The 131370-nt window shown below is 34.2% G+C and overlaps 20 protein-coding genes across 30 annotated transcripts; 6 read left to right on the top strand and 14 right to left on the bottom strand.

The window, feature by feature from the left end:
• The first annotated feature begins 10389 nt into the window (after positions 1-10389).
• LOC141676494 (U-box domain-containing protein 16) lies at positions 10390-12801 on the top strand. The gene has a single exon (XM_074482148.1). It carries the CDS (start codon positions 10640-10642, stop codon positions 12695-12697), a length of 2058 nt encoding a protein of 685 aa, XP_074338249.1. The 5' UTR covers positions 10390-10639; the 3' UTR covers positions 12698-12801.
• Positions 12802-12867: 66 nt separating this feature from the next.
• LOC141676493 (uncharacterized) lies at positions 12868-20332 on the bottom strand. 3 transcript variants are annotated; one of them, XM_074482145.1, is made up of 10 exons: positions 19826-20328; positions 18454-18639; positions 17229-17321; positions 16043-16225; positions 15861-15963; positions 15579-15764; positions 14912-15147; positions 13958-14833; positions 13425-13786; positions 12868-13318 (listed from the first exon to the last, which is right to left on the bottom strand). In XM_074482145.1, the coding sequence occupies exons 1-10, from the start codon at positions 20036-20038 to the stop codon at positions 13249-13251; spliced, it is 2508 nt and encodes an 835-aa protein (XP_074338246.1). In that variant the 5' UTR covers positions 20039-20328; the 3' UTR covers positions 12868-13248. The 3 variants fall into 3 exon arrangements, with proteins under 3 accessions (XP_074338246.1, XP_074338247.1, XP_074338248.1); XM_074482146.1 differs by lacking the exon at positions 19826-20328 and adding an exon at positions 19036-19107; XM_074482147.1 differs by lacking the exon at positions 12868-13318 and having other exon boundaries at positions 13649-13786; positions 13888-14833; positions 19826-20332.
• Positions 20333-21444: 1112 nt separating this feature from the next.
• LOC141676749 (putative serine/threonine-protein kinase PBL18) lies at positions 21445-28634 on the bottom strand. Of its 3 annotated transcripts, XM_074482460.1 has the most exons (6): positions 28191-28634; positions 26398-26649; positions 23175-23891; positions 22640-22897; positions 22399-22518; positions 21445-22227 (listed from the first exon to the last, which is right to left on the bottom strand). In XM_074482460.1, the coding sequence occupies exons 3-6, from the start codon at positions 23847-23849 to the stop codon at positions 21784-21786; spliced, it is 1497 nt and encodes a 498-aa protein (XP_074338561.1). In that variant the 5' UTR covers positions 23850-23891; positions 26398-26649; positions 28191-28634; the 3' UTR covers positions 21445-21783. The 3 variants fall into 3 exon arrangements, with proteins under 3 accessions (XP_074338561.1, XP_074338560.1, XP_074338562.1); XM_074482459.1 differs by lacking the exons at positions 26398-26649; positions 28191-28634 and adding an exon at positions 24923-26366; XM_074482461.1 differs by lacking the exons at positions 26398-26649; positions 28191-28634 and adding an exon at positions 24402-24563.
• Positions 28635-36171: 7537 nt separating this feature from the next.
• LOC141680823 (uncharacterized) lies at positions 36172-38029 on the bottom strand. The gene is made up of 4 exons (XM_074486937.1): positions 37894-38029; positions 36957-37775; positions 36591-36879; positions 36172-36470 (listed from the first exon to the last, which is right to left on the bottom strand). The coding sequence occupies exons 2-4, from the start codon at positions 36962-36964 to the stop codon at positions 36213-36215; spliced, it is 555 nt and encodes a 184-aa protein (XP_074343038.1). The 5' UTR covers positions 36965-37775; positions 37894-38029; the 3' UTR covers positions 36172-36212.
• Positions 37684-38262, bottom strand: LOC141677633 (RING-H2 finger protein ATL74-like). The gene has a single exon (XM_074483639.1). It carries the CDS (start codon positions 38260-38262, stop codon positions 37684-37686), a length of 579 nt encoding a protein of 192 aa, XP_074339740.1.
• A 4181-nt stretch (positions 38263-42443) lies between these two features.
• On the top strand, positions 42444-43760 carry LOC141678916 (expansin-A8-like). Its single transcript, XM_074485346.1, has 3 exons — positions 42444-42685; positions 42817-43129; positions 43213-43760. Exons 1-3 carry the CDS (start codon positions 42496-42498, stop codon positions 43514-43516), a joined length of 807 nt encoding a protein of 268 aa, XP_074341447.1. The 5' UTR covers positions 42444-42495; the 3' UTR covers positions 43517-43760.
• A 77-nt stretch (positions 43761-43837) lies between these two features.
• On the bottom strand, positions 43838-50886 carry LOC141678915 (MACPF domain-containing protein CAD1-like). The gene is made up of 7 exons (XM_074485345.1): positions 50081-50886; positions 47632-47870; positions 47339-47534; positions 47113-47196; positions 46376-46559; positions 46098-46261; positions 43838-44856 (listed from the first exon to the last, which is right to left on the bottom strand). Exons 1-7 carry the CDS (start codon positions 50345-50347, stop codon positions 44227-44229), a joined length of 1764 nt encoding a protein of 587 aa, XP_074341446.1. The 5' UTR covers positions 50348-50886; the 3' UTR covers positions 43838-44226.
• A 731-nt stretch (positions 50887-51617) lies between these two features.
• LOC141676662 (B3 domain-containing transcription repressor VAL2) lies at positions 51618-61097 on the bottom strand. Its single transcript, XM_074482354.1, has 13 exons — positions 60897-61097; positions 60551-60794; positions 58404-58485; positions 58200-58301; positions 57133-57818; positions 56751-56847; positions 56498-56672; positions 55200-55276; positions 54649-55071; positions 53642-53691; positions 53439-53552; positions 53287-53354; positions 51618-52736 (listed from the first exon to the last, which is right to left on the bottom strand). Exons 2-13 carry the CDS (start codon positions 60667-60669, stop codon positions 51946-51948), a joined length of 2784 nt encoding a protein of 927 aa, XP_074338455.1. The 5' UTR covers positions 60670-60794; positions 60897-61097; the 3' UTR covers positions 51618-51945.
• A 6919-nt stretch (positions 61098-68016) lies between these two features.
• LOC141678920 (V-type proton ATPase subunit E1-like) lies at positions 68017-70690 on the top strand. Its single transcript, XM_074485351.1, has 6 exons — positions 68017-68254; positions 68340-68440; positions 68648-68804; positions 69121-69317; positions 69605-69704; positions 70437-70690. The coding sequence occupies exons 1-6, from the start codon at positions 68153-68155 to the stop codon at positions 70470-70472; spliced, it is 693 nt and encodes a 230-aa protein (XP_074341452.1). The 5' UTR covers positions 68017-68152; the 3' UTR covers positions 70473-70690.
• A 198-nt stretch (positions 70691-70888) lies between these two features.
• LOC141678919 (uncharacterized) lies at positions 70889-72581 on the bottom strand. 2 transcript variants are annotated; one of them, XM_074485350.1, is made up of 2 exons: positions 72243-72580; positions 70889-72016 (listed from the first exon to the last, which is right to left on the bottom strand). In XM_074485350.1, the coding sequence occupies exon 2, from the start codon at positions 71962-71964 to the stop codon at positions 70927-70929; it is 1038 nt and encodes a 345-aa protein (XP_074341451.1). In that variant the 5' UTR covers positions 71965-72016; positions 72243-72580; the 3' UTR covers positions 70889-70926. The 2 variants fall into 2 exon arrangements, with proteins under 2 accessions (XP_074341451.1, XP_074341450.1); XM_074485349.1 differs by having other exon boundaries at positions 70889-72581.
• Positions 72582-74578: 1997 nt separating this feature from the next.
• LOC141678337 (uncharacterized) lies at positions 74579-81000 on the top strand. Its single transcript, XM_074484626.1, has 4 exons — positions 74579-74943; positions 75054-75483; positions 79795-79907; positions 80273-81000. Exons 1-4 carry the CDS (start codon positions 74806-74808, stop codon positions 80717-80719), a joined length of 1128 nt encoding a protein of 375 aa, XP_074340727.1. The 5' UTR covers positions 74579-74805; the 3' UTR covers positions 80720-81000.
• Positions 81001-82588: 1588 nt separating this feature from the next.
• On the bottom strand, positions 82589-86623 carry LOC141677769 (putative LRR receptor-like serine/threonine-protein kinase IRK). The gene is made up of 2 exons (XM_074483833.1): positions 84585-86623; positions 82589-84233 (listed from the first exon to the last, which is right to left on the bottom strand). Exons 1-2 carry the CDS (start codon positions 86054-86056, stop codon positions 82781-82783), a joined length of 2925 nt encoding a protein of 974 aa, XP_074339934.1. The 5' UTR covers positions 86057-86623; the 3' UTR covers positions 82589-82780.
• Positions 86624-87243: 620 nt separating this feature from the next.
• On the bottom strand, positions 87244-97420 carry LOC141677770 (vacuolar-sorting receptor 1-like). Its single transcript, XM_074483834.1, has 12 exons — positions 96884-97420; positions 95755-96447; positions 93609-93697; positions 93456-93525; positions 93303-93386; positions 92472-92548; positions 91519-91600; positions 91325-91407; positions 89967-90033; positions 88696-88824; positions 88018-88124; positions 87244-87653 (listed from the first exon to the last, which is right to left on the bottom strand). The coding sequence occupies exons 1-12, from the start codon at positions 97179-97181 to the stop codon at positions 87555-87557; spliced, it is 1878 nt and encodes a 625-aa protein (XP_074339935.1). The 5' UTR covers positions 97182-97420; the 3' UTR covers positions 87244-87554.
• Positions 97421-100146: 2726 nt separating this feature from the next.
• LOC141678831 (uncharacterized) lies at positions 100147-101166 on the top strand. Its single transcript, XM_074485237.1, has 2 exons — positions 100147-100387; positions 100612-101166. The coding sequence occupies exons 1-2, from the start codon at positions 100214-100216 to the stop codon at positions 101149-101151; spliced, it is 714 nt and encodes a 237-aa protein (XP_074341338.1). The 5' UTR covers positions 100147-100213; the 3' UTR covers positions 101152-101166.
• A 211-nt stretch (positions 101167-101377) lies between these two features.
• Positions 101378-108085, bottom strand: LOC141677629 (uncharacterized). Its single transcript, XM_074483634.1, has 7 exons — positions 107477-108085; positions 107299-107379; positions 106932-107006; positions 102937-102981; positions 102753-102842; positions 102452-102553; positions 101378-101835 (listed from the first exon to the last, which is right to left on the bottom strand). Exons 1-7 carry the CDS (start codon positions 108029-108031, stop codon positions 101653-101655), a joined length of 1131 nt encoding a protein of 376 aa, XP_074339735.1. The 5' UTR covers positions 108032-108085; the 3' UTR covers positions 101378-101652.
• A 736-nt stretch (positions 108086-108821) lies between these two features.
• On the top strand, positions 108822-111857 carry LOC141677913 (serine/threonine-protein kinase STN8, chloroplastic). Its single transcript, XM_074484037.1, has 4 exons — positions 108822-109521; positions 109859-110032; positions 110643-111047; positions 111391-111857. Exons 1-4 carry the CDS (start codon positions 108835-108837, stop codon positions 111736-111738), a joined length of 1614 nt encoding a protein of 537 aa, XP_074340138.1. The 5' UTR covers positions 108822-108834; the 3' UTR covers positions 111739-111857.
• Positions 111858-112247: 390 nt separating this feature from the next.
• On the bottom strand, positions 112248-116392 carry LOC141677914 (eukaryotic translation initiation factor 2 subunit beta-like). 2 transcript variants are annotated; one of them, XM_074484038.1, is made up of 9 exons: positions 116195-116392; positions 115652-115760; positions 115446-115501; positions 115302-115356; positions 115133-115212; positions 114903-115048; positions 114415-114557; positions 113946-114031; positions 112248-112587 (listed from the first exon to the last, which is right to left on the bottom strand). In XM_074484038.1, the coding sequence occupies exons 1-9, from the start codon at positions 116225-116227 to the stop codon at positions 112510-112512; spliced, it is 786 nt and encodes a 261-aa protein (XP_074340139.1). In that variant the 5' UTR covers positions 116228-116392; the 3' UTR covers positions 112248-112509. The 2 variants fall into 2 exon arrangements, with proteins under 2 accessions (XP_074340139.1, XP_074340140.1); XM_074484039.1 differs by having other exon boundaries at positions 115314-115356.
• Positions 116393-116801: 409 nt separating this feature from the next.
• LOC141678964 (thioredoxin H9-like) lies at positions 116802-122339 on the bottom strand. 3 transcript variants are annotated; one of them, XM_074485432.1, is made up of 6 exons: positions 122201-122339; positions 121792-121855; positions 119513-119567; positions 118817-118939; positions 117463-117585; positions 116802-117186 (listed from the first exon to the last, which is right to left on the bottom strand). In XM_074485432.1, the coding sequence occupies exons 3-6, from the start codon at positions 119531-119533 to the stop codon at positions 117040-117042; spliced, it is 414 nt and encodes a 137-aa protein (XP_074341533.1). In that variant the 5' UTR covers positions 119534-119567; positions 121792-121855; positions 122201-122339; the 3' UTR covers positions 116802-117039. The 3 variants fall into 3 exon arrangements, with proteins under 3 accessions (XP_074341533.1, XP_074341532.1, XP_074341534.1); XM_074485431.1 differs by having other exon boundaries at positions 121800-121855; XM_074485433.1 differs by lacking the exon at positions 121792-121855 and having other exon boundaries at positions 122201-122286.
• Positions 122340-122744: 405 nt separating this feature from the next.
• Positions 122745-126071, bottom strand: LOC141678133 (putative inactive receptor kinase At5g58300). 2 transcript variants are annotated; one of them, XM_074484381.1, is made up of 3 exons: positions 125812-126071; positions 123783-125174; positions 122745-123574 (listed from the first exon to the last, which is right to left on the bottom strand). In XM_074484381.1, the coding sequence occupies exons 2-3, from the start codon at positions 125095-125097 to the stop codon at positions 122961-122963; spliced, it is 1929 nt and encodes a 642-aa protein (XP_074340482.1). In that variant the 5' UTR covers positions 125098-125174; positions 125812-126071; the 3' UTR covers positions 122745-122960. The 2 variants fall into 2 exon arrangements, with proteins under 2 accessions (XP_074340482.1, XP_074340481.1); XM_074484380.1 differs by having other exon boundaries at positions 123783-125171.
• A 1547-nt stretch (positions 126072-127618) lies between these two features.
• On the bottom strand, positions 127619-129287 carry LOC141679027 (protein RETICULATA-RELATED 3, chloroplastic-like). Of its 2 annotated transcripts, XM_074485509.1 has the most exons (3): positions 129139-129271; positions 129047-129058; positions 127619-128879 (listed from the first exon to the last, which is right to left on the bottom strand). In XM_074485509.1, exon 3 carries the CDS (start codon positions 128807-128809, stop codon positions 127724-127726), a length of 1086 nt encoding a protein of 361 aa, XP_074341610.1. In that variant the 5' UTR covers positions 128810-128879; positions 129047-129058; positions 129139-129271; the 3' UTR covers positions 127619-127723. The 2 variants fall into 2 exon arrangements, with proteins under 2 accessions (XP_074341610.1, XP_074341609.1); XM_074485508.1 differs by lacking the exon at positions 129047-129058 and having other exon boundaries at positions 129139-129287.
• Between the last annotated feature and the right edge of the window lie 2083 nt (positions 129288-131370).

Below are 131370 nucleotides of genomic sequence, written 5' to 3'. Positions count from 1 at the left end.
CAAAAAGACGAATCCCGTATATATATATTAGAATTATCGACCCATCGCAATAAATCATGCCATTTACGATATTTTTTTTGAATTAAAATCTTTGTAATTGAGGCATTTACGACAAAACAATTTCATAGTTAAGTTCAGTTTCGCTTCACAAAATATAATTGCATCGCAAGTTAGTGAGTTTGGATCCAAATTTTCAATAAAATAATAAATCAATTTACGACGGAATATATGTTAGTTATTTACGACGGAGAAATCGTCGAATATTTTTTGATGGGACCCATCTTTGATAAAATATAACATAAATTTACGACGTAATTTTACGGACTATTTTGATCCGTACTGTCAAATAATTTGATTTTTTTACCCAATTTAATATATTTAACTCTACTCTTTTGCCATTTATACTCGCATTTATAAATTTGTCGAAACCCCATATATTCATCGTCAGAAGTACAGTTATTTTGGCTCTTGGTCACGCTCTAAAACTTTTTGAATTAAGCATACTAATTTCCTGTTCAATTCCTAGCCATGCACATTCGATGGCTACCGGTTTTTCACATGTAGTAGTCGCGTTGACATGGAAATATGAGTATATTTCCTACATATTTTCTGATTTTTGGTTCATAAGATTTTTCTTAATATGACAATATTTAATTTAACTTTTTCTGTCTTCGAGATAAAGACAAATACTTTTTATTCATCTAATATCCCGCTTCGAAAGAAAAACAAAAATTAAAAAGCGAGTAATGTTACAAACCCAAAATTTATATCAAAATAGTTCAAAATGACGTGACGTGACACGTGTCGAAATTTAATTTGCAGTTACGTATGAATATACGGTGTATCCCATTTTATGATGAGAAATGTTACCATTTATAAAGTATTTGGATTTTTTTTTTTAATAATAATTAGGATCTCTAACATTTTAGGGGTGCTAATCCCTAACAGTCGGATTTTATATAAACTTATCTACTGTACTGCTCCAAAATTCATAGTTTTATATATTAAGTGTATAGATTTAATGATTTTTTCCTTTCCGCAAATATTTTTACCGAATAAGATTTTTTGTTTTCCGCCCTATTTGCTAAAAATATTAAAAAAAAAACTAAAAACAACATAAATCTGAACTCTTGAAATATAAATTTACAATCCCGAAAATGTGTTAAATAAATATTAATCAGCGCCCAATTATCAACTAACATGACCTATAAAAAAATACGAAGAATTGCACCGGCATGAATATAAAAAAGATTAAAAAGAAAAGCATGTGGTGAAATTATTATTATTCGTTCTAGATTAAGGAATCAGATTATAGAGATCAACAGGAACACATATTTTAAATATAAATAATCAGATTATGGAGGATGCCTATCATTGTGTCATAATTTACAATTTTAAAGTCCGTTCAATTATAAACGGAACGGCAATAATTTTCATCGAATAATTAGAACTGTGATTGAGGATGGTGTCGTCGAATTCTCCGCTTGTTCCTTCGTCGTATATGTGAAATTTCGTGCCTTTTGTCCACATTCTATTTCTACCATGCATGGGTCGGTTTGTGATAATGTATCACCTCAGATGTACTGATGATCTTTTGGCTTGTTTGAACTCTAGAAATATTTAATGGAAAATAACTACAAATGCTTATTTTGAATTAAAATTTTTTTAATTAACATTTAAAATCCTCGAATAGTTAATTGTATATATATTATGGTTACAAATTATGTTACACATGTAAGGCTTAGTGTCAAAGCAACTGCAATAAATCAAATTAAATTAAACATATTCAGTTACTCCATTTAGAGCGGGATTTAATATACAAATCCTGCTCATATTTTGAATAATTCGGAAATTATTTTCATAAATATACCTGAGTTGTGCAAGCAACTGCAATCCTCGTGACTACTCCCTCCGTCCCGATATACATTTCCTATATTGACTTCGGACACTATTTATGCTAAGTCTTTGACTGTTAATTTATGTCTGATCTATATGATCAAATATAATCATGAGTGATCTCGTTGAATTCGTATTTATGAGTACTTTAATATAATAAATTTTTTATATTTAATACTATTACGAAATTAAAGATATTAACAATAAAAAGTGTGCATTGACAAACGTGTTCAACACAAATAAGAAATATTTTTAGGAACGGAGGGAGTAATGAATATGAAAAATTGGAATACAATATATCTAGATAGGCTGTACGTATCAAGATCAACTATCTGTATCGTCAAAAAAATCACGAAAGATGCATATACGACTGTTTAGAAGTCGAGGACCACGAAGTGTAAAGCAAACAAAAATATTGTTCAAAAGATCAAACTTTGCGGTACACGTTCAGCGGTGACCACTTGTGGAGCTAATAAAAATTAAAGCATTTTTCATTAAATTTGACTATTTTTTAAGATTTTTTTGTAGATTATAACGAGATATTTGTTACACAGATTTATTTGACAGTTTCATAATTAGATGAATTCTTCTTCTTCTTCTTCCTTGTTTCACAAAAAACATGACTTCCTACTTATTTTAATAGATATTTAAATCAGATAAATGATGACAAATAATTGAAATTATTTAGTTGTTATATAACAATGCATATAACAGCAAGTATCAGTATTTATAATCAATTTAAGTAAATATTTAAATCAAATAAATGAAAACGGAGGACTCAAACCAAACCCTTCTTAAATCGGATTCTCATACTTGAAACATCCAAAATAGAACAAAAAGTTGAGAAAGAAAGGATATGGAGGATATGTGTACGAAGCTGTCCGGCAAATGCATGTGAAGGCTCTCAGCCCCGCTCATTTTCATGGATCGGTGTCCACATAATTCCAACCACCCCTATATAATTTTCGCAAGTACAATCATGGAACCCTCTTTTAGTTGATGCATAATCCATTCACAATGTTCAATCAATTTATTTTTCACTCAATTGTCTGCCGCACATTGCTACTGGCCTACTACTACTTCCCTCCCACTCAAGAGTACTGTTTGCATACGTGTACTGTTTGCACACATTTCAAGAGTTATATAAAGTATAATATCGTAATATTTTATTAAAATTTTCCTTTTTTTACTAAAAGTTTAGACATAAACTTTTTATTTAGAAAAAAAAATTAAAAATTAAGAAGTTATGTTTTAAAGAAACATTGAAAAAACGTGTCAAAAATTAATGTATAGAATTTAATGTCACAGAAGGAGTACCACTTTATAGTTGTACTAGTGCCTAACGATTACATCACATCAAGACCTAATTTGTGTTCCTCCACATATAAATAGGGCTGGGTACTCCAAATATTTTTTTCAAATGATGTGGGTGACACATGACTGATTTTGATATGATGTGCCTGATACATGACTGATTTTGATTCATGTACGCATATAAATACACGAGTCTCGTATTATTATTATTAGAAAAATTGTCAAATATTTATATTTGGTGTGAAAATTTGGGATATCTAATATTTTGGCTCGTATAACTTTCACAAATGTAAAGTAAGGGTTTTAATGTGATTTTATTAATCTTGCCTAGCCTTGTGCTTAATTTACTAATCTCATTTCTTTTCTCTTTCTTTACACAAATAAGCATTTTAAGAGAAAGGGAAGTTTGTAATATTTGGCCGAATAAATCATGCTATTTTGATGATCATCACAATATCAAATATATGAAAGGTTTAAATATTAAAGTAGTCACTGAAGTTCATATATCACTTCCTTCACTAATCTTAACGGGGTATCATTTTGATCACTAAAGTCATATAAATATCAAATAGATAACTCTAAAAATGCGATTATAAAATAAATATTATCATCTGTTATGTTCTACACATTTTTCTTCAACGCTACTATAACTAAATGAAAAGTTGTGAATTCTAGTATTTTAGATAATATATCTAGATTTAAAAAAAATTATTTACTATTTATTTTAAATTTTCTAGTTATTTTATCTTACTTAATTAAAAATAAATAGTAAATAAAAGTTTTAAAATTTAGATATATTATCTAAAATACTAGAGTTCATAACTTTTTATTTGATTATAGTAGCGTTGAAAAAAATGTGTAGAACTTAACAAAAGATAATATTTACTTTTTCGTCACATTTTTGGAGTTATCTATTTGATAATTATACGACTTTAGTGATCAAAATGATACCCCGTTGAAGGAATTGATATATCACTTTTATTTCAGTGACCAATTTGATATTTAACTCATATATGAAATGTCGGGGAAGAGATTGTTTTCGAATGTCCGTCGCGGTGTCTTAAGAGGTGGCCATGTATATACATAAAAATATGTATTATTAGTATGTGCCTACGTGCTATTTGATTTATAATAATATCGTCAATGCGTCATACGAATGCATACATATTGGTTTGACAAATTTGGGCAGTGGCCACCGTAGCAAGTGGAGTGCCGGTTATTGAACAGGGCATTTATCACGTTTTTGTTTTTATTTGACCTTATTAATTTTATAAATATTAAATTAACTAATACTGAAGGCAAAGGGCATACTAAGTCGGCCTTTGGAGAAATGTAATATTTACATTTTGGTTTACATTTGTCGACAAGGACGTCAAGTGTCTATGTACTATGTCTTTGTGAGTCATAAATTTACACACAATTCATATATTCAAAGATGCGGTAATTTAACCCTCCACGGATGTACCAGTTAGTTTAGAATGTAAATTAGGAGCTTATCATCTCAATATTATATACTTAAATTCATTCGAATACACAAAAAAAAGTGGAGAAATAAGTGGAGTATCATGTTTCATTCGGTGAATATGAGCGTGCTATACTGCGGTTCTCCAAATTAATCGACGTGCACAAAAGCTGGCACTGATAAAAAATGCGGTAATTTGTTAGCCAGATATAAATGTTACACAATCATAATGGATAAAATAAACCCTAGTTACGAGAAGGTTCGGGTGAACTTGCGTCCTCGCATTTTAAAAACGTGAAGGATGAACCATATTCAGGTGAAGAACTCTTTCTGGTGATACAAAACACTAACATAAAAAAGGTTGATCAACTGTTTTCTCTTTAACAACAATTTGAAAATTGCAAGTATTTAAACTATTTAAATATCATCATGTTTTGTTAGTCTGAGAGTACAAGTAAGCCCTATAACTTGCTCTCAGAAATGTGGCTTAACTTGATGAACCTAGATTTAAGTCCCAATATGATGCTATCAGAACTTGAAGGGCCTTGTTGTGCTATTATAGGTCTTGTCTCACCCAACAGTGTTATATAGTGCTAGAAGATATTGAACTTGTGTTTGTATTTTGTACCAAGAGCTTTGTATTTAGAGACCTGGTGTTGGCTGCAGAGTGCAGAGTATGCTGATCCATAGCTTCTTGTGGCCAACTGGATCAAGTTTCTGTGTTTATTAGTCACCCTGAATATTCTTTTGTAGTATAAGTTGAACTTTCTCCTAAAGACCTAAATACAAAGTAAAATGTCAACAGAAAATGGAACACTAAATCAAAAATTCGAACTAATATATATATTCTCTACTCACTGGTTTTTTAATCCTAGTCTCTTTGAATATGCGTTGCTTGTTAAGTTTACCCCGTCCATCTTACGGTTTATCCATTAATTTATACATATTCAACCGAATATTTGTTTCTTATTGTATGATTTGTGTTACATCAGATTACCGAATGTTGTACAAGCATGCATTTATCATTATGCATGTTGTTAGTTTAGTCGCAAGCTCCTACCTAAATCACTGTACCCAGGCATGTTGTTACAGCATCTCCAGTGGCTAAACCGACCTAAAATAATATGTAAAATTTGTTGAATCTGTAAAAGATTGTATTTGGATGGTATTAGCTATATTAGTTAGCTATATTTTAAAAATAGTATGTTATTAAAATTTTATGTTGTTATAAATAAAATATATTATTTAAATAAGTTAATAAATGATTAGAATATTTTTTAGATTTTTTACAGGTTTGTACTGGTTCAACAAATATAGTTAACATCAAAAGGTTGACTATATTTATAGATAAGGGAAATGTATCATTGAAAACGATTTTTTTTACATAATCTCTATATATATTTTTCATATGTATTAATAATTTTTAACTAAGGGTTCTACATGGTTGGAGATTCTCTTACACGTTGGGCTGTAAGAAAATAAATTCGAATCAGTTTCAAAGAATGGGCCTCTATTCTACTACTTCTCCGTCCCTAAAAACGTTTCATATTCTAATACTTATTTATATTATAAAATATAAAATTACATAACTCAAACAGAGTTTATTATATTAGAATATTGAAATTTTTAATTTTGGTTAACAATTAAATAATTTGTAAAAAAGTTTAATGTAGTATGTTATACATTATAACAAATAATTTTTTTTAAAAGAGGACGTATTAGATGATACTCCCTCCATCTCATATTATGTGTCTTGTTTTGACTAAACCGATAATTACGACAATTTTATGTATTATTTTTAAAAAATAAAAAATATATTTAAAAGTGAATTAGATATATTTTCTAATGATACTAATTTTAAAAATTATCTAATTATATTTTATACATAATTTACGGTCAAAATTTAAATAACTTAACTGTTAATTAGTCAAAACAGGATGAGACGAAGGGAGTATTTTATAGGGCAGATAATCTGAATTGATTTAGAGGATGACAGAGTCAACAAATATGGCATTGCCCTTTTTAGGTAATCTTAAAATTATGAGCATTTGTTACATGAATAGCCTTAGAGATGCTTTAGGAAAGAATTTCGATCTGTAGCTTTGGTTATTATATCTTTATTTATTATTATTTTTATATATCTACCCTCGTTTGTCTTCCACACAAAAAATATTACAAATAACCTATGGACCCAGCTTATCTTAAGCTTATGAACCTGGATCGTGAGCCCTGTAACTTGGTATGAGAAATGTGGCTCAGCTTCTCTTAACCTCATGGACCTAGATTTTAAGCCCAATATCAAGATATTATAATTTGCAGGGCTTAGTGCTATTCTGTAGTCCTCCTCTTTTGGGTCTTGTCCAATCCAACAGTGTTATGACTTCCAGAAGATATTGAACTTCTAGTTATATTGGACCAAGAGCTTGTTGCATTGAGAGTTGAGATACCCTTGTGGCCTAACTGGATCAAGTTGCTTGTTTATGCTTGATTGAAAGTAGCGTTCGAATTCGGGCCAAGAGAGTTAAGTTTCGAACCGACCTTAATTTGAGGTGAAATTAATCGAGTCAGGCCGAGTCGACTCATTTTTTACAAGCTTTTAAAATTTGAAAATGTTAAAGATACCAATTTTTTATTCCAAAAATTTTCCCAAATCTGATGTGTCAAATAAATAGTTGGCAACCTTCCTAAAATAAAATTGGACTCCACGTACATTAATATGCGTTCACAAATTAAAATAACTCATGTGTTAGTCACGTCAATTAAAAAAAAATTAGAAAAAATATTTGGGGTACCAAACATTTTATAACTGATTTATATAAATTGTTCCGTTATTACCTCCTTACCCCATTTGAGATACTACTCGGATAAATATTATACTTCGTTAAGAGATTTATTTCAAACAATTGTAGGCAACTTTTTAGTGTTAATTTCCACTTTGTTTTCTGAACTTATGACCTATGTATTTGTAGACTTGTTCGAGGATTAAATTGTTGACAGAGTATAATTGTAAATCTCGTCATCCTAATTAGTATAATTAGCCACTTTGAAGAGTTAAACTTTCTATTAAATATACAAAGTAAAATGTCAACCGAAAATATCAACAGATTATGAACACTAAATCAAAACATTCGGACTAATATTTTCTCAACTCACTGGTTTCTTTAATCTTGGTTGTTACTTGTTACTCCCGGAATGTATTTTTTAATTAATATTAAATCACATTGTAAGAGGTTGTTTTTTGTGATACAATTTGTGTTAAAATATTGTTATATGTGGACAACTTACAAGCATGCATTTACGCATATTGTAATGTTGTAAGTTTAGTTTTGTCTAAATCATTGTATTAGTGTAATTACACAATTAAAATTCATAGAATTCGGGGCAGAACTAAGGAAACTAGAATGAGTCCCATTTCTTGTCTAACTATTCAAATTATAAGAATTTTAGTGTTGAATATACATTTTTTAAAGTAATTTTAATGATTTTTTGCAGTGTTTTAAAAATCCCGATAAATCCCCGATTCAACCTATTAATCCCCCGACTAATTCCCTACAAAATATCCGACCGATTCGATCTTTGAAATCCGATTAATTCTTTCGAATTTTTCTTTATTGGAGTATATTTAATTATTTATTAAAATTAAAATATTATATTAATTTAATTATAAATAAGTGTAGAAATTATGATATAATAAATATATGTTTGTTAATAAATAACTAATATAATAATAATAATAATATATTAAATATAATTTAATATTATAATACATCCGATTTTTACTCCGATTAATCCTAAATCGGTAGCTCCACCGATCTTCCCCGATTCCCGATTTTTAACACTATTTTTTGTCAAATTATTTTTAAATTCAAAATTCTGATTCTGCCATGTACACTTATTTCCGTGACGACTGAAATAATAAGCCTACTTATTACACAATGTCAACGGCAGTAGCTATTGCATTATAAGAAAGGAAAACAAAAAGCATACTTAGAAAAGAGAGAGCAATTGTAAGCAGACAATGATACAGTAAGATTAATGAAGGATATGTAATGTCTAACGATATACCTAATTACTTTGTGTTGATCTATCACTGACGTTATGCCAAAAACAAACCTTATCACAATGCTATAGTGTAACTTGTAAACCTTATCCTCACAGTGGCACACAGCTTTAAAGTCCCATACTTGTTGCTCAGGTGACGAAATGATCACCCTGTTTCCAACGACGAAATTAAGAAGCTAACAATCTGTTATCCTTAATCATGTGTGATTTATTTTATCAACTACTTGAAATTTCGGAACCAGTACTTGGTGACGACAATTGATTTTACGTTAAATTTGTGTACCGAAACTATGTGTAAAAACAATTTATTTTGCATAAAAGTTTATGTACCGCAATTATGTGTTATAGAACGGTTTATATTTCTAAAATTACCGAAAAATCGCTTAACAATCGATAAAAAACATTTGTCTGATTTAACTTATTTATGATAAATCATCCGAATTTTTAAAAATTATCTGATAAATTATCAATCAAAACCTCAATCAAATAATTTTAATTTCCGAAATATGTAACCAGTTATCCATCAAAATATATTTTTCTATTAAGTTACAACACAATCCCATCACATAAGCTTAGAAGATTTACGAGAAGCGTGTATATATATATATATATATATATATATATATATCAAGTTACGTTACAAGAAATTGTGCTCAAAGCAAAAAAAAAAAAACAAAAACAAGAATAAGAGTGAAAGGGGGTATTCCAAAAAGAAGCTAAATAAATAAATAAAATATTAGTTAATTAACATCAGAAAGCCACACCCACAAGATATAAACGAAAGCCAAGTTGTGCCAAATACATTTTCAATATTTTATGTACGTGAATGATTGAACTTATCATCATCATCATTGTCGTTTATAATTTAATAATAATAAATAATAATTTCAATATATATATATATATATAAAAGGCAAGAACAAGTCCACCAACAAACTTATTCACTCCTGCCCATCACCGTATTTATATATTCAAATTGATGCGTAATGCCAACTCATTTTTATGTTTCGTTTAAGTTTTTTATACGCTACATTTACGTAATTTCATTTTAATTATTTAGTTAGTGTACAACTCTTATACTCGTGACTAATATTTAAATTTGTTTAACTAATCGTTCCAGAAACATGTTAATTAAACCAGTACTTATCCCATGTATGTACAATTAAAATTTTTAAAATATTATATAATACACCGGCACACCATCTGTCAAAAGCACACATATAATGTGTTTGGCGTACCCACCATGCAACATGCATCTGCACCCACTCCTGTAATTTCTCTTGATTACTTTTGTTCGTAAATCATTCGCGTCGATATTAAACGAGTTCAGTTGAGTCGAGTTGGTTAGATTCCAATTATTTAGTATTTTTACAAAAGAAAATTGAACGAAAGTAAGATTTGCATCATTCTTTCTAGATCTCAGGTGCGATAAACGAACATACTGAATACGTTTGATTTAATTTTTCTCGAATAAATGTCATTTACCCTTTTATTTTTTTGGCTTTAGCTATAATAGGTGTATGTACCGGCCGCTGCATACTAATTCTATTTTGATGTCTTAAAGTGCATCGCCCACACGCCAGCCGGTAGTTTTATTTAAATAACAATATCTCGTCAATTTCAACAGCTCTCTCCATTTTCATTACGTATATATTATGTTGACATCATTTTTTAAAATTTTGCTCCTAGTAAAAAACAAGAACATTCAACATTTGTTGTCAAAGCTAACAACTTAAACCCACCTTCTCATACATTTTCCAACCCTTCAATCCAAAGACAAATCATCTTTCTCTAAACCAGCCTTTCCTTGCTGTCAACACAACTATAATCCGTGATTATTAAGTATTTTTTTTGTCGAAATCTAGATTTTTAAATATCTCGAAAAACCTGCTAGGCTTTAGGATCATGATGATGGCGGTATCACCTGATGCTTTTCCATCAAGGAAGCGTCGGCCTTCGGCTGCTGCTTTCGTATCGCCAAATTTATCAGGGCGTCGGCTTCTGCAATCTCTGTTGCTTCTCGCGCAAGAAACCTCTAATCTCCGGCCTCTGAAGACTCTCCTCAACCGCAACTCCTCGTCTATTATCCGTAAAACCAAGCTCATTTCTGTACTCCTCGAAGAACTTCTACGAGAGTATTCGGATTCTACATTCCCAGCTTCAGCTGTCTTGTGCTTCGAAGAATTATATATTGTTTTGCATAGAATCAAAACTTTAATAGAAGATTGTCATAGCGGTAGCACGTTGTGGCTTCTTATGAATCACGATTCAGTTTCTCATACATTTCACCAGCTCACTAATGAATTGTCAACGCTTCTCGACATATTTCCGGTTCATGATTTAAAAGTAAGTCAAGATGTAGAAGAACTAGTCGGTTTAATTAGAAAGCAGTGTAATTCCGCGGAACAACAGGCTTTTGTAGAGCCTCAGGATCAGGAATTGAAACGTCAAGTTTTGGGACTTCTGAACAGGATTAAAAAAGAAATTGTTCCTGATCATTCCAAGCTCGCGGAGATCTTCAATAAATTGCAATTATGTGATTCGACGAGTTTTAATAACGAAATTCAGAGTTTGGAAGATGAAGTCCAGAACCAGGGCGATGAGAATTCAAAGTCTGATGTGATTGCTTTGATTGGATTAGCTAGGTATGCGAAATGTGTACTGCACGGAGCGTCAACGCCAAGAAGTACTAGCAGACGGAGGCGATCGATGACGGATTTGACTTTTCCAGCTGACTTTCGGTGTCCTATTTCTCTAGACTTGATGAGAGACCCGGTGGTGGTGTCCACGGGCCAAACATACGACCGCAGCTCGATTAATCTGTGGCTCGAATCAGGGCACAACACATGCCCGAAAACAGGCCAGACTCTGTCCCACACGGATTTGATACCTAACAATGCTTTAAAGAGTTTGATAGCTATGTGGTGCCTACAGCAGAGAATTCCATTTGAAGTCTCGGAGGTTAACGAGAAATCTAAAGGCATTAAAATTCCAAACAAGGCGGCATTAGAGGCCACCAGGATGACTGTTTCATTTTTGATGAATAAATTGACTGTTTCTCAATCAACAGACATGACGAATCGTATGGTTCACGAGCTTCGTGCATTGGCAAAAACAGATTCGGATAATCGAGCTTGCATTGCTGAAGCCGGGGGCTTGCCTTTGCTTGTCAAGTTCTTAGGGTCCGATCATCCAAATTTACAGGTAAATGCGGTGACAACGATACTCAACCTCTCTATACTGGAAGCGAATAAGATGTTGATAATGGAGACCGATGGAGTCTTAAACGGGATAATTGAGGTGTTAAGGTCCGGTGCCACGTGGGAGGCAAAGGGGAATGCGGCAGCTACAATATTTAGCTTGACAGGTGTACACGCTTATCGTAGAAAATTAGGGAGGAAGACACGTGTCGTGAAGGGATTGATTGATCTGGCAAGGGCAGGTCCCACGAGTTCAAAGAAGGACGCTCTGGTGGCAATTTTGAATTTGGCGGGAGACAGGGAGGTAGTTGGGAAGTTAGTAGAAGAAGGCGTGGTGGAAATGGTAGGCGAGATCATAGACGGGCTTCCAGAAGAGGCTGCTACTATTCTGGAGCTGGTGGTGAAGAAGGGTGGATTGGCAGCGGTTGTGGCAGCATATCGTGTTATCAGGAAATTGGGTAAAATATTGAGGGAAGGCTCGGATATGGCTCAGGAGAGTGCTGCAGCGACGCTTGTGAATATATGTAGAAAAGGAGGATCAGATGTGGTGGCAGAGCTGGCAGGGATCCCCGGTATTGAGAGGATCATGTGGGAGTTAATGGGGATGGGAACGGGAAGATGTAGACGGAAGGCGGCAACATTGTTGAGGATCTTGAGGAGATGGGCAGCTGGAATAGATCATAATGGAAGTTCTACAGCTGCATATTCATCTTCAAGTACTAATAATATCATGAATTCAACAACAATAGTGTTGCCTTCTTAAAACTAATTACACACTCCTCATCTGATTCTTTTCTTTTTTCTTTCTTTTGTTGTTGTACCGTAATTCTTAACATATATCTAAAATGTAGGTTCTGATACTGTAAAGTAAGCTTTCTAAATCAAATGTTTTTAATCTATCAATTTAAGGAAGAAACAAATGAACAAAGGAAATAAATGGAATTGTGCATTTCTATATTTTCTATAAGCTGGACAAAACAAACAATGTTCTGCTCTGATTGCAAGCTATTAATACTTTCTGGAGATCTATCCTATGATTCTATCAAGTAATTCTATGATTCTAATACAGCATGTTTTACCAAAAATGAAGTTACAGTTGATACAATTCACCAGGCTTTGCATCTATAAACTACCTATATTAATATAAATCAATGGGAAAACACACTTCCCCATCCTAGACCACCAAAATTCCTGCTGAACTTCCACATTTTACACCTCCAAAAAACCTGCTGCAGAATGAAATTTTGTAATCTGAACATCAAATTAGAAGATCATGTACAAAACGGCCCTGCATCGAACCCCAAAAAGTAGCACTCATACGGACAAAGGTGGGAAGTCATCTTCATCTTTAAGATAGTAAGAGTAAGATGATGGCCGCGTAGACCTACATTCCTCAACAGAAAAGAGCTTAAACAAGACCAAACAATGTAAAACACCAAAATTCTCCGAACAATGCAATATTTCTTTTCTAGGTTTAGGGATTGGCATACCTAACATCATCGAGACCAGCAACAGCTCCAGGACTCAGAATGCCAGGAGTAGAAAGTACGGGTTTAACACTTTCCGGCAGTGAATCAGGTTTTAGCTGCCTGCTGCTCTCTTGAAAGGGTGCTCCAGGTAGTACATGAAGTAAAGGACGGAATTCAACAACTCCATTGGGTTGCACAATAGCGCCATTAATATTCCTCCAGGGATCAGAGTGGGGTCCATCTAAATACCCAATCAACTCACCATTCTGTTCGACAGGGAATTCAGTAAATCGCGGTGTCTGGCCATTGCTATTATAGGACCTTGCTGGTGCTTTAATCCTTCCTTTAACTGCTGATGGTCTATAACCATGTTGGGGGCGATTCTAGAAAGTGTGCAAAATATTAGTAAAAATTATGGAGGCACGCCATAAGAACAATATAGTAGGAACAACGTGGAGTTATAAAGTGATATTCACATGCTCACATGATAATTCTGTTTTATGGTTTCAACACAATGAATTATGCAATAAAACCAAGGCAAAATGGGTGCGCACCAGGTTAGGAAAGTACGTCCCAGTTCCACGCGGCTTTGGCATTTCTTCAAAACCATAAGATGCATGAGGCACGACCATTGGGTTTATAGGAGGACAGAAACCTGGACCATGGACTAAGCCATTGACGTTTCCATTTGAAAACACATTCTGTAGTGATGAATGCTGGATAGCATTCCAAGAATTCATGCTATAGATATGAAGTGGTGGTGGTGGTGGCGGCAGTGGTGGTCGAGGCACTGGCCATGCTTGCATAGTCGAGCTAACCTCTAGGAACCACTGACCATATTGCAAACAATGAAAGTGCGCATCAAAGTCCCCGAGAAGATCTAACGATGAGTCTGAAGACTCAGGACTTGCAGCATTGTTTGTCGAGGCCAAACTACCGTTAGGTGTAAGGGAATCTGCGGAAGAAACATTCACTGATCTAACAGGTCCCAAGACCTCACTACCCTGGTTGTGGCCATTATCAGTACCCTTCTCTTCGTCAAGTTCTTGTCGATCCTTATAAGAAACTCTTTTATCACAGTCCTCTGACTGGGTCATGACTGACTCCTCATATTTCGACTCCCTACAACCTAAAGAGGGTTTACAGAAATAAAGATGGGGTGCATAGTGTGGTTTTCTTTCTTGAAGATCTGTTTTTTCCCTGGATGTACTAGGGCTATTTTGCGTATCATTCTGAATTTGAAGAGCTTCCATTCTGGACATTGCATCAGCTTCAGCATCCACGGATAAGTGGCAGTTTAGATTGGGGACATTGCTCCCTGTTGCAGAACCATCAACAACTGTTGATAAATGCGTAGAGCCTGTCTGCTTTCCATTTACAGTTCCAAAATTCATTTCAGAATTTAATGCTGTAAAGATGCAGACTCCGTCCTAAAGTGAACCACGATGAACATGTTTATAATTTCCATCTACACAAATATTAATGGATGATTTAAAAATATAATTTACCTCCTCTTCTTGGTTTGACTCACTTTCCGGAATGGAAGTTGCATGACGAGTTACACTAGGAGCCAACATATAAACAACGTCTCGAACATCAGGCCTTGGTCCACTTCCATGCCTATCTAATGTATTTGAGAAAAATGTACAAAGTTCGGCAGCTATACAATCTCCAGACAGCAATAGTATTTGTCCGAGTTTTCGAGCTCCAAAAGTGAAAGCACTCTTTATCCGATAAAAATTTCCTAAAAATGGAAGAGGACTTCTGCATAAACTTGAAAGGTTGGGAAAAAAACCAGAGTTCTCTCAATGTACAACCATAGAATTACAAGTTTTGGACCCCAAAATATAATAATAACACCAACATAATTGCCCAGGAAAAAAAGCATTATATAATGTTTACCCATGGAGGACATTTTTAATCTTGTATGTGATCAGATCATTATGATTACTGATCACTTCTCTCTTTAGTAAACCAACCCTGTTAAATTTATAATATAATTATATAAATATTTAAGAATGCTTTATAGTATATTCATTGCTTAAGGACTTGAATCTATGTAATATAATAGGGTAATAATAATAATAATTAAATATGAGATACTGAGTAGCAGTCAATCAAATACCTCATATGCATCAACAAGAATTGGATTAGTAAAAGAAGAGTAATTTCTACCTTCACTGACACTGCGGCCCAGGTTATTAAATTCTTTAAGTGGGTCAACTATGTTGAGATGCTTCTTGGCAAAAGTTCCCGCATGCATTCCACCACCTTTTAAGGGAACTGAAAATGCTTCCAAACAATGTCTATAGAAATCCTCAGTCAGTAACAATCCACCCCCAACATTTTCAGGCAATTCGGCTGCGAAATGATCATAAAAGAAGCATCTTCATTGATAAGTAAAAAAAAATATTAAATTTTAAAACAGTAGTTTCAGAAATCAGAAATGTGTCTCACTCTCAAATTCTGGCAAGGAAGAAAGACGAACTGGACCACTTAAAGTGATGCAGTAGTTCTTCCAATCAAATTTACTGAAATAGTCCAAAAATTTATACAGAACCTGAAATATTTGACAGAAGCTATAAAGTAAATTTATTGCTAAAAGTATGTACTAGAACTTCAAAAATCATTGCACTTACAGCTAATGGACCATCTAATGTTGAGTGGAAGACTTGAAAGATGTATAAAACTAAGGTCTCCAATGCATATGTTGAAATCAATCCATGATGAGCCCCGAGAATACGGCTTTCATAGTAACACCATGCTTTGATAAGTAAAATGCTACGTTTGAAAAGATGATCTTTTCCGATGACACGATCAACCTGCCAATGAACAACATTAGAAATGACATATACAAAAGAATATAAAATTTTAAAAATAATAAAAGAACTCAAGTTAAAAATTGTGCAAGTTTCAATATATCTATCTTACCTGCAATCAACAAAGTATAGCTCAACACGGATATACATCAATTTCTTTTACAGGCGACAGCACATATACTGACACAGGCTAAGCCCTAAACCCCCAACAGAATGTAAAAAAACACACGAAGAAAAAAAGCATACCTAAAACAATCATAAACTCCCAAGACACCCTACCCTGACATAGGTATCACACGTGGAGGTTGAAACAATGAAGGGAATATAAAAGGACTCGACATAAAATGAAGACAGCTTGAGAATAACATTGAAATAATTCCATTCAGTAACGACATAAAACAACCTATAGTCCATGATAGTTGTATTCTAGTTATATCTAAGAATGTTAAAAGAGTCTATCACCCTTCAATAACTCATAATTTTTGCCCAATAGTTTCACAGTTTCATAATTATAATTGATTAAATAACACAGAAAAATGGAATATTAAGACACTTATGTAGAACTCAGAACAACAAAGGACCTCCAAAAAAGAACTTCTAATTATAATTCCCAAATATCTTATGTAAGAGCCTAAATGCTGATAATAGACTTTTATACAGTAAGTAATTCAACTTCTAAATCAGTACAGGCATTTACCTAATTTATAATATGACAGAGACTTAGCATTGTCGATTTTCAACTTTATTAGCTTGTGCAAAACTAATAACATAGTGTTAGCATTAAACTTCGGTGACACAAATACCAAGTCTGCAAATACTACATATATACCATACAAAAATCTAAGTGTTGTGGTGCTGAGTTCATTGAAGACATATATTAAATTCAGGACTCAAAAACCGAGGATTACCACCTAGTGGCTCCCTTCTAAGATGTATTCACAAAAACTTACAAAAATCAATTTACCTATGAATGATTATGAAATTAACTTTGAAGATAGTGACTTACTTGCTCAAGAAAGCAGAGTGTACACAGTCCTCCAATCTGATTAAAGGATATATCCACCACAATATTTTGCACAAGGCACTTCACTAGCTTGACCTGAAATTAAAGAATTTAATATACATATAATATGGACCAGATAAAATATGGATAACTATAATATCCCGAATAAGAAACACACCAAGAAAAAATTGGATAACTATAAAATAGGGATAACTAATCTTTTTTTGAAAGGCCGTAACTATTAGTAAACTTTGTTCCAATAACCAGAAGCTACATTCTGGAAAATATGAGATGTGATACTGCAAGCTTAATGTACAATCTGTCCTGTAAAACAATGACGCGCTATCGATTTCGGACCTCCTATTCACACACAAGATATTATTATGATTTCTTGTGTCCTATATTCAAATTTTATAACTATATAAGGATAGTTGGACACTCTAATATATTTTTCAAATATATTTAAAAATATATATTGCCTGCTAATCACTTCAAGACTGAATACATACTGCCGTTTATTAAACAGCCGGAAAAAGATCATTAAGTAGTTCAGGTAGGAAGCTTAATGTTATTTTCCATTATAAGAACTTGTAGATAATATTACAATATAATACCAGTTAAACAAATCATAACTTGAATAAAGGAAATCTGCTGAATGAGGAGCCGCTGTCCAAAATGAGGCAATCAAATGCAAAGATACCGCGATTGTTAAGTTTAGTGCTCGAGTTGAGTGCAATGACAAAAACTGTCATAAAATACACATAACTAATTAAGAGATAAGATACAAAGTATCACGTGTGTATAGACTAAACATCATAAAGTGTAAACCCTCACGGATCAACATTCCTTTCTCCACAAGTTAAATGCTCCTCACAAATGGGCCTACTACTCCACAAGTGTAAATTTGAACTGAGTGAAGCTTCAAAATAAGTGCCCTTTCTATAAAATAATATCAACAGATACATAATACGATAATGAAGGTTTTCACAGTTGTAAGAAGGTTTCCAAAACTTTAAATATCAGGTCAATATATAATACGTCTATATGTGTTCGATCAAATTACTTTTTTAACGCAAACATCTTCCACAAATCAGTTCTCATGTTTCTCTAATAATGTACATGCAAACACAATCAATAAAGAAAGAAAAAGGAAACAACGATGGAGCAAACTATATATATTCTAATAAAGAAAAGCGGTTCAAACACCTCCACTATTAAGTATAATCACCTCTGCATGAATTAAGCGAATCTCCTTGACCAAGAACTCAGCATCACTATCTCTTTCTTGTCTCTGAAGTTCTGAGACTATATCATTGGCTACAGCCTCCTCAACATTTGCACCAGCAAAAGCAGTCAAGTCAATGTCCCCATCAGGAAGATATGTTTTTAAGGGGACTGATCCATAAGGAAGGACCTGAAAAACAGTGGAATAGGAGAATTATAACACCATAGGTAACTAACAAGGCTGAAGGCAGGTACATCCCGTATGTCGTTAGTTTCCAGTTTAAATGCATTTTTGGAGTCCATTTGAGAAATAAAATGTATTAAGAAACAAATAAAATTAAAAAAATTATACCTAACAGGCAACTGCAGGTAATGGAACAATAAAATACTAATAAACTGTTATCTTATATCTTATCTATAGAAATCAGCAAGGTAGATCTGTTGCCTCACTATTTAGCACTCGATGACACAGGAGCATTCTCAATAAATGGAAACTAAACAAACCATATAGAACAGTGCCTTCAAAGTTTTAAAAAACTGTTATAGGAGGTGCGGCTAGGCACGAAGCAGAGTGAGGTGCACTAACCTCGCCTCCGTTTGCCCAAATTGATTGATGCAACTTAAAACAGGGCTGCCTCATTAAAGTGAATCTGACTCTACCACAGAGATCAATTATCACCGCATTCAAGATAAAAGATAGCATACCAAGTGCAACTTAAATGTAGATATACCAAATCGCATTTAACAGCAAACATACAAGAAGTAAACGACAATTCCTACCGAACTACTAAAGTATCTAAACAAATCCATAAGAAAGCGTTTGGAAACTTGCATTTCATTTCAAATGAGGGATTTCAAATGACAGGATTTGAGTTGTCATTTCAAATTCTCATGTTTATACTAATATTTGAATGTCTTGGATTTCAAATGAAATCCAAATCCAAATTACCAAACAGCTTATTTGGTCAAATCCAGAATTTCAAATGAAATTCAGTTTTCCAAACGGGCCATAAGGTAAATCTGAACCTCCACAATTACCAGTCCTCATATAGATACATCCTTTAATTGGTAAATTAAGTTTAAAGAGGACAAAAATACTCAACCAACTTCGAAACAGTCTCAAATCCCCCAAAACCAAACATAATAGTACAATAAAGGAACGATTTTGCTAATAAGCGGGTTTCAAAAACAGCTAGCTCAGTCATCTCTTAAGGCCAAAAGAGACAAAATATTAATAGCATCCAACAATTTTGGAGAAAGGCACATCAATAAATAAGCAACAAACTGAGCAACAAGCAATAAAATACACACAGATAAACATATACATATATTTAGCCATGCATAAAAAAAGAACAAAAGGGGATAAAATTAAAAACCTCTATATGACAAAATCTTTTAATGAGGCCATGAATAAAATTAATAACTTGAATCCTTCTTCTATCTGAAAAACAAGTAGGCTGAAGACGAGAAATGATGTTGTTAGTAGTTGTATCAGCAACACTCCAGCTTTGAACACTTATGTCAGAAATAGATGGGTTTGATTTGTCTTGGTCTGTAGAAAACACATTTGGTTCTTGAAGATTACCCATCAATCAACTCAAAAGCATTCAATCACTTTTGGGTTTTTTTATTACACCAAGATTTGATCAGATTTTTCTGGGTTTCAAAGCTGTGTGTATATATGTATGTATGTATGAAGAAGGGGTTGTGTTTTAAGGTTTTGGGGAACACGAGCGGGTTGGTAATAAGAAGAGAGTGGCGAGAGAGAGTGAGAGAGAGAGAGAGTGCGTGTGTGTGTGTGAGAGAGAGAGAGAGAGAGAGGCGATACCAACGACAACGTTTGGTAAAATTTATGTTTATTTGAGGATTTGACTGCCCTTTTAGCGTAGAGATTGTGAATTTATATACGAGACTGCTTTCATGTTGTTTTGTTAGGTTTCTTTCGGTATATTTACGCTATATGTTGCGTTTCTAACTGTGTATCTACACATTTTATCTTTAGGATTCTGCACCGTATCCTATCATCTATTATTGAATTACGACTGTATCTTTTATTTACCGGATATCATTCTTTTCTTTTTGGATTGTTATACAATATAGATCATAGGTAGTATTCCATACATTTAATTATCATAAAAAAATTCAAAAATACGATTTTATATTTTAGATTATTGCAAATATTTTCAGCTTCTATTAATTGTTACAATTACAATCGTTAGAATCACGAATATCCTCCAAATTTTGAAGATCGGTTTTGGTTCTCATGTCAACTATATAGTTACAAAACTGACCTAGTTGCAATACCCTCCAAATTTTGAAGATTGCAATACCCTCCAAATTTTGAACATCAGTTTGGATTCTGATGTCAATTATATACTTAGAAAGCTGACCTTTAATTGATTAGAAGACGGGATTTGATCAAATTATGAAGGATATAAATTTACAAGCTGAACTAATTTTAGCAAGGTGATAAAAAATTATGTGGATTAAGTTATGATAAGTATAAAATCAAATTCATATTAACTCTATTAAAATAAAAAATAATAGTATTACGGTGATTTAACTAGAAATGCTCATTAAATATATATTCATATCTTTTTTGTTATCTATTCCTAACTTCTATTTTCATTTATAACTTATAATTTTTTTAAAACAAAAAGTGTAACTTTCACTTATAAATTCTCATGTATGTTTCTCTTCTTGAATCTTAACTTGGTGCAATTCTAGGCTCAGGCTATTGACTTGATTAATGGTTCTTGTGCTATCTGTACTTGTAGTATGTTCCATTAGCCGGTCATGACGACTACATTAAATTCCATTAGCCAAAATGATTCTTATTCACCTCTTTTGAAATCTCTCTAATTTACGTGAGATTTTGATTGATTTGTGAAATAATCACCTAAATGATCAAGACTACACAACATTCTCTAAATTTCAGATTGAATACACAAAACTCTCTTATAGTTAGAGATGTTCAAAAAATACGAAATACGAAATCCAATCTAATTCTATCAGGAAAGAAAGTCCGATGTCCGGTTAAGCCCGGCCCGCGAGCCTTAAACGGCCTACTTCTTTAAAAGTAACAATGTACTAGTATAAAACCACATCTTAAAAGTTAACATGAACATATCAAATAATTTCTCTCTTCCAGACTTCATGGAAAATGATTCAGAGAACAGGAAAATTGAAGCTTTGTATTAGCAACTAAAAAACTTCATCAAATTCTTCCGAAGAGAGTGGAGAAACAACTTTGGGGAGAAAGAGAACGCGGCAGTCCCAATGGTCTACATGGAGAAACACATAATCTATCTTATTGTGATGAAGAGATACTTGATCAAGGTCCTGGTGTAATGATCCCATTCACGCTTGGTGATTTAGACATGTTTTGCCTCCTAACCGATCCTGGCTCAGGCAACGGAAACATGGATGTATGTTTCATTTGTTGTATTACCTTGAGATGTTCCACAATAGTCCTCATGGTTGGTCTTTCTGATGGATCTGTTTGAAGACATCTTCGAATTATATCAGCCACCATGCATGCTGCCTTGGCTGGGAAGTGCCCTTGGAGCTGAGGGTCCATGATCAACGACAATCTACCATTATCTGACAAATAAGGCCGACTCCACTTAACCAAGCTTCCCTCCTCCTTGTAATGTTCGTTTCCATGGTTTCTCCTGCCCGTAAGCAATTCAAGAAGCACAATACCAAAACTCCAGACATTGCTCTTAGGAGTGAGCAGTCCTTTATTTTGTACCTTCACCAAAAGACTTGTTGGTGCCTGAACATATGCATTACATACAAATTAAATAGCCAAGGATTAAGGGAGTTGTCAGATTCTGCTGAAATTAAGTTTGCAGTGACAGTTGAGGCTATTGGCAAACTCTTTACAATTTCAGTAGTCCTAGTAATCTCATTAAGATAAATGACTTAGGGTCTGGAAAGTACTTACAATTGAGTTGCTGACGACGTCTGTCTCAGAAATGTGGCTTTCGCAACCATATCCAGATAGCTTTGCACTGTAATCTTTATCGATCTGTATATTCCTAGTCGAAAACTCATGGAACATTGCCTGCAATTATTAATATTTAAACAAGGAAAGGAACATGCAAATTAAAGTTCCATCCATAAGTTGTTGATCCGACTAAATGAAAGATGACACTTTTCAACGTAAAGATAGAAGTTCCTGTTACCTGGAAAGGTCCATCTTCATGCAGAAAGGTCAGACCTTTTGCAGCACATGTAGCAACTTTCATTCTGGCAGGCCAATCCAAAAAAGGACCATCCGATCTTCCATACAAAAGCCTATCTAAGCTTCCATGATATAACCTCTCATACACTAGCATCCTCCATTCGGATCCCTGGCGTGCATGAAAGCCAAGTAACTTACAAAGATAAGGGTTCTGCAAACATCCAAGTGTATTCACCTCCTTTAAAAATTCCTTCAAGCCCTGCACTTGCACATAATGAGCGAGACAACATCAATTCCATAATGACTCACATATCAGAACCTGTAAGAGAATTAGTTAATAACAATACATAGATCATAGATTTGGCATATAAGAACATAAAATAACTAATTTCTGTTCAGAAGTAATATATCGCTGCAAAGAATCCTTATTTATCAGTGAACACCAGAATCTTTTTCTAATGAACTATAGGTACGGGCAGAGATACATAAAATTGAAAACTTACAAACGTTAACCGAAATAAATGGAAGTTTAATACCTGGCTTGATGGATTAAAGCAAGTAACAGTGGCTTCAAGTTTCCTGAAGCCAGAACTGTCATCTCCAAATGATGCTATATATATCATGGAAGAAAGACCTCCTGACACACATCGGCCCGGACAGAAATTACTACAGGCAGTCGCCAGTTCTTCATATGAGAAGTTCCTTAGTAAGCCTATATTAGGCAGGGACTGAGGCATTGTTGAAGGATGTGAAAGAGGTAATGGTGGAGGCAGAGGCAGTGGAAGTGGACCAGCTATATTAGAAGGGCCACTGGCATTCAATTCTTTAAAACTCCCTAAATTCTTCAGAACTGGAGCCTTTGGAGGTAAGGGGAGCGGAAGGGGTTGTGGATTTGGGTTCTGGCGTTCTTTCATTGATCCATATGTACTCTTTAAATTAAGCTGTTTATCATAGTCAACTGATAGAGCATCTTGCTCTGCTGCAACTAGGTTTGAAGGTGCAGACAAAGCTCGTGCTCTTGTGTTGGTTTTCCTATTATTTTGCTGAACAGGTTTCACCCTGTCTGGGAAACTTGGTGGGGCAGATGGCCAAGCTCGTAGGGTTGGAGATCTTGGCAATGCTGTGTGTAGATGGTTCTGAGAGTTAATACCTAAAAACATATTTGGCTCCGATGTCTTATTCTTGCCCTTTGTAACTCTAAAACATCCCATCTTATGCTCAGGACTCCTAGCAGTAGACTCACGTAAACGTTCCTGTTGAATAGATGTTGGAAGTATGCATATTAGAAAATACGAATGTTAAAATATAGAACGGCTTTTAAGATAACAATTACTTCTCACTAAATCAAAAATTTCATGTAAAAGTTTAAACTTCCTCACAAAACATTAACAAACTTATCGTCGAAGAATGTGATATTATAAAAAAGTCAAACAGAAGAAAAACTGTGTAGAAAGTTCATGATCATCAAACATTAATTTTTTTCCATATGAACAAAACAACTAGATCTATAAGACAGCCAGAGATACATGGAAAAGACACCGGGAAACCCGTTCATAAAACGACAATATGTGCAATCAATAAGCAGAAAATGATTCAAAATTAGTTATCGCCAAAGTTACGTATCATTAAGATAGGAAGAAAGACATATAAACGACACTGAAAACCCCAGTCATATAAACGACAAACATGTGTATTAATAACCAGCAAAGGATTCTAAATCATTATCGTTGTGTACCGTACAATCCATAAATGGTCCAACTTACCTAAAAATTGCAATTAATTAGACTCTCGGAAATCATGCAAATAAAATGCACAAACATCAATGATGCAACTCCAAACTCCCTGTTCCATCAAAAAGAGCATGGTATTCTAAATTTTATGTAGTGATGACATTATGGGGGACTGGCTGTTATAATAAGCTTCATGAAACTGTGTCAATATATAAAACCATGATAATGAAAGGTGGATTCTTAGCATCAGATGTCATACATAATTAGGCAGAATTTCTATTCATACACATTATTGACATAAACTATGAATTTCTATTTATAACATTGCAATCATCCAAATTTTACTCAAGAATATAAGCAACTAGCAATTCAATAGATCTATTCAGATCAAGTTAAATATTTTTACATATATGTTGTTCCCAAAACATTTCCATGAAATATAATGATCATACAGCAGATTGTTTCTGAGCAACCTCACAAGAAAGTTGTCACAAACTTCAGATTAATTAAAAAGAGAAAATCTGTATATATGAAAATAAGAGTCAAGAATAAACCTGAAAGCCAGAGGTTGTGAGAATGTCGGACAGCAGTGTTGTAAAGTTTGAGACCTTGTAAACAAACTGATATGAAAATGTATGGAAAATAAAAAATAAACAAAAATTGTTGTAGTAGATAAGCTGGAGCAATTTTGAAATGACGAAAGAAAGAGTTGAAACAAGTCAAAAGTTTACTACTACATTACTCTTGATGATGTGGAGAGAGAGAGAGAGAGAGAGAGAGAGAGAGAGAGAGAGAGAAGCTGCCGAAAAGAGAGTGCAGAGAGAAGCTGCCGAAAAGAGAGTGCAGAGAGAAGCAATTGTCAAAGCAAACAAAATAAAGAAAATGAAAGAGCTCCTGCTTGAACTTGCAACTCCCTTGTTCGGATTTTATAGGAACTAACGTTTGTTCTAGAAAGAACTATATGCATTCAAAGATATATATTTTGAAATTTAAGATTTTAGATTACAATGAGATAATAGTGAGATTCGGATTGGATCGTGTTAGATATTATTATTACTATTATTACCATATCTTATATTTGTTTATTAATGTGGATCATAATATGATTTTGGAATTATGACATGATTTGTTAGATATTTATTATCATTATCGTGTTTTACTTTTGTTGTTTGTATTAAAAAGGTGGTCAAATTGCTTAATGTTTAAATAGAAAACCATAAATTTGAAAATATTAACGTCAAGCTTGTTAGGTTGCTATGCAGTGTATCAACTAATCCGGGTTTAGTCTAAAGCAGTGCACTACATACATCTGTGTATGCGAGAATAGTACTCATTCATCATTATATATGGCATTTACTTGATGCAGCAGACATTTTTAAAACTGGTAATAGATATTCATATGCTAATGCAGGTTGCAGTTATAAAACTCAAAGGCATGCTCCAAATTGTCATTCTTCATTTTGTTAAGTGGACAATCTCGAACTTGTTATGAGAAATTGAGGAACAACTTCGATGAGCTTGTTGTTACAGTTATAGCACAGCCTAGAAGATGTAGTCTTCTTACATATATATTCTCAACATGATGATTTTTTAATCTTCTAAGTATTGCATTCAATCTACATAAGCTATTGATCTGGATTAGTAATTTAAACCTGATATTCAGTTTTTGCTTACCGTTTAATTTAACTTCAGATAATTTTAAGTAGGAGACAAAAGTATGTGGTTCCCTGGCTTCTTTTGATGAACAAACTGATACAAAAAATGTTTTTTATTATCAGTATTGCATGGTATCACCTATCAGCCACTTATCTCTATTTTCATTACTAAGATTCCATCCCCATTTCGCTCGGTCCAAGCATACAGAGAGGTCAGGCCAGCGGAGAGGAGGTACCATACCTTACTGCTACTCAAAGTGACGGAGAGTCTGTACTATAATTATTTTCCTAAAGATTCTTTACAACTTGTAATCTAGATCTAAGAAGTCATTTCAAAGTGTATTCTAAGCGGAATTTTAGGCATATAAGAAAACCTGATTATATTTTTGAGGCGCATAACTCCCTTCTTCAAGGTAATGGTAGGATTGGCATAAATGAACCAGAGATTGACTTCATTCTCCTCAAACTCAGCATCATCAACTGTCTTATCGGAATTTCCAACACTCAGGACAACTATGTGTCCATTAATCACAAAATTGCTTAAGCTGATGACTAAGAACACCTTTAACAACTTTGCAGTCATAAGCAGCTGCAACCTTCTGAATTGCTTCAGTCAAATATTTCTTCTGCCATTGATAAAATTAGATATTTAGTTACAAAACAAGAAAGAACAGATAGAGTGATCTTTTACGGAACAGATGAAACAAACTGAAAGTCTATCAATGGAAAATAAACTAAGCCATCTATTATAGTAACTATGACAAAAAGTATCATCTAAAATTTCTCCCATAGATTTAGGTATGTATTCATCATGTAGACGGGCATTGCATATCATAGATTAATTAAGCCAAGACATTAACCGAAGCCACAAAGACACCCCGCTTGCCATAAGAAAAAATATATATTTTAAGTAATTACATGACCTACAAGTAGAAGTTATAATTCTCTTATAAGCTGATTCTGAAGTCAACTTTGACTTGTAAGACCGCTGACTTAAGGATGTGGACACAACTATTGCACCTTCACTTGGAAATGACTTTATCTAAAAAAAATTCTAAAATATAAAATTTGACTGCAAAGTTTACTTCTCTCGACAAATAAACTGACCAGGAAAACAATTCATCCGGGAGGGAGGGCGGAAATGAAACCTCAGGGGAATAAAGAGGCTTGATAGTTTATCAGTGTAACAATGACATAATGTAGCTCCACAGAAGTAAAACTTCATAGCTAAAGTATCTCATCATATTCACAACATGTCTCAACAGAAATGACTTCAAAATGATGATTCATTTCTTATTTATGATCACCTCAAGTGTGTCAGAAAAAAACACATCTGCTAAAAGTATGATTATAACATAATCATACATTAAAAAATAATAGAGGCAATGTAATTATTCCACAACCACTGCTAATTTTTAAAGATTTCTAAAAAATGGATCATAAAGACCCCCAAAAACACCTATATACCATTTTTAAAAATAATTTTAATAAAAATATTGGCCTTCTAATAGAAAATAGTTATCATTTATCAACCATCAAGACTGTAACATTGCGAACCTTAAGTATCGGCCATCAATTATTATATAGGAACAGGGGAAAAGAGGAGATCGGAAAGCAACCAAACCCCTCAGCAAAGTTTCCATCATATAAGACTACTGAAGTTAAAACTAGGTGCTGGTGGACCAATTAGTGTTAATCATATAAAAAATAATAAAAATGAAGCTTTATAAGGTAGTATCCATATATTACATTCTAATAAAGACGTTAGCCTACAAAGAAAATAAGATACCAGCCATTAATATTGGAAATAGAGCATCTTGAGTATAGGCCATTAATACTGGTCAGACAGTTAGTGCAAATCATATAAGAAGTATGAAGCCTTACAGGAAAAAGAGGGAAAGGGATGAAACTAATCCCAGTTTGCCGACGTTGATAAAACTTAATAGAGGGGCGCCTTATTCAATTAAATCTAACTCTACCATAGAGATCAATTATCACGGCATTCAAGAGAAAAGATAGCATGCCAAATGCGAGTTAGAAGTAGATATACCAAACTGCATTTAAAACAGTTTCTATAGCAAACTTATCAGAAGTAAACGGAAATTCCTACTGAGCTACTAAACTATCTAAGCAAATCCAAGAGGTAAATAGGCACCTTCATAGTTACCTGTCAGACTAGCCACAGTTCTGCTGTTTTTAATTGCCTCTCTTCTGCTTGCCACATATTCACTTATTATATGTCCTCCAGGGTGGTTTCATAAGCTTTGTTGCTGATGATCTTACCAGAACAAGTCAGAGAAAACTTTTGGAATCCCTGCGTAAAATTTTAGGCTCTATTCTCTTTTACACCTTGTCAGATGGAACTGTACAATTTTTTTTTCTGTATCAGTATACATATATTCATTCTGTATACTAAAAATTGTAGTTTGGTGGCATTTATTCAAGGGTTTCTGGAATGCTCAAAAAATTGAAAAATGTTGTGTACTTAGTTGCTAACCACCAATAACTACCAATGTTTTGTCAATCTTCATCAGATGCTAGAAAATGACCCATGCATTGCATTGGTTATTAGGCTAGCTCATCAAGTTTTATGTTAAACTAGAAACAACAGGAACTCGTTGCATGTTATTTTATTTGATAATTATAGTTTAGATTTCTTTCCTTTTCCAAAGAATTTCTGGTAAAGTAAAATTTACTCTAACTCATAGAGAATGCCTCCATACATAATACAATATGTAGAGAACTCCATTGCTGTCAGCAGGGAAGGTTTCTTTTCTAACATAAAACGTATAAATTCAGCAGAGAAGATTCTTATCAACGAGTAAGATAGGGTGAACCCAAGAAAAACATTGTACATATATAAACCCAGGGCTTCACCACCATCTTTAAAGTTAACTTGAACATATCACATAATTTTTATCTTCTACTTTTCATGTAAATTGATTCAAAAAACAGGAAAAATTAAAGCTTTGTATTAGCAATTAAAAACCTTCCACACCAGATTTTCGGATGCTTGAAGACGGCAATTGTTGGCCTCTTTTACCGAATTCTTCGGAAGCGAGTGTGGAGGAGCAACTTTGGGAAGGAAGAGAAAGCGGCAGTCCCAATGATCTAGATGGAGAAACACATAATCTGGCCTTTTGTGATGAACACATGTTATTTTCCCTGACAGATCCTGGCTCTGGCAAGGGAAGTAGGGAAGTAAATTTCATTTGTTGTATTACCTTGAGATATTCCAGAATAGCCCTCATGGTTGGTCTTTCTGATGGATCTGTAGAGAGCTTTGAATTATATCAGCCACCAAGCGTGCTGCCTTGGCTGGGAAGTGACCTTGGAGCTGAAGGTCCATGATCAACGACAATCTACCATTATCTCCAAATGGTGCTCTATATATCATGGAAGAAAGACCTCCTGACATCCATCGTCCCAGACAGAAATTATTACTAGCAGTCGCAAGTTCTTCATATGAGAAGTTCTTTGGCATTCCAGTAGAAGGCACTGGCAGGGACTGAGGCAATGTGAAAGGATGTGGAAGAGGTAATGGTGAAGGCAGAGGCGGACTAGCTGTATTAGAAGAAAGGCCACGGGCATTCAATACTTTAATACTACCCAAATTCTTCAGAACTGCTGCTTTTGGAGGTACGGGGAGCGGGAGGGATTGTGGGTTTGGGTTCTGGCGTTTTTTCATTGATCCGTATGGACTCGTTAAATTAAGCTGTTCCTCATAGTCAACTGATAGAGCATCTTGCTCTGCTGAATCTAGGCTTGAAGGTGCAGACAAACCTCGTGCTCTTGTGTTGGTTATGCTGTTATTTGGCTGAATAGGTTTCACCTCATTCAATACTTTAATACTCCCCAAATTCTTCAGAACTGCTGCTTTTGGAGGTACGGGGAGCGGGAGGGATTGTGGGTTTGGGTTCTGGCGTTTTTTCATTGATCCGTATGGACTCGTTAAATTAAGCTGTTCCTCATAGTCAACTGATAGAGCATCTTGCTCTGCTGAATCTAGGCTTGAAGGTGCAGACAAACCTCGTGCTCTTGTGTTGGTTATGCTGTTATTTGGCTGAATAGGTTTCACCCTGTCTGTGCAACTTGGTGATTTTGGAAATGCTGCGGGTGGATGGTTCTGAGGGTTTACACTTAAAAGCATGTTTGGCTCCGACATCTTCTTCTTGCCCTTTGTAACTCTAAAACATCCCATCCAATAAGCTCAGGACTCCAAGCAGTAAACCTGCGTGAACACATGGATGTTAAAAATATAAATAGGCTTTTAAGATGACCAATACTTTTCCACTAAATTAAAATTTTCAGGCAAGGTTTTAAAATTCTTTACAAAAACATTTACAAACTTATCATTGAAGAATGTAATATTATTAAAGTCCAACAGAAATAAATAACTGTGTGTAAAGAGTCCATGATCATCAAAGAATTAATTTTTTTTTCATATGAACAAAAAAAACTAAATCTATAAGACAGCTAGAGAGAGATAGAGAAGACACTGGGAAACCCGCAGATAAAACGACAAAATGTGCAATCGATAGTCAGAAAATGATTGTAAATCAGTTATCGCCAAAGTTACGTATCTTTAAGACAAGAAGAGAGACATATAAAATACCGAAAAAGCCAGTCATAAAAACGACAAAACATGCTTATGAATAACCAGCAAAGGATTCTAAACTAGCTATCATTGTGTACCGTACAATCCATAAATGGTCCAAGTTATGGAAAAATTGCAATTTATTACACTCTTGGATATCTTGCAATAAAAATTCACAATCAATCAATTATGCAACTCCAAACTCCCTGTTCCAGGAAAGAGCCTGGTTTTTCGAAATTTTATGTAGTGATGAGATTATGGAGACTAGTTTTTTTTATTATTGAAGTAAAAATGGATGAAAGTGCAATAAAATTGTAATAACAGGCTTCATGAGACTGTGTCATTACATAATGCCATTGCCAAAGAAAGGTGGATTCTTAACATTAGATTATATACATAATTAGGCAGATATCCCTATTTATACACAAAAGCTCACAAACTATGAAAATAAATTATGAAACAATGTAATCATCAAAATTCAATTAAGAAATAAGCAACCAGCAATCCAATAGATCAATTCATTGACAAATGATCAAGTTTTAATGTTCCCGCAACATATCCATGAAACATAATGATCATGCAACATACTTGTGATAAATTAAAAGGAGAAAATCTTTATATATGAAAATAGAAGAGTTAAGAAGAATAAACCTGAAAGGGCAGAGGTTGTGAGAAATTAACTGGTATGAGAGTGTGTGAAAAAATAAAAATAAAATAAAAATGTAGTAGTACATAAGCTGGAGCAATTTCAAAATGACGAAAGAAAGAGTTGAAAACAAGTCAAAAGTTTACTACTGTACTAGATTACTCCTGATGTTTGGGGGGAGAGAGAGAGAGAGAGAGAGAGAGAGAGAGAGAGAGGGTGCGGAAAAGAGCGTACAGACAGAGAGAAGCAACAGTCAAAGCAAACAAAATGAAAGAAAAGGAAACGAAGAACTCCTGTTTGAGCTTCCCACATCGCCTTGTTTGGATTTTACGGTTTGGTTCGGATCAGATAGGTATTTTAAAATTTAATTTTAAATATTTTTGATTTATTTAAATTTAAATTTATTAATTAAATTTAAATATTAGTTAAAATTAAAATAAATTAGTTAATTAAGTAGTCAAAAATATTAAAAAACATAATATTTAGTATTCTTATAATAAATATTTTTTTTGTAGTAATTATTTGAAAAGTATATTTTAAATAATAAAATTTGATATTAAGATAAATATCAGCTCTTAAAACTCCTCTTTTTTCTGAACCAATCCTTCCTTGTTCTTTTTCTGAAAATAAAGAGAGGGTGTTGAACATCAAGTATATAGTGTTCTGATTGAAACTTCAAATGCAATTTATCCTCTTCAGAAAAGACTTCTGGATAGTAAGAAGAGCTTAGCCTGCAAATTGTTTCAACATCAAAATCACTAAGGGCATGTTTACTTGGGCCGAAAGGAATGAGTTTAGGCTGGAATGGAATGGGCCATTCTGTTTGGTTGTCCAACAGAATGGAATGGGTCATTTACGCGTTCATTTTTTTATTTCTAACCTATTCAAATTTTATTCCCAGTCAAAACAAAACAGTGGGACAAGCCCATTGCATTCTATTCTCGATTAAAAAATCCTCTCGCTTCTAACCTATTCGTCGTTGCTGCTGTGCTTGGATTATCAAAATGATCTCTTGAGCATCAATCTCTTCACCAAACAGGTTTGAAATCGATCAAAAACAACAACTCATATATCAATTTAGCTTTATTTACGTGTTTTAGCTTATTACGAGCTTAGATTTTATATATTCAATTTCATTTTTTTGAATTTTTGTGTGTTTATAGTATATTATTTGTGTATTTATGATTAATCGGTATACATGTGTATATCTATTAGTGATTTTAATTTTTGTGTATATATATACGATTTTAATTTTGATTTGGTTGTGTATATATCTCCTTGTGTGTATATGTGTATATAGATCTATTTTAGGATGTGTGTGTTTATGATTGTGTGTATATTTTGTATGTATTACTTTAAGGTGTCCCTAGTTGTTTGATAAAAATACTCAAACAGCAATATACTAATTATATGCAGAATGACACAACTTCCTTTAACTAGAAGAAAGGCTATTCGAAGGAAGAGAATTATTTTATTTATGAAGCTGCTAAAAATGTTTGGGGTGGTTCATTGATTTTTACAAATGATTGTGTTATTAGGAACAAGGGTAGCATTAAGGCGGGTGTTGGCCCTAATTCGTGTACCGTTTTAGCACTTTGATTTTTTTTATATGGGCAAAACGGAACTTCGTGTACCGTTTTAGTACTTTGATTTTTTTTAATATGGGCAAAACGTTAGATAAAACAGCGTTTTGGTACAAATATAGCAAAACGTCATATAAAGTAACGTTTTTACCTTTATTTTTTTTTTAAAAAAACAAAACACTATATCTTGTAAATTATTAAATCATAAATTAATAAAAAAATATTAAATTATCTTCTAAAATCCAAAAGGGGATTGTTAAACCCTAAAATGTTAAAAATTATTAAATTAAGTTACATCCTTAAATTTTATAATTATTTAATTTAAAATTAATATTTCTGGTTCCTAGGGTTTAGGGCCTAAAAGCCTTAAACTCTAGATTAAATTAAGGTTTAGGCTATAGGGTTTAGGCTCTAGGGTACATCCTAAACCCTAAATCGGTGTAACATTTATTAATTTATTTTTAAATGTTTCTAAAACCCAAAATGAGATTGGTGAACCCTAAATGTTAAAAATTGTTAAATTATGGTATCATTTATAAATTCTAAAAATATTAAATAAAAATAAATATTGAAAAACATAACATTAAATGATATTTCCGGACCCCTAAATAATACACCAAAATAAGATTAAAATAAGAAAACAAAACAGAAAATACAAAACGTGACTTAAAGTCACGTTGCTACATTAAAAAAAAATAAGAGGCAAAACGGAAGACGATGTTCCGTTTTGCATGTATTAAAAAAACGGAACATTATATGACGTTATGGTTATGAGGTGACATTTTGGATTTTTCTCCCCGAAAGTGACAATTTGGGCATTATTAACTCAAATAGTGACAGTTTGGGCCTTTGTTCCATTAAGGCCTAGGTATTCCATTTTTAAGATGGAAAGAATTAATTATGTTGATAGGTTAGTTAATCAAAGTGATGACACTTGTGTTAAAAATCTTAGAATGAACATGGGAGCATTTCATAAATTATGTTATACACTTGAATCACGAGGATATATACGGGATAGTAAGCATATGAATGTTGTTGAACACATTGCGGTTTTTCTATACATATTAGCGCACCATAAGAAAATGAGTGTTATAAGCACCTCTTTTCAAAGGTCGACTGCATCGATTAGTAGACACTTTCATATGGTTCTTCTCGGGGTCTTGAGATTACAAGAATTTAAGTATCCTGAACCAATTCCAAATGACTCAACCGACGAAAAGTGGAAGTACTTTAAGGTAGAATTAAACAATTTGAATTTTTTTTTGCTAGAATATATCCAATAGTTAAAAATTATCTCATTATATGTTAATTGTTTATTAGAATTGCTTAGGGGCTCTAGATGGGACACATATAAGAATGAATGTAGCTGTTAAAGACAAGCCTAGGTATCGAAACAAGAAAGGTAAAATTACTACTAATGTCCTTGTCGCGGTTACACCAGATTTACAATTCTCTTATGTGTATGCTGCTTTAGACGTGATCGCAAATCAGTTTGAGGCATCCACTAAACTACTCATCGCAGCTGAAGAAGATATGCGGGAGAAAAAGAAATAACTCAATCAAGAACTTTCAAAGATTCCAGGACTCCAAGTGCTCCAAAAATTTCAAGTTGTAAAGAAAATAGCCAACGATGAAGACTTGATGATAATGTTTTTTGCAACACCAGAGGAAAAAAAATGTTTTGGTGAATGCTATTCTAAATAAGGAGATCTGAGACCTTATTTTGTTTATCCTTCCTCCACTTTTTATTAGCATTTGAATCCTGCAACAATTGGCAACTTCATAAACACACTGTACTAGTATGCTTTTGTGCTTATATATGAAGTAGAAACATGTTATTCTTGTTAAATATTTTTTATCTCTTTTTTCATTATTTGGAGATAATTATTTTTTTTATAATATAATTTTGCTGTTTTACAAAGAATGTTTATTTTTAAATTAAAAAAGTAAAGTTTTTATTTAAATAAATATTTTTTTATTAAATCCATTCCATTCATTTGAGTAACCAAACAAGTAAAATGAATGGAATGATTCATTCCATTCCATCCAAAAGAATGAACCAAACAAGGGTCTTGAATGGTCATTCCATTCAACCTTCTTTCCATTCTCCCACCATTCCATTCTTCCCTTCATTCCATTCCAATTAAAATTCATTATTTCCAACCAAACACAACCTAAAATGATTTCTCTGGTCTAAAGATGAACTTAATACAAGTAATTCCACAACATTCTCTTTAAATCTATCACGTGATTTGCAGGTTATTGCGTGAATCCGTAGGGTTTATCCAGTGTGCACCCAAAAGGTAGCGGTTGCATGTTACGTACGATAAAAAAAATCTACAATTTAACTAGGTCAATTGGATTGAATCTCGAGCTCTTTCTCTACCGGCCTTATAACGATCATTCATAATAAGTATTTATATCACATGTTTTTCACAAAATGATTTAACATTCTCATACATAGTGTCACACATTTCATCTCTAATACTTGTAGAAGTGATTTAGTTGTAGAAATCAGACTCATTACATTCACGATATCTTGAGATTTTCGTTGTAATGATTGACAAAAGTCATCTGTTATCTCCATGACTTCCTTCATGAGATGCAAGATAAACACAAAGTTGTAATATGTCAACAAATCATATCTTTTGTTGGCCTCGACATGTTGAACATAATTTTCAGGACCATTGATAACATTTTAGAACATTTAGAGTTGCATTGTACATCTTCATCAAGTTTCTTATAAAATTCAAGTGTGAGCTCCACCGAGTATCGGTAGGCCTTTGTAGGGTCTTGCCCCGGCCTATAAAATATAAAATAGTTTGGGGGGATTAGAATAAAATATTTTTAATTTAATACATAAAAATTGACGCTATTAATAGATTTTGGGGTGGCCAGTCAGGGTCTTGCCCCAGCCTGCCTCAGTCCCTATAAATCTCGTGAGTTATGTAACACTTTTTTTTGTTAATTATTTATACATGCATATATAAGAAGTCGAAATTTTGACCTTTGACAAAAACAACAATTTTTTATAGGTTCTTGACCAGTGACACTTGTCATGTTGTTTCCTCTAGAAAAGGGGAAATTCTCCTAAAAACTATAATGGTTGGGAACTTGAAGTATAAAATAATTTTAGCTAAGGACTCGAAATTCTTCTCTCAGTAACAAAAGATTCAATATGATATTTTGCTAGAGATCTAAAATGTGTTCTAGTTCTAGAATGATAATTTCTGTGGATAACAACAAATTTATAGAAGAGATATACAGCCAAAGCCAAAGATGCTTGAAATAACTAAAATCCAATCTTATTGTTGATCCTGTGGAAAAAATAATACTCCAAATCATTATTAACTCAATTTGTACCTAGCCTAGTTCTCCAAACATCTTATACAAAAAGTCTGCAGCAGCATTACAAATAAAACTGTTCTGCTTTGCTGCAATTAGCCGGTAACTAACAGAAACACCACACAAAATCATCAACAACCAATAAATTACATTTATTCCCATCAACAATTTCAACTGCTGAAAAATTTTAAAGCTCTGTAAAACAATCCCTCCTACATACTTCTCACCACTGGCTATCCACTTATTAATCCTGGCAATAGTTCCAGAATTTGGTCCCTACAGATAAAATACATATGTTTCTAAAATTCTCAGCGTCAAACGGTACGGATAACTTCTATTTATCGAGATTTAACTGTATACGTAGAGATGATTAAACGGTAAATAAGAAAATCATACCGCACAGCTTATGTATTCAGATGATGAGTTCCTGGTAGCACCGGTGCGTGTGTTGTTGATGGATTTGAACCTGCATTTTTTAAGGATCTTAATGAACTTTGATTTTAGGGTTTTTGATTTGTTGAGAGAAGAGATACGAGGACGAGTTTTAAGCTTGAATGAGACTTGATAAAAATTGGGAAAGAAGAATCTTTTGGCTTTGAAATTCAAGTTGAATTTGTTGGTCTTGGCATGAACAGAAAGCGTCCATGTCTCTGCTTCCTTCATCGTACTAATACAACTCTGTAGTCTGTACATATAAAAAAACATCAAATCATAAAATATAAGCATGTCAGATCTAGCCGTTACATGAAAAGGTTGACCTACATAGTCATAGCTTCCCATAATGTGTGGTTAATGCTTTAATGGGCATATTTGTGTTGGGTTGGGGCCTGCCTCACTACAAACTTCAAGCCTTCCTTGAAAATAAAGGCCCTAACAAATTTTTATTCAAAATGAAAGATGTCATCATATGATGATTAGGGCCGCAATTCGAGTCGGGCCGCTCGCGAGCTCGCCCGGCTCGAATTCGTTTAAGTGGACTCGACTCGGCTCGTTTAGTTCGGGCAGAAATTCCGACTTGTTTAATTACTTGAGTCGTCTCGACTCGATTTGTGAAATTAAATGAACCGAGTTCGGGTAAAATTTTAGGCTCGATAAAATTAAACGAGCCGACTCGCCCGACTCGTTAAAATCGGCTCGTTTAGCTAAATGAGGCGGCTCAACTCGACTCTTGAAATTAAATGAGTCGAGTTCGGGTAGAGGTTTAGGCTCAATTAGTTAAACGAGCCGACTCTGCGCGACTCAATTAATCTCGGCTCGAATTACGCCCGGCTCGAAACTCGGCTCGCTCAACCCAAATTACAACCCTAATGATGATGATATGAAGAAGAAGATTTACACTAATTCATTTAACAATTTTACACACAATATATTAAGATCATAATCAATAAGCTAGATGTGGGCATCTAACAACGGCTAAACAAGACTATGCAATCAGTTGCACTAGACATCCTCTGTTTTCGACAAATAAAATTTTCACTTTGCCAACTTATTAACATGAAACGCCAACAGCAACACTGATGATACGGTGGCCTGAGTTGTTTTCGGGAAGCCTCGCCGAGGAGCTAGTTTCATCAGCTGCACCTGAATTTGGGATTTCGATCAACAAGTTTCGACAATTTGGGCAGGAGGAATGTGACACTAGCCATTTGTCTATGCACTTGACATGGAAATTATGAAAACACTTGGGCAGTACCCGTACCTTTTCACCATCCAAAAACTCCCCTAGACATATCGGACATTCACTGGCCTCAAAATTTAATCCTGTTGATGATCCATAAACTGCTACCGGGATCTTCCTCAGCGTGCGCTTTTTGACTCCAGTGGTAGCAACCCGGGCTGCTGCTTGCTCCTGCGACACAGAGACAAATCTACGACCACAACGTAATGCACAACTAACCATGGAGTTCAATCCAAGTGCACAAATAAGTGCACATAATAAGGCTGCCAGTATAATGACCATGTTGGTGTCGAAATTCGTCTCGTTGATGTCAGCATGGCTGGGTCGCCTGCCTGCACTCACTGGAGGCATGCTTGGGGGAGCATCAAGAAACCTGCGTAAGTTAACCATTTTCGATCACACATATGTGATCTTCTTCTGGCTAGGCCTAATTGTAGGGGGGTGTGTGATGTTGGATACTTGAAGATATTTTTTCAATAAAAAGATGTAGACACTAGTTTTGGTTTTTTTTTTTTTTGGCTTTTCTTTGGGACGCTAAGCTAATATAGTTTTGTCATGATTGTGGTTGGCTAGAAAATGACACTGAAGGAGCGTAATATAATCTGAGCTTTAGATAATAAAAGTGATTACGGTTTTCTCACACCACAGAACAAACAGAAACTACAAAAGAAAAACGCGATGGAATGTATATGTGAAGCAGGAACAGATGGTGGCTGGAGTATGAGCTGCCTATGTAGTCTTACTGATGTGCTCTTTATATATGTGGACATCCAAGGCCTCTACATTCTTCTTTTAGCTTACAAGATTTGCATATTTGTTTATGAAGGAATAATAATGTGACAACTCCATCTATAGCCTACCTAATCATGATCAGGGGGGTGATTAGTAACAAGTTTTATTATACGTGATAGGAGTGATTTCAAAATATTTATTTGTAACAAAACCAACGTTAATTGTACACTTGTAGGTTGAATGTGAAAGTTGCAGTGAGCCAATAAAAACTGAATAATTGAAATCGACAAAAATGTAAAAAAATCATAATCAAACTAACCGAACGAACAGTTTGATAACGATTACGATTTTATTCTTATAACCGAACCGTTTATATTATTTTAAAATATTTAACATTTAATATATATATAGGCAGATGATCAAATACAAACCAAACTTAAAATAAAAACTAAAAACCATTCACAAATTATATAATATATACGCTCATATTTTACGCCATCTACCTGCTCCTGTACCCCGCCCATTCTTTTGGTCTCCTTCCCCATTTATTTCCCCACAATTTCACATTTTCTCCTCTTTCTCACCTTCATCCCCATCAAGCCCACCCACCCATCTTTTTTCTGACAATTTTTTCAACAATATCCAACTGAGACATCTTCTCCTTCACCTTATCTTAATAAATTAATAATACCCCCTAATTGCAGTAGTAAATCAGTGAATCATCGCTACTTTCTCCGTCAAAATCCGGTTGTCTTCTCTGGCGAGATTTTTTCTAATATCTTCTGTGTAAGTTTCAGATCTGGTAAATTGTTAAAAGCAATGGTGGTTATATTTGATGGATGATGAATATTGAATATAATTTTGGAAGTATTTGTGATTAGGTGATTCTGACATGTTTTTACAAATTTGCAATCATAATTTTTTATGTAAAAATTGGAATTGCTGGACCGGAAATAATCAATGATTTTAACAGTATAAATTACTGATTTTCACTGCATAATTTAGTGATTGTCACTCTATAAATTGGTGATGACGAATTAGTTAGTTATTAAAAACCCAATTAGTGTTCTTGTTTTAAAGATATGTGATTTATGTAATAGAAATTATGATTTCTGGTATAGAACATGTTGATAATATTTTGAGGAGGTTGCAAGTCATCAAACTGTAGTTTGACAAATTTAGCGGTCTTAGGAAAATTGATTGAAAGTGGTGGTCGTATTCGGTGATGGAGCAGATTATAATTAAATGAATATGTAAGTGTACTCTCACGGGTTGAACCGCATCAATTAGTAATGGGCTGGGTTGAGATGGTTTCTAATTTCTATTTTAACTTGGTTTTTATTAGAGTAGCTCATATATATAATTTGCTGGTGATTACTTTCTTATTTGTGCACAAAATATGTCACTTGCACTTCCATTTCTGCCTAGTTTCAACTAAATTATCTTCCCTGTTAGTTAACAGGTTGGGCTGCGTAAAACCTCATAAATCAATGTCTCTATTTCTTTTCAAGGCCTGGCCGAGTTGATACAGCTGTCATTTTTTAGTGGTCCTTTTTTTTCACAGAAATTATGTATTTTAAGAAAATACTAATTAAACAATTGATTTTCTTTTGTACCCTAAGTACACTAAATTAAATTATTTATATAAAAACAAATAAAGAAGCAACGAAAAATTAAATTTTATTGTCTACCCTTGGCGATTTCAGGTGAAATAAAAAAAAACGAGACCTACTCCATCAACCTAATTTATAACACTGTTGCTAATTTATACAATTAAATGTATCAACCTAATTTACAGTGATGATGATTAGGTGGGATTTATTTTATAAATGCCGCTCCGAAAATTGTTAATTAGGTGGGTTGTGAATGGTTGGAAGTTGGAACAAATTTTAGCGAAATTATGGACTGACATACATAAAAATGGGCTCACATATGTTCTGCAGTAGCAGAGACGCCCACTAAATGGACACCAACTGGGCGGCCCAAAGAGGCTGTGACCTGCAGGCCCACATATTATGGCCTCCACTAGTCATATGAGCCGAATGGTCTTTTTCAAATTGTAAGTTAAAATCACACACAATCAACAAAAAAAAAAAAAACAAGCAAGATGGAAAAAAAGGGTTCATGATCAAGGGACTTAACAACTCAAAGTTATATATAAGATATGTTAATTCATTTAGTACTTGAGGTAATGAACTATATAATAATTTGCATAAAACATGAACCAGAGTTTAATTATGGCCCAAAAGCCCCTCCTACTCCTCCACAGCCAACATTCACCTTAACAGCCTCCTCTTTCTTCATCTCTTTTTTCTCAGCCTTGACACCGCCATTATTCACCTCACAATCTTCAACTTTCTTCACTGGTTCCGCCTTCACAGCTTCCACTTTCGGCATCACCACCACCGGCTCTTTCTTAGGACTACTCACAGTCGTCCTTGTCGACGGGCAGCAGCTCCTTCCAGAACAGCAGCTCTTCCTTTCCATATCTACACTTCTTTTCCCTTGTTAATAATGTAGTACTTACTATAAAAGGTGATTTATGAATTATGATTGTGTTGAATGAAGCAGCAGATGGAGTAGTGGAGCTATTTATACATGCATGGTTTGGCTATTGGAATCATTTCATAATGTACCTAAACGTTGATACCATTATTGCATTCATGTACAATGTAGGTATTTGAGTTTAAACGATGATGTTCATGTACTTGATATGTAGCTGTGGAAATTCATTACTTTGGATACATCTGGATATATTACTACACTTTTAAACCCTAGGTTGTCCTCTTCTTGGGTCGTTACTTAAATCTCAAATCATTTTATTTTTATAGTATCCCAATTTGAGTCAATGACATTATTTTGTTCACATATAAAGCGATCTCATGTATTATATTTTCGAGCTAGAAATAAACCAAGACACCGTTATCATCAAGCAATCCTGTCTCTTAGAACATTAAATCACCATATTGATGTCGTGTTATAAAAAAAATAGATATCCACAATTAAACTTCCACATGTTTTCATAATACTTTCTCTGTTTTATTCATTTTTATATGTTTTTATCACATTCAATTTTGTACATTTGAAAAATTATCAAAAATAGTAAAAATTTATACTAGTAATATAAAAATTAAATACATACTTCCTTGTTCCACTACACCCACTTTATGCATTAAATATTGATTGATTTCATCACTTTATCAACTTTTCTTACTTATTTCCAGTGTATTATATTTTATTCCTTATTCGTGTGCATTTCATTCATATCCGTCCCACTGGGATGTTTACGTTCACTATTTACACGCATTTCGAGACTTCTATAAATTATAGTTTCATAATATTTTTTTAAAAAAAGTTTAAACACGAAATTTTTATTCAGAAAAAAAATTAAAAATATATTATGAAACTATACTTTAAACTAGTATTGAAAAGTATGGCAAAAAATAATGTAAACAATTTAATCAGTTGAATACATTTAGACCAAGTAGTAGAAGAACTTCTTTAAGTCCCAGTAGCAAGTAGCAACAAGAGGGCGTGTAAAATTTAAGAAAAGCAGGGGGGAGGACAGGTCAGCCAGAAACGACACGTCAACAGACGCTCACATATGATATCAATAATTTGGTTGGCTAACGCTCTGCTGACCAATCAATCTTTGCTTGACGAACCTGTGATTTTACCAAATAATAGAGCCTGCCTGCATCATTATTAAAGTGTCTCGCTTTGACCCACTTTACTTATATTGCCATGTCACCCCCCCTTTTCAACTTTAATGCAGACTCCCCACCTTCAACTCAGCCACGTGTACATGTGCTGGTGCACTATATATACCTCTGCGTTTCTCTGATAATTTGTTCAAACCACTGTCAGCAGTTCATATACATAGAGAGAGCTATGGCAAGTTACAAATTACTAGCTACCAAGCAAGTCATGAAAGCTTTGCATTTCACATTTATTTACTTTGCTCTGTGTTTTCATCAATGTTTAACTACTGCTGCTCATGCACACGCCCCCCGTGCTAGCTCCACTTGGTATTCAGCTCATGCCACATTTTACGGTGGCAGCGATGCTTCCGGCACTATGGGTATGTACAACAGACACATTCATCGTTTCCGTTAGGTTAAAACTTACAAGGATCTTATATTATATCTTAATTGACCGTCTTAACTGCATGTACTAAACATTTTTATTCTCGATAAAATTTTGTTGTTGCAGGAGGAGCATGTGGATACGGAAATTTGTATAGTCAGGGTTATGGTACAAACACTGCAGCACTTAGCACAGCTCTGTTCAACCATGGACAGAGATGTGGAGCGTGTTATGAGTTGAAGTGCAATGACGATCCACAATGGTGTCTGCATAACACCATCATTGTCACTGCAACCAACTTTTGTCCACCTAACAACGCCCTCTCCAATGACAATGGCGGCTGGTGCAATCCTCCCCTACGACATTTTGATCTGGCACAGCCTGCTTTCCTTCATATTGCACAATATCGCGCTGGAATTGTACCAATACGCTACAGAAGGTAACTAGTTGTTCCCCTACTAATTAATTAAGCGCTGTTGAACTGATATACCTTTTGTTTTCTAATGAGGCTGCAAACTGCAGGGTGCCTTGTGTGAAGAAAGGAGGCATAAGGTTTACTGTCAATGGTCATTCCTACTTCAACTTGGTGCTGATAACAAACGTCGGGGGCGCAGGAGATGTCCATGCTGTTTCCATCAAAGGATCCAAGACAGGGTGGAAATCCATGTCCAGAAACTGGGGACAAAATTGGCAGAGCAATGACTATCTTAATGGCCAAAGCCTTTCCTTTCGTGTCACTTCCGGTGATGGCAGGACCATTACAGCCTACAACGTCGTCCCGTCTGGTTGGCAGTTTGGACAAACTTTTGAAGGAACTCAATATTAGCTGGGAAAGAACAAGCTCTTGAGTGTATAATACATGCAGAAGCTAGCAAGGCAAGGATGCTATGCATGTAATAATAAAAAGAGGTGGGGTACTTATTGATTTGTCAATGTATACGTGCCTTGGTGATGAGCTAGCATATGTTGCTAGAGGTTAATCTATGTTAATTTGTATCAAGTTTTCTGTGATTAAGTAAAAATTTCAAGTGTTATTACTGATTATATTTCTCTGGCCAAAAAAATGGTGATGGAATCTGTCATGGTGCATGAACTTGACATCTATGAATCAAGAAAGTAGTTCATTTTAGCCTTGATCAAACAGATAAAAGATATAATATAATGTGTAGTATAATGTTCACTGGATAGTTAAAAGCATGTCCTTTGCTCAATCAGTTCTGGAAATTATGCACAAAAGTGTGATCACTGGACAACTGAATAAAAAGTGTATACAAATTACAAATTATGTACTAGACTTTGATTTCCGATAGGTGATTAGCCTGATGCAGTGCCAGTCTCTTTGGTGGCTACCTGGTGCTTGAAAGTTGAAAGGGTATCAATTTCCAGCCCAGTATGAAATATGCAAAACCTTCATGCACCTTATACATTAACATATTTCACTCAATTCACATAAACCTACCTACAAACATGAAATGCAGAATACACAATATAAGAACCATCTACTATCAAAGCATCCACAAAATCTACTACTGAACTCTAATAGTTAAGCAGGGAGTATTTTAGTCTCAATACAATCTTCCCTTTCTCTACACCCAACTTTCCACCTGTGACCAACCAGTGTCCTGGAGAATTTTGTGCCCCCTTGCTCATGGTAGACATATCCACAAATTTTGCCAACTTGTTGCCTGCTACTGTTTCACCTGAATCTGAGCTTGAGTCTTCGCTGTTCAATCCAGTTGCGACATTTTTTTTCGATTTTTCATTTGGCTTGTGGTCCCATAGTGACCTTCGTATAGTACATCCAGGCAATCTTGAAAATAGAAGCTTCATAAACAAGACATTTCTTGAACCAAAATCCCACACCCCAAGCTGAGCCCCAGTGACTATGTATACTCCAGATGGGTCACCTATAAAGGTTTCAGAGCATTCAATTGGTGCCGTGCTCACATGTGAAAAGTTTTTCCACTTCACTGGCTCAAACCATCGGCTATCTTGCTCCTCAGGACCCTGCCATTTAGGAGCACCTATTGCTACATGACTGTCCCAGTATGGCTTGAGGATCTTAGGCAGGTAGGCCAAGTGTTGTAGAAATATGCTTAGACGATTCTGCTTTAATCCTTCAAGACATAAACGCATGCCTGTCACTGGCTTTCGCCCAACTGATATCTGCAGGCAGAGTAATCTACTTATAATCACAGATCATTGAGAAGGATAGTATTAACAAACTAAACAAAGCTTGAAACATTTCAATATTTATGATGGTTTACCATATTCATCACAAAGTAACAGGGGAACATAATAAATTTATGTAGAGTTTTACATAGTCTGACATTGGCAATAATCAATCAAATGTATAAGAGAAATGGTAAACAATGTTTGATGGAACTACTTTCAGGCATTAATCCAACAAACAAGCATCCTTCTGTGCACTGCACAAGAGGTTTATTTGTTTTTGTTTCGAGACAATCAACAACTTATTCTAGGAAATGAATAGGAATTAGCAGCCCCATTGCCATCCCTGATTCCTCTTTATTTATCTCCAATTTCAGTCTTGATTTCTGAAAAGTACTTTTTATTCATTGATCTGTGAACATCTGTGAGCGTTGTCTGCATATGACTGTGTCTTTTATAAAGATCCTCGCAAGTTCATGCTTTGGCAAGTCCAGGATGATAGACCGGAATTCTAAAGTGTATAGCAGTGACAACTAATATGTGATGGATTTTAATTACTCAACCATCACAACAACACACCCTGGGCAGTTAAACAATATATACATACACAAAACTATTAAACTTAAACTCGAGATCTTAGGTTATAGGTGTTTGGTCATACGGACCATGAGCTTCAAATGTATAATCAGCTAAAAAAGAGATGGACTTCTAAAAACAATATTTTAGATGTAGTTGGCTAAAAGGGCCAATTAGACTCTCTTAAAAAGAGGGATTTCAGAAATAAGATCCTACATAGTACAAAAAATAAATATAAATGAAGCAACATATATAGGAGTGTTAAGAAAATGGCCTTGAAAAATAGGATCATATGACCAATATAGTATGAAAAAAGGTTGTGTTAACATATAATCGGGTTAAAATAGATGGGTTTTAAAAATTAAAATCCTTTCTAGTACATAAATCTACCTGACCACTACTTATCAATAATTTTCAAACATAAAAACGTTTTATACTTATTCAACATTTAGGGCCGTGTCTCACATGAGGTCTGAGACACTTGTATATATCTATGAGGATCATGCTCTGTTTTGTAATATCAAATTACAACGTCAGGGCATATGCTTAGATTAATTGCTTTTGTGCTTATTAGTCTAACAGAAATTAAATTCCCAAACTCCAGTTTTCTACAAGATAATAAATCATAAATATATTAGTCATGCAGTTGTAAAACGTACTTGCTCTTGGCTGATGAAAAGTTTTTGGCCCATGATGCTGAACTGCAAAGATGGGCAAACAGGTTCCTTTCTTATAGAGCCAAAATGTCTGTCCTGTACGGGAGCCCATATTCGAGGGATCTGAAACTCTAAGAAATAACGTAGCTCCTCCATCTGAGGTTTGTCTGCACATTTAAACAAGAAGTCAAGAATGGTTTTCATCTGAAGTTAGAGGAATTCGTAATATATAGCTTTATTCACATAATGAAAAGATCCCAGAACAAATAGCTATTGCATACATTCAAGATAGAGATCTATAGCGCGAGTCAAATGCTCCTTTCCAGCCATCCCTTCAAGTAACGGAGTGATAGGAAAAAATGACATCTCGATGACATCTGGTGAGGACCTAATAGTTCTAGCCCACTGGGTATGACTTCGTTCCAAATCATCTCCTCCTCTTCGTCTAAATATGACAGTAACATCCTGCATAAATTTTACATTATGATCAGATTATGAATCACAGAAGAGGTTGAGCTACTCTGGATGCATTTAATTACAAGTAATGAACACGCACTCATATAAAGAAATGTCAAATCCGCGTGCATCATCAGTACCATTGAAAGATAGTTTCTGAGTTGACTGGAAAATATAACTAATACAATTTAAACTAGATCAAATATACTTTCAGCCTCCTCTGGAATATTGAGAAGGAAAATTCAATGATTAGGTCTACTTTCTAAATTTATCATTAAGCCAAGCATGTAATCATCACAGATTCCAGCATCTCTCTTTAAAAGGCGGGGGGTACCAAATTAGGTTTTTACACATTCAGATGTTATACAGTTACCAAATAATTTTACCTCAGCCAAGGGTGTTATGGTATAAGATTGAGTGATACGCAGAGAGCTTAAACTACCAGTGATACGCAGAGAGCTTAAATTACCAACTAAGGTTTTTACATATTCAGAAGTTACGCAGTTACCAGATATTATATTGAAGGAAATTTCTGTAAACAAACAACAGAAAATAGCCATACTTCTTTCCCGTTTCCGATATGAGAAGGTGTCGTACTAGGCTGAGGATGTACGCCTTGACTACTGTAGAAAGAAGGGTCAACTATCTGCAAGATATGGAAATGAAACCATTAGGGGAGGAAGATGAGGGAGAGTTAGTCTCAAAAGAACACCCTTGGTGCAGCTGTGTATGATATTGAAAGACAAATTAATATAACAAGGAATATAGAAGAAATTAAAGGAACTAGCCTTGTCCTTGTACTTCAATAGACCTGAGTTTGTATGGGCCTCTGTGGGGGAAAACCTCTGAGTTCCAATATCCTGAACATAGTTTTTTATCTCCATTTTTGATAGAGGTGAGGACTGGTGCTGTTTGACATAAATCACATCTTTACCCCCAATAGTAACTGATGTTATAATATGTGTCCCAAAGTTCTCAATGAAGCTGTTCATGAAAAAGAAAAATGATTCTCATAAACTTAGAACTCCCAAAGAAAAAGCTCTGGTAGCTGGCCGTCCACATGTAATTATGAAATTCATACCTTGCTAAGGCTGGTGGGTCCCAAGATGTTGGAACTGCTCGTCTGACATTTTCCTGCAACACTAACTGGGACTTCACAAGTTGAAACTTGGCAAGTGGAATGAAAAAACCATCCATACATAGTGTCTTTATTGCAGCAGAATCAATGCTCTTGGAGCCAGTCAAATTGAATGCAGCGTTAAAGCAACCCACAGACACATTCTCTGGTAGATTAGCTTTTTTATTGATGTACTCTACCATCTGCAGTCGAGAGAAAGTTCAGTACAGAAATGCAGGAACTAGTGATTTTGCAATAAAAAAAATGGCAGTAGCTTCAAGGCATGATACAGTCGTAAATTCACCTAATCACCATTGGCTAGCTTGATAAAATATATTCAAATAATACATACTGTACACACAGGACACGAAATATAGTACATGTCCCAAATATACAGTTACTAACAAATTAGTTTGGATAATCATCTAGCTAGCTGCTTTCTCCTGCTCTAAAACCATGTTCACATTTCAGTGGCCAAAGTAAATTTGGAGCTCTTAATCAGACTCATTTGTAGTTTATCTTCAAATTTTTATGAACTTCTAGATGCTTATATTTTGGTTTTCTGCTCCAGCATGTCAAGTTCATCCAAGAATTGTTTGGAAGAAGACCCTTTTTCTAGTTAGTCTGTCACTTAGTTTGATTATACATGATTGTCAATGCATTCAACTGCTACTTCATAAACGTATATTTGGACATAATTCTTCTACTGTTAAGAGCTGAGCGAATGAGTACTAGAGTATTACCAACTCATACGAGTTTCAAAATTTTAAAACACATCAATGATTTTAACATTACAATTTTTACAAATTTAAATTTTCAGACATTTTTTTTGGCTAGCTAAACACACTCATACACCCACCTTGTCTTTGACACGACTTGAATCCTCGACATCCCCTAAAGGGAACGGGGAGATACCACTACACCAAGAGGTGTTGGGTCAATTTTTAAGACTTTGATGTCCAAGTTTTGGCATTTTTAAACAGTGCCAAAATATTACAAAGTTGCAATCGTTTCTGTTACCCGGACTCTTCAATTTTTCCCTTATACCCGTCACCGGATATGAAACGGGTGTTGGTATGGGATCTGCGTTGGATCATATGAAAACGGACACGTCAACTTCAAGTAATCTAGTTCGAAATGGTTTACAAGGTCTCAGAACAACTTGTTAGGATTGTACTATTTCTATGTTATTCTTTTGATTTTTGCTATAAATTTGACATAAACAATTATGTATATGTTTTTTATTGGTAGAAGACATCAATTATACATTTAAAATCTAGAAGAAAATATGTAAGTTACAGTTATCCACGAATCCTAATTTCTAATAAACTAAGAGTCTGACACTTGGATCGGCACCCGTGTCCGACCTGAGTCTGGTAACATAGATTCAAACTAGGATAAAGTCAGTAAAATAACAAAACCATAGAGAATGCTGAAAAGCATAGGACCTTTGTTGAACACACCATTATAAAGGAACTTCATATAATAACTCCAGGTGTTAGTTTTGGTACTTGCATACCAACATCTCAATAACACTTTGGTTATAAAAATATTTCCTTAATAAACGTGAAGAACGCTGCAACATATATTGGATCCTAGATGTAATCAATTTTTTACTTTAATTTTTTCCCATCTTTTTCAAAATGCAATGCTTACCTTCTAAATTTTTCGCTATCCATATATATTGACAAAAGATATTAGTGATCCTCGAACAACCATAGGCACGTAGAAACACTTCAAAAATGCTCAGCATACCATATTTAATATTTAAATATCATTCTACCGCTATTTTAATCTGCATAATCATGTCTGGTAAGGGAACAAATCCTGGCCGTGCTTACCAAAACATAAAATAGGCCAACTTTAATTCACACTAGGTAGGTAATATTAATTCCCTACCATAAAAGCTTGGGAGCAATCAGAATACCAGATACTAAGCAGCAAGGATTGACTTCCGGTCTATGAGGAGGGCTTGTTTGCTGATGCATACTTCCTAACTAACGTCTGATCTTGCACGTTCTACTTGACGTGAAGCTCAGATTAGTAAAGGATAAAAATCTGGATTCTTGCTTGACTCACCATAATTTACGTAAAGTCGGGCTTTTGACTCGATCTACTAGCTGTCTAGACGTAATAGTACATGACCTCAAGCTGATCAAGACCAGAAAAAACAAGCTTTAGCTGACACTAATTTAATATACTAGCTACAACAATAATATTTTGTTACTTACGCTCACAGGCATTGTTCTTCTCTAAACAACAAATTTAACAGTAAATAAACAGTTGGACACAAAAAACTTAAGGAAATACACAAATACAAAATCGAATTACCATGGAAGTGGAAAGCATATAATCAAGTTGCATAACCTAAACAAGGAATTAATATTAAAAAGGAATTAAGATTGAGGAGTACCTCAGAATAAGTGCAAACGCCAGAAGCATGACGGCCAACGGTCTCCTGAGAAATATGAACATCTCTAGAAACATTGGGGACAACAATACTATCGTCCAAGTAGAGATCCCTCTTATGGTCATCATCGATTTCGATAACTCTGGAACCAGCAATTCCTTTACAATATAACAACCTAGTATCAAAATTAACATCAAATCCCTTGCCTAAAGCCTCAACAGAATTGATGGCTGTATGCAAAGCTGCTGTTGCTGATGCATTTTGCTCCATTTCATCACCACCCACCACACAATTAATAATCTTTCAAGAAAACTAACAACCACTAAGCAAATTCAAAAACCCAATTGTCTGCTAATAAATTTGAAACCATGTAACAATAAGAATCATTCCTTTAACCAATACAGAGATAAATCAAACACCTTCTTTTTGTAGCACAGGATACACACATGTGTGTATGTATTATCTAGTGTATGTCTCCATTGAGTGGATATAGATTTTATCACGGGGATCTCAATGAATCTTGTAGACAAATTATCATCCACATGAAGTTCTGAGCCCCCTCTATGTTCTTCTGCTTGTACTTTGAATATTTCTTACCAATCAAACTACAATGAAAAAACCTCTCTCTCTCTCTCTCACCAATCAAACTACAATGAAAACACCTCTCTCTCTCTCTCTCTCCCTGTGAAATCTTGGTAGCAGTAGTAATTCCTAATTTACGAACAAGTAGCAGAAAAAGTCTAAAATTGACAATGGGGGTTAATGTCCAAAAAAAACAAAAGGATATTGACTCTTGAGTCTTCTCTTATTACTACTGTAATTTACTCCCAGCTAGACTTTATAGTTGTACAAGTGCGCGTGTGTTAACAGGTCGGAGAGGTGTTCGATTTTGTAGGTTTAGATGACTTGTGGGCCGTTGATTTTATTTATGTATTTGCTACTTGACGCGTGTCTTGTTGTCTACATTAATTTCTTTTTCTTGGAGTAAGTAATAATGCATGCACCAATCAAAATTCTTAACTCCTAGGCTCCTACTTATTTCATCTTGCAATACAAGTCTATTTTTAAAAAATAACTCGTAAGGGGTATCAAATTAGTTCACAGAAAAATCATAAAATACCATGTGTCAAAATTTTATTGGCTAAATAAAAATGAATCTCATATTTACATACTCAACCTTAACTAAACATTCGTTATTAATTGTTATATAACTTCAAAAAAAGTGATTTTGAAATATATCAACATATTTATATTAAAAATTAAAAGTATACATATATTATGAGAACAAAAATTCTCTAAATATCGTAAAACGGAGGAAGTATTATTTTTCTTATTATTTCAGTTAGATTTATATGATCAACCAGGATGCCCCAAGCTCAAGGTAATCAACACAGGAAGAGTCGGTCGCACAACTAAGATATCTGCAAGTTAATTACTGGACCAGGCATGATGATGCAGGTCCCTATGTCACTCACTCTCTCATTTTCTACATTTTTTCCAATACCAATATATGTTTTTCTTATCTCCGTAAATTATCTCCAACAATGAATAAAACATTCCAATAACAGGGACCTTATACTTCCATTACAAACCTAATAGCTAAACAATTATCTGTTTACAATATATACAACTCACGCAGATAGAAGAAAAAAATATCTACTATATTTCAACTAATTAGAGAGAACACATATATCATCAGGCAAATTGATGGGAATCCTAGCAAAATATGATGCTGTCCCAACCCGACCTCCTCTGTCTAGGCAACCCTCAAAACTGTCAATCCAACCCAAAGATGACCAAAGAAATTTAGACGTCGTACATCGTAGAAGAAAAATCATGGAAGAAAAACATAATAATACCCTCACTAGTCACAACGGCTCGGTGCCATTTTGAAATAGTTCAGAAACCTTGTCATCACTTCCTGGTTCCTTGCCCTGATCCTCCAGCATTATGGATTGGTTCTGATGAGGCTGCCCCTCACTCTCTGTAGCAGCTTGTGGCAAGGCATGTGATCCTGAACTAGTCTGATGCTCAGATAGTAAGCTAGTAAGACCAGTCTGCTTCAGATAGGTCTCCAAAGGACGGGAAGCTACTTGGAGAAGACTCACCATGCTTACTCTAGTTGACTTGACAGGGAAGTCCTCCCCGGGCTGACAATTTAAGTCTAATTCATCTGCGTAAGTATCAATATCCTTTCCAGGTTGATCGTTTCTTTGATCCATATCCATAGCTTGTGGCTTACTTCCTGATCTACTTTTATCATCTAACAGATTAATTAGAGACCTACCACCTTGCCTAGAACTGCTCTCTACTTCCAGTTCTTCTTTAGGACCCCATATAAATTGATTCCTCTGAGCAATTTCTGCTTCCAAGTCTGATTGACGCTTCTTTTTACGTAACATTAGGGTCTTGAAACGGCGTTTAACTGTCATGCATACGTTGCATGTGCATGTTGGCTTGTGTTTTCCTTTGCCACTAGGAGGCTGGATGCATACAATGCAAGAGCAACCTGGGCGATGTCTAGGATGTCTTGTTGTTGTAGCTACCGGACTACTCACATCACCTTGACCAGGGCTACCAGACAAGATACCTGGGGTGCTAGAATCGTGCTCCAGTGTTGGCATCTGATTAAAAACTGCAATTCTCCGTCTTTTGAAATCTATTAATCAGCGAAAAACTGAAGTGAGAATTCCAAAGTAGAAGAAAAGCGATACATCATTAAGACCAAATTTAAGCAGGGAAAAATTGAAGTAGAAGAAAAAATGTCCATGGACTTCCTTCCAAGCAGTTAATAGGCTTAAATATAATGGACAATTCAAGCTAATCTTATAAAGGAAGAATATTTGTGATAAATATTCAAGAACTGACTGACCCAAGAAGTAAGGACCGATCTCTCTATGATTATTTATAAGGTTAGCTAGACGAGCTTGTAAATGAAAGACAGTTTAAATTTTTCTTATAAAGGTTGTACCAGGTTAGGTAAGGCTGACTTCGATTTTGTTCTATTTCAGATATATAAAATATAGCTCATTAGTTGAGCAGAGGTTTTAATCTATTTTCTGAAGGAAAGAGTATATCTTTTATGTATAGACTTTCATGTCAATTTGGCAACACATGAGCCCTGACAACTCTTTTATCTGAGTCTCACAAACGATGAGTGAAATTCAATGTGGGTTAGTCAATATAACACCTCATCCCTGATACTATACCATTGTTCATTTTGAGAAGTTGCTCAAGTTCCGAGGGGCTCAACTCATCTGGTGCAGAACATGAACACCTGAAGACGAATTATATTAGCATACAGTAATATCTACTTTGTGAATTAAATTCAGATCTGCAATCCTCGTACAACAATACTTGCCTGCTGCGATCCCAAACATTTTCCTGACATCTCCATGTGGGAGGAAGAAGAAAATCGGATGGCAATCTTCGCCACTTAAAGCAACAGTCGCATGTTGTCCACTGCTCTTGCTCCCTGTATCATCAAATCAGCAATTAACTTAACTAATCCATGCATCCCAAAAAAACTTAAGTTTCTTGAATCAGGAAAAATAGAACTGTTACCCAGATGACCGGGCAATAAAAATGCTCCTCTTTCCCAAAACAGGTGGTGCCTACATAGTAACAGACGGAAGCATTAGACAGATATCAGCTTATATACAAAGTACGTATTTTTAAATAAGAGTTTTCAGTTTTCAGATCCTTTGCATTTCCCTTGCACACGTGACCTTCTGGAGTTCACAACTACCAGCTCATAATGAATGACTATGGCCAATAAACTGTCAAAGTAGGCATGCGACCTTGTTTATTACGATAGAAGTTTTCAAATTCTCTATTAGACTTCCTTCATCCAACTTAAATTAAAAAAAATATATTAGGTGATGCGAGACCAAATTTTTAAATAGCATCCCACATTTTTTGACATGATTATGGCCATTTTCATTATTTCCCCCTTGCATTAACTGAAACGTTTCTTTCTGCCATTCTCAAAAAAAATATTTATATCCTTAAGAAAAAGTGATCACCTGGGTCAAAACAAGACTCCAAGTCTCCAAATTTCATAGTGCTGGGAAATGAGCAATAAATTGTGTCACTTACCAGATTTTGTCTTTACCTAACTGCTTAATCTATAATTTATTTTAGTTTTAGAAGCCTCTTCTAAAAGAAGAACAAAAATTACGGAATTTAATTTATTCAAATTTAAATTATAAAGGTGTCCACTAAAATATATACCATTAAGCATATTATATAATATATATATATATATATATTTGAATAACAAATGATCCCGAAAGTTCGTTACTTTGTTGGCTTGAATTGATCTAGCATAATCACATTAACCATAATCCACTACAATTTGCCAGCACCATATTGGCAATTATTTCCTACCATGTATCAGAAATACTTCTGAAATAAAAAATGCATACCAACACTGCACTTTCATGCTGTGTTCCTCAGTCCACTTCATTTCTGGTTAGTATTTTTTTTGTATAATTTTCTAAAGAGTCTGGTTATAGATATTGCAGTTTACCTGAAGACCATATGAAAATAATTTAATAGTGCTGACTTACTTCATACTCTTCAAATTCATGGTCTTCGATTGTGACAGTGGTTGGCTGGATACTAGCAGGAGGGTGGAGCATCTCCTGTACTTCCTCCCAAGTGAGTTTTAACTCTAGCGCTTCTTGGTTATCAATGAGCAACCTCTTACTCTTCGACCCTATATTTCTACTTCTTTTTCTCTCAGGAGCCAGCAATGTTGGTGGCAATGAACCAATGATCCCCTGGCTTCCATGCTTATCAGTCACGTGCCAAGCATCTCCACTAGATGAGCTCAATTGTTTTGAGAATACCTTTGTATGAGGATCTGTGCTTCTGTTCATGGATTGGAGAAGACCAGAGTAACCATTCATAATAGGTAGATTATCAGCAACACCCGATAAGAAAGGTTCACTTGCAAAAAACTCGTTATGTTTGCCAGTGAAATGGGAATCCTGGTCAGCAAATTAATTACTCAGTTACACAATTCAAGTATATATTAATCTGACAGTATGCTATGATGAATATATTTCTGTAGAGACTCCTAAGCAGTTGAAAAATAAACTTTCTAGAGAAGTGGTACCTGCATCACAATATTATTTGAGGCTTTACGGAAGCCCATAAGAAGTTTTCCTTCTGGATCCATACGGCTGAACGTAACTGCAAAGTTACATATCAAACTCAGAAAGACGAACTAATAGGAAAGCTCTAAAGTTCAGCTATATAATAATGATACAGATATACATCCACTTTATAGACCAGAAAGATATATTTAAGTCAATTTAAGAGAGTTGGACTGCTAGCTAAAACAGTTGTTGCTAAATCTATACTCCTTATTAAAAAGGGAAATATTGTTTCGGTGGAATACTATAGTCCAAAATCCCAAATTTTGGTTATCACTAAATAATTTCTTTTAATTAATTTTATCGATTTTCTACAAGACTACAACTATGTAATCATGCAAGACTTATTTATTTTACCATGATCTTTATTAACAAGGGAAATAATGTTTTAGTGTAACACAATAGTATACCAAAGTACCAAATTTTCGTTATCACTAAATAATTAAATTCAGATGATGTTATCGGGTTCGATTCTCTACGATACAAGATTTATTAATTTTATTTCAATTCTTTGGTTTCACCGGGGTTTGATTCCCTATAAGTACATAATTTAATAATATTTATTTATTATATATTTTCATCCTAATTCACCCGGATTTGAATCCCTATAACTACATAACTGAGTAATATTTCCTTATTATATATATTCAACCTCATTTCAAATTCAATTTTCTACAACTACATTATTTAATATTGGTATTTTAATCTCGACATTTACTTCACACTAATTAACCACCAAGTATTCTATAACACATGTCATGAAGTTTACAAGGAAGTACACTGGGGTGAAGATACCTTCCTTATTGACTAATCTGTATATAAATCAATACATTGTCGACTAAAAATATTCAAAAATTCCAAATTCACTTGAATGCTGTCAAAATTAATAGCTTTACTATGCTTTTTTGCACATTGTAGTCTGTAGATCTCTTGTTCCTTTCCAGAACTGATTTTTACCTTAAAGATAATTATTGAAAACACTAATTACATACATGCACATAAATAAGGTTTTCCGATTGTCAATATACAAGCTTCATCTTAAGAACACTCGGAAAAGGAGAAAGGAGATCAAAAGTCACTACAGGATTTCTCTATCCTCTCTAGAAAAATAGTCATATTCATATCACTCAGCAGCATGCATGCATATTGCATACACACAAAGGGAAGTGAAAAGCATAATTACCATTGAAAAGTTAATCATGCACAAAATGCTTATGATTCTACTATATAATCAAGTAACGTGTGCCTTAAAGTGTACCAGTGTCTCCAGCTTGTAATTGCATGGACTGTATGCAAGGAGTTACACCCTCCAGAACATACATTCTGCTGTTATTGTTTGGCCAAAATCTGAACTGAAAAACCCATTCTTTGCCCTTTACATCTTGAATTCTCACAGGAATGCCCTCAGGTTGGGAGATTGGTGGAAAATATGCCTGGAAATACAGTTCTAATTATAAGAGAGATCAAAAGCATTCGAAAAACATAAATCAGTATATGTTAAGAGACCTTACTTCTGCACATGCCTTCGGGAGTACCAAACGACCTATACGACCAGCATCACTGGCGCTCAGAATTTTTTCAAATAATGGGACGATGGTGGAATTTGAGCTAGAAGCATGTTGGTCAAGGAACCATAGTATTAACAGATATATCTATACTTGCCAATATAACCTCGATGCATTAATAACTCGATAAACTAATATATTTTATTTTTATCAGTCCCGAATATAATAAATAGTGTATAACTTACATTAATTATCCTTTTTACTAATTAAATAAATTTTTTTGGCAGCAAGATATTTATTAATACAGTAGAATGTTCACGGGTGCATATATAAACTTTAGAAATAATTGACAATATGGCAAGTAAAGAAAAGGGAAGGTTGTGGATACTCTCCAGATATTTGCTGCAACTCTTGCTCCGTTATTCTGGGCCAGTAACGAGGAAGCAACTGACTTTTAATTCGTCCCTCAACAGGCGGTCGTGCTACACGCATTTGTGACATTGTACTAGCATTGGGATCCAATCCTGCAGTAAGAACAGGCTTTGATGCCTTAGGCAATAGACAGTGGGACCTAGATCCGTGTTGATAGGAAGAAACAGGTCTATCCGATTCCATCATTTCGCATACCACATTTGGCAATGAATGTGTTGCATTTGGCAATGAATGCGGGATTAGAGATTGAGCAACCAAGGAAATGGTTAAATTTGTATGTACTGGTGATCCACATACATCTTTGACATCCGGAGTATTTTTATCTGCTTTTGTTTTGATATCAAGAGACGATCCAGATCCAGCAGTTAATTGGCTATAGTTAGATAAACATGTATTCCTAGCATCGGCAGACGGGGGTATGGATCCTTCTAGTTTCATTTGATACCATGACCTGGCCGTACTATCATTCTGTGGTGGGAGGAACTGCTTTGGGCCATTATTATTGGAAAAGTTGGCACATTGCTTAAATTTACTGTTATGAATGCTGCCGACACTGATTTGATTGTCCAAGGAAGAAGAATGTGTTTCTCCGGCATACTTCTCCAGTGAAGTGCCAAATCTTGTAGGACTTTCGGCACCTGTCTGCAATGAAGCTCAGATGAAGAAACATAAGAATACTATGCCTCACTTGGACTTTTGAAATTTAAATCCTATATATATAATATATACAAGGCTTAATGCTAGAGCAAACTGTAAACTTCATAAAATATTTGGCATGAGGGACTTTAATTTATGGCTATAGCTGATAGAACATTTAGGAAAAGTTGTGAGATGGAATTAGTATAAACCTCCTTTGTCTCCACAGTTTTAGAGAGCCATGTGAGCAACGCCCTTACAAATAGTGAACATAGATGTAATACGTTCAAATAAGGTACACAATAAAGCTTTTGTGTGTGCGTGAGGGATATATATATATATATTATATATATTTAAAGAGAGAGAATTTAGCTTAATTAGCCTTACAGGTTGAACTCCCGAACTTTTCGCACACCTAATACAAATCACACCACTACTGTCAAGTATCTCAAGCAAAGAGCTAGACGCGATGCATCCACAATGGAGACGCTGTAGTCAAAAGATATTTAAGAACATGAGAACGAGATGGATAGGTTAAATAGGCGGAATTCTTCCCAAGAAAAAATGAATAGAATTTAGTTGTGAGGTTACCTTGCCGCATGATATGCACTCTCTCCAACCAGTGTCATCTGAATGAAACACGTCACAGAAGGATAGCTGCTCATACAAAGTCCTGAGGTAAATCGGTAATAGTTTACAAAAGAGAGAATATAAGAATGTATTAGAAGCTGTAAGGTGCTCTTAAGCATGCGGCATGCCATGTAATTATCCAAAGCAAATAAAATCCCCATAGATTGAGGAGGCAACATTAATTGAGAACAAGTGTGGAAAGTAAATGGGATAGCCATTGACAAGTAGTACTGAATTGTGTAATTAATTCCTCGCTCGATTTTTTAATATTTGTCGTTTGACTTTTCTACGCACATTTCAAAGTGCTTTAACAATATATACATCTATCTATATCTATACTATATTATTAAAGTCAAAACATTCAAAATTTGGTTGAATATTAGTTTGGAATGGCAAGTTAAAGATCTTTTAAAGTAGATAGACTAGAACCATTAGATCTATTACTAAAAATATTTCAAATTTGAATATCTAATGAGAAATGCTAGAATCCCCAAAAACGTTACCGAAAGTTGAGTTGTCGTAGTGCTCTTAGTTATTTCCTCATTAATGAAATGGACCCATCGTGCATTAATATGAGTTCCACGAATGAAATAACGCCACGTGTCATTTGGGAACATTATTTGGATCCTTTTCGGGATATGTAGCATTGCTCATATGTAATATCTAAAATACTAACAACGGTTTAAGATCAGAATCATGTCAACAACATATTATAAATACACATTATATTATTAGTTCTTTTTTCACAAGATTCATAGTATTAGTTCTAAAGATACAACACCCTTTTTGAATTATAAGGGGCCAACACCCTTAAAAACTAGTATTACTATTACTAATAATTTAAAAATCCTAAACCATGCATAACATAAAAAAATATAATGTATTAAAAGAAACATGTATAGGGCTGCACAGAATTCCGGTCTGGACCTGAAACCCGAACCGGACCGGGTCTACTGGTCCAAGACCTGCACCTGACCGGGGTATGTCCGGTCTCCGGTCCTTCTAATTGAAAAAATCCGGTCTTCGGTCCGGTCCGGTCCAAGACCTGAAATAATCCGGTCCAGACCTGAATTCATATATATAATTATTTTATCTTTAATTTATATCTTATAAGATCATATATAAATATTAAATATTCACCAATATCATATTTTATTGATCCAAGTTAATAGATAATAAATTTAATATAATAAAATAGATTGATACTACACTTTAAATTACTAAATTTCGTAATTCATGTAATTAAGATATTCATACTCTTAAGATTTTATATTTACTTTTAAAATAATAAAATATGTACTTACTTTTAAATTTTTATTGACGTACCAAGTAACAAAATTTTTAATGTATATAAATTTGAAAAAAAAATAAAATAAAATTATATAAATAAATTTTTTATATAAATATTAATTAAATCGGTCCAAACCGGTCCGGTCCCGGTCCAATCCGGTCCGGTCTCAAGACCGGATAGAGACGGTTCGGTCCTCGGTCCTTAATTCTGAAAAAATCTGGTCTTCGGTCCGGTCCGGGTCGGTCCGGTCCGGTTTTTGACCTTTGTGCAGCCCTAAACATGTGCATCGTTATTGGTTATACTATTAAAAACTGAACATTATAATTCGTAGTCGGTAGTATTTAACTTGACCAGCAAAGAGATTAAAGGTTGGACATCAAAACATACTTAACTTACTACCAAAGGTTGGACATCGTTATTGGTTATACTATTAAAAACTGAATATTATAATTCGTAGTCGGTAGTATTTAACTTGACTAGCAAAGAGATTAAAGGTTGGACATCAAAACATACTTAACTTACTACCAAAGAGATTAAAGGTTCGACATCAACAAACATACTAAAATTAAATATCAGTAGCAACATATTAAAATTTAATACTGATAGCTAATAGGTAATAGCAACGAAATGTGTGGTGAAAAGTGATTAGACATAAATCAAAAATTGGAATGAGTAGCTTAATGTATTCGGAAGCTGAACAGAAACTAGTATGGATACAATTAGAATAGCTAAGCATTGATGTTAGATGTTTTGTAATCTCGAAAAATAAGTGATAGTAGAAGGAAATCCTACAAAGCAGGGGAGGAGTGTTACTGACCCGCAGGTGTTACAAAGACTGGAAAAGGCGGCACCGGATCGCAGAGGCCAGCCTTGTTTGAAATCAGCACTAGGAACAACAGCGCCACACAAGGCATTCATGCATATTTTAGAAGCCATACAGATTTGGTGTTGGTGTTGTTGATTAAGCAAGTGATTGAAGAACAGCACTAACTAACTAACTTAATTAATTTCTAATTAATCAGCAACTCAAGCAGTAAGTCAACCTGCCTGCCATATCAAAGCTAATAAAAGAAGGAAGCAAGGTCACTTTTGCAGGAGAAGATAATAGTAATAATTTATTAATTTAATTAAAAAATAAATGAAAGAGAAGATGTTATAATTACCTTAAAACAAGAAGCAGAAGAAGCAGAGCAATAGCAGAAACTAATAGTTAATTGAAGTTGTGATAGCATAGCAGCATAAAATGAATGAATGTTTTTTTAGATGGACGATTGAGGGGTAGGTAAGTGAAGCAAAAGCGTCATGGGATCATTATGAGGAACAAGACGAACAATCCCAATAATATTACTATTAATCAATTTAATAACTCATAGTATTGCGTATTATCCTATCATCTATATACTCCCTCTCTCCTATCAATTTCTTCCAATTCTTTTAACTTTCAAAACTTATTAAAAATAGACTATGGATATCGCAACTTTCCCACTTTTCCTCACTTTTCACAATATTTTTACTCCACTATCTCTTTTTTATATATTATAAATTAATGGGTTCCACCACTCTACTCATTTTTTTTTCTCTTTTTCATTAATTTATACATATTTTTTAATAGTGTTCAAAACAAATCTAAAGAATTGACCGGAACGGAGGAAGCATGAAATTAATATATAGTAGAAAATAAGAAATGCATGCAGCTGGTGTTAAATTAATTAGTGAAAGATGACAAGACTTGAAGCAACAGGCAACAGCAACAGCAACCTTGGGGCTACTTTACCAAACTCACGCCACCACCAGCAGCCCACTCCCAGTCTCGTGCCTTTTTATTTATTTTCCCTGCTGGCCTTTCTCTACTAATTATAATAGGGGTAGTGGTATTTCAACTAATTTCACTGGTTTTTTCTTCTATATTTCTATTTAGTACAAACTTATATCTCGTATACTCTCTCCGATTTTCTAACTTCCTAATTCATTTCTTAAATTTACTTTTTAGAGTTAGGTTACATCAAGATCCCCTTTAATAATTATTTTTGTTTAAAGTTTAGCCATCGATTCTCCTGTAACCGCTGGCTTCTTGTTTGGTCTCACTCGTTAACTGATTGTTAATTTCTTTAAAAGGAAATTTCATTATTTTTCGATTATTAATCAATACTAGTTATATTCCGTGTCAAATATGAGCCGGGTTAATTTATTTAAATAATTTTAAAAATTATAATAGTATAAATATCATATCAAAAATTTTAACTTTTATTCAGAAAATCTAACCTAAACCAGTGTTACAGAAATTGGTAATCGGGGAAGATCGGTAACATGACCTTATAAGGATTAATCGGTAAATCGGGGATTAATCGGAAGGATTAATCGAAGCAAAAATCGAATGTATTTTAATAATATTTATTTTTAAATGTTTTTTTGACTAAATAAACAATTTTGAAGATATATATATAGAAGAATGATCAAATACAAATACAAATTAAAATAGAAATTTAGAACCAATCTAAACCATTAGATCTACCCAATCTAATGGTCCCCCTAAAACACACCCCCCACACACCCAATTTCAGTTTTTCCCCTCCGTTTTTAATTTGATATTTCCCGTCAAACCGTAATTTTTTTTTAAAATCCGATTTCACTGTATTTTTCTACATCTCTCAACGGTCGATTTGCATACCATATGTGTATATTTCGAATTAATTTTAAAAAAAAAATTATTTGATTTCTAATTTCTATTCTAAATTGGTTTCTATTGGAATAACCCCCATATATATACACACAAATTTGACATTGTAATTTCAAACTGTACATTTCTATTATTATATTATGTATATTATAACATTATCATTCTTAAAATATACACACAATTTTTGTATATAATGCTGAGGACACGTGCATAGTTATGTGTGCCTCTTTTTAATTAAAAATAATAGTTTTGAGTTTTGAGCTTTGAGCATCTGCCTTCTCCCTCCTTTCCCTATAACCATTTATGTATGTAGACACATGTTTGTGTTTTCAGATTTCCTAATCTTCTGCTCTTCTATCTGCAAACTTTTTGTTGAAAACGTATTTACCAAATGACCCGATTTCTACCGAGTTGACTCGATTTTCGCCGATTTTAACTCAGTTGACCGGAAAACGTTTTTTCCGGCGATTTTGCCTTTTCAGATCGGTGAGCCTCCGATCTCCGATTACCCGGCCAATTAATCGGCGATTTGTGCGATTTTTAGAACTATGACCTAAACTATTAAGTACGATATTTATGTTATGATTATAATAAAAAGATTATCATTATTATACGATTTCAAAAATTTTATTATCTCTTTAAAATATACTATTGAGTCATATGGAAAATAGTATTACTAAGTTAAAATCAATATAAGAAATGTAATTAAAAAACGGGTAAAATAATACACATAAATTATAAGTCACATAAAAGTAAAAGAAGAATAAAAATTATACATTTAGAGTTACAATGAAATTAAAAAAGGGTGAAATCAAAAGTTGATGAAACAAAAAACGCATAATATATTGAATAGCAATACACAAGAAAATTATGAACACAAAGATTAACGCCAAAAAGGTGAAATAAAAATAAAATCAAAATTAATAAAATCATAAGACATATAGAAATGTAAGAAAACACAAATAAAATTAAACTTAATAAAGTTATAATACATGCAGGAATATAAGATAACAAAAATAAAACTGAACTTAATATATAGAATCACAAGATATGTAGAAGTCTAAGATATACATACAGGAATAAAAGTGTAACCAAAAATTTTTGTACAATTAAAAGACATACAAAAGTAAATTATAAAATATACATGAATGAATAGGTGAAACCAAAAATTAGTGGTATCAAGAATTGGTGAAACCAAAATTAATATTTGTGTATCACTTAAAAAAGTTTTCTCTTATTAATAAAGGTTATTAAATGTATAAATATAAGATAACAAAAAAAATCGAACTTAATAGAATTATAAGACATTTAAAATTATAAGATATACATACACAAATAAAGGTGTAACCAAAAGTTTTAGTAAAATTAAAAGATATACAAAAGTCGAATTCTAAGATATACATAAATTAATAAGTGAAACCAAAGGTCGGTGGTACCAAAAAAACAGTAAAACCAAAATTAATACTTGTGTACCACTTAAAAAGAGATTTCGATTATTAAAAAAGGTTATTAATGGCGAATGATAAGACATATTCATTGTCCTTTTAAGGGATTGGATAACTATTCGGATGGTAATATCGATGAAACATGACTTACAGGCGTTTATTTTGTTACTCATTTTTATAAGCACCGGGTTTAATTCTCACACTCAGATTACCTCTTATAAGAAGTTAATTGGTAGAGATTGTGAGGCATTTGAATCAGAAAATGATGTGTCTCGTTTAGTTGATCAGTGGCTTTGTGGTGATTGTATGAGTAGGCATTTTGTTGACAAATATTGTAAGCATGTAAATTATAATTTGTTTCACCTGCAGCATTTGAGTTATACGGTTCCATTTTCTACTATTTTCAGGGTATTTCTCCACTTGATTATGTCCTTAAAAGCGTTGTTAATTTCACATTCACCGTGCATATTGTCCAGCCTCGTGTCTTAGATGTTACTATACTTGACAAAGTGTTCCAACGCTCATTTCAAGCGATAAAAACATTCCTCTGGCATGTAGGTTTGCCTGTTCTCGTGTTTTGTTAAGGCTATTTTGACTACGATTGTCAGCAATCCTTCCTCCTGCGATGCTTAGATACGACTTCTAATTTTACATGCATGTACCTAAAGGGTGTTCATCCTCAGTGATCATCGAGAGAAAAGATCTTATACCAAAAATGTCATGCTACATAAGCTTAATCATTATTTTTTGACAACTTGAGGAGACATCAGTCCCACTTAATCCTAAACTAAATTATCACCCTACGAGGATAAGGTTAAATAATATTTGATGGAAATTCCGGATGGTCATTATTCAACACCAGTCAAGGTCTTGACATCATCTGATGTTGCTCCAAACACTCCAAACACAAGGCTTTTACTTGAAGGGAAATACCCTGAGAAACTTTCTTTTTTAATGCCTAATTTCTTTTATGATGAACGCCCTCTTTTGACAAATATTGAAACTACTCGTCGTTGCATCAAATCCTTTCTAAAAGTTATTTCATGTGGGCGAGATGGGTTGAGGGCTCAACATCTAGTAGATGCATGTCGTCGTGATGAGTCTACTTTGGCTAAAGAGCTTCTTGTATTCATTACTTCTGTTGTTAATTTATGGCTACAAGGTAATTGCCCAATTTTTCTAGCAGATATGTCGTAAGCGCTCCAAATTTTTCGAACAAATTCGAACTCGACTTAACAAGGACTCAGTTAGTTAAGAACGTGAGCTCGACTTCGAACACATAAATTTTTTAGCTAAGAAACGAGCTCAAACTTTTAGTTTATTCGGCTTGAGTTCGAATCAAACTCGGTTTGAACTCGTTCGGCTCGATCAACCTGTTAAAAATCGGAAAATACAGCATTTTCAGAATATTTTTATAGTGATTACCCTTGTTTTTAACAATTTGTTTTGAATAAAAAGCCATCATAAATTTAAAAAGAAATATACATAAAAGTTTACATCAATTGCCAAAAATACATATAAAATTCTTTCAAATGACTCTTTCAATGTTCTAGATTACATTTTAAAAATTTTAAACAAGAATAAACTTCCATAACAAGTTATAGAGGAATAAGTAGATCTTTGTTGTACTTAACTGCTAGTAGACGAGACATCATGTTTTCAACATGTATGTGTGCTATATTTCAAGCAAATCCCAAAGAATCACATTTGATGGCTGTAAAGAGGATTTTCAGATATTTGAAGGGGATACCAAACTTGGATTATGGTCTATTGTTACACAAAATTCCAATATGTGTGATAAACCTTTCGGGATAAGGCTGTAAATGAGCTGAACCGAGCCGAACTCTTGAGTATTCATATATTAGTTCGCTAAAAATATATTGAATTCGAACTCGAACTCGAACTCGAACTTTATCAAATCAAAATATTTGTTCATGTATCAACTCATTACAAAAAAAGATTATTCGCGAACATGTTCACGAAAAGGTCAAAAATTATGATTCAATGAACAACTAATGAACATTGTTCACAATTCCCTAATTTTTGCATATGTTTTACTTATTTTTCTAAAAAAAGTAAATATGAAATATTAAATACATTTTAAAAACCTTACAAGCCAAATAAATAAATTTAAATGTTTAGCATTCTAATATAATCAAATTACACTATTTCTATGTTTTATATTTATATTACCGTTAATTTAATACATAAACACAACTTCAATAAAATAGTTATATATTCTCCATTTAGCATTTACTATAATTTAAATCCTACAAATAAAAAAAGTTATAATTTAATAAATAATCTTAAATGAATTAAATTAATTGGTTAAAGAGGGGATAATTATCCTCTTGGTCACAGGTTCGAATCCCACGAGAGGAGAATTTATGATTATGTCTCATGAGTCAGAGTCTGTCGCTTAAATGCGGTTTACCTTGGTTCACGTGGTTTGCAGGCTATTACGTGAGCCCGTACGGTTTATCCAGTGCGCACCCGAAGGGTAGCGGTTGCGGGTTACCTACGATAAAAAAAATAAAAAAATATACATATACATATTCACGAGTTATATCACAAACACGTTTACGTAAACTACTCACGAGCCCACTCACGAACATTGTTATTGAACGTGTTCACGAACTTTCAAGACAAACTATAGTTACAAATGTTCAAAAAATCCGAAACCCGATCTGGAAAAATGCCCGAAAAGCACGATTCGGAAAAAAGCACGGCCCGGCCCGCGGGCCTTAAATGGGCCTCCTTTTTTCTCGAAAATCCGGCCCGGCCCGACCCGAAACCCGAAAAGCACGGACTTAAAAAAACCCGGATAAAAGCCCAGATCGAAAAAAGTCCGGATAAAAGCCCGGTTCGGCCCAGATAAAAACACGGGCTTTTTGAAAAGCCCAATTAAAAAACCGATTTTTTTATATAAAATTTGAAAATATACAATATTTTTTATGATTTTTAAAATAATATATTATAATATTAGAAGTAATTAAGGTATATATGATTATTTATATATTATATTAAAGATAATTATTTATTTCGGTGTTTAAACTACTCTATATTATATATCAATATATTATTTTCTCCGGTATTTAAACTACTTATATTTCGAGTTATAAAATATTAAAATATTTTTTTATATATAAATAAAAAGCCCAGATAAAGCCCGATTCGGCCCGATCCAGCCCGGCCCGCGGGCCTAAAATGGGCCTTATATTTCTTAGAAAGCCCGGCCCGACCCAATTTTTAAAAAAGCCTGACCCGATCCGTTTTCAAAAAAACCGGGTTTTTTAAAGCCCGACCCAGTGAGTTTTTTGTGCATCTCTAACTAAATATGCTGGTGTTCAATTTATTTAGAAATTGAACCTTAAAATTCTCTTTATATTCTACTCATTTATAAATCGAACTAAACTTAAGTCGATTTTTTTCCGAATCGAGCACTAAACTTTTCATGAACGTATCAACTACAACCTTGCATATGGAACCCACAAATGCGATATTTGTTATTATTATTGATATACTATTGTTATTAAGCATAACCCTAGGTAGATTATAGATTATAAATTTTCACTTGCAGTCGTCGACATTTTATTTGTAACTAATCTTTAAAATTTACTCTATCCCCAAAATAATTTTTTAAATAATAATTTGGCAATTAGTAACTAATTTAATAACCCAAAAATAATTTCAAAATATTTTACAAATGATATGTATAGTATTTTTATTTGTATACTCATATTTATGCACGAGAGGCCCATAACAATTCTTATGAAATAAACAATAAAATAATAACAACTAATTATTTGAGAACGATTTTGTAAGAGCATCCATCTCCAATGATACACTGCTCTTGTTTATAAATTCAGCTAACCTCTTGATGTTGGATATATTTGTTGAACCACGTCAGTAAGAAATCTTTAAAAAAAAATTAATCATTTATTACCATATTAAATTAATATATTCTATTTATAACAACATAAATTCTAATAACATGCTATTTTAAAAATATAACTAACCGATATAGACAATAACATCGAAACGTATTACAGGTTGAACAAATTTTCCATATTGTCTACAAATTAGAGATGCTCTAACAAAGTTGGTTAAAAATAAAATTATATATTAGTAACGAAATAGCGCGGAGCGCGGCAAGGAATAGGAGCGTGGGAGTCGGAATCGTGCTGTGAATGAACATGTCAAATTTTAGTTTGTTGTTTGCTATCTATCTTTGTTTTACCCTCTTCCTCAACAAACAAAAGCAGACAGAAACAAGTTGTAGAAAGCGATCTGCAAAATGAACGACGCAGATGTATCGAAGCAGATACAACAGATGGTGAGATTCATTAGGCAGGAAGCCGAAGAGAAAGCCAATGAGATCTCCGTTTCTGCTGAGGAGGTTTCTTTCTTTTTCCTAAATTTATTTCTATATTTGTATAAATGCATGTCTGTTTCTTCTTCATGAGTCATCCCTCCATGTTTAGGAATTTAACATCGAGAAACTACAACTCTTGGAAGCTGAAAAGAAAAAGATTAAACAAGATTATGAGCGCAAACTCAAGCAGGTCGATATTCGTAAGAAAATGTTAGTGATCTGCACATTCTTCCCTACTTATTTCCTATCCCTATGCATGCTCAGATCTTGATTTAATACGAAAATGTTGTCTTGTCATATATTACTACTTTGTAATAACTATATAATGCTGTTTATTCATAAGCACATACTAATAACCTACATTTTATACTCTTCTTCCATATGTGACATTTAGTTACAAAATTATCTCCTGTGTAGTGAGTACTCAACGCAGCTTAATGCTTCCCGTATCAAGGTTTTACAAGCTCAAGATGATATTGTGACTACGTTGAAAGACGCTACTAGCAAGGAGCTTTTACGTTTTTCACAGGACAAGAATGGATATAAGAAGCTTCTTAAAGACTTGATTCTACAGGTTCGTGGTTTCAAATTTCTTGCTTTTCTTTTAATTTTATTTAATAAGCGATCCATTTTTCCTATAGAGCAGAAAAAAGTAGTACTCATTTATTTAGGTTTACTTGCACAATGTTCCATGTGTTTGTAACTGGTAACCATTGTGTTTTCTTGTTGTTTTCTATTTCAAAAAACCATTGCTGTAATTAGATGCTTGTGTCTAATTTTATAGTCATACACTCTATAAGAAGCGACATCTATAGATTCTGTTTTGTTTATTGCACTGCTCCCTGTCATTTAATTTTATGGTCTGCTAAACGATTTTCTTTTCCTTTTAGAGTCTTCTAAGGCTCAAAGAGCCAGCTGTGTTGCTTCGATGTAGAGAGATAGATGTTTCACTTGTTGAATCTGTTTTGGAGGAAGCAAAGCGAGAGTACACTGAGAAAGCTAAACTACAAACCCCCTCAATCATGCTCGACAAGCGGGTTTATCTCCCTCCACCTCAGACTAGCGCAGGCACCCATGGTCTTTCCTGGTGATTATCTCACTCTGTATATAATACTTTCATATTATCATACTTTTGTAGTGTGGAGCATGTCAATGAGCCTGTTGGTCACATCACCGACGAAAAACTGTCTGCTGCATATGTCTTATCTCACAGAATAGATTGTCAGTATCAGGTTGTTGACAAATACAAACAACAAGATGAAATATAACTGAATAACTGAAGACAGTTTCTTGTTTTGTTGCTGCATTTGACTTTGTTTCTCTTTCTTGATTTCTGGTGTCCTGATTAATATTCTCTGTTTGATAAATTAAAAGCTCTGGTGGAGTAGTTGTGGCTTCACTGGATGGAAAGATTGTTTGTGAGAATACTTTGGATGCTCGCTTGGACATTGTATTCAAGCAGAAATTACCACAGGTATTTTTGTATGTTTGCAGGAACTTCACACTCTAACTATCACTAGTGCTTTTCTTTACAAATGTAGTGTTGTTTTACTTTCTGCCTAGTCTTTTTGTGGCTATATCTGATAATCAGCCACTCTCACATATTCCACTTTTGAATGCTATAGCACATATAGTTTATTGCTGAATAATTAAATATCTATTAAGCATACAGAAGTTTGTCAAATTTACAATGTTGCGGCTTTAGCAAAATTAAAATTACATTGCGGTTTTCTAACTGGGAAATTTGTGTTTATTCATGTACAAACTATCTTAGACTCCCAAGTGTTAAACCGAGCTTTTTGTTTAAATATCAAGAGAACTCAACCACAGGAACCGATAGTTAGTCTACATAGAAACTGCAGTCACTAGGTCTAGTACTGCGTGTAATGGTTTGCTTGTTGCAATTGTTATTTTCATTTCTGTTTTCCTGTACAAGATCAATTCAAAGGAAACAAGACAATCTCAAATTCAGGTAGCACTGAAACAGCCTAAAACTGTAGAGACCCGTATGTTTATCAGCAGGCCCTTCTTATTTGTAAGAGCATAATAATCAGTGTTCTTTCCAGGGGCATTTAGATGCATGCTGCTTCTAAGTTTAAATTAGGAAAATATCGTATACCATGAAATAGTATATCTTCACATCAACTTTTTAGTTGCATTGCTCCATGCTTTTGTCAAATTGTTCACTTTTTGCACATTTTTGCAGCTTCGCAGGGGCCTTTTCGGTCAAGTAAATGCATGATCTAGGTGGATTTTTCCGATTTTTTGTGTACACCCCATAGACAAGAGGATGTTCTGAAATTTTTATTCTCACTACTTGCTAATTAATGGGATCACATATTGTATTAGGAAGTTATGATGCTGTGTTGTTGCATTTCATAACAGATGAATGGTTGGAAACCTTGACGTTATCAAAATCGAGATCATTTGATCTTCAGAATAAAATACTATGTTTTGACATGCACATTATTCATTGTTTTGGTTACAGCCTTGATCTAAATTCATACAAGTGGAGGTGTCAAAATAAGATATGTAGCAATTGCTTTGCATGCATTACTTCTGAGTCTTCTGGCGGTTAATCTTAACCAAAGTTTAGACACTATCATAGTAACTAACCGAATCAAATTTGGTTTATCATATGTTTGCTTGCAGACTAAATTGCAAAGAAATATTCAAAGCTGGATGAAATATAAATGTTATAGTTTGAGCTTTAGTTCAGCTGAACAATCTTTAGGCTTCCTCTGTGGAACAACACCTCTTTTGAGTGCTGCACCATATATGGTACAAGAACACATATAGAAGCCTTGTCTATTATTACATTCATCAATCAATATGTCAAAGGGAAACTCAATTGCCATTCTACTCTCTTCATGCATCAAGACTAAAATTGGTAATGCCTCTACGAGATTTCCCTGAACACAGAGAGGTCGAATAACATTCTTGAATGTGATCATCCTCGGAGAATGTCCACATTTAATCATCTCCCATAAAGTTGCAAGAGCTTTGTCTGTCTGTTTTCCCATGCAGAAGGCTTCAATAGCTAACTCATACGCACAAGGATATATGACGTAACCTCTAGTCTTCATTCTTTCAAACACCTCATAAGCGTTGCTTAATAACTCTCTCTGGATCCTGGATCTCCTGCACAACCCTCGTAGCAGCGTGTTCATCATCCTCTCCTCCACTTGAAAACCAACACTCACCATTTCCTCGTATATGCTCAATGCTGAATGAATTTTACTCCACTTGAGCAACCCGTGTAAAAGCGTGCTATAACTAATGTAATCAGGCACACAATTTCTCATCTTCATTTTGTTCAACAAACCAATGCCCTCCAGTGGCCTCCCCTCTTTAAAATACCCATTAAGCAGAGTATTGTAAGTAACCACATTTGGTACTAATCCCATTTCCACAGCCTCATCAAGCAATTCTAACGCCTCATCGGACCGCCCCACTTTACAAAATCCATTCATCACTGCTGTATAAGTATAAATATCTGGTTTAATACAAGAAGATTTCTTGATGTTCATCAACATCTTATAAGCTTCTTCTATCCTTCCCACATAACACAACCCCTTCAACAGACAATTATAAGTATGAGTTGTGGGCTCACATTTAACACTTTCCATGACTTTGAAAACCTCAAAGGCCTTTTGCATTCTTCCCCTTTTGCTAAAAGAATTAATTAGGTCAGTAAAAATTGCAACATTGGGCTCAAACCCTTTCTCTAGCATCTCAATAAAAACTCTATGAGCTTCAAAGGGAACATCTTTCTTGCAATAACACCTAATCAACAAACTAAATGTCCCACAATTAGGCTCCAAAGATAAATCAGAGAACAGTTTTGTAGCAAAGTCCACCTCATCTGCCATGTATAACTCTAAAAGAAAATTGTTAAAGGTGGCTATGGTTTCAAATTTGCAATCTTTCTTAATAAAATCAAGAATTTCATTTCTCTGGGCAATGGGCGAGGCTTTAATTTTATGAAGAAGATGTAATTCACAAATCTTACCATCAAGACTGGATTTTTGATATTCTTGTTCAAAGGTCACTCCTTTGGTTTCTGCAACCAATCTTATTAGCCCATCACTTGAATTTTGAGTTTTAGTACTGATAAGAGGAGATGTGGTTTTGGAAAAATCTTGCAGGGTTGCTAACAGAATTAATTTATTGGCAAAGGGTTTTTTGTGGTTGTTGGTGCTCAAGAAAAAATGGCCATTAGGTATAGAATATGTAATGGAGGATTCATGAAGGTAGGATGTCGAGGGGCAGAGAGATTGAGATGAAGAACAATGCATTTTTGTATATTTCTTTTCCTGCTTTGAAGATAATTAATTAGAGGCAATCCAAGTAGCACTGTTTATGTTTGGCCACATAACAGAAATGCTCCTATTGCATTTTCTCTAATTACAATATTACCCTTTAATAACCTGGACCATTGTATCTTTTTTGGACAATCATGTTCTTGAGTCATCCTAAAGCTTGCATAATATGAATTACTGGAAATTTTGGACATTTGCGGCAAGTATGTATATCTTATACAGGAGTACCTCTAAATGGATTCCAGTAGAATCAAACGAATATTATGTTTAAGGCAGTAGAGAAAAGAAAATTTAAGAGTGAAAGATATAGAGTTTGCAATTTTGCATATATAAATGTTTATACACGGCCAGTAACCGGAAAATGTAGAATGTAAGTTTATAGGTGTACAGATCGACTAAATCGATTCACAGAGCTAGAGCGGAGGTCCTTTGGTTGTGCTTCTGCATTTCCAGCTGATTTCTTGTTTGATCTCATAATATTAAGGGGTTTCAGCAGCTTCTTGACCACTTTCTTGAAACTGATGAGGCCTTGATTAACCTCCTTTGGGCTGTTTGCTTTGGTGGTTGTGCTCCTCTGCAGTGGAAGTTGGCTTAGTACATTGATCGACTCCGGGGCTGGATTATGGAAATGTTGGGGCTGTACTGAAAGGCTGCGGCCAAAGCAAATAGCCTTGTTCAGCTCCATCTCGAACGACATTCTTTCGTATCGATCCATTAGTCTACTCTCTTCTTTGTCCTCTCCAAGCCTCTGTAATATACTAGTATGCGATTCACTCATGTTCAAAGATTTGGCCATGTTTGGGAGGAAATGAAGGGATGAAATGTTTGGTAGCACTTGTTATTGGAAGACAAAACAAAGGTGTTCACATACTAGAAGAAACCAAGTGTTAGTTGTAGCATGATTAATAGGTAAATGATCATTAGATGTGCTGGTGTATTCAGGAAGTGTACTATGAATCACATCATATTCCTTGGGAAACAGCATATCTTGATTTCCAAGTTTTCCAAAAACATAAGACAGCTATTTACATTTAAGGCCTTGACAACTGTGTACTATTTCAAGAGGGGGAAAAGATGCAGAAATCTAAAGGAAAAACATAGTATAACTTTATTCTTTCTTGCAAGATTGAAACTAGTATCTTTTCATTCATCAATGTAGTAGCAGCAGCAGCAAAAGATAGAGGGTCTGATGGATTCTGTAATATCATACTATATTCTGAAATTTGTACTATGTTTGTGGTCAAAGATTTACAAAGGGATCATACAATATCATAAGTGATGTAGTACTGTCTTTTCACTCCAAATATGTAAGGCGTTGCTCTATGGTCTTTTTAAAGGGAATGACAAAAGTGATACGGAGTTAAATTATTTTCATTCCATTTTTAGAGTGAAAATTTGTTAAATTTATATTCATTATAACTTGTTTCGCTCATTTTAAAAATTCAAGAGCATAATTTACTTTTTTAAAAACTCAAGAGCACAATTTACTTGCTTTTCTTCATTTTTAAAATTAGGGAGTAAGAGGTAATTCAAAGTTTTTCCTTCATTATTTCTTAGAGAAAGAGAACACATTGGGACGTCATAGGATAAGTGGAACTGTGGAAGGCCAACTAGGCCGTTTGTTTTGTTTCTATGAAATCTGTATCTGTTTTGGTTCTTTATTTTGATTTTTGCTTGTCAATTTATATAGTATTTTGTTGTTATTATATTTAAAATTTTATATAATGTAAGTTATATATTAAAAAATTCATGGAAACTTATAAATCAAAATTTATTTTTTTTCTTGTAAATAGTAAAAACACTTTTAAATTAAAAATAAATATTTTAATACAATCCAAATTCTAAAAAAGACCTTCATAAATTGCATGACTCACATTTAGTAAATTTCAAAGCCCGGAAATTTGGGCTGCCAAAATTGATATTGGGCCACTATAAGGAAAAAGAACAAAACCAATTAGCTAGTAGATGCACAATTGGGCTTTAAAGCCCCGTTGACCTCTTAATTACTCTATTCAGACTGTGAATCCCAGCACAAAATTCATTGAACTTATTTTTATAAGTTCGTTCCCGTTTACATCTCCACTTGTTTGCCAGATTCAGATTTATAGGTTATTACTTATAGCGAGCAAGATTGAATTTTTACCTACTACAAATATCAAGATTGCATATACTTTTTCTGGGCTCTTATTTTGTAAGCCATATTCAGTTTTGATGTGATCAAACTTTGATTTCACAATCGGCCAAGATTGTGTTATGGCTAAAAATGGATTGATTATTCTAGCCCTTACATTTATAGTTGTTGTTGATTCTTTTGCTGATGCTTCAATTGTCTTGAATTTCCGCAAAGCAATTTTAGAGACCAATAACTCATCTGCTGCAAATTTGACCCAGGTAAATTTTGTATTGTTTTGTACATCAAAAATACTAGCTTTGCCAATAAAATTTGATCTTTTGGTATGTCTAGTTCTAATATGTTCTGCTGTGATTCTGCTGGGTATTAGAATTCTCCGATTCCAGCTCCGGTTTCGGGTGGGAAGGGCTTGAATTCTACTGCGCCCAAACTTGAAAAACACACCAACTTGAATTCCACTGCAGTTACACATGAAAAAGAGAAGACCTTCAACTCTACTACTGTCAAACATGAAAATGACAAGGACTTGAATGCTACTGCAGTTAAACACGAGAAAGGCAAGGACTCGAACTCTACTGCGGCCAAACATCAAAAGGAGAAGCCTACTGATACGGGGGCTACGAGAAATGAGACTGGTAGTAGTAAATCTGTGCCAAATATTACAGGGCAGCAAGAGGGGCAAGGGAAAAGAGGTGGCACTATTGACCCTCAATCTGGCTCTCATTTAAGCTGTGCAGGATTGACTAAAAATTGCAATATTCTGAACACTATGGTTGCCTGCGTATTACCGTCAGAGCCAGGTAATTTATCAAGATCTTCTTTTGTAATTGTAGTTTCATTTTACTTGTTTAAATATAACGTGAATCAATGGGAGAGTTACGAGCTGATGAATTTTGAGACTGCCATCTTTTCTTCTATACCATTCCAAGTCTTGATCTTTAGCTATAAACTTAATATTATTTTAGGGCTTTGTAATTTAATATGTCCTAGATTGACTACCATGAGTTATGAATAGCAAGATTGGAATTTACGTTGGCCTTTCCACCAGCTAAAGGTGATACTGTGTTGGTAGCGTGCCTAACCTGTGTGCATTTTAGTAGACCTGGAAATTCGGGTCGTGTCGTGTATTTTTGTTTCGTGTACTCAAAATGTAAACACAAACACTAAATTTTTTGTGCCGTTCCATATTGTGTACTAAATTGTTGGAATTACATTTTTGTATATAGTAATTAGAATAAGTTTCAAACAAGTAAAACACGTAAAGAACTACAAGAATTTATAATATGTCCAAGAATTAAGAACATAAACTAAATTACTATAAATTATGTAAACCGGGGTCGGGTACATATATCCAACACAAGTAGATCAGAGGCGTAGATTCTTAGTTTGTCTTGGATATGGATCCGCTCGCAGGATTTTTCCCTCTTGTATAATGTCATCATCTCCTACTACGACCCTACGAACAATACTATGCATGTGAGTTTGTGGATACTGGATTTGATAAAATAGGTGGTGTTTACAACTCTCGACTAGCCTCCACAGATGTAATAATGTTATATCCCCCCAAGTGATGCGGAGCATAAAACACCAAGTGTCAATTATTGTTGGATGAATCTGGAAATTATGGAGGTAGGGATGAAATTATTATATAGCTAATTTTTTATGAATATGGTTGTTTATAGGAGTTTCTGGCACCAAGCTTGAGGTTGTTATAATTGACTCTCCCCCAAATTGTATACATCCTTAGGCTTAAGTACCCTAGTTATACACCTTATTTATGCCGGGATTTAGGCCACATAGTTATTTTATGATTGCATTTAGACCTTTAGAGATTCTAGGAGTTTGGTAACCTGGAAGTAATTTGTTTCATTTTATAGAGGATGTCGTGTTGTGATATCTTTCGTGATTTAAAGATATCAATACACTCGATGCATTTATAGACGTCAAAGTCATATAGCTATGGATAAGAGGTAATTGCAATTTGCACCCCAAAAGTATTTTAAAAAACACTGTAGTAATGAAACTTTAAAAGTTAACATGTTTTTCCTTTAGTTTTTTTTTTCTTCGGTTTGTACTTCATTAATCTGTGCGTCGAAGTTAATAAAGTGACGGCCAAACTGGGTATACAGTCAGTTGTATCTCGTATCTACTTGAAGTAATATAAAAGAAAGAAAAATACTATTAATTATATAAATGTATGAAATTTACCTACAATTAAATAGTTATTTTTCTATATTTTAAAATTGATATTAAGAATATATTTATATGTATAAATAGTTCAGGCATAATTTAATTTATTTCAATAAACACTAATATTGATCAGTTTAATTTGCAAATTCAAGTAATTAATGACATTTTCTTTTTCAAGCCCCCATTATTTTAATTTTTAAAGATTTCGTATCAATAAAACTAATTCTTCTATGGGAATGCTACCAAATTTGTTTTCTAGTGATGCTTATTCTTTTGGAACAGGGGAAGTTCTTGCCAAGTAGGAGTTAAGTATTTGGAGCTCAATACAAACAGTCTTATATTTTTGTGGTTGTTTTGACCCGTCAGATTTGAGAAACTATGAATGTAGATTGTTCATTAGCACTGCCAAAATGGCATCAATACACTATAGTCATTAATTAAAATTTTCAATCACGAGAAAGCTCCTAAATCACGGTGGGACCTCACTAAAAAAGCTGGCAACTAAGAAATAAGAAATTAAGATAGAGAAGCCTGGATAAAAAGGCGTTAAGAAGGTACTGGGATTCGAGGATATTTTAGACAGATTGCAGAAGGAAAAAGCTCAGTTGTTTGAAGTTATTGGAGAAATAGAAGAGATGAGAAAGGGGAGAGAGAGGCCAGATATTGTAATTACATATCTTATCATATATGTCAAAGTATGTGCAATTTGAGATAAATACTACTCCCTCTGTCCCATTGAATTCTCTACATCACTTTTTGGCACGCTTTTCAATGTTCATTTAAAGTATAACTCCATTATATTTTTTAAAATTTTTTTTTCTGTAAAAAAGTTTTATGTTTAAACTTTTATTCAAAAAAAAATTTTAAAAAAACATTACGAAAGTATATGTTATAAAGGCCTTGAAATGCGTGCAAATAGTAAACGTAGAGAAATCAACGGGACGAAGGGAGTATCAGTTTAATGTTAATGGGATGCTTTGACAGAAATATGACGGAAATGTTTCACTTTGCAAGCAAGTTCAAAATTCTGGGGTTACAAACTATTTAAGTTTAGAGTAACGATATCAAAGTGTTATCGAAACAAAAGTGTTTTCGAAACACAGTTTTGGGGTGAAAAGTGCAATGAACTCGGTGGATCCAGAGAAACAAATCATATAGGGACGTTGTTGTCTAAGAACAGTTTGTTCAGAAGTCTATTTATCTGTTTTAAAATATATTGATAGATAGTAAATTATCCAGTAATGACTTATATCCCACATCGGCACCCGTGTGTAACAAATATAGAGAGTCCGGGTTAGGGGCTTTCGAAGAATGCCGATCTGGTAAACTTGGAGACTGATAGGATATTGAGCATGTGACAAATTGACAATTAAATTACATACATACTTCCATAAACAATGATGTATAGAACTGACGATTTTGAAGAGGATCTTGAAGAATTCATGCTTTTAAGATGACTTGTGTGGTATTCTCAATATTTTCTAGAGTTCGAGACAATTATTCGGTAACATGAAAAGCTTTCTTTCTTTGGTGGCTTGCCTTTAGGAGGATTAGCTAGGGTAGATGACATATGTAGTAGTTGCATTCTTTACAAATAATAAATGGCCTTGGATGGGTATAGTCAGTGCAGTTGGTTCATTCATTTGAGCTTGTATCGTAATAATCTTAAGTGGGTAACTTGTATAGTTGTATGTAATTTGAACACATTTGGTTGATTTGTTGGTTACGTGGCAAATATTAGGATTTTGGTGCTTCTGAAGATTTTGATTAGATGGGATCTAGGATTATGATTAGACGGGGTTACAAACTGTTTTGAGTAGATGTTTTAAATTGTCATTTTTTGTTTGCTTAAGATGTCATCGTATCAGCTCTAAACATGTGCAGTGATTTGATTGGAAAAGTTAGGTTGGTAAAGTGTGAGCTGTAGTACCTTCTTATAATAGGTTAGAAAATATGACCATGCAAATGTCTGGTTCAAAGTAAAGTTTCAGTACTTTGAAGGTGATTTACTTTCTACTCAATTTCAGCTAAAAATAAGCAAGATTTGTTTTTTGGTAACTAAAAAAATCTAACATATAAAAATAGCATATAACTAGCTTATATCCCGTGTCGCACGGGTTACTTTTAAAAATTTTCATACATACTTTATCTATATCTATATTTGTTTTTGTCATAAAGTATTTTTAGTTTTAATAAATTGTTAAAATTTTGAAATAATTAAATATTTATATCTGTTAAAATAGGTTTTGAAAATAAGTGATTTCTAGATTTATGTTTAAATTAATTTTTTTATGTGTTTTGATTAAAAAAGATTTTTAAAATAGTTGGACCGAGTAAAACAAGTTTTTAATAAGGCCCTAAAATTAAGTAGGTCGTAGAGATGTCTTATATTAAAATGGTTTTTAAAAAAATGTGTGCCCTCGAGGTGTGTTTAAATTAAAATAGTTATATATATATATATTAATTAGAATAGATTTGTAAAATAATTAAACCCGTAAAAAAATGTTATTAAAATAATTTGACCCGTAAAAATTAGTAGATCATACCGATGTGTTTATATTAGTATAATTATAAATCTTTACTAAACTATAATAACGGGAATTGGGTATAATTTCGTATACCCCTCATTTTGGTTTGGTTGGTTTGGTTATCCTATTTACTCACGACCATCAGATCTTCCTAGTCAAATACGCTCTCAGGTATTCAAGCTTGAGCCGATTTGACTCGTTGTTTTAAGGATTCAAGCCTGAGCTCGTGCCGCTCAGCCTGAGTCGTTAAGAAAAGGATCCAAAATGATTTTTTTTTAAGTTTGAACTCAGCTTAATAACTAGGTAACATAGACCGGCTACTGGAATTTCACGAATCGTTGTATAGGATATTAAAATTCTTAAACAGTCTTGTAACTTGGATTTATTTTGCAGGGTCAAAGCAGTTAAGCATCCTTGTCCAAAGTATATCTGAAAGGACATTGAAAGTGAATTTTTCAGGCAATGCTTTGCGGTCCTTTGAGATACCCTCGCACCAAACCAAGAAGGTACTAATTTGATGCCTGCTATCATCTTTCTTTCTCCATAACACTGTCGATTTTTACGGGCACAAATATGAGTTAGTTCTACTTTTTAGGTGTACTTGAATAAAGTTATTTGAGAATGAGGATCTACTCTTTATTCACCCTACTTTAGTTGTATAGATGCCTTTCTCTAGATTGAGCTTTATACTAAGGTTAAAAATCAAAAGTACCATCACAACATTACTTCAGCTAGTAATTGATGTATTTGATAATCTTAGGAGCCCTACTGGTTGTTACCCAGCAGCTTGGTTTATATCGTAAAAATGCATTTCCTTCTGTCAAAGGGAGATCGTGTAATTAATTTTGTGTATCTCGCTACTGGATTATAGATGAATATCTCGTTGTCCGAGGTCAAAGCTAACACGATAGTGTTACATGCTGAAAATGGAGATTGTGCAATACTCATGGCTCCTCCTGGGAAAAACTATTTCGAGGAGCTCTCATTTTATTCTAAGCAAGTGACCCCAATTTATGGTGCATACTTCTCGTTTTTAGTAGTGCTAGTTTGTGGCGGGGTATGGGCTTGCTGCAAGTTAAGGAAGCGTAGATGGCAAGGAGGTGCTCCGTATCAAGAGCTCGAAATGGGTTTGCCAGAATCAGCTGCTGCGGTCAATGAGAACTCAACAGAAGGTTGGGATCAGGGTTGGGATAGTGATTGGGATGATGATAAGGCGGTGATGTCACCTGGGGGTAACCATGTTGGAAGCATCTCTGCTAACGGCCTTACTTCGAGGTCTGCTAAGAAAGATGGATGGGAAGTTGATTGGGAAGATTAATGTTGTAATATATTTGTGGTGGTTTTGAGGGGAAGGGAAGGATACTATTTTTTATACGTAGAGAGATATATGATATAGGATGATGTAAAATTTGGATGTAAAGTCCCTTTAATTTTTTAGCATGTTTTGGCAAGTAATTCAGACCTTTGAGTTTTACATAGTCTGTAAGTTCTCAGTTATAACTTGTTAGCATTTGAAAGTTGTTTAGTTTTTAGCTTGAAACAAAGCATTGGATAGTTATTGATTCTGGAATTATCAATGTCGTGGTCTTACTTTCCTAACCTCCCCAGTGAAACGAATTGAACTTTAAATTAAATCTCACCTCATACCTGTAAAAGTATACATTTGTACATAGGTATAGTTTATTTCCAGTTTTTTGCAGTCTTTTTATCAAGGTGCTGATGGTTCAAGTGCAGTGTCCAGCTACTTCAACAGTTTGACTACATGTTCCATTATCAGGTGAATCCTAAACGATAACTAGTCTTGGCTGTTGACAGTTCATGTGTTTAATTTCGAGATTTTAGCCCTCATACAGACCTATAAGCCAGTTTTTTAAATGCGGAATGCATAGGAAATTAAAAAGGAAGAAAACTAAGTGAACTGTAATGAGTTTTGACCCTTGTTACTGAAGCTCTCTGCAGTCACTGTGTTCTCTTATCACCAAGCTTCTGCTTGAATACTAATAATTAAAATACGATATGCACAAATCTACTATCCCATTTTCACTTTATATGACAAGATGATTACACACACCAAATTGAAGGACTTGAATAAAAAGTTCAATTCTGTTTTGTCCCCACAATTCTCCACGTTAAAATAAAGAAAACTGGGACACTGTTGTTGTCCCTCTTTCTTCCCTACTATTCATCAAGTGAAAGTGCTTTGATCATGTTGTGGTGTCTATTATCATCTTGCCCTTGCCTTGTTAGAGCAATAATAATATAAAGTGCAATTCCCCTCTTCTATTCCATTAACAATATCAACCTAAAACTTACCCCCCGGAAAAAAATCCACTAAAGCAAAGCCACCTCTCCTTTTCCTATTGTTTTGAGTGGATCTTTTTCCATGTTTAGTCACATAAAAAGAATAAATCATGGATTTTGCATATTTGTTTCCAATCATGTAGATAAATGAATATAGACAAGTGAGTAACATTGCTGAAACAATATTATTTCCGATCCTAACATAATAGAAATATAATATATTTTTAATCTCGAGAAATGAATACAAAATTTCGGCTTCAAGGATATTCATTATCATTTACTGGAGTCATGTTATAGTGTTGATGATAAAAGTACTGAGTTCAAGGAAATTACATTTGCTACCAGTGACTGAGCTGTTTGCTAGCTTGGGGGAACAAAAGCTAGCAATATAGCATCATCCAGTATCCCACTTTCTCCCATGTGTAGGAGAGCCTTTTATTCATGTCAAATTGCATTCATTTAGTCCCCCCCCCCGTCTGCTTTAGTAATAACCATTTCTTGATTAATTAACACTTCACATCTAAGCATTCATTATTATACCAACTTCTTATCACTACATGTTAGTTTGACTCTGATTGTTTGTTGATGTGTACAACACTCCCTATAACTTGCAGTACAGCAATATAAATCTGATTATTGTTATATAAGTAGCATATGTCCTACTAATACTAGGCAAAAAGAAGCACACTTGGTAATTATACATGTTCATGCAGAAAGGAGTTGAAGATACAAATTGTTGTTAGCTGTTGCAGACTTGGATCTTTAAAGCCAGACAAGATTACTGTAACCTGTCTGATAATTTCCTCACACTACACAAATCAACGCGCTAATCCCTTTTGTTATCCTTTAAGTATGCAAATATTGCAGCTAAATAAAACGCACCATATCATTTAAATTGTGATTTATAACCTCAGCAAGTATCTGAGAAAGATAAAGATAGAAAATACATGAAGCCAAAGGCTGAAAATATATAACTTTAAGATCTAGTTTTCAAGTTAAACAACTAAACTGGATTCTTGTTTATCGCCTTTTTAAACTCGTATCCTTTATACCATACTTGGGGACTATATTATCCAACTCATTCCGTTTCCCCTTGGCTTTCTGAAGGACATCGGATCAATTCCAAAATTTTGATAACCTCTTCCATATCTGGACGATTTGATGGAACTTGAGATGCACAGATTAGGCCAAGCTTTATCACGGGAATTGCCTCCTCCACTGGGAAGTTGCCCTGAAGCTTTCTGTCCACACAATCTTCTGATTTACCTTCATCCAGTGCTTCCCTCACCATGTCACATAGCACCACCACATCATCTTCCATATATTCCACAGGTCTATTTCCTGTTACTATTTCGAGAATCAGAATTCCAAACCCGTAAATGTCACATTTTTCCGTTATCTTTACAGTTTGACAGGCAAACTCAGGAGCCATGTACCCAAGCGCACTCTGAATCTTGCTGCTTAAATTATAACGATCCAATAATGGCAACAGACTAGCCAGGCCAAAGTCTCCCACCTTAGCTTCAAAACAACTTCCTATCAAGATGTTACTAGGTTTCAAATTATAGTGAATTACATTCAAGCGATGCAAATGTTCCAGACCTTTAGCTGTCCCCAAAATTATATTAAATCTCTGTTTCCAAGAAAGGCAATTTTCAAACTGTTCCCCATGAAGATGCATGTACAAACTTCCATTGCAGACATACTCGTTGATGAGCAGCTGTAAAGATTGAGTCCAGTAATAACCTTCAAGTGCTACAAGATTCTGGTGCCTTATCTTTCCAAGCTTCTTGACCTCCCTCTCGAAGTCTTCTTGAGATTTCATCAGACCAGAAGCATTTAGCTTCTTAATGGCAACTGATCGTCCATCTCGAAGAGCTGTCTCATAAACAATGCCAAAGCCACCATGCCCAATTTCACAATCTTTGTTGAGCAGACCATGAGCCCCATCGACAAATTCAGAATCACCAGAAAACATAACAAGCTTGCCATAGTTGGACTCACTTGTATGGGAAGGGCTAAATTCATCCCCGCCATATATATTAAGGGATGTAGCAGCACCTGACATGGAAGAACGAGCATGAAGATTAAGGATAGCAACTGTTAGAACTCCAAGAGCTATCAAGACGGCTGCACCAATAGCAATAAGAGCTGAAATACTGAGTATAATTTTCTTGTGGTGGAGATTAGGCGAGAGAGAACCGTGATTGGAGGAGCCAGAAGATGAATCTGGGTTAAGGACGATAGGTTTTGGATGGGTAGCATTGCATGAATTATTCATGATAGAGCCACATAGGCTTGGGTTACCAACTAGTGAAGAAAGAGGTATGCTGTCAAAGAAGCCACCAACAGGCAATTCACCCTGTAGGTTATTGTGGGAAATATTAAAATTATGAAGGTAAGAAAGGTTAGTCAGCTCCTTGGGTAAGCTTCCAGAGAGCTGGTTAAAGGAGAAATCTACAGTCTGCAGTTCAGTGAGATTCGCGATTACCATTGGAACAGAACCTGTAAGATTGTTCTGAGAAAGAATCCTGGGCAGGACAAAAAATCATACAAACAAAAATAATCAGTAATGTTGTACCACGATTCGCCTAGATGTCTGCAGATATAAAATGAATAAAAATGCAACAAATGTGTAGTAGAACAGTAGAAACCTACCCTCCCAAGAATTGAACTAGGGCTACGAGGATTAGCCATTACAGTAGACCAGAATTATCAAGATAATGTCGGTTGACAAGACAATGCAGATTATTAAAGCTCTAGCGCAATGACTATTAGTATTACAGTAAAAACAGTTTCATAACCAAGGTTTTTAGCCCAATCTATATAACTTTACAAGGATATAAAAGACTTGGTAAAAGCATAAGTGGTAGGAAACTTACAATGTGGTGAGAGATGAGCAATTTCCGATTTCAAGTGGAATCTCACCAATCAGAAAGTTATTCTCCAACCACAGTTCTAGCAATGCTGCTGCACCACCAATGCCAGAGGGGATGCTTCCATTTAGCCAATTATGGCTCAGATCAAGAACACGAGCGGCTTTTAGTTCACCAAAAGTTGCAGGAATTGAACCAACTAAAAAGTTCCTAGACATATTCAAGAATTGTAATCTACTCAAGTTTCGGACGCCAGATGGAATTTCACCGAATAATGCATTAGAAGACAAATCTAGGACCTGGATACTTTGATAAGAAGCTGAGATTAACATACTAAAAGGATATTCTACACTTCCATTTAGCCTGTTCCCTGAAAGAGAAACAGTCTCCAATCCTAACTCAAAAATCCATGCAGGAAGATTACCAGCCAACAAATTCCAGCTAACATCCAGAGTCTTAAGCGATATACAATTTTTCAGTGACTCCGGTAAGCTTCCTGTAAATTGGTTTGTAGACAAATTCAGTTGTTTCAGGAATTGAAGTTCTCCTATTGAGTATGCAACCTCACCAGAAAAATTATTAGCAGACAAATCCAATGTCTCAAGGCTTCTCATATTAGAAATCCAGTCGGGAAATTCACCGGATAGTAAATTTCCTCCTAAATCAAGAGAATTGCACAAGCTAAGTTTCTGCATTGACCAAGGAAGTTCCCCAGACAAAAGATTGTCGCTAAAATCTAATGATTTGAGCAATAAGCATCCGCCAATGTCATCCGGTAGTTGTCCATAGAACCTGTTCTTTCTCAAGCTCACAGCTCTTAAATCATACAAACTCTGAATTCCCCGTGGAATCACACCTTCCAACAAATTATCAGAAAGATCAAGCGAACGCAGAGCAGTGAGAGACCAAATTCCAGAAGGCAATTGGCCCGAAAGGCTGTTAGATGAGAAGTTAACACCCTTGAGTGTTGAACATGAAGAAAAAGTATTCGGGATTGGACCAGTAAGATTATTTTTGGCAAGAGAAATAACACGCAATGATCTGCATTGCAGAAAGAGCTGATCAGGGATGAAACCGGAGAAACTATTATGACTTAGATCAATCACCTGCAAGTTATCGAACTGGGAGAGAATAGCAGTAATGGGGCCAGTAAAGTTGTTATTGGAGAGGGATAATTTGTGAAGAAACTCTAGTCGAAGGAGGCCTCTGCCAATGTGACCGGAGAGTGAGAGGCCATCAAGGTGAAGCTCTGTTACCCTATTGGTGTAAGTATGGCATTTGATACCAAACCAGTTGCAGGGAGATGAGTCATCTTCATTCCAAGAAGTGAGCTTGGAGAGTGGATCATTGAGGTCAGCTTTGAAGACAATTAAACCAAGAATATCATCACTAAAAGCACCAGGTGAGGAATCAGAGTAAACATGCAGGGGAGTGAGAAACACAAAAAAAACAAGTGATGACAACAAGCTTAGCAGCATTCTTATGTAAGAAATGAAGATTATATTAGAAAGTTCTGATTTTAAAAGTGGTGTAAGGAAATAGGGGAGTGTAGATGCATAAATATATATGTGTAATGCAAGAAAGTGATGATTTTTATGGAGTGGTGCTGATGATAATTACAAAAGAAATGTTGGGTTGTAGGTAAAATTTAAGTAGTGTAAGTAGCATGTGTATAGAGATAGTGAGTTTTGCAGGAGGAGGAGAGTGATGGAAATGATATGAGAGCAAAGAAGAAGAAAAGGAGAAGAGTAATTAATACTCCACCATCACCACATTTAAAATAAAGGAGGGAGGGGGGGGGAGAGATGTCAGTATAGTATAGTAGTAGTATTTATTACTATGATTATTATAAATAAGTACAGGTTTGTGGGGGAGAGCATTGAGGAGTAGAAGAAGGAGCATCAGAAGCTTTTTATTATAATGTTCCACTCCACATTCCCCCAAGAGTAGAGCATTCAATTCTGTCTGTCTTTCTAAAGGGAGAGAGGGGGGAGAGAGATTTAAAAAAACTGGGAGAGAGAGAGGGAGAGAGAGAGAGAGATGGTAAACACAAGAGTGTTTGATAACTAATGATACAAAATGATGAAGAAATATGTGTAAAGTGTGGGAGTGCAATGAGGAAAAATAAAGAAAGACAAGGCAGGCTGTCTCAAACCCTCTTTAAGGAGACTATCTCTTTAGCAGTAGATTTGTTGTTCTATCTACTCATCTCTTCTTCCTTCTTTTTATTTTCCCACTTTTTCTCAGCAGCTAGTCCTTAAAAACATGAAACGTAACAATAACATCTTCATGGAGTATTAATTATAGTTGACATTATATTTTTGCTTGAGAAGCAGACAAAAAGAAAAAGGGTAATGTGGGTGAATTATCTGTGTATGAAAATTAAAGAGACCCTTTGACTTAAACATGTTCCTATTTTCCTCGATCACAACAACATGCATTCTTATTTTAGTGTGATGTTTAGCAGTACTATATACAACCATGTCTACGAGTAATACGAATTCTCATTTTTAAAAAAAGGTTCAATAATTTATGGTATACTAGTTCTGAACTATGTCTATGCAGCATCCAATGCTAAGCAAGTAAGCAGCTAAACGTTTTAAACAACTATTTTTCGGAGTGTCGAGGAAGCTTCAGCAAAAAAAATTAGCCTACACATACGAAAGTAATAAAAGAACATCCCAGTCAAACGGTGTCTGCCTCGCTTCCTTTGCGGAAGGTCAAGGGTCCAGATTTTGTTAAATACAAGGCCGGTGGGTGAATGTAGTTCATTATACAAAGAAAGAAAGTTAATAATTTACATAAACACAATACAACAATTCCTTTCAACCATCAAAACCGAGTCATATAAGTTATCTAATGTCAGGTAGAGAAACTATTACACCGCGATAAATAAATACTAGGGCAGACTGCAACAGGAGTCCGGGATAATCTACTACTAATGTCCAAGTTCGTTCTTCACTATATGTTCCACATTTAGATGTTCCCATGTGAATGATGATTAGGAACTTCAGGCTGGTTATCCAAGGGCATATACTGTGCCATAATTGCACGAATTTCTGAATCCATATATCTCTGCACAAGATATAAATGGTGAGTGATTGTATATTACTTGTATGTTCTCCATATGCAAATCATGAGTGCTTATGATATGTACGGGGATGCTTATAATATGCAACAATATAGGGATCTAAGTATAGGCATTTGGCAAATGTGATGCCTTATGATATATAACTTTAAAACTAAAACTCTAAAAGTACTTTTGCTTGCCATTTCAACCTTCAGCATTGCATTAAGCATACCCTATTACAAGAATAATAAATAACAACAAACCGCCTAAAGAACATTTAACAAGGTAGCACTCTCTTATTATGTAATGTTTTGCACTCTAACCTACAGAACATAAAATCCAGATATCAGTAAATAAAACAAGACTTACCCGGATCCTGTACTTGTACACTGCATATCCTCCAACTCCAGCAGCAGCCAAACCAAGAATGATAACCCAAACAAAGCCCCAGCTGACCTCTGCATTAACATCTTTACCTGCAGATCCCCCCAATTATTGATCTTAGAAGTAGCAAACAATAATATGATTTTTTAACAATGCTCGAAAATTAGAATATAAAATAATTAGTTTACATCTCTTTAAAACTACTGTAACCTATACCAAACAACTCCATTCAATAACCCAATGCTTTTAGCTGCAAAATAAAATTCAACGGAAGCTTCCAGGCTCCAGCTAACTAAATTTTAAACTACAAGAGAAACTTGGCAGTCCGCACATATGAAACTCATAAATTCTCACTATGTTCATAACAACCAGTGAAACAAATGGAGACTCCTAAAACCTTAAGGTAATAGGTGAAGAGTGTAATAAGAGCATAATACCACTGCATATGAAAAATTTAAGTTCAAGTCATCAAGACAATACAATAAAGCATTAACAAATCAGGCAGCCAAGATTTCATAAATTTCGTCCTACTACAACGCAAGTAATAAAACCTTAATAAATTAGGCAGCCACGATTTCATAAATTCGTTCAACAATCAAATTAATAGATTAAAATGCTGATAATTTGGTGTAACTAGACTCGTATAAGAAAAAATTTACTCACTTATACAGGTATCATGTTCTCGCATGTACAATAAATTGCCACTGCAGCTGCAGTCATAACTACCCCAGGTATTCTTGCATTTGCACTCCGGGCATTGGCATGCTGTTTTTGCTTTGCATTCATCAATATCTATAATAAATCAAATAAATGAGATGAATAAGATTTCAAAGAATTGGATATTTAAAGTGACCAATCATGGTTCATGAAAATTAGGTAGAGGACAAAGCCTCGTGAAAGATGCATACAAAAGCATATCAAAGATGTTCACCCTGTCCAAATCTTTATAAACTTAACCCTCCATTTGATCTCAATATATATTTAAAAAAAAAAAATTAACAAGCATAAATTATCAAAAGAACTAAACAAATATATAACCACAAAGCAAAAACTAAACAAACGATATCTCAACAAAAATAATATATACAGAGATAATTTCAAACAAAATATTAAACACAATGCAAAAACTAGAAAAATACAGAGAAACAAATGAACAAAATTAGAAGATAGAATATGTAAAAGTGTGAAAACTACTGACCTAAGCATCTAGATTAATGGATCGAGAGAGGCATAGAGAAAATAAATTTTGAACTTTAAACCTCTCAATATTACTTAATTAGTAATATCGCTTTCTACAAGGGAATAAATAATTTTTATTGTTTTTGTAAAGTTTTACGAATTTTAAACATACAAGGTATACGTTCGAGGCCTTTTAAACATACACAACTTTTAAATGTACTTTTGTTAGATATTTATATATCGCATATAGTAAGAGGGAAGTACAAAGGTAAAAATTAGAGAAACTTCATATCAAGAAATAATTTCTTAAAGACCTGTATCAAGTTTGTAAATATGCTTTTATACTTCATAGTTAGGCGTACATTTCCAACATGCTACTTTGAAATGAATATGTGTACGCCAACATGCTACTTTGAAATGAATATGAAAAGAGCAATTTACATACAATTTAAATAGAGCATTCAGAAGAATTAGTTAGTCGGCAATTTTACACTAGTATCAGTAACTTGCATGAGACAGATTCCAGAATCCAGAGATCCATAATCACAGAGGCTCGCAGAGTTAATTAGGTTGATGCAAACAATTTAGTTAAAATGTTTCAATTAAGTGTTGTAGGCTTACACAGCTATCTTGCGCTTACTCTTTAAATTAGACTAAAAAAGCAATTCAAGACTATGGCCAAAAGATTCAAGAGACAAACAGTGAGAATTGACTAATGACTCGACATTAACAAAAAAACAAGAACCATAATGCACCTTCACAATTGTTAACTCCGTCACCCTTGAATCCTGGTGGGCACTTGCAACCTTTTGTATGGTCATCCTGAAAAATTTATATTATATATTTGAGTGAAGAAAAAAAGATCAAGAAAATAGAAAATTTAAAACCATGGGTATACCAAATATCTTTCTTTCTATAACTATGGACAAGAATTAGGCATTTAAGTATTGTGTCATTATTATGACAATTGACAGAACTACAAGCAAAGCCTAATTTCAACTGAAATGAGACTTGTAACTTTCACATAATGTTCTTGTCGTATTTAGAGGTCTATACTGATGTCTGGAAAAAATGCTCACCGTCCGGAGCGAGGCCTGACACGCAGGGCATAAATGTGCTAATCCATATATTATACTTCAAAAACAAAGCTAAAAGCGGTACTTCTTATCTCGATTTTAGTTCACTTGTACGAATGTTTTCCCAATATTAAAAGATTTTATTATACCATGTCCAGTTTGTTTACCCTCTTTAGTGTGTCCCTCATCTCTTGTTTTACTCTTTGTCTTGTACCTTCGTATTTGTAATATTCTCTTTCTTACACTTTTTCTTCTTGATTTTGCTGCGGTACTTATATTTTTCATCTTTCTTCCAAGTTCAACCCACTCCTACCTTTTCTAATCACTTCTTTATTGTCTTTTTTGTGTATATTAAGGTTCTATACTGTCAACTAATATTTAAATAGTTTATTATGATATCATATTATTGCTCTTTATTTTGCCTCATGAGGTTGTGCCTATTTGTGTCTATTCATTTAGGTTGTCTGGAAAAAATGCTCACCGTCCGGAGCGAGGCCTGACACGCAGGGCATAAATGTGCTAATCCATATATTATACTTCGAAAACAAAGCTAAAAGGGGTACTTCTTATCTCGATTTTAGTTCACCTGTACGAATGTTTTCCCAATATTAAAAGATTTTATTATACCATGTCCAGTTTGTTTACCCTCTTTAGTGTGTCCCTTATCTCTTGTTTTACTCTTTATATTTGTCTTGTACCTTCGTATTTGTAATATTCTCTTTCTTACACTTTTTCTTCTTGATTTTGCTGTGGTACTTAAATTTTTCATCTTTCTTCCAAGTTCAACCCACTCCTACCTTTTCTAATCACTTCTTTATTGTCTTTTTTGTGTATATAAAGGTTCTATACTGTCAACTAATATTTAAATAGTTTATTATGATATCATATTATTGCACTTTATTTTGCCTCATGAGGTTGTGCCTATTCGTGTCTATTCATTTAAGGTGTCTATTTACATGTAAACAGTTGCATAAAAAAATTAAATGAGATGCAACAGCCCGCTAGAAAGAGTAAGAAAATTCAATAAAACCACTCACAATGCAAGCAGAATATGTCCGGCCATTCTGGGTTTTCTTCCAGCAGCCTCCATTGTTAATCTCGCAGCGTAAAGATCCGGAAGCTGTCAAATATTACAGATAAAGATGAGATACTGACTTCAAAGGCCAAATAAGCGGCTTATACTATACAAAAGAGTATCACTGGCGCGATATTTTATTTTTTCAAATCTAACCTTCACAGTGAGTATAACCATCACCAGCAAACTTTACTCCCTGCACAACTGGGCATTGACATACCCGTCCACGAAATGTATCCTATGACACATGTACATTAGATAAGACACAGTCATTAATTTTTACTAAGACCATCTCCAACCCATAACACTAAAATAGTATAAAATCAACCATTCACACTATATTTTATTGTCAAAATTACACCATTCATAAAAAAAACTCCAACCCATTCACACTATATTTTACACTAAATGTCTAAATAAAGATATGATATTCTTACTTTTCCAAAAGCAAATAGCTTGTTTGGATATAATAGGATATAAATGGGATATGGTGGGAATAAATTTGTTTTTGTTAATAAAGGCAAGGGCATAGTAGGAATTATGAATTACACCAAATTGGTGTAAAAATTACACCAAATGTACTTTTGACACCAAATTTGGTGTCACGCTATTCATTTGGTGTAACTTTCACACTATTATAGTGTTGGGTTGGAGTTGGTTTTACACCAAAACTTACACTATTATAGTGTTATAGTGTTGGGTTGGAGATGCTCTCCCATTGCACCAATTTGGTGTAACTTCACACTAAATTGGTGTAAAAATCACACTAAAATTTAGATCATCTCTAACCTATTTACACCAAACTTCACACTAAAATGTGATCTTTTTTGTTTTGGAAGCATATTCTTCTTCTTTTTTGGGTAGAAAAGTAATGATGTGTTTTGGCTAAAGGATACAAGGAGAGTATTGGAATTTTGAAAAACTCTATAAATTTTGGTGCAACACCAAATTTGGTGCAATTTTTAGTGTCACCAAAATGGTGCGACTTTTAAAGTTGGGTTGGAGTAAACTTTTACACTAAAATGGTGTAAAAGTATGTTTTTAGAGTTCCATTGGAGATGGTCTAAGATATGAATAACACATCCCACATGCATTCAAATGGTAATCACCTTGCATGCAGTAATATTAGCAGCTTTATCTTGCCAGCATCCACCATTGTTTTCTAGACACTCATTTGTTTGTATTTCTGCAAGGAGTACCGTCAGAAAAGCATGTAAGCACAACGCGTCACCATAAAAAGCCAGCTTCATGAAAGTACTACTTCAACATCAAACACGAAAAAACCAAACAGTAAACTTATATATGCTGGCTTTTATGGTCATTCTTTGGAGACAAGCCATGAAACTCCGTAGAAGTTCATTTAGTGAACCTCATTTTTTTCCCGCTAAGTTTAGTGAACCATATTGTTTTCCTTCACGTATGATTTCAGATTCTAGTTTTACATTTTCTTAATTAGACTGCAGCTTGTAGTTATATGTTGCCCATACAACACTGAAAGCAGTGATATCTGTTGCATGCAGTCACTAGTTTAAAAGAAACACTTGCATCCACCAAAGAGCTGGCTGTCAACCGCAAGATTAAATTAAATGTCCAGGTAACTCATCACATATTAAAAAGAGCCGAGGAGTATCAATGTCTAAGCCCAAAATAACCAAATGATAAGCCCCAACAAGAAAACCAAGAAAACTATACTCATCAAAACATACGAGCCAGAGACAGGACTATGTCAAGATACCCCTATTGCAACACTTTGGTAGTGTTAGTGGATCAGAATTAATATAATTTCTCAGAGTACATGGAGCCAACATAAGGTAATTTCAACAACTGAGGTAACATGATAATTATCCATGAATTCTAAAATGTGTGTGGGCGCACAGGTGTGTGTAAGTAAACTGTATATTAGAAAATAAATTTTGAATAGTCAAAATTTAAGCGTTCACCTTCACTTAAACATACATCTGGTTCGGTGGTCTCCTCAAAACCTGAACAAATGGCTTTGAGGACAGCTCCTTTATCCAGCTTACCTGTAACAATAAACAATTAGTTTCAGAAACATAATTTTTAGAAGGAAGGTGTGCGATTTAACTATATACCTCTATACTGCCTGTTGTTTATCACCAGAGTTGGCAGAATTGTCACGTCACCACGAGAACCTTTTCCAATCTAAAACAAGAAAACTGATTACTTTGCTGATGACATTTATGAAAACCTGGGGGGGGGGGTATTAATCTTCCAGGAAAACGAACCTGTGCTTCTTGTTCAGTCTTCAGAATGGTGTTATCTACATCTGCAGTAGGATCTCCTATACACTTGTCAATTTGCTTCAGATCGACACCTACATTATAATTTTGCTGGATCAATTAGCATCATCTACACTCTCGTTATCCAGATAGCTAAACAACTTTGAAAGAATCAAGAGAACTTAAATCATGCTTATTTTTGCCTTGTAAATTTAAAATCACAGAACACACAGATGTTTTTTATTGATTTGGATTCATGGTTAATTGTACAAATGCAATTTTCAAGATAAATCAAGGCTTCTAATCATCCTTGTCAAGGCGTAAAGGCAATGCTAGCGCCAGTGCACCGCCTAACCGCGCTCGCCTAGGCGACCATTAGACGAATTATACGTTTAGCTACATATTGCAGAACACATTATTTTATGAATCATTTACTATAAACATCACTATTTTAATAAAATTCTGGCAAAATTCATACATTTTAAAGGTAGAACATCGCAAAATATATTGTTCTGCAAAAGATTCTTAGTTTGCAGAACAAGGATGTTAACATTCCAGAATATACATGTTCTACTAGTAAAATATCTAAAATTTGCAATATATTCATTAAAATAGTGATATTTATATAACATGATTCGCAAAACAATATATTCTGCAATATTTTACGTAATATTTTATTGCAGAACGTATCTGGACTCCAGGACTTCACAAAAAACAAGGACTCCATAGAACTTTCTTCTATATCTATATATATATATATATGCTGTAATAAAATAGGATAACTATAATAAAATTACTGAAATATTGTGTGCAAATTACAAACACGTGTATATAATATGTCTATGTGCGTGTGAGTATTTGTAAAGATTAAAAGAATAATAACATGATAGAATAATTTTGAAACATTTCTTTGGCAGGAGATGATTCGTTCTCCTTTTGCCTTATTAGAACGTTGTAGATACTAGATGAGATTTTACTGGTGAGTTTTGACGGACATAATGTTTTGGGCTGGGTTGAACTGAAACTAGGCGGAAATAAGACGGAATTAGGCAGACTAGGCGGGCCTAGGTGTCGCCTACCCCTCAAAAACAAAGGCAAGTCTGCCGCCTAGGCGCTGCCAATGCCCTGGCGGGACACAACAAGGAAATACAAGGCTGGGCTCGACGATCGGGAGCAGAAAATTAAATCCGGATTGGCCGAATAAAAGCCCTATTAAAGTAAGCTTTGTCTGCTCTTGCGCCTACGCGACGCCTTGACAGCTATGCTTCTGATATTTATTAGTTGCAGAGGTGTCTACTTAGATTAAAAGACATAAATCAATAAAATGACCCAACAGAATCATTGTATGTTTCAGTGCATGACTACGATTTTATTTAGCACTGAATTCTAAGAAGGTTTCATGCCTTAAACTATCAGTTCACTGTATAGTTGTCAATACTTATATTTTGATAGAAGGGATAATAAATTAGTGGAAACAATTAATCATTTCTCGTCAACTAAGTCCACTAAATTCATTCCCAAAACAAAAGGCACTTTCCGTCAAAAAAATCAAAGTCAAAAACATATTTTAAATGAGTATATAGATTAACCTATTACATATAAGGAAGGTGATTAGTAATGAAGAACATGGTCTTAAATATCTACGCTATATATTAAGTAGTTTGGTGATGATACATACATATATATTTATAGACACAGACACACACACATACGTATATGGAATTGAACAGTTATTAGCAGCAGTATGCGGAGACAGAAAAGTCTGCAGAAGCAGAAGAGACTAAATTTAGCATAAGTTATTCACTACTATTCTTTTTGTGGCTGTGGCATGTGGTCAATTACAGCAATCAAATGCTCAAACACATGCCTCCATCGAGATTTGCACCCTGGACCTCTTATTACCGAGAGGAGAGGGGTATCTTTAGGCTAAAGCCTTGCAGATGAATCAGGTTTATACTCTGCCTAGATAGGAGTTCACATAACATCATATCAGGCTTTTGGACCAACCAGATATGGAAAATAAGGAAACAGAGGTAAATATTAATCTATTACTTAAAAAGGGATTTCAAATGCAAATTAATAACTTGGTTCTATCTACGATCTCAAATTAGCAAATTAAAATAAAACATTATTATATAAATCAGGGACTAACCAAGTGATTGAATAACTTGATCTGCACATTCTTTCGTGTACTTTTTGTCTTTCATTGGGCAGCGAATAGCAAAATCTGTCACATAGTCCCACCAAAGCCATGGTTTTTTGTTTTCATTTGCCACTTTATAAAGACATGCCTGACGTAGATTTTGAACAACCACATCTTTGCCATCATAACCTTTACTAAAGTCCTGGTCCGGATCTGGTGCACAATACCTCCCATGATTGATGCACTGAGACTTGCACTGTTTGCTCAATGTAAACGCCTCTGGGCAATACCAAGTGATGTAGTGTGGCGTAAACTGCGTGTACCCTTTCCGTTCAAGTATCTGAGCCACTCCCTTGAAGTTCTTCACAAACTCTATCTGGCTTTCACACTTGGGGCCACACTCATCATTGCTATTCGTCCAAAACTCGTATTCGACACGTTCGTCAGGATGTGGCAACGCTTCCCTCCAATCAAGATTTATGTTAACCATGTCGCCATTGGATAGAGCTTTTTTGATGCTATCCCCTAGAGATTTACTAATTAATGCTGACGGAACAGTGATGTTTTGCAAATAATCTGCACGTGCATCTTCTTCCTCGGGAGTATCCATGGTTATCAAAGGCTCAACCCTGTCATCTGCAACGAGAATAGCTGCTGCTCCAGCATTTTGTGCATTCCAGGCCTTGAGTGTGAAATAGCATTCTGCCAGTTTTGTTATTACGAGTATATATTAAGACACTTATCCTATATCCTATCTTTACAGTACAATTCAAGACCAGTGATTTAACCTATTCATACAGCTCATTTTTTCAAATTAAGTATGCCACGCCGCAAAGGAGTAAGATTCGGGGAAAGGAATACAATTTATAAGCAAAAAAAATACCAAATAAAGAAAAATGAATAGATTCTGACAACTATAGACTGACAGTATATAGCCCTCTCTGTGAGTTGCAATAAATAGACCATAACAAATAAAAAAGACAACAGCTTTAACTATAAATCATGCTTAAAAGGGGAAGTAACTACTAACTAGTATACAATCAAGGGCAAAATATAGCAGTATGAATATACGAGTATCAATGGCAAAAAGACAAGAGCTTAAAATTGTATAATATGAAAATTGATTGTAAGTAATTACCCCCTCGATCAGCAAGAAGAAAGATAGGCAAACTTCCAGGCTTGGATTTGAAAGAAGCATCAAGATCATCAAAGGTCTTACAAGCTTTTTGATTGGATTTAGGATAAACAACAGCACCAACAAGTGTACCACCATATTGAGGAATACCAAAATTACCAATTGCACATTCATATGTGTCTTTCAACTTATCTGGTGAAGTCACTTTTAAGCTATTCTTCTCCACCACAAATCTACCCATACAAAACTCTAACCACATCATCATATTTACTACTAGTAAAAATCCTAACTTTTTCCTCATCTTGCCGATTGATTATATAAAAACAAGATCACAACTGATTACGAGTAACCCAGATCACAAATCTTGATTACTTGAAACCCCAAGTCACTCAGATCATAAAAAGATCAAATCTTTATAGTTGTCGGAACTAGTATAGAAGAAGCAGAAGAAGATGAACACAAATGAGGAGTCTTTGAGGTGAAAAAGAAAAACAAAAAAAAAATACTCCAGAGTCAATTTGGGATGAAGTAGAAAATAAAATAGTTCTCGATTTCACGTGTAAATTGGGAATAATATGTGCTATTTTATATTATATTTTTCTGTTTGTTTTCTGTTCTTCCTATCCAACCATATTTGAACAAGGATTAAACGAGTTTTTTTATTTAGACCAAGTGCAAATTAAAGAAGGAATAAATTCGTTGCTTAATATACAAGTAATATGAGACCTATGGGTTACTTGTTTCATTTTTAAATATATATGGTAAAATTATTATTTAAAAAACATAAAATTTATAATTTATTTCATTTTTTATCATATATAATTATAAATTTTAATAATCAAATTAAAATCAAAATCACATATTTTATTATTTAAAAAATTATTGAAATTAATGAAAAAAAAATAATTAATTTTATAATAAAATTATAGTAAAATCACATTTATTAAAAATTATTACAATATAGAATGAAAATAAAAATAAAAATAATTTTAAAATAAATTATTACATTATAGTAAAATTATTCTAGATACAAACACTTAAAAAATAATTTTTTTTACAAACCGTAAACTTAATTATTAAAAATTCAATCAAAAAATTAATATTATTTTCTTTTGAAATAAAAGAGAATTAAGTATCTACTAAAATAATTAAATTCCTTAGGAAGAAATAATGGTATTGAAAAGAAAATTAAAATATAAAATTTTCTCTTTAAAATCATTCACGAATAAATTTAATATTTTTAATTTATGTGAATGTAAGATTCATATGGTAGGATATCATCATTTATTTTCTAAAAATTTATCTATCCGTATAATTACACGAGTACATTATTTATCAATAATTACGTGTTACCGAAAAATTATAGGTGGGTGTAGATCACGCGGCGAATTGCCTACAAATCAGCTTAGCCTCCATTGCTTTGCATGGATGCCACGTGTATATTCGACGTCATTAAGGCAAGCTTAGCAGACTAGCAGTTATCAGGGCTCAACTTTAAAAATTGCTTCATGAGTTTTTTTAATGTTTTGCCACGATTATTAATTTATGGACTTTTTATATTTTGCACTCTATAGAGTTATCACCTTTTTTCCGTAGAACGCCTATATTTTTGTTAATAAAGGTACATTTTTTGTGTCTATCAAAACTATACCAATATTCATTTCTAACATAAATTTTTACACATTTGTATTTCCTTACAAAAATTTTAAATACTCATATTTTATTACAAGTTTTATGGTTTTATAAAATAGGTACTAATTGAGTCGCTTATGAAGAATTATAATTATGTATTTCGTGTTCTCGACAATCTGTTGATTCCATCACCGGTCAATATTCGAACAAAAATAATTTATGGGGGTGAATTCACGAAAATTATGCAAAAAATTGGTGTGGCACTCCAGAGAATCTTCATGCCGCATCCAGTGTTACAGATTTTGGAAATCGGAACTATTCGGTTGAGTTACCGATTTATGATTTATCGGACGATTTTTAAAAAATCGGATGATTTATTGGCGATTTATCGGAAATCGGTCAAATCGAATCAAAATGTTTGACCGATTTTTGAGCGATTTATCGGCGATTTTTGAAAAATCGGCCGATTTTTATAACAGAGGCCGCATCACGTTCAAAAATTGCTCTTAACTCGTATTGGGCACCATTGATAAAAGAAATCATAGACTAAGTGTGTTGATTCTCTGATTCGACATATTTCGGGCACACTAATCAGTTGTTACACTGTAAGGGAACATTCATAGTGCAACATTCATTTTTTGTTGTGGTAACAACCAAATTAATCCAATTGCGTCTCTTTTTTTATGCGAATAGAAATTTTGAGTACAAAAAACTATCGAGATGCGATTGAAAACATGAAGGCGTATTATATATCTCCGACGAAAATCATCCTCATTGAATATTGGACAATCAATGAAATAATCTTTCATGAAATTTCTTCCTCTACCTCTCGATAGCCTTTCTCTAGGATGATTAGAAGATTTTCTTGGCCGTGAGCCTAGTGAGATTTTTAAAAATTGATCTCCAATTTATTTCTAATTTCGTAGTTATATTTTTTGATTTAAATAAAAATAATTAGCAGAAATTTTTAAAAATCATAATATATCATCTAAAATACTAGGAATTCATAACTTTTATTTGGTTCTAATAGGATTCAAGAACATGTATAGAACTCCATAAAATAATTTTTAATTCTTGAACACCTATTTTGAGGTATCCGTTTAATATTTATTATAATTTTAGTGATTCAAATAATACCCCGTACAATTTGATGATACATGACCTTCACTTGAGTTTAACCCTATACAAAAACTCATTCTTCATGTTAAAATTACCTTCATGATGTATCATCACAAAATGCTTTTCCAAATTCATTGTAATATCTTGGTAAAACGGGCACATAAATTGCTCCGAAATGTTGTCGAATGTATTATTAATAAATGAACGGTTTTTTATGTGCTGGTTTCTTGACAAGTGCGTTGTTTCCGTTTTTTTTCAATAAAACAAACTCATTTTATCTGTTAAATATAGCTGATCCTGCTTTAGGATTGATCTGAACGTAACACGTTATGCATACAAACTTATGTGTACATTGTTAACTCTCCACAAAGAAGTGCCTTTATGTTTTATATATGTCAAAAGTTCGGTTATCTATTTCTAAGTTTGGATCATGACCTGAATCCCACTAGCATGTTTAAATGTATGTTGTTATATATTGCCATAACAGTCATAGATCAATTAAAACTAAGAAACAACTGTAATATTGTGGCCACCAAATAACAACACTACTGCAAGCATAATTGCAGAAATCGATCAAGAGAAATGGGGAATGCAGGAGTTTTTGCATATACAGACATAATTTTGGTGCCGCTTAGTCTGTTTATTACAGTTGGTTATCATGCCTATCTTTGGCACAATTTCAAGACCCACCCCTTTCTCACCACCATCGGATACAATGTTTACAAGAAGAAACTTTTGTTTCAGGGCCTTCAACAGGTAACCAATTGATCCCATTTCTATATCTATACAAGGTCGGGTCCGATACCTGACAAACGATTGTTACATCATACATACCACGGTTGTGAACAAAATATGAACTTCATGTATTTCTATTGCTAACTAGCTTATATGATCTTTCTAGTTAAATTTTCATCTAATCAATTTTTTAATGTAATAAAATTTTGTTGGTGACTTGTTCTAATATGTAAGAAATTGTTCAGGGGGATGCAAAGAAGGGTACGCTAGCAGTGCAAAGTTTGAGAAATAGTTTGATGGAGATAATATTGAGTGCAACAATCACAATTATGATGATGGTGGCACTGGCAGCATTGAGCAACAATTCCTACAATGCAAACAACTTGTTTAACAGGCCAACAGGGAATGGTACTCTATTATGGGGACTTCACTCCAGGGAGATAATAGTAGTAAAGTATGGAACTGCAGCAATACTGTTATTGTTTAGTTTTATATGTAGCTCCACGGCACTTTCAAATCTAATTGATGCCAACTTGTTGATCAATTCTACACTAGACATTGATGAAGAGGAACTTTTAAGATTGTGTTATGGCGGTTGCAGTATTAAATCTTACACAACAAGCATGCTGGAACGCGGATTCGTGATGGCAGTGGCTGGCAGCCGCTTACTTTGCATAGCGTTTCCATTGATGTTATGGATGTTGAGTCCAGTGCTAGTGCTTCTTTCTTCAATTGTATTAGTCTGGGGATTGCATGCTCTTGATTTTATACAACTAATCAATTAAATTATCACTCATCAAACCCACAAATTTTCTCACTCCCTTTGCTCACTGCAATTTATGTTCCTCGGTTTATCATATACAGATACATGTTAGGAGAAAGGCCTTAGTTGAGGTTTAAGTGATAAACAAGTAAAATCCCTATAACAACCCCGATTCAAATGCATGATTCATAGACAAGACGATGAGTAAATTCAGAGAATGAACAAAAAAAATTGAAACAAATGTTACCTAATGCTAAGTTGCTAACTACATTTTCTTTAAATTTCCTTGTAAGATACATATTAACACCCTTTTACTCTACATTTCAAGAGTCTTATGCTCTAAATGTAAAATTATACATTTACTACTAGAATTATCACTCCTAAGCCACTGTAGATGAGTACTAGTTATTTATAGCAGCGGAAGAGAAAGTATGCACATACAAGAGCGGGTATTTTGGTGCTTAAATGTAAACGGATACTAAAACTTGTTCCACCTCATTCCAGTTTCCAAACGTATCCTGAATTATAAATAGTCCATTGGTAGTTCCCAATCAACATCGATCTCTCCCACTTCTGACTGCAGGCTTTCACTAGTGGAGCTCCGTCGCTTTCGCCAACTGTACTCAGGTTGAACGGGATTTTCTAGATCAGAAAACCCACCAAACTCATCCATAGACTTCATCGCCTTCTGAGCATCCCAAAATCCCTGTAATGGGTAATAAATGGCCTTTTACTTAAATACCAGAAAAGCATTCCATTTCAACAAAAAGAACTGTAAATCTCTCATCACTTTATAGACAATCATTTCTTCTTTTTTTTAACTAAATCCACTTTAATATTTATTTTTTGTCATTTTCATCGCGTTATATTATCCATATTTGGATAATATGTATATATCTATTATTAAAATGTATAATAAGTTCTCTAAAGAGTATAGTCACCAAGGTTCACAGTACTCGTATACATTCCAAGTAGATAATCTAAAATTTGATTTCAAAACATCTATAGAAAAATATAGAAAAGATCTAAACTTGATAACAAACAAAAAAGTTGGAGCTCCATAATAGTTAAAAGCATAAATGTGCAGAGATTAAAGTGTATGCTTCTCTCTTGGCAGAATTTTTCATCTTTCAACTCTGGACAAGCATTACTTTGATTAAGAGTAAGTTTTTATATCTTTTTTCTGTTGTATACAAGTACATTATCTATGGCTATCTAATTGTAGGATCTGTAATTTGTTAAATCCACATCACTAGTAGCCTAATTAAACCCACATTGAAACTATGAAAATAGTTCCAGTATGCACATAGTGACAGAATTACCTTTGTAAGTCTCTGTATACGAGAAGCGGCAGCTTCATGGACGATGACTGTGTCTGATACAACTTCGAGCACATCTTCAACAAACAAAGCATAGGTGCTCACCTGGAAATTTAACAAGCTTGACTATCTAAAAACTCTCTAGAAGCTTATCTCATGTAAACGTCAGTTACCAACCTTGAACAAATATACTACAGCGGACAAGGGAATTATAAATTCACAGAAGTTAAAAGGACAAACAAACTACATCACTATCGATACTATAAATTCTTAGCATAATTGGGTAAGAGGACCATGAACTTACTAAACTTGATGGAATGATTGATATTCCAAATGAATCAAGCTCAAGTGATACTACAGCCCCGGTGTTAACATTGAAAGTGTACCCTCGCACCTAGAAGTAGATATACATAATAAGGTGTTTTGAAAAGCTTAACATAATCGAGGTTTCACAACCAGGAAGAAAAACAATGCATGAAATGTATTACCTTCCCAATCTTTTTTCTGCCAGGCGTGACAACATCGTATCCAACCTAATAATTATAATTAGTTCAGTATCCTTTAACAAAACAATACTCAGCTACAAAGAGGAGGCATTCCATTTTTTTCTTGCAAGACACAAGCTACAATTATTTTAAGTAGTTCTAGGCAAGATCAACCGTAATAAATTTAATTTGTAATGTAAACAACAATGAACTAATATTTTCTAATGAAATATGCCACAAGATTAACACTAGTTTTTAAAGTAGCTGTCTATCACAGAGCTAAATAATATCATATGAGAAACACTATGGAAAATGATACAATATATGAGTATTTGCATCGATTCATATATCTCTTTGGACTGATATCACTAATATAAATGCCATAGATTTGTTAAATTTTAAACAATTTCTAGAACAAATTGAAAGTATTAATTAATTATGATTTTTTTAGTTATATATATATTATTAGTCTGAATATTTGTTATATAGATAGTATTTTAATCTTACTATATCACCTCTAGTTCTATCTTAGGTAGTTAAAAATAGAATCGGATACTAGTAAGCCACGGTCATACTGGTCGAAAGTCGCGTCAAGGTGCTGCTTGGCTTGGTCAAATAATTAATAATAATTTTATATATTATATAGGCTAGTACTCATATTGAAACCATTCTTAGCCCAAAAACTCGAAACTGGTGACTGATAATACGCAGATTGGAATTTTTTTTAATTAAATCTAATAAAAGCTCACCGCCCCAAGCCGCCCTCCTGCCACCACCACCAACACCAACAGTGTCCAAGATCTACCTTCCATTTCAACTGCCTCTTTTGAAAAACCCCAATCTCTTAATTTTCAGTCCACATCTTCATATCCGGACCACTTTAAACTTTTGAACAATGGCAATACACACAACTCTGAACTCTCCATAGCCTATCATTATCTTTCCTCTTCCTCCACTACACTCTCTGCACCTCAACTCTGTCATCTCCTTCACCTCACCAAATCTCCACTCCGTCATATCCGTCGCCAAAATCTCATCACACCTCTTCGCCGTCTCCGTCACATGCATCGTCGACTCAATCTCAAATTCGTCGTCATCATTAGACATCAACATAGATAAGAGGATTTGTACATAGACTCAATTATACAACATACACATATAGATTGGTCAAATTGCTAGTGAATCACATAAATTATTGGTTGATATTCTTTATTATTGTGTTGATATTTGGAGGATAAAATGTTGATTATAATTAAAATTATGATTCATTTACACTACATTGGTTGAATTTTATTCATATAGAGAATGATGATGAGATTTTATTGAACCGCTATATCTACCCCACTAGTACTTGTGCCACCTGCACCCCCTTATGTTTCTTCACAGCAGACAATTGATGTGCATGTTGATGATCTTGATAAGAGGTATGCCCCGACCCGGCATGGTGGTGGTTATCATCAGTATTTAATTTATTGGAGTGGCAGGTTAGAGGATGAGTACACTTGGATCAGCGCTGCAGAGTTTCGCACACTTGCTCACGATCTTTTCCGGCGCTACAAGGAGTTCAGTTTGACAGAGCCGAACTTTTCTTGGGGGGGGGGGGGATTGATAGGGATCAGTCCCTTTTATTTATGATCAGGCATTATATTACTGATTTGTTTCATTTTAATGTTGGACTTATATTATCACGGGTTTTCTTATTAGGCTGTTTGTTTTGGGCTTTACCGTTTCGGGTTTTATCACGGCTATATATATCCCTTATGTATGGATTTTATTGTTCACGCTTGATTATACATCCTTTTCTTGAGAATAATAATATTCATTCTTCTTGGAATTCGTATTATCTTTACATATCTTTTTAATCTCTTTTGCATCAGAGCTGGACTCAAGTGACAATCTATACTCTTTATTAATAAGCGAAACCATGTATAATTTGGTGCTAAAAGTATCAAAGTACCAAAGTACCAAATTTTGGTACCTACCTGACATAAGTTGACTTCTATTCTCTATAAACTTTGTTTTTAACACAAATCGACTTCCATTCTTTGTAAATTTTATTTTCTTTGCAAACTACTAAGTAAATTACTAACACGAATTGACTTATATTCTCTGTAAACTTTATTTTTTGTAAATTATATTAAAAATTTATTAAGTTACGTTAAATTAAGTAAAATAATATATATTTACTTTTATTTTGAAAAACTACTAACTGCAAAGTAAACTATTAACACGAATTGACTTCTATTCTCTGTAAACTTTATTTTCTATTAGTTAATATCAATCCTAGTGTCAGTTTACTTTTAAATTGGATAATATTAGTTTAAAAATAATTAAGTAATAGCAAATGACTTTGGTAACATTTATTAACTTTTAAACTGAATATTATTGTTAACGATCGTATTTGTTACTGTCCATCACAACGTTTATTTACTTAAAATTAAAAAACATATTTTAACAATAACAAATTTATGGGATGTATCTAGATTATATTAAGTAATATTAAATTAAGTTTAATAACATCTATTTAATTTTAATTTGTAAATTAATTTTTATCGATAATTAGGTAATATTAAATAAACCCTATTGAATCTAAAGAACATATATTTGGTTCGTAAGATAGAGATACAATTCGTTTCACAAAAAATAAACTAATATGTTAGATTTCTATATCAGGTAAAACAATGCAAAACTAGAATTATAGTGGAAAATTTCATGATTAATTCGATTCTTTTTAACCACATAACTATTTTTGCAAGTACCAATTTAATATTTGGTATTAATATATTAATTTTAATTCGTGTTTCGCACAGATTATTAATAATTCTCTACAAATATTAATTCGATATTTTTATTCCCGGGCTCGTGTTTCGCACGGGTTATCAACTACTCTCTATGTCCCTAAACAATTTTCTTTTTTTGTGTTGGACATGTTTGTCAATGCACACTTTTGATTGTTAATATATTTAGTTTCGTATTAATATTAAATATAAATTTTTTATTGTATTAAAGTACTTATAAATACTAATCCAACAATATCACTCATGACTATATTTGATCCTATAGATTAAACGTAAATGAGTAGTCCATTGCTTACCATGAATAGTGTAAAAAGTCAAAACATGAGATGTTTTTTGGGACGGAGGGAGTATCAACTATATCTATACTAATAAGCGAAACCATGTTTAGGTCCCAAATCTTGGTACTCACTAAAAAATTATACAACTATTTTTTAAATTTTATGTAATAATATCTCAACTGACAAAAATTAACTTCTACTCTCTGTAAATTTTATTTAACTTCAATTTTTATTTGTTGCTGAACATCCAAGCGTCAATTTACTTTAAAATAATCGTATTAGTAAGTTAAAATGTCAGATCTGTATAAGTAAATAATTAGGTGCATGCATAACTACAACTATACCGTGAAATTTTAGAGTTATACTTAACTTTGATTTTTTTAACTACATATTTTAACAACATTTTATCTATTATATTTAAATCTGTATTTTGTAAGGATTATGAGTTTCAGTTTTATACAAATAATAATGTGATATTATTATTTTTAATTTCGGGCCCGTGCGACACCAACTAGTACCAATTATTTCATATTGTGGTTTTTGTTGCACAATCAAAAAAAATTATTAGTAACACTCACAATCTAAATATACTTGGTATGTATTATCAAACTATCGCTTAAGTGAATCAAACTGAAACAGCTACTAGTAACTCTTCATACATTTATTCACAAATTTATTCTACGAGATATAGAAATAGTTTCACACAGAAAATAAACATAATTGCTGTCTAGTCATTAATTTGTTGTGAAGCCCACACTAAGCTGTCGAGGACGAATAGAATGATTGTCGATTTGTGACACAAGGAGCAAAGCCCTAGATCACTGTTCTCCACAATATTCAAGACCAATTCAATTACCATAATCTAATATTTTTCCATCAACAAATATTTTCATTAGATACATTGATTTAACATTTGACATACCAATGTCTCCAGTCCAACCATGCTGATTTCATTTTCAGTCACACTCTCATCTTGGACGAGAACAACATCACCAACCTGTAAAAGATTAAGTTGAAGCATAGTACGATATACATTCAGTCGATACCAATAAAAAATTATTAGTTGTATAATTAACTATCCCGGAAGAACTTTTATTGTTCAATGTACAACAAAATAAAGTCTACAACAAGGGAATTGCAAAAAATCTTACAAGTGCAATAAAAAAAATAAAAAAATTCCTACAAAACATTGGTAGAACAGAAACACGAGCATTGAAGAGAAAGCATTGATAATAATAACAATTGTGACCCTAGGATAAAGAGAGAGTGTGAAATTGTTAAATGAGTACCTGATGAATGTCTTGCAGTAAAAATGGCTGGGCCTGGCCAGAAAGCAAGTTAGGTCTGAGCTCCACGACCGATACGAGCCACTGTCAAGTTGGGGAAGGAGGGGGGAGGTTAAAAAAAGAGGCAATGAGCATAATAAAAGTAGAAAAAAGGGAGGGGGGGGATAAGGGGGAAACTGACAGAAGAAGTATGGAGCCAAAGCTGAGAGACAAAGCCCAAAGTATTGGCAGAATGGATGGCGATTACTTGCTTGGCCAATATGCTGGATCTATTCATTGTCTGTCTTTTTGTTATCATTCTTGGTGAAGCTGAAGCTGAAGCTAAAGCTGAAGCATCATCATGATTGTTCAAACTTAAGGGGTTGCTGGTGGTTTCGAAATTCAAGGCATTCGTATCAGAAGATGATTTTGTGGAAGTAGTAGTTCCATTATTGTTATTATAATAATCATCAAAGTGAAGTAAGTTGGGTTGGTGTTGATGTTTGTTTGAATTTGAAGAAGAAGAAGAAGAAGAAGAAGAAGAAGAAGCAGCAGCAGCAGGTCTGGTGTAATTGAATTTGAATTTGTTGGGGCTGGGGGTAATTGTAATTGATGTGCTGATGATGCTGGCGGAGGAGGAGGAGAAAGAATAGATTGATCGAATACTACCACTACCAGTACCAGCAGGGAGTAGGTGCTGCTGCTGCTGCATATTACAATTCTGATTATAACAATTCCTAATTAATTTGGGTCTCATCCCCCCTACTATTCTTAAACTGAAATTCAAGGACAAGGAGCAAAGTTTGATGATAAATATAACACTCAATTATCCCCTCATCACCTCAATATTTTAACATTTACTTATTCAAAAAAACGGAAATTATTGCGGAATATTTTAACATTTATTCGTAACATTTACGAATTATGAATCGGGAATATCTGCGAAGATACCGATTTAAGATTAATTGAAAATTGGGGATTAATTGGAGTAAAAAACAGATGTATTATAATATTAAATTATATTTAATATATTATTGTGATTATATTAGTTATTTATTAACAAATATATATTTATTATATCATAATTTCTATAATTATTTATTTTTTAAATTAGTGTAATATTTTAATTTTAATAAATAATTATATTTACTCCAATAAAGAAAAATTCGTAAGAATAAATCAGATTTCAAATATCGAATTGGTGGGATACTTTGTAGGAGATTAATTGAGGATTAATCGGTTAAATCGGTGATTTATCAAGAATTATTAGAACACTGATTATGATTAGTAAAAATATATTTATATTCGAATTTATTTTAAATAAATTAATTTATTGACAAACACATAAACCTATTAGTTTAGATTTAACAACGAATTCAATACAGAATATAGAAGATTAATATTTACTGAATCCGACTTGAATTTGTTGACGAAAGAAATAAATAAAATGGCTCAAATTCACCCAAATTGTAAAATTACCATACAAGCAATTGCAGGTAAAGTAGTTGCAGTAATTGGCAAGTGAAATGCTGTTTTATCAGTCTCCACACAACTCAACTGATGAAATGGATAAAGCCAGGAGATTGTTTGCACTTAACTTATTATTACCCATCAGACCACCACCACCTCCTGCAACATCCTTATTCATCCATGGTTTCATCTCTGCTGTTTCCTCCAACTAGTTCCTCAACGCTCCATCAAAACTCCAGCCTCATTTCTTTTTCTCCTTCAAGACCTGCACCATCCCAATACCATCTCTCCCCTAAACAATTCAAAACTAACCATTTCAGGTGCAACAACACTTTTCTTGACAACATTTCTGATTTGTTGTTAGACAGCAACAGTCTTGATCATACTCTGTCTGTCTCCCCTGTTTTTCAGTCTGGCTATGCTCAGTTCCAGAGACTCTCCCAGGAATTACCCGACACCGAGAAATGGGGATTCCTTGTTTTTGGTGGTATTGTTTGGCTCTACTTGACTGCCAGACCCGGTGTTCTTATTGGTGCCATTGATGCTTATATTCTGGCTCCTCTCCAGAAAGCCATTGACATTTTACTTGGAAACAGGAGCTTGAGCAGAACTAATTTTATTATACAAAACAAACTCGGAGAAGGTTCCTTTGGTGTTGTTTATTCTGGCCTGCTTGTGCCTAAAAATGTGTCTGTAGAACAAACTGCCCGAAAAAGAGGAAACAGAACATCTTTGGACAAGGACTCCAGGTTCAAGGACAAGGTTATTCTTAAAAAGGTTTACTCTTTTACCTCATCACAACTCCACTTTAATGTACTTTGGTTTTGCTTGTTAGCACTTGTTGCTGCACTCAATTGATAAGTGTTGATCAATGTCCGTGTTCATGTTTTTTCGCTTCCTTTATAACCAGAGTGAAGAATGAGAGTAATTTAGGCACTTATGCATGAGAGAAATTAACTCTATCATTTGTTTTCGTTTCCATTTTCTGAATACTTACACTGTCTTGACCAAATGATCACATCCAAGTATCATTTTGTGTAATTTATTTTGTTGTTGTAACACCATGTCATTACTCTCATAAGTCTACCTAAACAAGCTTTTTTGTCCACTCTAGGTTAAGCTTGGAGTTCAAGGTGCTGCAGAGTGTGGGGAATTCGAGGAATGGTTCAATTATAGGCTATCAAGAGCAGCTCCGGAGACATGCGCTCCATTTCTTGGAAGCTTTGTTGCTGATAAAACTAATACACAATTCACCAAGGGTGAAAAATGGCTTGTCTGGAAATATGAAGTAAGTGTTCTATATAGAGTTTTTTTTTTCTGCTAGCATGAAACTCAAACAAATAAATATACATACTCCACCCCGCCCCTCCGGTGTCCAGGAAGAAAAAAGAACTGTACCCTAGGTGCATACATTCATTGTTTTTATAGCATCTTTTTGTGTAGTGAGGGATTGTTAATATCTAAAGCTCCTCTTTTGAGATGTCACGGCCATTGGCTCCTTTTGACCAAGAACTTATTAGGTTAAGATGTACTGTATTCTCAGATGAATCATGGTGATCCTGACACGGAGATCTAAAAGTTAATAGCATATTAGTAAGATTTATGACAGGAATTTTGCAGCTACAAATAATGGCTTGCTCACCTGCATGTAGGCACTTGTTTAAACTGCCAGGAACAGCAGTAAGATTCCTCATTCATTTACCCTTATGTGAAATGTGACTACAAAGAGACATAAGAGCCAACTTCCATGATCATCAAGCACAGATAAATTTGCTTGTGTGATTATGTGATGAGTGCATAGGTTATGGGAACTTACAATTTATATTCCTTCTGTAAAGTTTCAGTTTTTCCTTGTTTTACTAAAATGCAAGCTTAGTTGTAATCATTTCATGTGACAGGGAGATCTAGACCTTGCTGATTACATGAAAGATCGTAGCTTCCCTTTGAATCTGGAATCCGTCATGTTTGGTCGTGTCTTGAAAGGAACAGACTCTATTCAGCGTAATGCATTAATTATCAAACAAATATTGCGGCAGATAATCACTTCACTAAAGAAGATCCACGGCACAGGTATTGTACACCGTGATGTAAAGCCAGCCAATTTAGTTGTGACAAAGAAGGGACAGATAAAGCTCATAGATTTTGGGGCAGCAGCTGACCTTCGGATTGGCAAGAACTATGTACCAGACCGCGGTCTGCTTGACCCTGATTACTGTCCACCTGAATTATATGTACTTCCTGAAGAAACACCAAATCCACCACCAGAGCCGATTGCTGCTCTTTTCTCTCCAATCCTATGGCAGGTACAGCTTACTAGATTTATGGACTCTTTTTGTAGAGGTGCTTGATAATAATCCATGTCTTCTTTTTGTATACTATCTGCTTAACAAATCAAAGAAGTCGTGGCCTCTTGATTACATAATAATTTGATACTACTATACATTTCCATATGCATACCATGAACAAGATCGAGTAATAGTATCATTGTGCTGAATTGATTTTCCTTCCCTAATTATTGTTGAATGCAATGACGTAACAAGGGCTGCAACGTTGTATTAGGACCTTTTTGGTTTGGTTTTTCTATAACAGAAGAGGATTATATGCTATAAGTTCAACTTAAATTTGTTTTTTTCTCTTATGACGCAGCTAAACAGTCCAGACTTATTCGATCTATATTCTGCTGGGATAGTACTCCTGCAAATGGCAGTGCCAAGTTTAAGATCAACTGCAGGCTTAAAGAATTTTAATTTAGAGCTAAAGACAGTTGGGTATGACTTAAACAAGTGGAGAGAAAAGACTCGATCAAGACCAGACCTGAGTATTCTTGATATTGACTCAAGTAGAGGCTGGGATTTGGCCACAAAGCTTATTTCAGAGAGGGGTTTCCTGCGCAGGGGGCGTTTATCAGCGGCTGCTGCTCTCAGGCATCCATATTTCTTGTTAGGTGGCGACCAGGCGGCTGCAGTTCTCTCTAAACTTAGCTTAACGAAGTAGATACTTCTTTGTTTTGTAAGTATGTCTATTTATTTCACAAATTATATTTTACATCATATAAGCTATACATATTACTGCGAAATCAGCCAGAAGCTACCCAACCAAATATGGCACTTGGATCTATATGGATTGAGAAGGGGACCAAACATTTCAGATATTGATAAAGGATGCAATGACATACGATCTAAATTATTAAATCCTTTTGAAATCTAAAATCTAAACATCTTCTCTCACAAGTCTGTCTTACAGAGTTATCTCTTGATTTTTCACTTTGGACCAATGTTAAGGGATGCACTATTTGTCAATCTCCTGGCACATGAAATTGTTCTGAAATATATATTTAAGATGAGGTCGCGCGAGCTCTCATAAATGATGCTGAGCAACTCACAGATTGTTAGTATGTCATCTCTGTTATCAAAAAAAAAAGTTACACCATTCAGAGATTACCAAAGTATCTATTTGATTTTAACCACTGCTGCCACTACCTGCTATAATTTTGTAAGATACTTCAGGAAAGAAATTTGCAGAAAATGTGTTAATAGTGATTCTCAATTAGCCAGTTTGTAGTGAATTTCTTGGAATCTGCAGATTGTATCAGAGATAATAGAAAAAGCAAAATACAGCAAATGAGCAGAAATGTTGAAATAGGTAATACAAAATCAATTGATATTCTTATGAATTCAGAAGAGCTTTCATTATTCCCCTGACAACTTTTTTATTCAAGAGCGAACTGTAGAGACTAAGCAGATACCAAAGAGGCAACCACCACACTCATGTTCCAGGCTTTCTTCGTCCGACCCTTGCAACAAAACCAGCCTTGATGGGAGCTACAGAACGCCCTGATCCGCACTGCAGAATATGATATGATACACACACATATGTTACATGATTAATATGACCTCAAATATACCAAAGAATATTCAAATCATTATCATTAGACCAATTATTGGAAAATATAGTAATTCTCAAAGTCCTGCATTAGTTGTGCTTGAATTTGTCAGTAAAACACCATTATGTTGTTAAATATTAAAAAAAGGTGAGCACAGAAGCTGTGAACATAGTCAGGTGAAAACCCTAAATATCCTTCTCAGCGAGGTGGAAGCCTTCAGTTATTATCTAGGCCAAAGCCCTAAAATGTACTTTTTAAGCTAGTTCATGACATAGTAATGGAAGCGAGCTAGATCGGCTTTCTTCCTCATCTTTTTCCTCCTCTAACATAATTACATTATACCCTATGCAAAATTGGCCAAAAAGACAGTAATACATTATATGTGTTCGTCAGGGGCATTTTAAGAGATGTCAAGTGTTCGACTGCAAAAAAAGTACAAATATTCACAATATCTTTAGTTATTCATCATATCTTAGTACATATCTATAATCAAGAGATAGTGATTAGAACTTAACATTGGAATTTAATGTATATAGAAAAATTTAATAAAATATAATGATCAACATAAGCAAATAAAACTTTATAAAAATCAAGGTCTATGCCTTCACGATCAAATAAAAAGAGAGTCGAGAATATTTTATCATGATATCAGAGTTCAACGATGATGGTGGGTTTGTGGAAGAGACTGCATCAAACCGACGATGACAACTTACTTTAAGATTTGACAATCGGATTTTGATTGAAAATAATGACGATTTACAACGTGAACTGACAACTACCGACGATCCAATGGTTGTTTCTTGACGGGAAGCAACGACGACTCGATGATCATTTCTCAACTGAAAACTATAACACGAATGACGACTATGACGACGGCGGCCCATTTCTTCTCTATATCTTACAGACATCTATACAATGTGACATGTTTTCCATGAATAAACATGCAAGTTTAGTGGTTCAACTTGTTTAAGTATAGTAGCAGGTGCCTGAGCGAAACACAGGTTAGACATGATTTTTAAATTAAATGAACTAATCTTAGATAAATGTTAATATAGATTACCAACTTAAAGTGCACAACAACAATGCCAACGTGTGTGCAACGTGTGTGCAGAGGTGTTTATTACTAAGCACATGTAAACACCCCAGTAAAAGCTCAACCTTTTATTTCCACAACAATAACAATAAGGAGATCACAACTAATACATGCTTGGAGGTATCTATCACAGAATTTTGAATGTTCAGAATACATGAAGAAATGAAATATTGAAGGGTTTCAACTTTTGACAAGGAGTGCAGATAAATTAAAATGGGAACTTGCCTGTTCACATCTGAGAAAGAAGAGACGGTTCTCTTTGGATAGAATTGTGTCTGGAGTTCTACATCCATTGCATATAACATACTCATCTGCAATCAGAATGTGTGTGCCTTTGAGAAAGCAGATAATCATGCTGTAGAACCTCGATAAACGAATAGTCTCGTCAAATGAATAATGTTTTCCCATCCCAACATAATACCAATATATTTTTCAACCTCAATAAATACATAAGATTATCCCAATCCAAGGTATTCATTTATCTGAGGTTTAACTTGAATAGTCAAAGTGTAAAGATATGTTAAGATTTGGCTAAACAGGTGTTGTAATGTTTTTCCCCGGAGATTACTAAGCTAACATTACTCTATAATAAGTCACAATCCAGTTTTTGTAAAATAGGCAGTTGTTATTAACCATATATATTACACAAATGACTCATGTATAGTTGTGTGTTTGTGTGATCAAGGAACTTAACTGATGTATCTTCGTAAAATCCCCTCAAAATTTTTAGGAGCAAATCTACCCTTGACTACTAATCTCTGTTGACCATCAAGAGAGCCGCTTGTGCCCATTTCAGCCAGTAAGAAAGTCATGACATGATCTGGCTGCCTATGCATTCTGTAAGTTTTAAACACGTATTACAATCATCAAGGTTGCATAGTAACAGAAGATGTTCAACAAATCGTGACAACATTAGTATATAAATCTTCTACGGGCAAGAATCTCTCTGAGATCATTTTTTTTATATTTTTAATGTCCTGGTGCAAAAGCAACACTAAGCTCCAGTGAGTTAAAAGCAGGAACCATGGAAAGTACAGTAGACATTATTTTGGTGTGCTCATTGAAGGTAATATGGGGTGTAATAATAGTAGGAACTTGACTTTAGGGCAAAATTAAGAAATAATGATTATATCTAAAAAAGGGACAATGACTGATACTTGCTGAGAAAAAGAGGTAACTTACGCCCTGCAGAGATCCATAAAATTAACAAAAACTGTCTTCTTTGTGCCTTCTCGAAGAACTTGTGGAGGCCTCATCACGGTCCTTCGTCTATCTCCAGCAAGCTCTGGATTATTCTCTCTAAGGATATGAAATACTCTGCCGAGTAGCTGAAAACATGCAGGTCAAAGAGGTTAATGTATATCAATAGAAAGATGGAAAAATTAATACATAAACAAATTAAGCATACATACCTCCTCATACTCATAATCCCGATCACTGCCTTCCCACGGATATTGAGGTGGCTTCTCACTTCCTTCCCCTTCAGCCTCATCTAATGAAACATCAAGACAACTTAGTTATGGTTATATTTGAGAATGGCAATTAGGCTGCTTGAAATCTTAGCATTAACATATTCAATACCATCAGGATCACCTTCTGCATGAGCACTCCCATTGCTCAAAGAGTTTGTTTCCACCTGCAAGGTAATGATATTATGTTGTTGTTGTCACACATTACCATGATCTCAGTTGATCCCTAAAAGGAGCCCTTGAAAAGAAGACTTACTGGTTTCTTCTTCTTCTTTTTTAAGCCAACAAAGGCATTTTCAGTTCCTTCTGAGACTAAACGCAACAAAGAAAAAATTATCAAGCATCTCACGATGATAAAAAACCAACTTCATTAGCTAGTAAAGAAAAAAGGAAATATACGTGCACAGGGGACACACTGATTTCCTTATAAAGAGTTCACATTCTCATTTGATATAGACATACTTGATAAATTTTGTGCCTTATCAGCTAAGTTATTGACCCCATCATCACCATGATCTTGAATCACAACTTTCTTTTTCTTCTTCTTTTTGGTGCTATCAAATGGAAGCAACTGCACAATAAAAGGTTTCCAAACAAACTAACTAAGAAAATTTACAGCCAAGTCACATAGTAATTCAATAGAATCTCTAATGTTAAGCTGCTTTTTTCACTTAATGCATTTAATTATTTCCATTGGTGTGTGATGTGTATAATCATCCTGTCAAATAAAGTGTAAAGTATATAGATTTTCTGCATATCTTGTTCAGTTGCAGGCGGGCATGCCTCCACTGATCCACACATACATGAAATTAATGGGAGTTATCATTTTTCTCCAATGGGCGAGATGTAGTACTAAAGCCTTGAATATTCGGTAATGAATCACCAATTTTGTGTTTGCATAAATTCAAGGGTTCCCCTTTCAGGCATTTCAGATATATGCTTAACATGTAAAGAAAATGAAAGTGAGAAAATCCAACATATATGCATGAACAAATCAAGCGTTACCTCAGGAATATCGTCTTTACTATCTTCTCCCATACTAATAGATTAGATTAGTATATGAAATCTGCAGCTACAGCCCGTAAAATGAATCAAACACTATTCAAAACAGTACAGGTGACATTATCATTGATATTATTAATCCAGGGAGCGGAGGTTGGGTGATATTTGGCTAAAATAAGTCTGCTGATCCGTTTATATAGCCTGCCTTTTACTTGTACACCAGCTTCTGCATGAATAGCTAACTACTAGTGCATATATGTAGCCAACTGAAACGAAGGCTCCAACAACATTATTTGATTTATTTCCTGGTACTTCACAAACTATATAAATATTGCAACATCATAATAATGGAATTTGAGGACACATTTCTAGTTATATATGGATTATCATGTAGAAAGGAATCAGACATATTAGTATATTCGTTTTTTTAATCAGTGAGAGCTTAATATTTACTCGATATTAAACTAGGAAAAATATTTATAAATATTTATGTGTATATATATTAGATATAAGTACATTTAACCATATAATCAAGCTGCTTATAAGGTGATTAGTTTCTCGTCGAGAAGGAAATACACGTACAAATATGTTTTACATATGCAAAGAAAAATTAGGGGTAAAAGAAAGACAGTCTTGTAAATAGAATTAAGCAGGAGTAAGTAGAAGAAGCTGTGGTGGGAACGGGAATTTACATTATCCAGTGTGGGAAATTTTGGATATGATTAGCTAAAGCTTCTGTACAGATATGCATGATGCAACATGCAATATCATAGGAATTCACACTCCAACTAATGCATTGAAAGGAAAACAAAATACATGTGGTTCCCTAGCGAACCACTTCTCTTTTTCTAACTCGGTGCTCCTGAATCCATCGCAGATGCTATTTTCTTCAGCAGCTCTGGCCTGTTGGCTCCCACGAGCTTGTCAAATTGCTGCCCGTTTTTAAGGAAAAAGAATGTTGGAGTAGCTTTGATTTCCCATTTCGCGCTGAACTCCTACACACAAAGATATCAGTGCCTAGAATAATTAGCAGACTGAACTCCTTGTATATCACACAGCATAGCCTGCAAAAATATAGATTTCCTTTTTCCCAGAACTACGTGCAAGTTACTCAGAGGCGGACAATCATTTAACCAGGGGTTTTGAGGTCTTTCTAATCATTTGTTGAGTAAGTGATCAGTCAGAAAGACAAGACTTTTGCCACTGAACTGCTATGGGCATACATCTTAAAACTATTTATTCAGTCTTTATATATAAGTTGCGCTACTTACAGCTAGTTCGTCAACATCAATGGATAAAAACATTATAGAAGAATGCTGCTCAGACAGATCCCGGTAGTATGGCGCCATCATTCTACAAGGATCACACCATGTTGCACTGAAGTTAGCTATTACCTGTCATGTAGAAACATTACTTTAAAAAAGTAATGGAAAAATCTACAAATTGACTAACTAAATTGTAGGACAATACATGCTTGCTCATACATAATACATTTCTTTAGCAGCTGGGAGAAGACCTGATGGCTAAAGTGAAAGTAATCTGTTCTCACTATATATTACTACCCCAAAAGCATCTAATAACGTCGAGTATAACACATGATATTTCCCAAATAAACAAAAGGTGATTTGTTTGTGCCCAATCATTTATAATAACAACTAAATTTCCTATGATACGGTAGATAATTCATTTTCTTGATCATGATCCTCCAAGAGATTTGAAGACATTCTTTTTTTAAGATTGTGATCCTTCAAGAGAGTTTCAGAAATGCTTGGTAAAGCTGCCGAATATAATCCCATCTGCAATACGCCAATTCAGTTTTCTTCAGAAAAGTAATCTATCCAAAAAAGTGACTTAATATAAATCTGACACCATCCTCAAACGTCAACTAGACAGTTTCTTTGGTTCCCAAACAAGTAACAGCATCAAATTTTAGGAGATAGTTGAACTCATCTCCTTAAACCTTCATAAGTGGACTATAGAATGAACATACTAGTCTCCATGGACCCTTCATAATTAACAGTGAACAGTTTAGAGCTATAAAGTGTAATGCACCTATCCTTATTCTTGAACTTTTGGCAGTAAATGTATCTTGGTTGTACTCCGTTTATATTAAGAAAAGCATTTTTTTTCGGGGTAGAAATGCATCCACTTGTGCACATGTGGATGCTAACCTAGAATAAGCGCAAATATACATAATCTTTTATATTGTACAGTTGTACTAGATTAAGCAGAAAATGCATCTTCCAAACTTCAAGCAAAATGTAAAACAAAAGGCGAATGAAAACAATAGATAGAATACCTAAGAAAATGATACCCGGTACTAATTAGAAGTAACTAGAGAACTGATTACAATATTTATTGCAATATTTCTTAATGATTACAGCCTTTGATCCATATCTCATACATTTCAGCTTAGCTTCTCAGTGAAGACTTGCAATAAATGTATTGTTTAAAAACAAATTATCAAGTAAAAGTAAAGTTTCTTATTGTGTAATAAGAAACATGAACTTGTCATCAAAAGCATATAAGAATCTCACTTTACATCAGAGGGACTATACATAGTCTCTGATTTATGACAATATGTAATTAACGAAGCAACTGCCCTTGAAGCATTCTTTTACTTACAATTTTGTTATCCCTTTCCGCCTCTGCTAGCTTTTGTTCCCAAACATCATTGTCAGTGATGAGATGTATGTTTCCACCAGAAAACTCACCTTCATTATCAGATCCCTCTGCTGTACTGTCATACTAAAAACAGAACCAAATCCTTACAATTTGCAGTTGTACAAAAGCATTAACATCACTATGAAGCACGTTATAGCAAGATTAAATTTTAATCAGCATCGAAGTCATTTTTAGTCAAACACGGACAAGCAACAGACACGTACAATATTAGAATCAAAAATCACACGGATGGCTTCTACTTCAGTTAATACTTATAGAAAATTTTAGTGATAGTAATTGGTGATGTAAAACATAGCTCCTATAATCTCCATTCTAAAAATAATGTCCCTTTATCTTGACAAATACAGAAACAGGGGTCACCTAATACTTAAAAAGGAAGAGACTAGTATCTGTATTGCAATGTATTATTTATCTGTCTAGAATGTGACCTCAGATGGAAGAAGGTACTAACCAATAGAAGTAGATTAAAAGGGCATATTATAATTAAGAAGTAGATTAAAAGGGAAAATTATGGGGAGAACAAAAAACTCTATATGCATATATACGTGATTAGAAGTACGAAGACAAACAAAAGTACATTTTTGCATTGGTTAGTAATGCAAGAAAATTAGAATTTTTATGACTTGAAATATTTACCTTGGAAAAACACCATCCCATTTTTCCTTGAGACAATTAGTTGGTGCAGTAGACCCTGAAATAAAGTGATCGGTATTAGATGAGAATACCTGCAAGACTGCAAAGTAGTAAAGGTTGCATATAAAGCAACTTACAAGCCTAAAGCTGGACGGGGTATCGCAAAAAACAGTATATGTAATTTAAAGTATGTTACATACAAGTTAAAACAGAAGAATGGGAAGCCAATAGTATTTAGCAAAAAAAATAAAAATGGGAAGCAAATAGTTTACGGGCCCATAACGGTAGTTTAATTAAAAAATGGTCTTCAAAGACCACAATAGGCTTCAAAAGAATACTAAGTAAATAGCTATTATGAGTTTAATTAAAAAAATGATCTTCCCAGAGAGGCCACGGAAGGCTTTAAAGGAATACTAGTTAAATAGCTAATTATGTCGGCTGTCGGGCTTGTCCAATTATGAGTACTGTAGTCAGTAAACAAAGCATTTCTAAAAGAAAGCATGGTAAGCAAAAGTGACTTATTAGCGTTGATGTATAAGAACTAAGGTCAGGTTGATAAAAACAAAATTTATCTTTTGAGTCTTCTCTTCCTAACATGGCACCTGTTTTGTAATTTTTTATACCTCTTTGTTCTATTTGGTTAGAGATTTCATCCGCGGTGACTGAGAAACATCTCATTCACCACAGTTGGTATATCAGAGCCCAGCTCCATAGTAAATTTAAGTCAAAACAGTTCAGTAAATGAGAGGATGAATGTGTGATGCCAGAAATGTGGATTGATAAACGAGTCATGGGGCTAAGTCTAGGACATGATGACAGACAAGGGAAATATGAAAATGAAGCAACAAAAGGAACTGACACTAGCAACCTTTCTAATTGAAAGCTTCTTTTCTGACTCGGGTACGCCCAAACTTATGGGAACAAAATTGTCTGATTATAACAACGATCATAGAGGCAGGGCCAGATTTTATAAAAAAAATCAACATATAAAGGGAGGGGGGGTTTATATCGTATCATATTTGCATTATTGCATATTAAAGGGAGAGCTGAGATGGGGTTTCTGTCTCATGTAATGAGAAGCCAGCCTCCTTTACGGATAAATTTTTAGCAGATTTTTTTGAGTAGTTTAGAGCCTAGAAAAGGATAGCGAGGAATTTTTAAATTATAGGATGGTTCAGGTGACGAATGTTAGGAAAAAAAGGAGCTCAGGGCTCTAATAAATTTGAGGATTCGAGTTCACCAGAGTCCTATCTAGTTGGAATTTACATTGGCTAGAATGGAGAAAAAATTAATGGAAACTAGAAACCTTAAATCTAAACCTCATTAAATACTCTAATTTCACACCGGCATCATTTCCTTTCAACTCATCTTTGAAAAATAACATATCAAACCAGTGAAACCTAGTAAATAAATCACCAGTGCTCCAACAGTCCGACTCAACAAGAACTAGTGCTACTTACATCACCTAAACATATAACCATACCAAAAATCCTAACCAATAAGACCTGTCAAGAGTCTAGCCTTGTAACGTGCAGAGAGAAAAGAGAAAAGTAGAAATTTATTATAATCAACTTGTTCTCGATTACAACAGAAGAGAGACTTATATAGCTAACAACTAAACTTGAATAAAGGAAAACATCCTAATAAGGAAACTGTTATAATAATGGAACTATCTAATAATAATAATAATTTATTCATTAACATAGCCCATGGAACTATCCAATAATAATAATAATAATAATAATAATAATAATAATAATAATATATGTTAACATAGCCCAGACTCAAATTGACAATTGTAAGCAAAAAATGTTGTGTTAGTGACTGAAAGTTTACAATAACCGTGATTTCTCAAAAACTTCAGTTCTATATTCTCATAAACATATAAAAGGGAGATATAAAAGGCTTTGGAAGCCCAATGTATAGAAGACTCTAGAAAAACATTTATGTATATAGTAGATTATTATCTTTCAATACATATTAGAAAAGTCTATCTTGTATGATTTACCTCTTGAGGTTCAGGATATAATTGTTGATATAGAAAATACATAACTTGTCTTTTTATGCGCTCCATATCAGTATCAAACTAGCTACATAAAATTCATGATATCATCACCATGCAAAAAGGTGAAGAGAAAAACGTTAAAAGATGTATCCAGACTTTACTGTAAGCAACTTGGTCTAAATGCTTGGCAATAGTTGAGTGGTTGTAAACTACTAAGAAAAATGCATATTCATATGACCACTGTAATGTAAGACCCGCTATGCTTACTCTTACTGACCTTCCTACCTCTGTACTCAAAGCCAGGTAGTGCAGAAAGATGCAGGCCTGTGGTTGAGGACTATCTAAAAAAACAAAAGAAGAGTGTGGTTCAGATTTCGAGACAGAATCCATAAAATTCAAAATAATTAATTAAGGTCAAGTTAATGATGGATGTTGTGAAGTCTATTTTTATAAATTTGTGTTCTTGAGTTGGCCTTTTATTTGATGTGTATGTTGTAAATGGTTTGAGGATTTCCAAATCCCTTGATCATTCACGAAAATGTAATGGTAATAATTATAATTGTTAGAATATTAATGTTATAAGATCGGTTTTGCTAACATTAAACATAAAGAATGGTGTTATATATGCTATGTAAACACAAATGTATGAATTTCGACTTAGATACAAGAGAAGAAAGGAAACGAACCTCAGGGAAATCAGAAGATACCTTCCCGGCTTGGACTGATGATAATGTATGTATTATGCATGCATGTATTTTTGTAGTTTGAAACCATAACATGCGATGAATTCAAACCTATTAAGAAATGAGACATTGGCTGAGTTAATTAACATTGTTCTGTCTAAAAATAAAAGAAACACTAAGTATGTAAATAAAAGAAACTGGGGCGATGAGAAAATTGCCTGAAAAGGGGGATTAGCTAGGGCGATTGGTCCGGTTGCGGCTGATTAAGAATTGGGATGTATGCTAAGAATGAGCAATGAAATATAGGGTTAGGTTTTGGATCTTCCAGGTAATTAATTACTCCTGTAGGAAGCAGATGAATGTGGGCAGCAAATATTTCTTATTTCAACTGCAATAAACAAATGCTTTCTTATCTTAATCTGGGATTTTATATTCATGTATCACCCTCTCTTCCACAGTAATAATTTTCCCAACTCAAAATTTAGATGTACTATGAATTTATATATTTTTAATTACAAAATAGACAGCTAGTAATATTTTATAGACATAAAAAAACTATAAATAACATTTAGCTCCAAATCTTTTACATGATAGATTGTTCTAGTGTGGAAAAAAACACAAGAATAACAGCTATAGTTACACAAGTAATTTTATGAAAACGAATTATGAACAACACCACAATCTCAGTTGAAATCATCAATGTCAAGTTACTAGTTCGTCTCAATACTCTTAAACAATGTTTCAGTCGTAGCGCATGATGTCCTCAAGGTGTTGTAGTTAGACTTTTAAAATTGTTATCCTCTGACGAGTGTCCGCTTTGTGTTCGGATTTTCTCAATCATGCCTACAACTTCTTGCATTGTTGGCCTCATTTCCGGCTGCGTTGCAACACATGCCATTGCAATCTGAAGCATTTGTACCATCTCTTCTTCAATGTCATGATATTTTATAAGCTCCGCATCAAAAATTTCTGATGTCCATTCATCCCTAACAATTGATTGGACCCATCGTGGGAGGTCAACAACATCATCATGTCCCGGGGACTGAACTGGTGCTCTGCCTGTCAGTATTTCAAGGAGGACAACGCCAAAGCTGTAAACATCTGATTTTTGAGTAGCTTTTTTAGTTACAATTACTTCAGGTGCTCGGTAGCCTACACTTCTTAAAGGGATAATTGTAGATTCAAAAAGAGGATTCAAGCCTACATCTGAGATGCATCCACCAAGGTCACGCGTGAGGAGGATATTAGAGGACCTGATGTTGCCGTGAACTAATTTTCCAGCAGCTGCAGAATGAATGTGAGCAAAACCCTTTGCAGATCCGAGAGATACTTTTACTCTAGACACCCAGTCAAGTGTTATTCCAGACTCCCTATTTCCTGTATTGTTAGAACATGTAAATTTTTCAAATTCCAAGTAAGAGAACCTATGGCTATTACTGTAGTTGCATTAGATGTTTAGAGAGTTCTAGCACTCCACGATTTAGTTACTATGCCTTTTCTTATCTACTCTATCCCCTTCTTTTTGGTATTTATTCACATGGCAGAAAAACAAGCTTTAAAATAGAAAAGGGGAGACGATAGATACCGTGTAATAGCGTGGACAAGCTGGAAATAGGCATGTATTCATAAACAAGAAGTTTCTCATCCTTGGAATAGTAATAAGCACGAAGAGACACAATATTCGGATGCTGCCTTATGCTCCCGATAGTTTCCATCTGTTGCTCGAACTCTTTTTTCCCTACCCCCACATCTCTAAGCCTCTTCACAGCCAATATAGTTCCGTCCTCTAAGATAGCTTTATAAGTAGTTCCATAACTTCCCTTTCCTAACACTTCAGCAGAGGCTCTTAGTAAATCTTCAAGATCAAAATTATGTGAGTAGCCATCGAAGAAAACTAACTTGTTGCTCTTTGCCTCTTGCACCCCACTTGCAAAGTCATCCTTTGGTTTCTCACCCCTCCCAATAATAAAGGTCTTCCCTTTTGATATACTTCTATCATCTCGGAAATTTGGTTTCTTCCGACAGTACAAAACTAATGCTAGAAATAGCAACAAAGAAACTGAAGATGCCCCGACTGCAATGGCAACAACTGACCCCGTGCTCAATGATCTCTTGGACTTCAGCAATGGAGTAGCAGCAGTTGGTGAGGTGGGCAAGTAAGTTGTTGGTGGAATAGGTGGTAAAATGTTTGGGGAGGGAGAAGGTGAGGGGGTAAGATAAAGGCACTGGTCCAGAGGTGATCCGCATAACCTGGAGTTTCCCTGGAAAGAGGAAGCTGGGAACTCCTGGAGGGAAGTTGGAACTGAACCATTAAGCTGGTTATTACTTAAATTTAAATACTCAAGTTTAGGAGGTTTGAGTACAGGTATGGATCCTGTGAGGAAGTTGTTCTGGAGGCTTAATCCAGTGAGATTTTTCAGATTCTGAACAGTACTTGGAATGCTTCCTGTGAAGGAATTGAAAGAAAGATCAATCTTTTCAAGTTTGTCAGAGAAGGAGGAAGGAATATCCCCTGAAAATTTGTTTTTCTGGAGGTATATGAAGCGGAGTGAAGGGAGGGAAAGGATGTCATCTGGAAGAATTCCTGTAAGGCCATTGGATCGGAGGCTAAGAATAGTGAGTGAATACAACCTCCCAAGAGTATTGGCTGGAATGGGGCCATATAATCCCACACCAGGGAGCCGCAGGGAAAGTACTCCTTTTTTATTTCCTGTACAAGTGATACCAACCCAAGATTTGCAGACTGAAGAAGCACTAGTCCAGTTAAGTTTGCGGCTATGAGGGACAGCAGCAATGAAGTCAAGCAGAGCTTCTTTATCTGAATTTAGGTCAGCAACAGTGCCCAGCAATGAAACATGTAGTACAAGAAAATGTAGGAATAAAACAAATTGTAGCTTCATGGAGAGTTTGCAACATTAGCTCTGAAAGCTGCCTCTGCTTATGATTTTACTTATCTCCTTTTAGTCCAGAACTCCTGCTACAGTCATAAAATTATCAAACTTTGTTATTGGCTGGAAGAAAATCATAACAGAATTGAAGCTTTTGATTTAGAAGATGATAAATTATGGAATAACGAACTATGGCATGGTTGCCATGACATTTTAGTACAAAACATGACCGACCCTGTGAGAGTGAGGTGAAGACATTTGATTAAGTGAGGAAAACACAGATACAGAGAAAAATAAAACCTCAATAATTTATAATAAACTGAAACTGGGAATTTTGTTTCAATAATTTACATTTAACTAGTTGGTCTTTTCTATATTTCTTCAGGAATGTCAAATTGATAACTACATACAAGAAAATGCTCAGCTGGATATTCATCCTTGTTAACAATGCAAGTAAACTTTTACAAAAGTTAGCGTGTAAGAACTTAATGACAATTTAAAAAAAAAACACACACAGGTTTTGTTAGGCATTTCAAAGTGTGTAGAGCAAACCAACATTTAGTACAAAAACTGAGTTAACCAGATAAGAAGAAGCTGACAAAGATAATTCTGTCAGCACTGCTACAGAGTTACGCATGTATCAGCTAGCTCACTAATACGTGCAAACTAAAATTGAGTGCGGAAAGAAGTAATTGATGGATGCTGGATGGATGATTTGAGGAGTACCTGCATGTGTGAATATCATATGAATCCTTATCGTTCCTCCTAAGTTGAGAAAAACTTGTGATGATTAAATATATTGTTTCCTTGTTCAAATGAAAAGAGAAATTGGAAAGTTATAAGCTATGCAGCAGGATGTGCAGAGATACAAGTTATGAATTGGTTGTGTAAATAAATGAACGGAGTTGGAAAGAAGCAGGTATGGTAGGTAAGAGATTCAAGAGAGAATGTATATCTGGCTAGATGTATCATGAGGGCCTACCTGCCTCTCTGCCTGCCTGGTATATGGAATTGATTTATATATAAATATATACTTATGCCTTGCCTAGTTGTGCTCCACCAGTCGCATATTATGTGTGTCAGTGATCCACTCTCGACCCAAAAATAGGATTTATAATCCGTATAGACTTAACATAATATATGATCCGGTTAAATCTCCCTCTTAATATCTTTTAGTCCTGAGATTTTAGAACGGATAACTTACTATGAGATTCGATGCATACACACATAAGACAAAAGTATACCTAGCTAGTTAGGGTATATGATAGGCAACGCCATCGGATGTATATATGGTGTCATCATATCATACGCTTCTTCTCTTTCTCTCTGGCTTTTCCGAAGAATGTGGAACCAGACTACTAAAATGTGACTGTTTAAACTATGACATTATCCTTTCTGGTGTAAATATCAGACTTGTATGAATAGTTCAGGAGTAGTAAACTACTTGTTGGTCATGTATACATCGTGAAGCCAACGAAATTTTTTAACAATAGGTTTGGAAAAAAAACAGTGTGTAGCGCCCTGGCAGTTGGGGTTTGTTGAGCTGTCCCTCCAAATTATTCATTTTGAAAAAAAAAAGATTAGGTACAAGTAAAACTGCTAAAAGTCTATAAATTTAGAACTCATGGAACATCTCTAATACATACATAAAAATAACCAAGTCTGCTCCTTTCTGACTAAACTAATCTTTATGTTCTCAACTGCTGCAACTTACAAATTATAATAACATCTCTCCGTTGCAGCTGAAGCCTAGCTTTAATTCCTGCATCTTAACATGTTAAGTGGTTGTTTAGAGTGGTTTGGAATTACCACATTTGCTACGGAAAATACAATTTCAATTCTGGTAACTTGTGCGCAGAGAAAAGGTTTAGCCTGCACTATGTTGGTGCCATAACATATTCACATTGATAATTTATTTAATTTGATATAATTTGTAGTATATTTAGTTAATTGATTAGAACATATGTTTATGTATGGGAGAAGAATTTTTTGCTGAGGAATAAAATCCCCAGAAAGCATCGACTGATACTTTGGCTCCCTGGTACTTATGGCTCATATAACCGTTCTTGGCATTCACCATAGAAAGCTATCTATACAATATGCAGTATATTTGGCTCTCCTTGGGGCTATTTTCAGAGCGCATACTCATGGAGATTGCATCCATAATCTATATGAGATATGTTGTAGAATATAGATAATAGTTATATTTTATACACATAAAATACACTTCTAACATAAACAAGCATTGTGATGCTTTGTATTTATGAGCTGTAGAGTGTTTGAACAGTTAAATTTGCTCAAGAGTTTACTGTTGCATAGACTGAACATGCGTAATAATTAAAAGAGTGAATGTTCATTACGCTGGAACTTGGGATTAAAATGAATAACAGCCCAGTTATTCTTCATGTTTTATCTTGTGAAGTTGGTCTGTGTATGGGGTTTTTGTGTTGTTATTTGGCAAGTCCAGTATCTTGTTGTAACTTGGAAGTGGACTTTTATCATTAGAAACAATGTTCTATTGCTCAAGCTGAAATCGAGAAAGGTATCTATGTATTTCATTTATAAATGCAAGCAAGGTATTAAGTCACCTGATGTGAAGACAGTGATCACAAAGAACTACTAACTTGCTATGACTATACTACTTGGGAACAGACTCGCTGCTGTCAAAACTATGTAGCAATTTGTCTTTCTCATCTCCAGCATCCAATATTTCGGCCTCTTCACTACTGACCAGATTCCTCTCATCAGCACCAGAGCTTTGTGATCCCGTCAGTCTTGCAAGTATTACAAACGACATTCCTCCCATTACATTATTCACCACCCTCAAAACAATCACAGAAGTTTTGAATACGAATGATGGAAGGGTCTTGGCCAGCACGTACTCAACGCCATTGAGGGTCTGGTATCTTAAGTTGGCGCTAAGACCCACCTGTGCTGCCCAAGTAAGAGCATTTAACATTGTACGCGGAGCCTTGTTAGGAGTTTCAAAAGTGGGATCCATCTTCTTTCTCAACATAAGCAACCCGTTGGAAAGTGTAGTTCCAACTAATCCTGCTGTAAACCCAACCCCAGCAAATAACATTCCCTTATACACAAAAGTCCCGAAGCGATCGAGTACACTGAAGGGACCAGGTTCAAACATGTGGCTAGTTGGACAGCTGGCAAAAAAGGAAGGCAGGGCAGCCCCAGAGGAAGCCATAGTAGGTGCTAAGATATACATGAGAGTGAAATTCAAAATGAAACAAACAACTAGAGTTGAGAAGACCAAATCAAGCTCATTAAGACCAAAATTTGGGCGAGAAGCCATGTCACCGAGAACACAAGCGCTTAAACCGACAATCTCCTCCATGAGAACCTTAAAAGGGAATTGAGGATCAGCAGCCACTCTGGACCTCCAACCATTTAAAAAGGCCCCTAGAGGTCCAAACCCCTCATCAGAATCATCTCCATCATTTCCACCACTACCTCCTCCTCCACTGAAACCTCCAAAACCATCATTGCTGTCACCGCCACCACCGCTCCCAGCCATAGTGGCCAAAGGAACACGGAATTTGGTAGTAACAAAATAACCGGTGAGCTGGTTTTTCGGAAGAGGAGAGATGACGAGTCTCGGAGAAGTGGGCGGTGAATGGAAAACAAGATTACTACGAATAAGATCAATGGATCTATTGGTATTCAAAAGTTGATGCTGATTGAGCAGAGATAAACGATGAAGCTGAGCCATAGTTGACACTGGCACAAGGGATCAAACTATCTTTCTTTCTTGCAGTATACGATGTTGTATATATATGCTCCTAAATGACAAAAGGTAACAAGGAAACTAAATCAGCAAAAATGACAAAAAAAAAATAACAAGACAACAAATCAGCATAAATTTGTAGCATTCATTCAGCAACATAAAGTAGATCTGAAGCCTGGAAAAATGTAAATCATGATCAACAAGTCTTCTATTTGTACTCACTAATCTGCAGTTCTGCAGCATCCCAACAAAACTAGTCAACAACTCCTAAAAGGAAAAAAAATTCTTATTTAACAAAATAAGAATAAAATTACCTGCTGCTGGGGGTGCGGGTGCTTTATTTGTAAAAGTAAATCTGTAGTTGAGCTCTCTTCTCTCTTCAAGTCTTGTAACTGCTGCCTGCCTGCTGCTCTGTCCGTCTCGCTCTTTTAATTTATCTTACGCTACTAGGAGTATATTTTAAGCATCGATATTTAAATTCACACAGGAGTAGATGCAAATTTCTATTTTATTACTTTTATTTTATTCAAAATATATTAATTTAAATTACCCTTAGATCCTCTGTTTTTTTTTGCACACAAATTTAGGAGAATTGACCATATAATTAGAATTATTATTTTTAAGAAATTTTTTTCTGAATAAAAATATGAGATCAAAACTTTTATTCACAAAAAGAAATTTTCAAAAAAAATATTTTAATTATAGTCAAACCTCGTAAACATGTGCGCCAGAAAGTGAAACGTCATATATTAAAAAATAAAGGAAATATATATTAAAAGTGACTTGAAATAAAGCCATAAACCAGGGACGATTATTTCTCCCATTTTTGGAAATAGAAAGGACTGACGGTAGCCGCCGGCCGGGGAACAAGAGGGAAAATTAGAATTGTCCAAGAGTTGTGACTTGCCATACCAAAACTTATTGGTAAATGAAAAGGACAGGCTATTTTGAGTATCTAAACGGTCCCACTGTTGTCGTACTTCGTTAAGGCTCTGAATTGGTATGTTATTAGAAAAGTTGTTAGAAAAAGTGCTGCCGAAAAAAGTACTGTTCGTAAAAATTAGATGACTGTTTGGTAATTTTTTTGATAAGTATATGTTTTAATATAAAAAAAATTAAAAATAATAATGTTGTTAAGGTTTAATGGTGAAATCAGCATTTGCTTCCCGCAACAGCTAAAAAACAGCTTTTTCTAAAAATATGGGCGCTTACTTTCTCTAACAACAGCTTTTTTATGTCAAAACTTTTAAATTTTACCAAACAGTTTTTAACTGCTTTTTAGCAAAAAACTGTTATTATTGTCTGCAACAACAATAACAAACACATAATAAGTCACCCAATTTGTATATACTTTTCTCCAAAAGGAACATAGCCGAGTTATGTCCCAGACTCCCAGTTGAGTTGAACTGGACTTAATTTTTTTAAAAATAAGCCGAGCCGATCGAGTTTAATAACCGAACCAAAAGTTATGTTCAAACTCGACTCATTTATGACCGGATCGAGTCCGACCTAAATACGAATTTATTCACGAACAACCGAGTTAAGACGAACTCGAGCCGAGTCAGGTTATCCACTAATAGTTCGCGTATATTTTATGATCGGCTAAACTTAAAGTATAACTTATAATTTACAAGTTACTAGCCTAAAACACGTGCGATGCACATATTATTTTTAATATTACATAATTTTTTTAAATTTAATTTGAAGTAAAAATTTTAAGTTATGAAACTTATTTATTTAAAATTTTAATAGTATAATTTGATAATACTTATTAATATATACGTAGGTGTATAAGTTAGTGATATTACAGATTTAAAAAATAATGTAATGATTGAAATTTTTACTTTTATTGATATTTATAGGTGTGTTTACGAAAGATTATTATATTTAATTAAAAGGTAAATTTTAGGTGAGATCAATAGTACATGAATTATCATTAGGCTGTTAACCGACAAAATCCAACTAACTATATTTAAATATAGTTAAACCCGAATCAATGGTAAAATTTTATGTGTCAATAACAAAAAGTTTATATTAGCTTGAGGCCCGTTATATCAACCAAATCCAGCTAATTATACTTACTATTTTGTTTAATTTTATTTTAGCTTGGGGTGATTATTATTTTATTTTAGACCGAATGGATACTATGTATTATTTTATTTTAATTTGATGACATTATATCGTACCTACGAATTTCCTTTCAAATTTTAATTTTGTTATAGTACGGTCCAATAATATAATATTTTTAGCGGGATCAATAATATTTATTATTTTATTTTAACTCAATTCTTCAAATCCAACTAACTATATGTAGTTTTTTTAATTTTTAATTTAAAATTGGATCAATGGTATAATTTTGTTTAGCCTGACCGATAGTTTGTTGAGATTATATCGTCCCCACGAATTTCCTTTTAAATTTTTATTTTGTTATAGTCTGGTCCAATAATATAATATTTTTAGCGAGATCAATAATATTTATTATTTTATTTTAGCCCGATTTTTCAAATCCAACTAACTATATGTAGTTTTTTTAATTTTTTTTATTT

This window comes from Apium graveolens, chromosome 8, assembly GCF_009905375.1.
Source record: "Apium graveolens cultivar Ventura chromosome 8, ASM990537v1, whole genome shotgun sequence".
Taxonomy (NCBI): domain Eukaryota; kingdom Viridiplantae; phylum Streptophyta; class Magnoliopsida; order Apiales; family Apiaceae; genus Apium; species Apium graveolens.
The sequence above is the reverse complement of the archived record's forward strand: the minus strand, read 5'-3'. Positions and strand labels throughout refer to the sequence as shown.

Excerpts from the sequence above, each read along its gene's own strand:
- LOC141676494 (XM_074482148.1), top strand. The coding sequence starts at position 10,640 with ATGATGATGGCGGTATCACCTGATGCTTTTCCATCAAGGAAGCGTCGG.
- LOC141676493 (XM_074482145.1), bottom strand. The coding sequence starts at position 20,038 with ATGGGTAATCTTCAAGAACCAAATGTGTTTTCTACAGACCAAGACAAA. Across the intron at positions 18,640-19,825 it reads AAAGATTTTGTCATATAGAG|GTCCTTCCTTATGGATCAGT; the intron begins GTTTTTAATTTT and ends ACTGTTTTTCAG. Across the intron at positions 17,322-18,453 it reads TTCGCTTAATTCATGCAGAG|GTCAAGCTAGTGAAGTGCCT; the intron begins GTGATTATACTT and ends CTTTAATTTCAG.
- LOC141676749 (XM_074482460.1), bottom strand. The coding sequence starts at position 23,849 with ATGGGATGTTTTAGAGTTACAAAGGGCAAGAATAAGACATCGGAGCCA. Across the intron at positions 22,898-23,174 it reads GCTTTAATCCATCAAGCCAG|GGCTTGAAGGAATTTTTAAA; the intron begins GTATTAAACTTC and ends GTGCAAGTGCAG. Across the intron at positions 22,519-22,639 it reads ATGAAGATGGACCTTTCCAG|GCAATGTTCCATGAGTTTTC; the intron begins GTAACAGGAACT and ends TAATAATTGCAG.
- LOC141680823 (XM_074486937.1), bottom strand. Across the intron at positions 36,471-36,590 it reads CTGAATACATAAGCTGTGCG|GGACCAAATTCTGGAACTAT; the intron begins GTATGATTTTCT and ends TTTTATCTGTAG.
- LOC141677633 (XM_074483639.1), bottom strand. The coding sequence starts at position 38,262 with ATGGTTAACTTACGCAGGTTTCTTGATGCTCCCCCAAGCATGCCTCCA.
- LOC141678916 (XM_074485346.1), top strand. The coding sequence starts at position 42,496 with ATGGCAAGTTACAAATTACTAGCTACCAAGCAAGTCATGAAAGCTTTG. Across the intron at positions 42,686-42,816 it reads CGATGCTTCCGGCACTATGG|GAGGAGCATGTGGATACGGA; the intron begins GTATGTACAACA and ends TTGTTGTTGCAG. Across the intron at positions 43,130-43,212 it reads GTACCAATACGCTACAGAAG|GGTGCCTTGTGTGAAGAAAG; the intron begins GTAACTAGTTGT and ends TGCAAACTGCAG.
- LOC141678915 (XM_074485345.1), bottom strand. The coding sequence starts at position 50,347 with ATGGAGCAAAATGCATCAGCAACAGCAGCTTTGCATACAGCCATCAAT. Across the intron at positions 47,535-47,631 it reads GACCCACCAGCCTTAGCAAG|CTTCATTGAGAACTTTGGGA; the intron begins GTATGAATTTCA and ends TTTCATGAACAG. Across the intron at positions 46,262-46,375 it reads TATAGATCTCTATCTTGAAT|ACAAACCTCAGATGGAGGAG; the intron begins GTATGCAATAGC and ends TTAAATGTGCAG.
- LOC141676662 (XM_074482354.1), bottom strand. The coding sequence starts at position 60,669 with ATGGCTTCTAAAATATGCATGAATGCCTTGTGTGGCGCTGTTGTTCCT. Across the intron at positions 56,848-57,132 it reads TTGCAGCAAATATCTGGAGA|CTCAAATTCCACCATCGTCC; the intron begins GTATCCACAACC and ends ACATGCTTCTAG. Across the intron at positions 55,277-56,497 it reads ATTACAAGCTGGAGACACTG|TTACGTTCAGCCGTATGGAT; the intron begins GTACACTTTAAG and ends GTAACTTTGCAG.
- LOC141678920 (XM_074485351.1), top strand. The coding sequence starts at position 68,153 with ATGAACGACGCAGATGTATCGAAGCAGATACAACAGATGGTGAGATTC. Across the intron at positions 68,255-68,339 it reads TCTCCGTTTCTGCTGAGGAG|GAATTTAACATCGAGAAACT; the intron begins GTTTCTTTCTTT and ends CTCCATGTTTAG. Across the intron at positions 68,805-69,120 it reads TTAAAGACTTGATTCTACAG|AGTCTTCTAAGGCTCAAAGA; the intron begins GTTCGTGGTTTC and ends TTTTCCTTTTAG.
- LOC141678919 (XM_074485349.1), bottom strand. The coding sequence starts at position 72,528 with ATGCATTGTTCTTCATCTCAATCTCTCTGCCCCTCGACATCCTACCTT.
- LOC141678337 (XM_074484626.1), top strand. The coding sequence starts at position 74,806 with ATGGCTAAAAATGGATTGATTATTCTAGCCCTTACATTTATAGTTGTT. Across the intron at positions 74,944-75,053 it reads CTGCTGCAAATTTGACCCAG|AATTCTCCGATTCCAGCTCC; the intron begins GTAAATTTTGTA and ends GCTGGGTATTAG. Across the intron at positions 79,908-80,272 it reads CCTCGCACCAAACCAAGAAG|ATGAATATCTCGTTGTCCGA; the intron begins GTACTAATTTGA and ends ACTGGATTATAG.
- LOC141677769 (XM_074483833.1), bottom strand. The coding sequence starts at position 86,056 with ATGCTGCTAAGCTTGTTGTCATCACTTGTTTTTTTTGTGTTTCTCACT. Across the intron at positions 84,234-84,584 it reads TGCTCATCTCTCACCACATT|GATTCTTTCTCAGAACAATC; the intron begins GTAAGTTTCCTA and ends TGTCCTGCCCAG.
- LOC141677770 (XM_074483834.1), bottom strand. The coding sequence starts at position 97,181 with ATGAGGAAAAAGTTAGGATTTTTACTAGTAGTAAATATGATGATGTGG. Across the intron at positions 96,448-96,883 it reads TCTTCTTGCTGATCGAGGGG|AATGCTATTTCACACTCAAG; the intron begins GTAATTACTTAC and ends CAAAACTGGCAG. Across the intron at positions 91,601-92,471 it reads CTAATATTACTGCATGCAAG|GATACATTTCGTGGACGGGT; the intron begins GTGATTACCATT and ends CATGTGTCATAG.
- LOC141678831 (XM_074485237.1), top strand. The coding sequence starts at position 100,214 with ATGGGGAATGCAGGAGTTTTTGCATATACAGACATAATTTTGGTGCCG. Across the intron at positions 100,388-100,611 it reads TGTTTCAGGGCCTTCAACAG|GGGGATGCAAAGAAGGGTAC; the intron begins GTAACCAATTGA and ends GAAATTGTTCAG.
- LOC141677629 (XM_074483634.1), bottom strand. The coding sequence starts at position 108,031 with ATGAGACCCAAATTAATTAGGAATTGTTATAATCAGAATTGTAATATG. Across the intron at positions 102,982-106,931 it reads TGGTTGGACTGGAGACATTG|GTTGGATACGATGTTGTCAC; the intron begins GTATGTCAAATG and ends TATAATTATTAG. Across the intron at positions 101,836-102,451 it reads GTATACAGAGACTTACAAAG|GGATTTTGGGATGCTCAGAA; the intron begins GTAATTCTGTCA and ends TACCCATTACAG.
- LOC141677913 (XM_074484037.1), top strand. The coding sequence starts at position 108,835 with ATGAAATGGATAAAGCCAGGAGATTGTTTGCACTTAACTTATTATTAC. Across the intron at positions 110,033-110,642 it reads GGCTTGTCTGGAAATATGAA|GGAGATCTAGACCTTGCTGA; the intron begins GTAAGTGTTCTA and ends TTCATGTGACAG. Across the intron at positions 111,048-111,390 it reads TCTCTCCAATCCTATGGCAG|CTAAACAGTCCAGACTTATT; the intron begins GTACAGCTTACT and ends CTTATGACGCAG.
- LOC141677914 (XM_074484038.1), bottom strand. The coding sequence starts at position 116,227 with ATGGGAGAAGATAGTAAAGACGATATTCCTGAG. Across the intron at positions 115,357-115,445 it reads AAAAGAAGAAGAAGAAACCA|GTGGAAACAAACTCTTTGAG; the intron begins GTAAGTCTTCTT and ends ATTACCTTGCAG. Across the intron at positions 114,558-114,902 it reads TTTATGGATCTCTGCAGGGC|AATGCATAGGCAGCCAGATC; the intron begins GTAAGTTACCTC and ends TAAAACTTACAG.
- LOC141678964 (XM_074485432.1), bottom strand. The coding sequence starts at position 119,533 with ATGGGATGGTGTTTTTCCAAG. Across the intron at positions 117,586-118,816 it reads CGGAAAGGGATAACAAAATT|GTAATAGCTAACTTCAGTGC; the intron begins GTAAGTAAAAGA and ends TCTACATGACAG. Across the intron at positions 117,187-117,462 it reads TTGATGTTGACGAACTAGCT|GAGTTCAGCGCGAAATGGGA; the intron begins GTAAGTAGCGCA and ends CTTTGTGTGTAG.
- LOC141678133 (XM_074484381.1), bottom strand. The coding sequence starts at position 125,097 with ATGAAGCTACAATTTGTTTTATTCCTACATTTTCTTGTACTACATGTT. Across the intron at positions 123,575-123,782 it reads CTTGTCCACGCTATTACACG|GAAATAGGGAGTCTGGAATA; the intron begins GTATCTATCGTC and ends CTAACAATACAG.
- LOC141679027 (XM_074485508.1), bottom strand. The coding sequence starts at position 128,809 with ATGGCTCAGCTTCATCGTTTATCTCTGCTCAATCAGCATCAACTTTTG.